Genomic DNA, 121194 nt, shown 5'->3' on the forward strand with positions numbered 1-121194 from the left:
GATTTGGTGATAAAAAGTCAGATTGGGAGGGGGAAGATGTTTCGTCTGCTACCGGTATGTTGATGTTAAAATGTTTGTTAGAGATTGGTAAGTTGGATATATTGGTCTTGAGGGAAATCACTTATGAGAGAAATCTGGGTTAGAAATGGATATTTGAGACTGAAGCAGTATAAAGTGAGAATAGAGTGGGCCCCACCAAAACTGAATATTTAAGAGGTATGAAATAAGAAAAGTAAAAAAGGCTAATCTAAAATTTCCCCCCTTTTTCACCTTATTGAGATATAACTGATGTATAACAGTGTGTAAGTTTAAGGTGCAACATGATTTGATATACATATATTGCAAAATGATTACAGTAAGGTTAGTTAAGACATCCATCACCTCACATAATTACAATTTCTTGTGGTGAGAACACTTAAGATCTACTTTCTTAGCAATTTTCAAGTATTTCAAGCATTATTGTTAATTACAGTCATCAAATTGTACAGTAGATCCCAGAAATTATTCATATTATAATTGGAAATTTGTACCCATTGGCATTGGCCAACATCTCCCCATTTCCCCTATTTCCTAGCCCCTGACAATCACCATTCTATACACTGTTTTTATGAGTTTGGCATTTTTTTTTTCTTTTAGATTTCACATGTAAGTGAGATCATACAGTTTTTGTCTTTCTCTGTCTGACTTATTTCACTTAGCATAATGCCCTCAAGGTCCATCCATGTTGTTGCAGATCGCAGGATTTCCTTCTTTTGAATGATGAATATTATTCCATTATATTCCACATCTTATTTATCCATTCATCCGTCAATGGACACTTAGGTTGTTTCCATGTCTTGGCTATTGTGAATAATGTGGCAAAGAATATGGGGGTGCAGATATCTCTTTGAAATAATGATTTCATTTCCTATGGATACCCACATGTGGGATTGCTGGATCATATGGTAGTTCTATTTTCAATTTTTTGAGGAACCTCCATCTGTTTTCCGTAGTGGCTGCACCAATTTACATTACCACCATTAGTGCATGAGGATTTGCTTTTCTCCACATCCTTGCCAACACTTATCTTTTGTCTTTTTGGTAGTAGTCATTCTAACAGGCATGAGGTAATATCTCACTGTGGTTTTAATTTTTCATTTCCCTGATGATTAGTGAAGTTGAGCATCTTTTTATGTACCTGTTGGCCATTTGGATGTTTCTTTGGAAAAATGTCTATTTAAGTCCTCTGCCCACTTTAAAATCAGATTTTTTGCTATTGAGTTGAATGAGTTTTTAAATGGTCTTTTAACTTTTGTTCTTTTGCTAAGTGTTTTTTTTTTTTTTTTTTAGTATAGTTGAAACATAATATTATGTTAGTTTCAGGTGTATACCTTTGCTGTGTTTCTAAGTGTGTCTTTTGTTGGTTGCCTTGTGAAGGAAGAAACATCTGTGTTTTTATTTACTCTTTTAAAATTCTCAGAATACAGCTTTAAGAAAACTTTTAAGCAGAACTTAGTAAGACTTTAAAATATGGATATAAAGCGGATTTCCCGTAGTAGACTCAGGATGGCAGCAAATACCTTGGGGTTATGGTGTGAGAGGACCATCGTGACAAAATGACCTATGTGAAATGCCTCTGCCAACTGAAAGGTAATCTTAAAGTTGCGTTTGACTTATGTAAAAGGCATGATTGTTAGGTTAGTGTTGTGGAGATAAGGGAAGCCTTTATATTTGGAGGCAGCAGATTACCACACAAAAACCCATACATGAATGTTTGTAGCAGTGTTATCCATAGCAGCCCAAAAGTGGAAAGAACCCAAAAGTCCATCAACTGGTGAATGAATGAAAACTGTTGTGTATATGTGCAATGCAATATTATTCAGCCATAAAAAGAATGAAGTACTGGTACATGCTACAACATGGATGAGCCTTGAAAACATGCTAAGAGAAAGAAGCCAGTCCTGAAAAAACCACATAGTCTATTATTCCATTTATATGAAATGTCCAGAAATGGCAAATCCATAGAAATGGAAAATAAATTAGTGTTTGCTAATGGCTGGGAGAGATGACGGAATGGGGAGTGACTGCTAATGTGTACTGGCTTTCTTATTTAGGGTGCTGAACAATGTTCTAAAATTAGTGGTAGTGGTTGCACAACTCTGTGAATATACTAAGTACTACTGAATTTTACACTTTAAACAGGTTAAACTTATGGTATGCAAAAAAAAAATCTCAATTAAAAAATGCATTATGACAAAATAGCAACAGCAACCACCAGAGTGGTGGCTACTTGGGCTGTTTGGCTATGACTTGAGTCCTTCAGAACCTGGGGGGTTGGGCTTAGGGAGGAAAGCCAGTAGGGAGCAAGGAAGGAAGCATGTCTGTGGCTAGGGTGCCCATGGCTGGGCCTGAGGGGCCTCAGGATGCCCCCTTTTTGTGGAATGACTGAGTGAAGCTTCTTAGGACAGCAACTATGAGGGCTTTGTGGCAAGGAAGGAATTCCTAATGTCCTCCCCTACCACACGTAGCCTTCCCTTATCTCCTTTTCTCCCCCTCTTGGTTAGCAGCAAATGAGTCTCCTCTTCAAGGTACATGCTCTTGGGCACGCAAGCCCATTCAGTCACAGGAAAATCAGCTTTTGGGTCTCTGAGCAGCCATACTGGGTCTTATGCTGGTCAAACAGTTTGCACAGGGCATCCATATAGAGCGCATGGTATTTGTCCACCATTTCCTGGCTTGGTTTTTCAATTTTGGGCAGTGGCAGAGGCTCCCCAACTGGAGATGGGAAAAGAGAAGGGACAAGTGTTAGAATCTTCTCTTCCTTTAACCTCCTTCTTCCCTGGGCCGGATTCTCTCACTTGCCAAGTCAACTCCCAGATTCTCCCTCTCTGAGGTTGAGGTCAGGAAAGAGCTGAGGTGGACTTGGGGCTGAAAGCAGCACTCACCCACAGTGACGATAGGCAGCGAGTATGGCAGGAGCCCATAGGAGCCTTGGCAGAAGCCTCTTCCATAGAAGACACAAAAATAGAAACCAAAGATTCTGCGGAAGGAGCTCTGGAACTTGTACATCCAGCTGTCCTTATGGAATTGCACCTGATCATATACCTCAGTTTCTCCAAAAGTGAAGGTGGGGACCAGATGAGCCCTGAAGGAAAATCCCGATTTATTTCTCAAACACAGGCTAGGATGAGAACCACTCAGGAAGAACATTTGTTCCTGGCCAGGCTCCAAGCTATATAAAATCCCTGCAACATAAAGCATTTCTTCTTGCACTAAACAGGGCTCCCATATTTACTGTCTCTTGTCTTGAAATGTTCAAATCTAGTGAGAATGCTATCTCTGGGCCAGGATCACAAGGGCAAGATATGGGGGTATAGGGAAGGAAGAGGGTTTTGGGCAGAGATCCCCAGAAACTTATATCATGGTAAAGAAAAGCTTCCAGGAATTGTCATGCAGGGAAATATCTGACTCTGTTTCTACTAGTAGGAAGCAGAGAGATGATGATAATATTGCACAGATGCATATATTTTGATATGCCCATCACCCATGGGACTATGCATAAGGTATTCTGTCCCTTGAGATTAGAGAAGAGAAAATTTGTGTCCCTTTCGGGCCATAGGTAGAGAATCAGGCTCCTGAAGTCTTCCTGTGAGAGAAGAGTAAAGAGAACATGGCCTCTCTTATACAAACCTTTGTGAGTTACTAGTAATCTCTCTGCACTTTGATATATGTTACCTTACTGGATCCTCACAGCAGAGACAGTGTGGGGCACAGTGGAAGGTGGTGGTATTTTCTTTATCTTACAGATCCAGAAGTCCAGGTTCTGAAGGGAAAAGTTCACTCAGGCAGTCAGTGAATGGCACGACCTGGGCTAGAACCCAGGATTCCTTCCTCCCAGCTCAGAACTGTCTCCCCTACATTATGCTCCAACCTGATGAACAGGCCACTCAGGCAAGGTCCTTAGGTGAACTACTTTTCTCTGAGTCAGAAATAGGACAATTATCTCTGTGTTCAGTGGGCTGGCCTCCTGACCTTATGGTGCACCCCACAGTTCCAGCCTTGGGCACCTGCCCTTTACCTCCCATCTTTATCCCCCAGTTAGAGTGGCTAATAATTATCTACCACTTACTGTGTGCCAGACACATTTGGCGTTTTGTGTGGATGACTTCATTTAATAATCAAGTCAAAAAATGGGCAGAAGACATGAACAGACACTTCTCTGAAGAAGACATACAAATGGCTAACAGACACATGAAAAAATGTTCATCATCATTAGCCATCAGGGAAATTCGAATCAAAACCACATTGAGATACCACCTTACACCAGTTAGAATGGCAAAAATTGATAAGGCAAGAAACAACAAATGTTGGAGAGGTTGTGGAGAAAGGGGAACCCTCTTACACTGTTGGTGGGAATGCAAGTTGGTACAGCCACTTTGGAAAACAGTGTGGAGGTGCCTCAAAAAATTAAAAATAGAGCTACCCTATGACCCAGCAATTGCACTCCTGGGTATTTACCCCAAAGAAACAGATGCAGTGAAAAGAAGGGCCACATGCACCCCAACGTTCATAGCAGCAATGTCTGCAATAGCCAAACTGTGGAAAGAGTCGAGATGCCCTTCAACAGATGAATGGATAAAGATGTGGTCCATATATACAATAGAATATTACTCAGCCATCAGAAAGGATGAATACCCAACTTTTACATCAACATGGATGGGACTGGAGGAAATTATGCTAAGTGAAATAAGTCAAGCAGAGGAAGTCAATTATCATATGGTTTCACTTATTTGTGGAACATAAGGAATAGCATGGAGGACATTAGGAGAAGGAAGGGAAATACGAGGGGGGGGAATCGGAGGGGGAGATGAACCGTGAGAGAGTATGGACTCCGAGAAACAAACTGAGGGTTTTAGAGTGGAGGGTGGGTGGGGGGATGGGTTAGTCCGGTGATGGGTATTAAGGAGGGCACATATTGCATGAAGCACTGCGTGTTATACGCAAACAATGAATCATGGAACAATACATCAAAAACTAATGATGTAATGTATGGTGGTTAGCTAACATAATAAAAAAAATAAACCCCACAATTACCCTATGGAGTAGGTACAATTATTAGTAGCCACATTATGAAAATGAAAACACCAAGACTCAGAATGGTAAACTAATCTGTCTCAGAGAGTAACAGTAAGTTATGGAGCCAGGGTTCAAATCAGGCCCCTGACTTCAGATTCTGTGCACATACTCACCATATTGTACTGCCTGCCCCTTGCACTTACCATTAACAAACAGATATAGATATTGATATTGCTAGAGATGATGTGGGCATCATCTGTATATTAGGAGAGTCCTAGCCAAGCCCCCTGATAATGAATCTGGGTTTCTGGTTTGGCTTCCTGAGAATTGGTCCAGCTAGTTTAGAAGGAGTGGATGACATAAACCTTTTAAAAATGCTATGGCCATCTCCCTTATGCACTAGTAAGTTCCATGAGGGCAAGACTCACGTCTGATTCATCTTGGCATCACCTAGCATGTGATGCTGCTCAGAGAAGGCCATCCACCCCTGCCCTGGGAGGAACACCTACCCATGCTGGAGGGCCGTGCGCACAAACCCCTTGCGCTTCTGGAGGATGAGGGTGGTGGTGTTGGGCACACTTTGCAGGGCCTCTCCCACCCCTCCTACTACGATGCCCACAAGGTTGCCAGTGCCATGGCTTAGCAGGTAGTCGATAGCTGGCTGACTCACAGAGCACACACCTAAAGAGAATCAAAGAGCAGAGAGAGGAGCAAAATAAGGGGAGGGGGAAATGGCTGAGAGGGAACACTCTCTGCTTACTCCTCATTGGCTTGTCTATGTGCCCTCTGTTCCCATGAGTCCCAGAAGTAGAATCAATGAGATGGGACCAAGGGTGTGGAGAAAAGAAGGCTGAGGGCAAACCCAGCTTGTTTCACTTTGAGGCAACATCTCCATTCATAGGAGACATTAGGTTGAAACTATAGTAGGAAGGTTTCCAGTGGGATAACCAGAAGAACTTTCTGAATCTCAACTATGATCTTACTCTTTTCTTTTCCTCTATTGCCACCAAATAGCAAAAGTTATTCTTTACTGAGCATGTACTCTGTGGCAGGCACTATATTGAACGCTTTACTTGTATGATCTCATTTAGCCGTCACACCAAATCTGAGGTTAGACTATTATCATCAGCGTCTCCTTACAGATGAAGAAAGTGAGACCGGTAGCTTGCTCAAGACCACGCAGTAGGCAGCAGAGCCAGGATTCAAACCCAGTTTAGCTCCAGAACATATGCTTTTAACTACTATGCTTTGATGGTTTTGGGTGAGAGGTGGTTGAGACGTAGGGGATGGGGCTTAAAAACGTGAGTCTCCCAGCAGAGAAATGGGCCAGAAGCTCCAGTAAGTATGGTCAGAAGTACCTTTGGCCATGAGGTACTCCCTAACAAAGGGGATCCTGAAGAACCAGGACAGTGTGGCCAAGTAGGGAGTGATGCCTGGGAAGATCTTCGAGAAGCCTGTGGCTTCAGTGCAGAAGTTGCAGAAGGGTCCAAAGGTCAAGAGGCCATGAGGGTGAACCCCCATGATGTAGTTGTGCTCAGGTGACAGGTCTTTAGTCTTCAGGATCTGCAGCCATGAAAAGAAGTGCCAGAGGTGGTGAAATAAGATCACATGAAGAAGCAAAGGTGAAGACACTTCAGGGATCAGGGCGCTCTCTAAAGCAGAGCTTTTCAACAGCTAGGCCATGAGTGGGTTTCAGGGGGCCAAGATATCGGTCTCCTCAGCCCCTGGAAAGCCAGGAAGGATCTGCGGCAGCTAGAACTGCTGGACCTCTTCCCCATGGGTGGTTGCAAGTAGTTCCGGCCATTTATCTCAATGCGCTTTATGCATAGTATCATTTTGTACGAGTGTTTAAGTGAAAAGGTCGGCAAGTTCTGCTCTAAAAATTGGGGCAACGTTTGTTGTCTACTCCAAAGAATGCTCAGAGGACCAGCATAGCACTACATTTCTAGATCGTCTTCCTGATATTTTCTCCTCCCAACCCCCTTCCAGTTTCTGCCTAAGTAACTTCTATTGAACTCGAAAACCCTGTCTAAATATCACCACGTCTGTGAAGCTTTTTCTTACCCCTCATCTGAACTACTTGTGTACCATGTACCAAACTATAAATACATACTTGTCTGTCCTTCTCATTAGATGTGAGCACCTTGATGACAGATTGCATCCTACTCACTTCCCTGTACCTCTAACATGTAGTACAGAGTAGGCTTTCAATCAACGTTTGTTAAACTGAACTGAACTGTATTTGCGTTTCCACCTGTGTCATCTGGTAGGTCATGCCAAGTGTGTACAAAGTATGCTAGCAGAGTAGCCAGTACCAGCCACAACGTTGGGTCTTGAAGTATGTCTAGCCTGCCCTGAGACTTCTCTGGTATGCTCATTTTCCTTATGGACAACCCTAGTTATTTGGCATAAATGCTTAGTATTTTGGGAACTGCTGGGGATGCCGGGAAAGAGACACTTACCGTAATGGGGAAATAGTCCCTGAGGTGGGTCCAGATACACAAGTTCCTTACCCAGCCTGAACGCCTGCCACCTGAGAGAGAAATATCAGTGGGGGATGGTGTCTGTGTGTGCCAACCCCATCCCTCCCACTCACTCAGGGCTTTCCTAACAGCATGGAGGGGCCATGGCTCTGCTAGAGAGGTGGAAAAGGAGGAGACCCCAAGACGGTCCTGGCTGGCCCAGGTCCTGTGACTCTGACAACTTGGATGAGAGACCTGTGGTATGGTGAGTGGGACTCCTTGGTTACAGGTTAAGCTGGAACATTCTTTTTTTTTTTTAAATAAATTTTTGTTTTTTAAAAGATTTTATTTATTTATTTGACAGAGAGAGAGACAGCGAGAGAGGGAACACAAGCGGGGGAGTGGGAGTGGGAGAGGGAGAAGCAGGCTTCCTGCTGAGCAGAGAGCCCAACATGGGGCTCCATCCCAGGACCCTGGGATCATGACCTGAGCCGAAGGCAGACCCTAACGACTGAGTCACCCAGGCGACCCTAAGCTGGAACATTCTTAGGCCATGTTCTTTCTAGGTCCACGAGTCTTACCTTGATCTGGGGTCTTCCGGTCCAAGAAAAACCAGGCAAAGTAAAGCACTGGCAGCGGCCACAAGGATGTAAACAGCAAGTAAATGAACAATGGCTGCAAGATAAAAACTGATGAGGGAGCAGGTCAGACCAAAATTGTTCTGCCAGCAGAACTTGCCCATGTACATCCCCATTAAGAGCCCCCCAAACTACCCAAGCTTCTGGTCCTGGCCTTCTGCACAGTCTAGCTCCTGCCCATCCAGCATCCATGTCTACTTGGCCTTCAAACATTTCTTCTATCATCTACCATACACCAGCCCTATTTCTCTAATTCCCCATCATCCCTGTCCACTTGCTTCCTCAGCCACTCACCATTCCTCTACTCCTTCCTCCTCCCTGCCTGCCACCAGCTTTCCCCCCTGCTCCCATTCATCCACCATCTTTCCCTTCTTGTCTCCTGTCTCCTTTGCTATCCATCATCCCCAACCCCTTGTTAAACCACTAGCTCATCATCCTTCCTTGCCCATATACTATCCATATCTCCCCATACCCTGCTCACTAAGCATCTGCATCCCTCTACTTCTTCCCATTCACCCTTCTTTTTTTAAAGAAGATTTTATTTATTTATCTGACAGAGAGAGAAAACGCGCACAAGTAGGGGGAGCGGCAGGCAGAGGGAGAAGCAGGCTCCCCGCTGAGCAGGGAGCCCGATGTGGGGCTCCATCAAAGGACCCTGGGATCATGACCTGAGCCAAAGGCTGATGCTTAACCGACTGAGCCACCCAGACGCCCCCCACCCCCGCCATTCACCATTCTTGTCCTCTTGCTCATTCACCATTCCTTCCATTGTCACTATCTCCCCACATGCTACCACCCCACCCCCTCCCAGAATGGAAAACTCTATGGTTTAAACATAGGCTATACTTCTCCAAGTCTGTAATTCTTTTTTTTTTTTTTTAAAGATTTTATTTATTTATTTGACAGAGAGAGACACAGCGAGAGAGGGAACACAAGCAGGGGGAGTGGGAGAGGGAGAAGCAGGCTCCCCGCGGAGCAGGGAGCCCGATGTGGGACTCGATCCCAGGACCCTGGGATCATGACCTGAGCCGAAGGCAGTCGCTTAACCAACTGAGCCACCCAGGCGCCCCTCCAAGTCTGTAATTCTAATGCTTCTTCTGTCCCACTCCCCGTGCTTTATGCTCATGGACATATCATGCCTATTCCCTGGGCCTCATTTCCCCTTTCCAGATAGTGAGGGTTAAGAAGTGGCTGAAATTAGCCCGATCTACTCATATCTATCATGATCCTGTTCTACTCCTCTGCCTGTTCTCACTGCCTCCTGTGGCTCTATCTCTTCCTTCTCCAGGGTGTTCGTGGGACTCAAGACTCCTTGGCTTTACTCTGTAGTACCATCTGAGATGATCAAAGGTTAGATATGAGACTTCCCATGAGCATGAAGAAGATCTGACCCTGGCCTCTGACTCTGGCTTCTTGCCGTGCACTCTAGGATCAGTACTCACCTATGGCAAGGTAGCTCAAGGGCCACTGCAGAAGTAGCAGACTCTGGAAGTGTGTAGGCTGCTTGAAACAAGGCATGATGCTCAGGAGCCTGAGGAAGACAAAGATCCCAGAACACTCTTCCAACCAATGGTGCCACCAGCCTCTTGAAGCTTGCTCGATAGTGAATGCATATGATCAGGAAGATTTTCACCTGCCCTTTTCCTTCTTTGTCCTGCCCCACACCTACGACCCACTGCAGGAGGCAGGCTTTGGAGTACCAAGGACTGTCCTATCAGACCTGAGCCCTGGGCCCTGGCCATTTGCCCTTTGACTCTTTCCTGAGATTATTAAGACATCAGGATGAAGAAAGGTAAGAAGGACTGCCATCTAGTCTTAGTGACTCAGAGATCAAGAGAAGGGAAATACCTTTAACAGGCCACTCTGAGACTATGCGGGTTGTGATCTCAAGAGGGAGCTCTGGGGGGTTTGTGGGGTAGGGAGTAGGTTTTTGTTGAGAGAGACTATTGCCCTGAGGCAGTCTGGCTTGGGATGTCCCCCTCTTTTAACTTGCTATTACAATAATTTCAAAATTTCCAAATATTCCAAAAAATTTCCAAATACACACAAAACTAGAGAATGCAACAAATTTTTACCTTTATGTTCATGTTTTTTGTTCATCTTCAATAACTACTAACATTTTGCAATATTTGTTTCATCTATTGCCCCAATTTTTTTTTCTTGGAGCATCTTAAAGCAATTCTAAGATATCATGTCATTTCACTCTGAAATACTTCACTGTGCATACAAAAATATGAATGTTTTCTTCCATAGTGATGCCACTATCACCCTTAACAAATTTTGTAATTTTTGAATAATACCTAATATCCAGTCCACATTCAAATGTCTTTTTACAGTTGGTTAATTTGAATCAGGATCCAAACAAGGTTTACTGATTGTATTTGAATGTTATGTCTCTTAAGTCTCTCTTTCTCTCTCTTTAATTTTTCATTGTAAAATAAAACTTAGATACAGAAAACCACCTAAAACAAATGTATGGCTTAATAAATTATTATAAGACAAATACCTTGCAGCCACCACTACATCAAGAAATAAAACCCCAGAAGCCTCTCATGTGCCCCATTTCAATCACAACCCTCTTCCTCCTCCCAAAATAACCATTATCTTAACATTTTTTTTTTCTTTTTCAAAATTGCTTTGGCTAGCCGGAGTCTTTGTGGTTCCATACACATTTTAAGATTGTTTATTCTAGCTCTGTGAAAAATGCTGTTGGTATTTTGATAGGGATTGCATTAAATCTGTAGATTGCTTTGGGTAGTATAGAAATTTTTTAAAGATTTTTACCTATTTATTTGAGAGAGAGTGAGAGAGAGCACGAGAGCGGGGTGAGGGGCAGAGGGAGAAGCAGACTCTGAGCAGGGAGTCCTAAGCGGGGACGATCCCAGGACTCCAGGATCATGACCTGAGCCGAAAGCAGACGCCCAACCGACTGAGCCACCCAGGTGCCCCATCCTAACATTTACAGTAATCTTTTCTTTGCATTTCTATGGTTTTATTATGCAAGCATACTTCCTTAATGATTATGATTTAGTCTTGCCCATTAAAAGAACTGATATGTTCCTTAAATTTTCTCTTTTTTGAACTTCTCATTTTGAAAAGTTTTAGATTTATGGGAGAGTTGCAAAGATAGTGTGGAGAGTCCCCTATACCCTCCACCCAGCTTCCTCTTATGTTAACATCTTATGTAACCATGGTATAGATATCACAGCTAAGAAACCAATACTGGTACATCACTGTTACCGCCAGAGTTTATTTGAACTGCACTAAATTTTTCTCCTAATGTCCATTTTCTGTTCCAGGATTCCACCAGGTCTCACACTGCATTTAGTAATCATGTCTCCTTAGTCTCCTCCAATCTGTGATAGTTTCTTGATCTTTCCTTTTATGACCTTGGCATTTTTGAAGTTTAAGTCTGTTTTCATTTACAGGTTTCCCCCTCCATCCCTTTCTTTTCCTGACACTACTTATGTCTTGAAGAATCCACATTTGAGGGGCACCTGGTGGCTCAGTCGGTTAAGCGACTGCCTTCGGCTCAGGTCATGATCCCAGGGTCCTGGGATTGAGCCCCACATCGGGCTGCATGCTCAGTGGGGGCCCTGCTTCTCCCTCTCCCTCTGCTTCTCCCCCTGCCTGTGTTCTGTCAAATAAATAAAATCTTAAAAAAAAAAAAAAGAATCCACATTTGACCCGGAGAATTTTCCACAGCCTGGACTTTGTTTACTGCATGCTCATGGTGCACTTCAGTAGATTCTTCTGTATTTCCTGAAGATTGACATCTGGATTCAAGGACTGGATCAGACTCAGGTTTGAGCCCTTTGGCAAGATCTAAATTTGCTTTTAATACAGAACAATCCTGGGGTGCCTGGGTGGCTCAGTCTTTGAACGTCTGCCTTCGGCTCAGGTCATGATCCCAGGGTCCTGGGATCGAGCCCCACATCGGGCTCCCTGCTCTGCGGGAAGCCTGCTTCTCCCTCTCCCACTCCCCCTGCTTGTGTTCCCTCTCTCTGTGTCTCTCTCTCTGTCAAATAAATAAATAAAATCTTAAAAAAAAAGAACAATCCTCCTTCCCACCCTCTTATTTCCCATGTCATTGGCCTGTTGAAGACTAGTCTCGCTTAGAGTAAGCCAGTCTTCCAGGCCTCAGCACCAGCTCCACTAAGCAGGGGTGATGGTGTGGAGCCTTGTCCCTAAGTTAGTCCTAAATACAGGCTAAAAAGCGAAGCCCTCATTCCTCTCTCTGACTCCTGTCTCTTACCTTGTTGTAACTTCATGCCCAATGAAGCAAATTGAGTTGTAGGTTGTTTTTATTTTTGTTTTTTGCTTTTCACACTTGAAGACTGTATGCCTATAAAGGGGTAGGGACTATACCTAATTTGTCAGGGCCTCTGCCCCTAAGGCCCTTATTATTGAATGAATGATCAGTGAGTGAGTATCTTAGTTTGAGATCTTGTGATCGGGATGGTTTCTTATGGGTAATGAAATCACTGGAGTCCTATGGAGTAGTGTAACCTGGAGACCTGAGAGGGGGCCAAGAAGCTGTGCAGAAATAGAAGATAAGGGACACATTACAAAAGGGGAGAGGAAGAATGAGAGAAAGGAAAGGCAGCAGCTGACCTTTGAGTTGGTATGGCAGAAGATGTGGAGGGCCCTCGCCACTCCAGGTCTTCCTGCTGATTGGATACCAGCCTGGTCCTTGAGCAAATCCTAGCACTCAGGTGTTACAGCATCGTAGCCTACATAGGTGTTGATATCTTTGTGGTTGAAGGTGGGGACTAGCCTCTGGCAATATAAGAGAGATTTAGCCTTCTGTCTTTCCATAATAGAATTTTAGGAGCCAACATCAACTCCCTCTCCACGGTCTTTCATCCTTCTAAATTGCCTTCTCCTGGGATTTCTCTTGGATTAACTTTTTTTTAGTTGTTTTGTAATTTATTTATTTATTTTTCATTTAAATTGAATTAGCCAACATAGAGTACATCATTAGTTTTTGATGTAGTGTTCAATGATTCATTAGTTGTGTATAACACCTAATGCTCATCACATCATGTATCCTCCTTAATGCTCATCACTCAGGTATCCCATCCTCCCACCCACTTCCCCTTCCACAACCCTGGATTAACTTTTAATAATATGTGCATTTTCAGTTTTTCCCCTCTATTTCCTCCCATCGCTTCTGAGAAAAAGGTGGTAAGTTGTTGAGAAGACACTCAGGCTACAGAGCTGACCCATACATATATTTTTCCTTGTAGCAGCAGATCCCATCCCTTGTTTTAGTGTTTAAAATGTATGCACTTCCACATGATAATAGTGGTATTTTTAATAGTCATTGATTGAGAAATATGGAATAAACTCAAGCACTAGGCGTATACACCACGACAGTATACAACATGTCATTTGGAAAAAATATGTGCAAACATATTCATTCTAGACAATGCTTGGGTCATGTGGGAATTTCCAGAACCCTTGTAATAATTAAATAACTCCCCCCTACTACCCAGCAATTTGCCACCTACAGTTTGGAAACAATGGCTGTTCACTTTTTTCAAAATGGAAATTAATTTGTTGTTTTTCCTGATTATAGAAATAATCCATGTAAATCACAAATATTTCAGACTACTCAGGAAAGCATAAAGGGAACAAAAGTAACTCATAATCCCATCACCCAGAAATAACCAGTTAATGTTAATATCCTTGTGTTTCTCTCTCTTAACTTTTTTTCTGTACAAATATAGACACAGATATAGTGTCACTGTAAAGAGTTTGGGCTCTTGAGTCCAACATATCTAGGTCTGTTTCTCAGCTCTGCCACTCATGTGAACTATGGCAAATCACTTACCCTTTTCCTGCCTAGTTTCCTTATCTGCAAAAAGACAAGTATAATCCTTATTACTTACACCATAGTGTTGTCGTGAGGATAAAGTAATTAATGTAAAGCACTTTATTCAGTGCTTTGCTCGTATATATACTTATATTTAAAGCTCAGTAAATGTTAGTTATTATGTATAATTTATTAACCAAAAATGGAACCATAGTCTATGTACTGTTTTGTAATTTGCTTCTTCACCCAGCAGTATACTGTGGACATTTTTCATGTCAATTTTCTTCTCTGACAACATATATAGCATTTGTTGTATGGATATGCCATGATTCATTCAACTAATCTCCTGTTATAGAGGAAGCACAAGTTTTTAGACATGCCTTTTCCATTATCTGGTCAGACTTCTAGGTCTTCTACTAGGGGGTGATCAGAAACCCTCATGTACCTGCAGATTTTTCAGTGGTACTGCTCAGTTTCCTTTCTTCCAAAATTTTTAGGATTTACTGGTACAGAACGTGGGACACTTTCTCAAACCTTTGTTAACCTGGGAGGTGGTCAAGGACCAGGAAACTTGGTCAGCAGAATCAGCCTCTCTCTCCAAGGAGATGACTGGGTCTGAAGAGAGGGCTTGACCTTTTTCTCCAAACAACTCAGGAAACAGGGTTTCATGAAGGTCCTCCCAAATCCTATTAGACCCAGCAGGGCTGCTGCTTAGATTCACCTCAGCTCCAGCTCAGGGAATGTTTAAATGTAAGCCAAGTCTGGGGCTGTGATGACACATTGAAAAGTGGGACTTGTAAGCTGTGGATCACTGAAATCAGCCTGTATCCAGGAAAAACTGGGGTAAGAAATCTGTTTATCAATCTGTTGGTTTCTATGATTTTATATTGTTTTCTTTGATTTTGGAGAAAAAAAAATTAATCTCGTCTCACCTGAACTAAGGGTGAGAGTGATTGTAATTTCCTAGCCCAGAGACTTTCTTGGTATGTGGGTAGTCCTGGCCACCCTGAATTATATCAAAGAAAATGGAGTGATGGCCAAAAGAAATTAGGAAACCTGGGAATGTAAGAACGGATTGTTAGTAAGCATACTGATCTTTTCTTGTCTTTCTCTCTCTTTTTAAACATGACCTTACAGAATTAATCATAAATCCTTGGCTAATGATACACTCTTATCATTGTTTCATGATGTCTCTCTTCTCTATCTTATCTGCCTATATTTGTTGAATCATGTTTTTCCAGTAGGAATTTCCCTCTTGAGTAGTGTCTTGTCCCTGGGTCACAATTCAGCAGCTAATTGTCTGGTCTTGGCCTTCACTTCCTTTTCAGAGGCCTGAAGATATCTTCTTAATGCCAGAGCTTTGGTAATAGAGTTCTTCTTTCCCTTATCTTCTGGCCTGGTAAGGATTTATCAGAACAGCATCAAATCCTCAAGTGAGTTCTGTCACCATAGAGTATTTTTTTTAAAGATTTTATTTATTCATTTGAGACAGAGAGATAGAGAGAGAGAGAGAGCATGAGCAGGGGAGAGGCAGAGGGAGAGGGAGAAGCAGGCTCCCCTCTGAGCCAGGAGCCAGACGCGGGGCTCGATCCCAGGACCCTGGGATCATGACCTGAGCTGAAGGCAGATGCTTCACCATCTGAGCCACCCAGGCGCCCCTCACCATAAGATATTGACAGAAAATAGCCAAAGCAGGTCATAGAGAAGGATGAACAGGCATGAGTAATTCCCCAAGCAAATGGCTGGTCATATGGAGATCTAGATATCAGAAACAAGTTGAAGTTCTAAGATCTGGGACCTCAACAAGATGTGGAGGTCAAGGCAAGAATAAACCAAAAAGCAAAGCCATTCCAAAAAGTGACAGGGCCAGTGGAAACCATTCAGTTCTGGTCTTAGGTCAAAGGTGAGTGGGATCAGAAGAACAAGTCATCTTGATCTCTCTGTCCAGGTGATTAGAACAATCAGACAGGGGTATTGTCATTTCCCCACCTGCTTTGGCAAGCCAGTCCATCTTGTTGTGCAGTGTCCCTGGCCAACCTCAGCTTATCCATCAAGTGACACTGTCTGCCTCTGGCTATCTGCCTATTCCTTCTAATCCTGTTTTGCATTCTTAAACAATTGGATGAATTCATGCTGTGTGGTGTGTGCAGAAATAGCCAGGCTGGGGGTGGCAGGGATCAAGGATTTGTTTAGTGCAGTGTGTTAGCTGCGGGAGTGAAAACCAGAGTTTGCAAAGAAAGAAACTGTCATCACAGAATATGGGAAGACAAATGCTAACTGGGAAGCTGCTTCAGTTTCTCTAATGTCATTGAACTCTGAGCAACTAAATCCGTCAGTCTGAAGAGGAATGGTTTATGGACTACAAACTTTCTGGTGCCTACGCACCCACCCTCAAGGGATTTTTTTCTAACTCACAAGTCCAGGCACAGGTAACAGGAGAGCAATTTATCTCAGAGATTATATACCGATACAGTAGTTTACCCCCACTGGCCCCTTGATGTTGCTGAAAGATTTTACTTTCCCATCCCTTTCACCTTTGGTGCCAGAGAGACTACAGGAGTCATAAAGAATTGTAAAATGCTTCATCTTATCTTCTGGGAGAAGCTAGCTGGTGTGGCTTGACTTTTTCAAGACCCCACCTATATGTTACAAGGTATAGTACGATTGCTAAAGTTACTGTAGCTGCTGGAGGGCTTCCCTCTCCACTGCAGGGTAGTGGTGAATTACATCAGCTTGCATTGTCCTTACTCTGTTATAAAAAAAACAAAACTTCATGTGTGGTTTATTCAGCTTACAGGAATGAGAGAAATACTTGTCGTCCCAACACCATGACCTGTTTACATTTAGGCAACAGGGAGATCTAGGAGGGGCCAAGATCAACAAGCTGAGCCACATATTACAAACTCAAATGTCTCTAGGGAACAAAGATACTAGAAATGAGGGGACAGGCTGAGAGTTACAATAGGGAATGGTGGGGATTGGGGTGAACTAGAAAGGGCAGTCTCCTTCTAAAGCCCTTCAAAGTTGGTTTTTCCAACTTTTTTTGTAAAAAATTTCAAACATACAAGAAAATTGAAAGAATAATACACACTTGTTTATCATCTACCTCTTCAACTCAACAATTGCCAGTACTTTTCATGTTTATATTATCTCTCTATATTTGAGTGTATGTACATAGGTATGTGTATGTGTGTGTGTGTTTTTGTTTTCTGAACCATTTCAAATTTTATTTTTTATTTATTTATTTTTTAAAAAGATTTTTTAAAATTTATTTGACAGAGAGAGACACAGCGAGAGAGGGGGCACAAGCAGGGGGAGTGGGAGAGGGAGAAGCAGGCTTCCCGCCGAGCAGGGAGCCCGATGTGGGGCTCAATCCCAGGACCCTGGGATCATGACCTGAGCTGAAGGCAGACGCTTAACGACTGAGCCACCCAGGCGCCCAACCATTTCAAATTTTAAAAACAACAATAACTGTACTGTCTAAACAAAACACAACTGCAAACAGATTTGGCCCAAGGGCTGGTAATTTGTGACCACTGGGGAAGAACTGGTATGAAGGGCACACACCAAGGGTGGGGTGCCTAGCAGTCTAGTCAACATCAAGAAGTCTGACATGAAACAAAGGGTGGGCCAGCAGAAATAGGCCTGGGCTGCTGGCTCCTCCCCAGCCTTCTTGTCCTAAAAAGAGTATATAATGCTTTTCAGATTGGATAGGGTTTTTTTTTCTTTGTATTATTGTGAAATACATCATAGGTATAAAAGAGTTTGAAAGAATAATTATGAGAACCCATGTGTATTTACCACCCAGCTAAAGAAATAGAATGCTATCTGTAGCTTTGAAGGCCCGTACCTGCCTCTCCCTAATATTCCCCTCATCTCCTCCCCCACCATGAAAAACCACTATACTGATGAGTTTGTCTATTATTCCCTTGCTTTTATTGGTGGTTTTATCATATATGTATATATCTGTCCATAAACAATAAAACATTGTTTAGTTTTGCCTATTTTTATATATATGCACATATATAAGATGGTATTCTGCTGTGGCTTGATTGGTTTCACTCAACGCTAAGATTTTGAGATTTATCTTTGTTGATATATGTAGCTCTGCTTTCTGTATTCCAGTGTATGAATACGGATGGATGTACCATGATTTATTCATCCGTGCTCTTATTGATAGATATTTGGGTTGTTTCCAGCTTGTTTTTGTTATTACAAACCATGCTTCCAGGACATTCTTATATATAAAAGTTTTTCTAAGATACATGCCTAGGAGTAGAACTGCTGAGTCATAGGTTCCGTGCATATTCAATTTTACTTTAACTGACTTTTTAATTTTTGGCGATTGGTTTAGTGTTGAATGCTACCTTGTAGTGGTTTTAACTTGTATTTCCCCAATTATTAAAGAGGTTGAGCATCAGTTCATAGATTTATGGGCCATATTTCTTCTGGAAAATACCTGCTTATGTCTTTTACTCATTTTTCTGATGCTAGTTTTTCTTTTACTGCTTTGTAGGAGCTCTTTGATAAAATCCATATTCTAATCCTTTGTCAGTTAGGTGCTGTGAATGTTAACACACACATCTGTAGTAACGTATAGAGGACAAAGCCTCTGCAGCCAGACTGCCTGGGTTCAAATCCCAGCTCCACCCTTCACTAACTGTAATCTCAGGCAATTAACTTCTCTGTGCCTCAGTTTCCTTAACCTCTTCATTTTTCTTATCTATCTGTGGAGTACCTAACTCATAGAGTTATTGTGCCAATTAAATGAACTGATATATGTAAAATACTTAGAATGGCACCTGCCCTGTAGTAATTAACATATATTTCAATAGAATCCTCCCCAAGGGCAGGGATTTTTTATGTTGTTTTGATTTGTTCATTGATTTATCCTAAGGACCATTACCAGTGCCTGGCACATAGTAGGTGCTCAATAATATTTGTTGAATGAATGATCTTTCTCTTAGTTTGTACAGCAAGTACAAAATCCCTGAGGCAGGAGCATACTTGTTCAAGAAATTTATTCAAGAAACAGCAAGCATGTCAGTGTGGCTGGAGTAAAGTTAGCACCAAGTAAAAAAAAGTAGTAGGAAATACAGTCGGAGAAGTAGTGGTAGTATTAACCATGGTCAGTCTTTGAGGAAATAAATTATTTTGGCTCATCAATGACTGCCCTTTGGGTAGAAGCAAGGCCTGGAGTGGATTCCTATTATAGTTTCCTGGTCTCTGGTTTATCTTCCCTTCTATACTACTACCCATTTCATCTTTTGAAAATTCATTTTGTACTTGCCACTTTCAGGTGTTTTCTGTTGCTTGTAAGATAAAGGCCAAATTATACAATCTCTGAAACCTCACACATGCTGTTCCCTCTACCTGGAACACCTTCCTACCTCTTCTTTGTTCGTTACATGACCAATATAGTCAAGACAAGAAGTCAGCTATCTTGACTCCCAGTGGTAACAATCAGAGCTTGTTAGAACTAGAATGATTTGTATTAGTTAGGATGTAGGTTCAGTGCATGTGACGGGGATCCAAAGTAAAATGTAGCCTAAATAAGGTAAAGATGTATTTCTTTCTCTTTCGGACACCATGAGGTGTTTGAGCTGTTTTGCAGGTCTATTCAATGAAGCTGTCAGGGGCCCAGGCCCCTCCATCCCTCACTGGAGTAGTCTACATTTGCATCATCAAAAATGGCTCATCTTCCTAGACTATTGTAGCAGCTTTTTTTTAAAGATTTTATTTATTTGACAGAGATACACGGCGAGAGAGGGAACACAAGCAGAGGGAGTGGGAGAGGGAGAAGCAGGCTTCCTGCTGAGCAGAAAGCCCGATGCAGGGCTCGATCCCAGGACCCTGGGATCATGACCCGAGCCGAAGGCAGACACCCAATAACTGAGCCACCCAGGCACCCCTTGTAGCAGCCTTTTAATGATCTCCTTGCTTTGGTATTTGCCCTTTTAATTAAATTAATTAATTAATTAATTAGTTTTGAGAGAGAGAGAGTGGGTGGGTGGGGTTGTGGGAGGGAGAGGCAGAGAGACTCTTAAGCAAGCTCCCCACCCAGAACAGAGCCCCGCATGGGGCTCAATGTGGGGCTCCATGCAAGGGTTCGATCTCACGACCCCGAGATCATGACAAGAGCTGAAATCAAGAGTTGGAGGCTGAACGGACTGAGCCACCTAGGCGCCCCTAATATTTGCCCTTTTAAATTCTATTTTTCTCAAGGCAGTTTAGAGGGAGGCTTCTAAACTTCAAGGCAGATTTTGCCGTTCTCCTGTTCAAAACCAATGATGAAGAAGATCTTCCTCCAATGATGTAGATCTGGAGACACTGATATGGAATGATTTCCAGGATATATCTAAGTGAAAAAAGAAAGATACAAGATAGCATATACAGTAATGCAACCTTTTATCAAAAAGGACAGGGATACAAATATATCCATACAACATACAAATGTTTCTAATTGTAAGAACTCTAGAAAAAACCCTCAAATGAACAGAAATGCTTACCTGTAGAGAGAAGGAACAGGTTAGAGGGAGTGGAGTTGGAAGTGAGATTTATCAATATACTGCACTATGTGAGCCAGTAAGTGTGGATGGAGTGATAGAAATAGAAAAACATCATTGTACAACCTCTGATGAAATAATTGTGTCATGCAATGATCATCACTGACTGCTAAAACCACGGCATGAAAGGTTGATGTGGAATGTTACATTGAAAAAATTAGGTTATCAGCACACATATTTTGGATCAATCTTAGAAGCACTATAAGGAAGATAACCCCAGTGTACAGTACCTACCTATACCTACCTACCTTTAAAATATTCTCCTCTCCAAAGGTGAACCTGAATCTATAAAAGCCTCTGGCTAGCTTCCAGTTAAGAGAAAATAGGAGAAATAAAGGACCAAGTTAAAAGACACCATGAGGAGTCTAATAGACAAATCCAGAATTTGGGACCTTATATAGGACAGTGATCTAGTTTCTTCAAGAAGTCAGTGGTATAAAAAATGGGGGAGGGGAGAGGTAATGTTGCTTTAGATTAAAAGAATTTATTTAAAATAATTTAAAATATATTTATATCATAAACCAACTATAAAAAACATTTTGAAGGCAATGAGGGAAATTTGACTATGGACTAAGTATTAGATGGTACTAAGGAATTATAGTTACTATTTTAGGTGTGATAATGACTTTATTGTTATATAAGAAAATGGTAATTTTTTTAGATGTGACATTTGTAAAGGTGAAATTTACTTTAAAACACTTCAGCTAAAACAAAAAGGAAAAGTTGGAATAGAGGAAGGAAGCAGCAATATCTTTAATTAAATTAATTTAATTTAAGTAGTCTCTCCACCCAATGTGGGGCTCAAACTCACGACCCCGAGATTAAGAGCTGCACACTCCACCGACTGAGCCAGCCAAGAAACAGCAGTATCTTGGCAATTGTTGAATCCCGGTGATAGTTTATAAAGGTTCATTATACTATTATCTCTAGATTTATATATGTTTAAAATTTTTCATAACAAAAATAATTGTAACCCTTCCAGCAACATCTCATCCCACTTAGTACAATATCCTAAACCATCACACTGGTCTCTGGAGTCCTACTTGATCTAGGTCTTGTCCACTTCTCTCACCTTATCTTCCATTCTCTCCCTGTTCATTCCACTCCATCCAGTTACCAGGAAATCTTGCTGTTCCCTGAACATGCCAAGTAGATTTCCTCTCAGGCTTTTGGCTTTGCTGGTCCCTCTGCTAGGACTCTTCCTCCAACATTAACATGGCTGGCTGCCTCACTGTAGTCAGATCTCTATTCAAATAACACCTCTCTAGGGAAAGCCTCCCTCACCAGCCTCACTGAAATAGGACTCCCCATCACACACTGGTCCCTTATTGGCCTTATTTTTCTTCATGGCCCTTATCATTATGTGATGGTGTTGCTTGCTTGCTTGCTTATCTGTCTCCCCCAGCTAGGATGTAAGCTCTGAGAGGGCAAGGTCTTTGTTTTATTCACTACAATACCAGCATCTAGAACAGTGCCTGTCACTTAGTAGGAACTCCATAAGCATTTGTTAAAATATTGAAAAATGTTATGATAGCTTGAAAGCACTAGCGATATGGGACAAATAACAATTTAGGCCGACACACTTGCTGAACTGCTAATCCTCCAGGAACAACATGTACTATAATGACCTATATATGTCATATGGTATGAGAGATCCTCGGGATAAAAAGTGAGGCATCTCCCAGATTCTGCTAGTCTTCAGGGAGGACTTGTTTGCACAGATGTTTTTGGGTTGTGTCACTTGGCTTACCTCCAGGCAGTTGGGTTTGTCAAGGGGGTGGAGTCCCCCTCCAGCTATTAGCGTAACTGCTCTGTTTTCTGACTCACCCATTCCTTGTCCTAGGCCATCCCTAAGCTGAGTTTTCTTCCAGTTACTGGGGAAGAGAGGAAAACTGGTTATTGAGATAAAGCTCCACCAGGTCTTGAGAGCCAGAGATTAGGCTCAAAAAACATCTTAGTTTTTCCTCAGACATTATGCCTTGAGACTGTGGTGGTTTCTGTAGTGGAGGCCCAAGAAAGGTGGGTTCCCTATGGTAGTCTTGGACCTGGGAGCAGCAGTGAGTCTGAAGGTCCTTGCCCTCCCCCTAACAAGGAACATTCTCCTTCATCTATTTCCCTCCAACCTCTCTCCATTATCCCTCTTGATGCTCTCTTATTATGCAGCCACTTGTCAGTAGTGAGCTTGGGTCTGTGGCACTTGAGGGAAGCCCGTTCAAGGATGCCTGTGCAGAGACCCCATTCAATTCTTCAGCTCAACAAATTCTGAGGGACCTTGGCTTTGCTGCACACTCAGACAATAGTGTGCCATTGGGTTGGGGTCTTGCTTTATCCTAGAAAGCACCAGGACTAAGGAAAACTCTTTCAGCCCTCTTATTTGAGTAACTTACTGCTGCCTCCTAGCTAACACTGGTACTATTCTCTTTTAATGTGAATATTTATAATGTGTTTTAACATCTAGTTATGCTAATTCTTAGTTTTCAAAAATTGTCTGGTTATTTTTTTTTTTAAGTAGGCTCCACAATGTGCATGGAACCCAACGTAGGGCTTGACCTCACGACCCTGAGATCAAGACCTGAGCTGAGATCAAGAGTTGGACGCTTAACTGACTGAGCCATCCAGGTACCCCTGCCTGGTTAGTTTTTGACTGCTTATTCTTTTGGATGAATTTTAGAATAGCTTTCTTAAGTGCCAAACAAAACTATTAGGATTTTAATTGGAAGTGCATTAAACATTAAATTTAATTTTGAAATAATAATTCTTTTTGGAAATAATAATTAATATCTTCACAATATTGAGTTTTCTCATCCAGGAACAAGGTTTATATCTCCATTTATTTACCCATTCCTTTATATATCTGTTTTTGTACTCTTTTTCCTATTATAGTTTTGAATTGGTTCTTATTAGTATACAGGAAAAATTGATTTGGCATATATTATGTTGTATTTAGCCATTTGACTGAACTCTCTTATCAATTCTAACAATTTCTCAGTTTATTCTCTTGAGTTTTTTTAATTTTTTAATTTTTTAAAAGATTTTATTTATTTATTTGACAGAGAGAGAGATAGCGAGAGCAAGAACACAAGCAGGGAGAGTGGGAGAGGGAGAAGCAGGCCTCCCGCTGAGCAGGGAGCCCAACGTGGGGCTCGATACCTGGGATCATGACCTGAGCCGAAGGCAGATGCTTAATGACTGAGCCACCCAGGTGCCCCTATTCTCTTGAGTTTTTAAAGTAAGCCATCATATTGTTTGCAAATAACTTGTAGCCTATTGATTCCTGGACCAAGTTCAGGCATTAAGATGTCATAAGGTAAACTCATATCCTATTGGTGCAATATAATACATTGTAATTTGTTCCTGAAAATTCATCTCACACTGTAAAAATACCAAAATTGGTAATGAAAATAAATAAAAAAGAAAATCGAAATATATGCTTTTAAAAAACTCTAACTCTATAAAACAAAACACAAAATAGAAATGTTGCATCATAAATGTTTCTTTTGGGGGTTCATTTTTCCTCAGGGGCTGGCCTAAGATGTCCATTGTGAATATATGAAAACCACTGAACTGTACACTTTAAAAGGGTGAATTATATATGTGAATTATATTCCAATTTTTTAGAAAACCAAAAATGCAAGTCCTTGAATTTCAGAATGAAGTTGTCATATTTTTCTGCTAAATATTCCTTAAGTAAACATAGGCATTCTTTATTACTCTTAAGACCTTTGAGTGCATTTTAAAATAAGGTCATCTTTCTGGAAAGTTTTTGTTGTCAATGAGACGTGTATTGACACGTGACAAATCTTTGGAGCAGGATAATTTCTGGGGCATCTCTAACAGTGACCCTTTGCTCTCCTATTTCAATGAAATCTTTATGGCTGAGTTCCTTTGAGAATCTAACCATTCAACCACCTCTGATTTATAACCAAGCCTTGATTTGTATTTCTTGGCATTGTAGATTTGTGACAGCAAAACATTAGAAAAAGTCCTGTTTCATTGATATTAGACACTTGTTTGGAAATAGTAGCCTTCATTTTCAATAATTTCATTTAACTTTGCCAGGAATTTCATTAATGCTTCTACAGATAACTCCTCCCCCAGTTCTGATATTACAACAAATGGTTGTCTTCCTGTAGCTATTAAGTCAGAAGTACACTCTGCTCAGGAAAAATATTTTCCTTTGATATCTCACTCTGCCTATTTTTATGTGTTATTGAGAGACAATATTTTTGTCAAAATTGTTGCTCAGCTTATTTTGTGTTATGGAGTCAAAAGTCAAAATACCATATTTTAGTTTTAAGTTATGGCTCTTGTTTTTTAAAATTGATTTGGCATTTCTTTTCTCATATATTACAGAAAGTGAAAAAGCCACTGTAATGTAATGTGTTACAGTTGCAATACTAAACTGATAGAATTCATAAAAGAAAAATTCGGTAAATTCAACTTCACCAAAACTAAAAATATTTTCTCTGTAAAAGACCTGTTAAATAAGAGGATAAAAAGACAAGCTACGGACTGGGAGAAAGCATCTGCAAACCATACATCCAACAAAGGACTAGTATCTAGAATATATAAAGAATTTTCAACAGTAAAGATCTAAAATGGGCAAAAGACATGAAGAGAGATTTCAGTAAAGAGGATATATGGGGGTGGCTCAGTCGTTAAGCGTCTGCCTTCGGCTCAGGTCATGATCCCAGGGTCCTGGGATGAGCCCCGTGTTGGGCTCCCTGCTCGGCGGGAGGCCTGCTTCTCCCTCTCCCTCTGCCCCTGCTCGTGTTCCCTCTCTTGTTGTGTCTCTATCAAATAAATAAATTAAAATCTTTTTAAAAAAGAGTATATATGGACAGCAAATAAGCACATGAAAATAAGTTTAACATCATTAGCCATTAGGACAATTGCAGTGTAAGTGCCTGACAATTAGCTTTTGGGTTGCAACATAAATGCCTGGCATTAAGCTTTTGATTGCCAAAACATCCATATCAAAGACATTCATCTCAGATAAACACATTACCAGCCACACAATGAGATAAAGAGCCAGGCGACACCAACCATGAAGTTCCCTTTTAGAAAGCCCTGGTGACCTAGATAACTGACTGGTGACCCTACTTTTCCCTTCCCAAGCTTTAATTCCCACTCTTATGTCTTAAATTCACCAATTAAGAATGAACCTATGAAGCCCTAGGCACCCTACCTTTGACCCCAGTAAAGGCAGAACCCCAGCTCTGCATGCTCTTTCTATCTCTACCCATGACCTCACTGTGTGGCACCTGGTGTGCTCTGTACTCTCCAGAACCTGAGTAATAAGCCTTGTTTTTTCAAAGTTCCCTGATGGTTGTTGCTGAGGTGTGTCTTGAAATCATAATACAAACCACAAAAACCGGGCCAGCCATAGCATTGACTCCAGTGAGGAAATGTCTTTGTGGGCTTGCCCCAAGTAGTCTGGGCCCAGGTGAGTGCCTCCAGGCATTTCTAGCTGAGAGACTGATCTAAAACAAAAATGCAAATTAAAATTACAATGAAATATCACTACACATTTATCAGAATGGCTAAAATTAAAAAAAGAAAAACAGTGATGATACTAAATACTGGCTAAGATGCAGAGAAAATTAATCCCTCATATATTGCTGATGGTAACGTAAAGTGGTACAGCCACTCTAGAAAATAATGTGAGTTTCCTATAAAACTAAATGTGCAATTACCATATATCCCGGCAATTGTACTCCTAGGCATTTATCCCAGAGAAATCAAAACTTCCATTTATACAAAAACTTGTACACGGATGTTAACAGCAGCTTTACTTGTAATAGTCCAAAACTGGAAACAATACAGATGTCCTTCAATGGGTAAATGGTTAAACTAACTCTGGTGCATCCAGACCACGGAATCCTACTCTGCAACAAAAAGGAATGAGCTATTGATACATGACGACTTGGATGGATCTTAAGGGCATTACACTTAATGGAAAAAACCAATCTCAAAAGATTACATACTGTATGATTCCATTTATATAATATCCTTGAAATGATAAAGCTATAGAGATGGAAAATAGATCAGTGATTGCCAGGGCACAGGGATGAAGGCAGAGGTGTGTGATTATACAGGTGGGGTTGTAGGTAGTTACTCTATGGTGATGAAACAGTTCTATGTCATAAGGGTAACAGGGGTCATACAAATCTGTATATATGAGATCAAATTGTATGTATACACACACATACACACACACACACAAATGAGTGTGCATAAAAATGGTGAAAACTGAGTAAGCCTATGGTCTAATTAACAGTATTATACCAGTGTCAATTTCCTGTTTTGATATTGTACTCAATTATGTAAGAGTCACCATCGTGGGAAGCTGGGTAAAGGGTCCAATGGGTCCAACTTCCTGTGAATCTACAATCATTTCAAAATAAAAAGTATTTTAAAAAATTTATTGTGTATTTTTAAACTTTAATACAACTTTTAATACAACCCACACATTTTTCCTTAAATTAAAAGGCTGATTTTTCTTAAACATTACTTTTTCCAGGTATAGTTGTATACTATAAAATTTGCCAATCATGGGGTGCCTGGGTGGCTCAGTCAGTTAAGCATCTGCCTTCGGCTCAGGTCATGATCCTGGGATCGAGTCCTATATTGGTCTCCCTGCTCAGCGGAGAGCCTGCTTCTCCCTCTCCCTCTGTTTGGCATTCCCCCTTCTTGTGCTCTCTCTCTGTCAATATAAATAAATAAAATCTTAAAAAAATTAAAAAAAATAAAATTTGCCAGTTTAAAGTGTACAATATGGTGGGTTTTAGTTACTCACAAGGTTGCACAACCATCATCATTATCTAATTGCACAAAATTTTCATCATCCCCAAAAGAAACTCCATACCCATTAACAGTCACTCCAATTTCCATTCTCCCCCAGTCCCTGATAACCACTAATCTACTTTATGTCTCTCTGTCTCTTTATATTTGCATATTCTGGACATTTCATAGAAATGGAATTATGTAATAAACAGCCTGTGTTTCTGGCATCCATGTTGCGGTATGTATCAGTATTTCATTCCTTCTATGGTTGCATAATATTCCATCACATAGGTATACCACATTTTGTTTACCCATCCATCAATTGATGGGCTTTTGGGTTGTTTTCATTTTTTTTTGTTATTATAAATAATTGTGCTATGATCATCCACGTACAAATTTTTGTGTGGTGATGTATTTTCAATTTTGGGAGGTATATATGTAAGAGTGGGACTGCTGGGTCATATGATAATTCCATGTTTAACCTTTTGAGGAACTGCCAAGTTGTATTCCAAAGGGGCTGCACCATTTTACATTCCTAACAGGAATGCCTGAGGGTTCTAATTTCTCCATATCCCTCAATAATACTTGTTATTGTCTGCCTTTTTTATTACAGTCATCCTAGTGAGTGTGAAATGGTATCTCATTGTGGTTTTGATTTGCATTTCCCTAATGATTAATAATTTGAGCACTTTTTCATTTGCATATCTTATTTGGAGGGATGGCTATTCAAATTCTTTGCTCATTTTTTAAAAGACTTATTTATTTTTAGAGAGAGAGAACGCTAGGGAGAGAGAGCGTGCATCTGCCTGTGAGTTGGGGGGAGGGGCAGAGGGAGAGAATCTCCAAGCAGACTCCCCGCTGAGCACAAGCACGGAGCCCGCCTGGAGCTTGATCTCCCGACCCATGAGAGCACAACCTGAGCAGAAACCTAGAGTCGCACACTTCACCAACGTTGGGTGACCGAGCCATCCAAGCACCCCCCTTTGCTCACTTTTAATTGTGCTGCCTTTTTGTCATTGAGTTGTAAGAGTTCTTTATATATTCTGCATGCTAGACTCTTATCAGACACATGATTTGCAAATTTCTCCTATTCTGTGGGTGGATTTTCACTTTCTTGATAGTTTTCTTTGAAGCACAGAAGTGTTTAATTTTAATGAAGTCCAACTTATCGGGCGCCTGGGTGGCTCAGTCGTTAAGCGTCTGCCTTCGGCTCAGGTCATGATCCCAGGGTCCTGGGATCGAGTCCCACATCGGGCTCCCTGCTCGGCAGGAAGCCTGCTTCTCCCTCTCCCACTCCCCCTGCTTGTGTTCCTGCTCTCGCTATCTCTCTCTCTCTGTCAAATAAATAAATAAAATCTTTAAAAAAAAAAAAAAATGAAGTCCAACTTATCTATTTCTTCATTTGTTGTTTGTGCTTTTGGTGTCTTATCTAAGAATCCATTGCCAAATCCAAGACCAGCAAACTTTACTCTTCTGTATTCTTCTAATAGTTTTATAGTTGTAGCTCTCACTTTAGGTCTTTGGTCCATTTCAAGTTAAATTTTGTATATGGTTTGAGGTAGAGTTCCAACTTCATTCTTTTCCATGTGACTATCCAGTTGTCCCTGCATCATATATTGAAAAGACTATTCATATATTGGAAAAACTATTCTTTCCCCCTATTGAATTGCCTTGGCACCTTGGCAAAAATCAATTGGCCATACATGTATGGGTTTGTTTCTGGATTCCCAATTCCAATTTATTGGTTTTTTAATGAATAAATTATTTTCCCTGAGGTCTAACCTGGATCCACTCTGAGTAGAATCCATGTCACTTGGCCCACACTTATGAACTAACTTCAGTGGGGTACCATGGGTCCTTATTTAGGAAAATGAAGCCAATTAATGGGTCTCTAGGAAATGAGGAATGGGAGGTGTGGTGGTTGATGTATTAGGAAGACCTTTGGATTAGAATTAGCAAGACCTGGGGTTGAATGCTGCTTCTATCCAAAGCTGTGTGACTATGGGCAAGTTACTTAACTTCTTTGAGTTTTAGCTACTGTGAAATGGAGATGACAACAATGTCACAGGGTTGGGGCTGGCATTAAGAGACAAAGATTGTGAAAATGGTGGCATAATCCCTGTTACACAGTAGGTACTTGACATAAAGTAGACTCAGTCTGTGCATGGTCTTGTGGCTCCCTTCTTTCTGACCCATGATGGTTATGTGGAGTTAGGAGAGATGGGTGACTCAGTGGGTATCTATGCCAATTCTCAGTTTTTCTCCTGTCTCCTACACTGTGTAGCATAGTTCTGGTTCCTCTCCCTCACCTTTTCTGTCAGAGGACGTATAAAGGATGCAAGCAGAAAAGGAAAATGGCTCTCCACAGACCAGCTTCCTGGCCGGGTTGGAGGGGGAAGCTCAGTAGTGAACCACAGTAATTAGAAACTAGTCATAGCCTGTTTTACATATCGAGAACTTTATTCTTTTTTTTTCAAATTTTAACTTAATTTCTAGTTAGTTAACAGTGTGATCTTGGTTTCAGGAGTAGACCTTTACTTTTATGGAAGAGACAGCATAACTGCATGCAAAAGTTTTTGCCCATGTAGAACTGGGTCACAAGTGAGGGAATCCTTTCTGCTTGGATCAGGAACTACAGGTCAGGTCCCTGGTTTACCTTGTTGTATTTCCCAAATTGTAAGGAGGAGGAGGAAACAAACCATTCCTGTTCTCAACAAGGCTTCTAAGCCTAAAGCTACATCGTGATGGTGTCACTAAGGCTTGGGAGGAAGGAGCAGTGGTGTTCTTTGGCTCCTCATTGCTTTGATCAGAGAGCCAGCTGGAGTCAGGGGGCACACAAGGTCTGTGGATTCACAAGACTCTGCTTTCTAAAGTGGGTTGTTCCCTACTCTTCCTCTGCCCCTTGGTTCCTTCCGCCAAGCCAGATTCATTAAGTACTTTCTGGCTTGGTTGGCCTCTCTCATGCCTGAGCTCCTCCTCTCTCCCCAAATTCTCCCTTCTGGCTGGCCCTACCTGGATCCCTCAATGCTCTAGGAGTTTAGTAATGGGGGAGACTTAGTTCCTGTTATATGATTGTCAGCTCCTGGCTCTCAGGAAGGCCATACTGAACTTTGTGCTGGTCAAACAGCTTGCGCAAGGCATCAATGTAGAGTGCATGGTACTTGTCCACCGTCGTCTTGTCTGGCCTCTTAATCTTGGGGATTGGCAGGGGCTCCCCAACTATGGGGAAGGAGAAGAGACAAGTATGAGAACCTCCCCTCCCCAACTCAAATTACCCATCCCTCAGAAGGAGCCACATACTGAAACTCAGTATCTGTGTCCCCTCCCCTTCCTTTGTTCTTTCCCTCTGCTCTAGCTCCATCCCATCCCATATTCTCCAAATACCTAATCTTATGCATGCTGAAGAGAATGAGAATAAGCTCAGAAGAGTTATGAAGGAATGCTTGCGAATAAAGATGTTCTCATGGCAGCTATTAAATGGCCGCAACTCTTATCTGTTTAGTTGTCCTGCCCACCTTGCCCTCAGCCATATTCCTCTGGAATTCCCATTGCCCATCCCAGCTGTTTGCTGGGCCTCCTGGACTTGACTGATGACCTGGGTTGGGGGCGGGGAATCAACAACGAGGGTGGTCCAGAGGTATTGGAAAGCTTACCAACAGTGGTAATGGGCCGATTGAAAGGAAGGAAGCCCCAGGATTCTCGAGTGAGGCCTCGGCCATGGAAGATACAAATATTTAGTCGCAGGATTTTTTTGAATGTGGCCTGGAAGGTTTTTTGGAAGAACCTTAACCACGTGCCCTCAGGGAATGTCTCTTGATTGTGAACCTCATTCTCTCCAAAGGAATAGGAAGGGACAAGGTATGCTCTGCAAAGAAAGGAGCAGAAGTATTAGCTCTCCCAGGGAGCTCCCCCCAGCAAAATCCTCTCCAAGATATGAAACTTTTCCAATCTTCCCATTATAGGACAAGAACCCAAGCACCCAAACATCTTCAGCTTTCTTGCCAGGCTCCACCCTTCCAACTGAACCCTTTGGGGGGAGCTCCTGCACCTTGTCCTCTGATAGGAAGAAACTAATCTTAGGCAATCTAACTGTTTTCATTGCACCCAGCATCCAGAGTGATCTTCCTAAACTGCGTATCTGGACATGTCATTCCTCTCTTTAAAACTCTTCCCGAGATCCTCACTTTGTATCATGCTGCTTACCGTGGCTTTTGTGCTCTAGCTTTTGTGCTAGCTTCCCCTCTCCCCACCCATTTCTTGCAATCTGCTTAGCCATACTGAGTGTGCCAAGTTGTTTCTTGTCTATGCTTCTTCGTACATTCTGCTCCCTCTGCCAGAAATGCCTTCCTTCTGTCTTCACATGGCTAATTCTATTTTGCCCTTCAGTGCTCAGCTCCAATTTCAATCTCTTGAAGAAACTTTTTTTGACTACCTCCAATTCCCTCCCCCACAATATGAATTAGGTACCCCACACTAACACTATTCTAACCCAGTTATTACAGTTATCTCCTTACCTGTCTGACTCCCTAGTTGTCTGTCAAGCTGATTGAAGGTGGGAAATTTGTCATTCATCTTTGGATCTCTAGGTCCTCGCATAGTGCTTGATATATTGTAGGTCCCCTGAGTTCTTTCTCCCTTTTGGTCTGACTGGCAACTCCTACTAATATTTTAGCTCATAATTCAGATGTCACTCACTTATGAAACTACTTGGAGAGTGAAAGTTTTTCCATCAGTTGTTGTTCCCATAGGACTTTGTATATATCTCTATTATAGCACATCATTCATTCAACAAATATTTATTGAGCTCTTTCTATGTGTCAGCACTGGTTTAAGCCCTAGGGACACATCAGTGAACAAAATGGATTTAAAAAAAATCTCTCGCAGTTTTTCTTGAGGGAAGACAGATAGTAAACAATAATAACAAATAAACAAAAAACCAGATACATAAATAAATAAAATCAGTGATATATAAGAAGATGATGAATGCAACAGGAAAAAAATAGAGCAAGATGATCAAGATAGACCTTACTGAGAAGAAACATTTGAGCAAGTACCTGGAGGAAGTAAAGGAATGAGCCAAGCAGTTATTTGGAGGAATAGCGTTCCAGGAAGAGGGGACAGCTAGAGCAAAGACCCTAAGGCAGGAGCACATGGCTTGTTTGAGGGACAGCAAGAAGTCTACTGTAGCTGTAATAGAGTGAGCAAGGGGGAGAGCAGTGAGTGATGAGAGGTAGCTAAGGACCAGATTATTTAGGGTTTTGCAGGCCCTCGTAAAGACTTTGGCTTTTGCTCAGAGTGAAATGGGAGCCGTTGGAGCATTTGGAGTAGTGACATAATCTCACGTTTAATGGAATCATCCTAGCTGCAGTTGAGAATAGATTCTTGGATGTGGGGGAGGCAGAGAAAGAAGCAGGTAGAGCAGTTAGGAGACTGTAATAATCCAGGGGAGAGGTGATGCTAGTTTAAACCATGGGGGGTTATAGTTGAGATGATAAGTGGTTGGCTTCTGGATATATTTTGTAATTACATGTGCATATATCTGTTGTTCCCATGGGACTGTCAGTTTCTTAAAGGCAAGGACCAGGTCTTATTTATTTTTACATCCTTAATGCCTAGTACTATGCCTGACACACAGTGGTGTTCAGTAACTGCTGAATGAATGCATTCTATTTTTCAAACCAGATTATATGCTCTTTGGGGGCAATAACCGTGTCTTCTTTATTTTTGCAATCCGCACAGCCCCAAGCCCAGTGCCTTCCTTGCCCTGGGTAGGTTTTCTGGGCCTCTTAGTTAGTGGGTTGATATAGAGTAAAGCTCCACTTCCCCAGACCCCCAGCTAACTAGGCTAATGGGCAGAAGGTAAAGGTCTTTTCCTACTGTTCTTTCTCCAACTTCAAGTAAAAGAAGTGCCTACAAATGTATCTAGAGCCCTATACACAGTTAAGACACAGTGTGAAGGAGCAGAGGACAGCAATCAGAGTGAAGAGGGAGCCCCCTCTAACAGGCTTCCAAAGGAGGGAACCATTCTGGAGAGGTGCTACAAAGTACCTATGGCACCCTGACAATAGGGCACCAGGACCCACCCTGTCTTCAGTGCCAACTTCACGAAACCTTTACGTTCTTTAAGGTAGATGGTAGAGGCTCCTGGTCGGCACAAGAGGGCTTCAGCAGCTCCACCCACCACAATAACCACAGCATTTCCTGTGCTATTCTGGGTCAGCAAATACTTCAAGGCCAAGCCACTCACTGGGCACACACCTGTGAAACCAAAAAGTCAAGTGGCATAACAAACTTGGTGCCTGAGATTGGGGAAAGGGGTTTCTCTGTGCTCTTCATGCTGGAGACAGTTCTGTTTCCTAACTATCATTGTTTCCACTCTTCTGTCTTTGACCTCCACATCCTGGGTTAGCCCTAGCATGAGGTTGGTCCCTAGGGTCAACTGCTTGCCTTGCGGGGGGGGGGGGGGCTCTCTGATACTATAGTTGGGCCTACATTGAGTTCCTCTGCCTGCTGTCTCTTAGATCAATAGTATCTACTCTCCCCAGTCTTACAGCTCTGGAAACTGTCCAGAGTTCGATATCTTGGGGGTGATCAGGACTAGCCACTAGCTACCGCCAACCTTCTGCCTTTCCACTTTGGCTTTGATCCTGAACTCCAGCTTTCTGCTCCTTCTTCTGAAAAGATTCCTGGCAACTCTTATAAGTGCCTGTAACTTATCCTACTGACTAACTAAACCCTTACCTCCCAGATCTTAGACAGAACCTGATGCGTGGCCGCATACTCTTGTTACTGGCCCAATGTGTTCTGGACTCATTTTCTACTAAGTCCTCTTCCAGCAGGATGTGAGATGTGGACTGTCAGGGCTTATTGGGGTTGGAGCTCTGAGGTAGGTCAAAGAATGGAATGATTTCTTAAACTCACCCATTGACATCACATAGTCTCGCACAATTGGGAGCCAGAAGACCCATTCCAAGGTCCCTACGGAAGGAGTGATGGCTGGGAAAATCTGAGCAAAGCTAGTGGCCTCAGTAGCAAAGTTGATGAACACACCATAAGAGACAATGCCATGGGGGTGATTGGCAATGATATAGTTGTGTTTGGGAGAGAGGTCATGAGTCTTCACCAGCTGTGAAAGGGAGATTAAGTCAGAGCGGTAGATACGAAGAACAAATCCTTGTTCCTTGGGATGTCATCATTGTCATAGGATTGCCAGGGGTTATGATGCTCAGAGAGGCTGACCTGGGTTTGCCACTGTGAAGAAAGGCTTCTATCCATCCATCTCCCCACCTGCCCATCCATCTTGGATGCCTACTCTGCATTATGCTTTTGGGCCTTGACTTTCACTGTTGGTCACTAAAGCCTTTGAATACATGGAGCTGAGAGGGGAGAGAGAGTCTGGGCCACAAGAACCAAGGGCACCAAAAGGAAGGGTAGTTACCTTTATTGGGAAATAATTTTGAAAATACTTCCAGAGGGTCCAATTTCGCACCCAAGCTGAACGCCTACCACCTGTGGGTACAGGAGGGAAGGAAAGAGCAGGTAAGATACTGCCAATCCCTCAAACCTCTCCCAGAGGTGGAGGGTTCTTCTTACATTCCTCAGGTCCACAGAAGAGGTCCCCTTTTCACACTTCCATATTTCTAGAGTGCAGAGCTGTAGGTACTGTCTCTGAATCCAACCCCCAAGAAGATATAGGAGGACCCTGATCCCCTGTAGCCAGCCAGGAAAGTGATAGGAAAACATCCCAAGGTTGGGGGCACCTGCCCCAAAACCTCTTAATCCTTCCTGGGAAACCTGGGAGAGATCTCTGCTCCTGGCTGAGCTATGCTCTCCTCTCTCCTTCTCCTTCCCTCTAACCCTATTTGCTTCTTTCCCTTTACCTTCCAACTTCTTTTCCTTTCCCTTTCCCCTTCTTTCCTCTTCCCACCCCTTCTCTCTCTGCTTCTTCCACTCTCTCCCTCAATTTCTCTCTCCCTGTGGTTCCATCCTTGGCACAGACAGGGACCACCAACCACCCTTCCTCTGTCTCTTACCTTGACTGTGGGTATTCCAATCATAGGCGAGCCAGGCTAAGGCAAGCACAGACAAGATCCAGAATTTAGTGAACACCAGAAAGTAGGGTATAAGAAAAACAGGAATCATTCCTGCGGGGACACAAAGGTTCAGTTTCCTTCAAGTTTAATATAATTCTAACTCCCATCTCTGCTCTATACTGAAGGAGCAGGTCAAGGCTGGTGTGAGACCCATCTCTCCCTTTCCCCTCGCAACCCCGCCCAGCTCTGCTGTAGTCTGGGCTGACCTCTGTCTGAGTCCTTGGACCTGGGTCCCTTCGATGGCTGAGATCTTAACTGAGGAAACAGCATAACCATGACATTCTCAGAGCAGGCCCTCAGCTGGGGTTGAACGACAACTCTGTTTGGCAAGTGGCTTGGTGAGAACAGCACCTTGAACCAGTGGCTGACGTCTCCATTCCAGGACCTCAGGAATTCCTTTCTAAAAGCTTGACCCTCCTTTCTTTGTGGAACTGCTAAGTCAGTACATACCAGCAGAGAGGGGCTGCCTGTAGTATACAGGCTGTTTGATGCTGAGAAGAAAACACATATTTAGAAAGTGCTTTACTATGTTCAGTTTTGTCACATTCAAAATGTCTCAGAAACCCAGAAGGGGGAATATTATCTCTGTTAGCAAAGGGCCACAGTAGGCTTTGAAATATAAACATGACACAACTCACAAGCAGTGGGAATTAAATTCCATTTTAAAATCTGCATTCATAGGGTGCCTGGGTGGCTCAGTCGTTAAGCGTTTGCCTTCTGCTCAGGTCATAATCCCAGGGTCCAGGGATTGAGTCCCACATCGGGCTCCCTGCTCAGCGGGAAGCCTGCTTCTCCCTCTCCCACTCCCCCTGCTTGTGTTCCCTCTCTTGCTGTCTCTCTCTCTCTGTCAAATAAATAAAGTCTTAAAATAAAATCAAATCTGCATTCATGAGAAAGAGGGGCTAAGTACACATACGGTGAAAGAAAAAAAGACCCAGTTAAGGGAATGACTTCTTTGGCCAGGTAACCACATCATGGTAGATATAATTTCCAGAGAAGGGAAAGAAACTCAAGAGTTACTTAGCAGTGGGTTTGCCTCTTGCATTTTGGACATAGATGAAAATAACAGGAAAAAGATGGAGTGGGCCTTTTTTTAAAAAGTCATGTTATGGAGTAGAAGAAACCTTAGTGATAGGGCTGAATTCTCTTTGCAAGAGCTGGATGAGGTGGTTGTTAGAAGCATATGCTAATTAAGTAAGAAATAGGGGTGGGAGGAATTTGACAGGAAGCTTTTCCATGGATAAATGTCCTGCTACCTCTGACCCTCATAGAAGATGAGAGTAATTTGCCAGGTAAGCTTCATAAGAAAACTCAGCAAGAATCATTATTAATTAAAGGTAGCGCAAGTGTATCATTTCTTTTGTATCTTGCGTCAAATAAATTTAGTTTGTATCCTCAGTATTTAGGACCGTGCCTTGCACGCAGTAGGTATTTAGCAAATATCTATAGACTGACTGAAAGATAAAGAAATGTTTTCTCTTTTCAGTAATAGGTAAACTTAAATGATTAGTGTTTAGGCAGCATTTGTGCTGTTTAAATGTGATGCTATTTAAAAATCATAGATGGATTGTGTGCCTTATATCTGATCTCTTTCAGTTATTCACAAGTCCTAATGGTAGTCTAACCAAGGGCTATACTTCCATAAACACTATCCCCCTTGTGGAATCTATTTTGAACTGCAGGTGTGCACCTCAGGAGACCATAAATGTCCTTTGAGGACAAGTCTGCCAAACGCAGCCTGTTTGAGTGTTTCCCTCTGGAAAGTGTCACTGGTGTCACAGTGACGGAATTGCGATTTAAAGAGATAAGAGAAACGGAGGCCAAACATGGAAGAGCTAAAGCTCAAGGAACAAGGAGTTCTGTGACAGAAAGCAAAGGTATCTGAGGCAAGAATGATGAAGAGCAGCCATTTGTGCATATGGATGTGTGACCTTCCCTTAGATATCATGGCCCTGACACCAGGAGAGTCTTCCAAAATCTTGTCTGTGTTCAAGTGAGAAGTCTTAGTGTAAATTATCAAGGAAGACGTTCACATAAGGCAGGCTCTTAATTTAGTTTGTATTGAAGATGGCCAAGCCATTCTAATAGATGTGTAGTGTGGTATCTCATCGTAATTTTAATTTGCATTTCCCAAATATCTAATGATGCTTAACAGCTTTCCATGTGCTTATCTGCCTTCTGTATATCCTCTTTGGTGAGGACATCTTTATTTCACTTTGGTCCATTTTTCAATTGGGTCTTTTTGTTTTGTTTTGTTTTTACTGGTGAGATTTAAGAGGTCTTTATACATTCTGGATAGAAGTTCTTTGTTGGATATGCGATTTGCAGACATTTTCTCCTAGTCTGTGTTTATTTTTTTATATTGTTCTCTTAACAGGGTCTTTCTTAGAGCAAAAGCTTTTAATTTTGATGAAGTCAAATTTATCATTTTTCCCCTTTACAGATTGTGCTTTTGATGTAAAAATCTAAGAACTTTTTACCTCACTTAAGGTCATGAAGGTTTTCTTCTAAGTTTTTTACTAAAAGTTTCACAGTTTGTATTTTACATTTATGTCTGTGATCCATTTTGCGTTATTTTTTTTAGTAAGATGTGAGCTTTTGATCAAGGTTCATATAGTACATATGGATATCCAGTTGTTCCAACATCATTTGTTTAAAAGACTACCCTTCCTCCATTGAAATGCTCTTGCATCTTTCTCAAAGATCAGTTGGCCATAGGAGGGTTCAAGATGTGGTATAGAAGGATCTTAAACTCACCTTCTCCCATGAACACAACAACTCTGCAGCTACACAAGGAACAATTCCCTCTGGAAAGGACCTGAAAGCTAGCTGATCAGGGCCTCTATGACAAAGGATAAAAGAGCCACACTGATATAGGTAGGAGAGGTGGAGACACAGTCTAGCAAGAAACCCCCACATTCAGGAAGAGTGACCCACAGTTGGGAGGGGGTCTTATAATCTGGAGCTCGTCCCTAAGGAGTCAGGGGTTTGTGCCTCCTTTCAGGCCTCCCAACCCTTGGGAACTGCACCAGAGAGATGAGACCCCGAAGTGTCTGGTCTTGAAAACCAACAGGGTTTACTTCAAGGAGAATGATAGGAAATGGAAAATTCACTCTTAAAAGGGCCTGCACACAGACCTGCTTGCCCTGGGACCCAGCACCAAAGTAACACTCTGAAAGGCGCCTGGACCAAATGTGGAGGAGACTCACGTATTAATCTTAAAGCATCTGCTGGAGAAAAAGAAACCTGTTTGAATGCTCTCCAAGGACGGAGGCACCAGTTGGTGTCATTTTTGAATTCTCCTGCTTTGTTGGTGTTGATACTAGCCGGTGATTTTTTCACACCCTACCTCTAGCCTGCTAGCTCCAGTAGGACTGCCACCTGCCCCCCCATGCACTGCAGGTGCAGCCTACCCCACTGCAGCTGGGCTGGCCAAGTGCCCCACCCCCACGTGCCACAGTCATGGCCCACCAAGCCACGGCCAGCAAGCACATGCAGCCCATACAAAGGACACCCATTGAGCACCTGGCTCTCTTGGCCAGGGGAAATGCATTTCTGGGCCCCATGAGTCCAAATCAATTGGAGAGATAGTCTTTGGCAGGCTACCACCCACAGGGCACTGCACAAACAGCAGACTGAAACAAACCCCTAGTCTTCATGTGAAAAAGTTTTATTTTCTTGTCCTGAAGCTTCAGAATGAGGGGCAAGCTTCAGGTTTGCCACACATCCAGGGGCTACGGATGAACCCCCCAGGGAATACGGACAGGGCGATACCATGTTAGTGCCTTCCCTTGTCCTCCCCACAGCTGGCTGATACCACTCAGACAGGAGCTTAAAATCTAAAGCCACAATTTTTGCAGCTGTTGCCCAGGGGACACCTCCAGAGCTTCTTGTCTGGATATCGGCAGAGTTTATATTATAGACTCACAAGACTGTATATATTTGCCTACCTTAAAAACTGTTGCCTGAGGATCTGGTTTATAATTAGCCTGAAACTAAACTGTCTGAGATCTCTCTCTTTGGAACACTGACAAGTATTGGTCTACCCGCAACAACTGGAACCTATCAAGAACAAATCAGGCTACTTAAACAATTATAAAGGTCTGAGGAACAACCAAAAGCTAGAGAAAGGCTGAATGATAAATTTAATCTCCCACACAAGGCCACTCTTTAAGACTGGGAGAGATAGCTGTTACATAGAAACAATCATAGAGGGTCAAGCAAAATGAAGACAGAGGAATATGTTCCAAGTGAAAGAACAAGACAAAACCTCAGGGAAAAAAGCCTTAAAAATGGAGATAATCTACCTGATAAAGAATTCAAAGTAATGGCCATAAAAATGCTCACTGAACTTGAGAAGAATGAACAAACACAGGAGAGCTTCAACAATGAGATAGAAAAAATAATAAAGTACCAAACAGAAGTCATGGGGCTGAGGAATACAATAACTGAACTGGAAAATACAGTAGAGGGGCTCAACAGCAGACTAGGTAAAGCAGAGTAAAGGATCAGTCAATTTCACAGGGCAGAAAAACTAACACCAAGCAGCAAAGAGAAAAAAGTGAAAACAAGTAAAGGTAGCTTAAGGGATTTATGGAACAATATCAAGCAGACTAACATTTGCATTATATGGGTCCCAAAAGGAGAAGAGAGAGAGAAAGGGGAAGAAAACTTATTTGAGAAAATAATGGCTGAAGACCTCCATAACCTAGGGAGGGAAATAGACACTCAGCTCTAAGAAGCAAAGAGTTCCAAATAAGATAAACTCAAAGAAATCTATACCAACACACATTATAATTAAAATGTCAAAAGTTAGATAAAGAGAGAGTATTAAAAACAGAGAGAATAGCCAAAGTAATCTTGAAGAAAAGAGCGGGAGATATTACAGTCTCAGATTCCAAGATACTACAAAGCTGTAGTAATCAAAACAGTATGGTCTTGGCACAAAAATAGACACATAGATCAATGGAATAGGATAGAGAGCCCAGAAATAAATCCATGCTAATATGGTCAGTTAATCTATAACACAGGAGACAAGAATATACAAGGAGGAAAAGAGTCTCATCAACAAATGATGCTGGGAAAACTGGACAGCTACATGCAAAAGAATGAAACTGGACCACTTTCTAACACCATACACAAAAATAAACTTAAAATGGATTAAAGACCTAAATGTGAGACATGACCATCAAAGTCCTAGAAGAGAACACAAGCAGTAATATCTCTGGCATGAGTCATAGCAACATTTTTCTAGATACATCTCCTAAGGCCAGGGAAACAAAAGCAAAAATAAACTATTGAGACTACATCAAAATAAAAAGCTTTTGCACAGCAAAGGAAACAATCAATAAAACATTAAGACAACCTACTGAATGAGAGAAGAGATTTGCAAATGACATATCCGCTAAGAAGTTAATATCCAAAATATATAAAGAACTTACATAACTCAACACCAAAAAATAATCCAAATAAAAAATGGGCAGGGGGCATGAATAAGCATTTTTCCAAAGAAGACATACAGACGGCCAACAGACACACGAAAAGATGCTCAACATCACTGATCATCAGGGAAATGCAAATCAAAACCACAATGAGATGTCACCCTATACCTGTCAGAATGACTAGAATAAAAAAGACAAGAAATAGCAAGTGTTGGCAGAGTTGTGGAGAAGACAACATTCCACTGTTGGTGGGAATGCAAATTGGTGCAGCCACTGTGGAAAACAGTATGGAAGTTCCTTAGAAAATTAAAAATAGAATTACCGTATGATCCAGTAATTCCACTACTGGGTATTTACTCAAAGGAAATGAGAAACACTAATTGGAAAAGTTATATACACCCCTCTGTTTACTGCAGCATTATTTACAATAGGCAAGATAGAGAAGCAACCTAAGGGTCCATCCATAGATGAATGGATAAAGAAGATGTTATATGTATATATGTATATGTGCATCTATACATGATCTTGCCATTTGTAACATGGCTGGACCTGGAAGGTATCATGCTAAGTGAAATAAGTCCATCAAAGAAAGACAAGTACCATATGATTTCACTCCTATGTGGAATTTAAGAAACAAAACAAATGAACAAAGAAAAAAAGATACCAACAAAAAAGAGACTCTTAAATACAGAGAACAAACTGGTGGTCACCAGAGGGGAGATGAGTGGGGGGTGGGTTGAAATGGATAAAAAGATCAAGAGTACATTTATCTTGATGAGTAATGAATAACGTATAGAATTGCTGAATAATTATATTGTACACCTGAAACTAATGTAACACTGAATGTTAATTAATCTTCAGTGAAAAAAGAAAACAAGCAAATAAAACTGAAGTGGTGAAAGGGAGAAACGTTCAACCAAGAAAACTCTACCTGGCAAGGTTATCATTCAGAATTGAGGGAGTGGTAGAGAGTTTTTTACACAAGCAAAATTAAGGGATTTGATCACTACTAAACTGGCCTTACAAAAAATGTTAAAGGGACTTCTTTAAGCTGAAAAGAAAAGGCACTAACTAGGAATATGAAAACATGCGAAAGTAAAAATCTACCAATAAGTGCAAATATATAATAAAGGTAGCGGATTAACCACTTAAAAAGCTAATATGAAGTTAAAAGATATTTTTTCTGTTAAGAGCAAATATATGATAAGTACTTCAGCTGCTCGGTGCACTGTGGGGAGTATTTTTTAGAGTACTGCAGGAGAGCACAGCCCAGGGATGGGGCCTGGAGCAACTGGTGCTCCACTTGAGAAGCATACAGGTATACTAGGCAAATGTATCCTACCATGACAATCACTGTCTTTGCTACCTTTTTTTGAAAAAGCATATATCCATCCTGCCTAACCCTGAGTTTTTGGAGCACCACAGTTGTCCTGGGAATTAATTGCATCTCATAGGTCATCCGACTTCCCATTTCTAAAATGGGGGTTCAGACCCTGCTGAACACTACAGGTAAGTAGATCTCTTGGAGTCCACTGGTGGAGAATGTTGAGTCAAGAGACTTACTACCATGACACCTGATTGATGGGCAGAGTGGGGAGCTCTGGAATGTGGCCTGATTGTGACGGGCTAGTAAGGACGGCCCTGAAATGTCTGTGGCCAACCTCTGATACAAGAGTGGCCCACAGTACCATTGAGATCTGCCAGCTGTGGCTACGGGTTCTCAAGGGGGCATTCCAGAATAGAGTAGCCCATGTTGTCTGCAGTTCTTGATGATTGAAAATGATTAAAAATAGGGGCGCCTGAGTGGCTCAGTCGTTAAGCATCTGCCTTTGGCTCAGGTCATGATCCCAGGGTCCTGGGATGGAGCCTCAAATTAGGCTCCCTGCTCAGCGGGGAGTCTGCTTCTCCCTCTCCCTCTGCCCACCCCCCCAACCCCGCTCACGCACGCTCCCTCTCTCTCTCTCAAATAAATAAATAATCTTAAAAAAATAAAATTACTAAAAACATTTAAAGATATTTAAATTGTGAATCTATTGATAAAGGAATATTTATAAAAACTGAAACATAATCCTGTACTTACCTCCATGCATTAGCAATGTTGACTGTAATCCTACATTAAGGAAACCACTGTGGGGTGAGTGTCCCATGGGGTGCACATTTCAAAGCTTGATTAATATACACAGGCACCATGTTCCATCCCCATCACGGTGAGCCAAATGAATTGGCCTGGCTACCGCTGTGGTCACATGCTACAGGTTGAGCAAAATGATACCATATTTTGATGTGTGTGGGAACAACAATGTGGAAACTAAAACTGACATATTTTATGTAAACTGTTTCTATTCTTTGATTATTAAAAATACTTTATTTGTTTATTTATTTATTTATTTAGAGTGTGAGTGGGGGTAGGGGCAGAGGGAGAGAGAGACTCTCAAGGAGACTCCATGCTGAGCACAGAGCCTGACACTGGGCTCAATCTCATTACCCTGAGATCATGACCTGAGCCATAATCAAGAGTCAGACACTGAACCAACTGAGCCACCAAGGCGCCCCTTAAATTTCTATTTTCAACTGTTTTCTGCTAGTATATAGAAATGTGATTGATTTTTTTTTTTAAGATTTTATTTATCTATTTGAAGAGAGAGAGACAGCGAGAGCAGGAACACAAGCAGGGGGAGTGGGAGAGGGAGAAGCAGGCTTCCTGCTGAGCAGGGAGCCCGATGTGGGACTCGATCCCAGAACCCTGGGATCATGACCTGAGCCGAAGGCAGACGCTTAACAACTGAACCACCCAGGCGCCCGTGATTGATTTTTACGTGTGATCTTGTATCTTGTAACTTGGCTAACCTCCTTTGCTAGTTCTTGGAGTTTTTTTGTGTGTGTGTTTTTAATAGATTCCTTGAGATTTTCTACAGACAATCATATCATTCGGAAATTAGGGCAGTTTTTTTTCTTATTTTTCAATTTGTATGCTTTTCTTATTTTTCCTTCTTCTTGTCTTACTACACTTGCTATGACTTTTAGTATGATGTTGAGTACAAATGGTGAGAGTGGACATCCTTGCTTTGCTGCCAATCTTAGGGAGAAAGCTTTCAGTCTTTCATCAAATATGATGTTAGCTACATGGTTTTTTATAGATGCTCTTTATCAGGAAGTTTATTGAGGAAGTTTCCTTCTATTCCTAGTTTGCTGAGAGGTTTTATCATGATTGAAATGGAATTTTGTCAAATGCTTTGTCTACATCAATTGATATGATCATGTGTTTTCTCTTCCTTTGTTAATATGGTAGTTTATATTGATTTTCAAATATTTTCACTTGCATTCCTGGGATAAAGCCCACTTGGCTGTGGTATATTATGCTTTGTATTGCTGGATTCAATTTCCTAGTGTTTAATTGAGGATTTTTGCATTTATATTTATGGGGAATATTGGTCTATAGTTTTCTTTCTTGGACCGTCTTTGTCTAGTTTTGGTATCAGGGTCTGGCCTCATAAATGAGTTGGCAAGTGTTTCTTCCTTCTTTTTATTTTCTGGGAAAGGTTGTGTAGAATCTGTGATATATCTTCTTTAAAATGTTTGGTAGAATTTGCTGTTGAAACCAGCTGGGCCTGCCGTTTTCTGTTTTGGAAGGTTTCTTATCTTCCAAACTTATAAATTTAATTTAATTAATAGTTATGGGTTATGTATTTCATCTTGTGTGACTTTTGGTTGTCTATGGTTTTTGAGGAAGTCTCCAAATATCATTGTTAGTTTGTCTATTTTTCTTTTCAGTTCTGCCAGCTTTTACTTCATATATATTGAAGCTCTATTGTTGGGTGCATCTACATTTGGATAGTTATATCTTCTTGGTAAATCGACCCTTTTAACCCTGGTCCTGGCTTAAAAAAATAAATTTAAACTTGTAAAGCCTCCAATTACTATTGATTACTAGCTTAAGTTAAAGATGGTACCAATATGAACTTAAGTGTGTCCTTTCTTCAAAATATCTTTGATTCATCTTACCTGCTCACTTTCCCCATACAGTAATAGCCAATATTTACTGTACACTCATCATGGAAAACTAAGCATTTTACATGCATAGTTTATTTAATCTTCAGAAAAACTCCATTAAGACAGCAACTAATCTCATTCAGTACATGAGGAGCCCAGGTTTAGAGAGGTTAAATAACTACCTGAGGCCACAAAGCTAGCTTGTGGGTGAGCCAGGGTTGAGAACTCAGACTGTTTTACTCCAGAGACTGCACCTTAACCTCTAAGCTCTAATTATTTTTCCCTTTAGTCAGTTACCAATTCCTGGCAGCTCTGTTTTCCAAACACCTTTCAAATGATTCTATTCTCCACTTTCATGCTACCACCCAGTCCAAGCCACCATTATCTTTCCTAGATGACTTTCAATGTCTTCTAAATCTTTTTTTTTTAAAGATTTTATTTATTTGGGACAGAGAGAACGAGTGAGAGAGAGCATGAGCAGGGGGAGCGGCAGGCAGAGGGAGGAAAGCAGACTCCCCACTGAGCAGAGAGCCTGATGCGGGGACTCGATCCCAGGACCTGGGATCATGACCTGAGCCAAAGGCAGCTGCTTAACCGACTGAGCCACCCAGGCGCCCCTTCAATGTCTTCTAAATAGGCTCCCTGCTTCCAATTAAGCCCCGATGCAGCTAGCGTGCTAAATGCAAATCTGACTGTCGCTGTACAGCATTTAACCAAGAACATGACTGGCTTGTCAAAGAGGCATTTCTGTAGCTTTAAAATTACTTACTGGGTCTAAATTGACTGTAAATATAAGAAGGTATGGGAATAAATGGTAATTTAATAATTCAACATCAAACGTGGCTTCCAATGACTCTTAAGGTGAAGGCTCTTAAGGTCTTGTAATCTTGGTTTCGAAGGCACTCTGTGGTGGAGCCCCTGGCCACCCCCTTGTTTTCTGCATTCCACCATCCTGCTATGTCTGTTCCTCCAACTCATTCTGCTCTCTAGCCTCTGGGCTTCTGCGCATGCTGTCCCTTTCACCTGGAAGAATCCTTCCTCAGCTCTTTCCTGGCTAGTTCCTATTCATCGTTTTGGCCTCAAAATAAATGTCACCGTTGCAATATTTTGGAGCTCTCTTTGACTTCTTTCCCTTTCCAAAAAAATCTCTCTTCCATTCATTCTCCTGCTTCTATCTCCATTGCTACTGCTATGGTTGAAGGCTCGATCTCCTCTGGTCTGGACTGCAGTCTTTAGTCTGCTCTTTTTGCCTGCTGGTGTCTTTCCTTCTGGTCCATTTCCCATGCTACTGCCAGATTTTTTTTTTTTTTTAAAGCACAGTCATAATGCTGTTTGCCTCAGAAACCTTCAATATTTTCCCACTGCTGGCAGAAAAAAGTCTAAACATGTTATCCTGACATGTGAGGCCCTCCATGGACTATCCCCACACACCTTCCTAGCCTCATCTCTCACTACCTGTCCTGAAACTGCTTATGCTCTAGCCCACTATTTCTCAAAGCATTGTTCCCATACCACTGTAGGTATGCTAGGTGGTCTGAGGTGGTATACGGATGGAAAATTAATTTAATGTACAGTGAATAAAAGTGAACTTATGGTAGTCATATAAAATTTCTGTTAAAACACATTAATTTAGGGGCACCTGTGTGGCTCAGCCTGTTAAGCGTCCAACTCTTAGTTTTAGCTCAGGTCATGATCTTGCGGTCCTGGGATTGAGCCCCGCATCGGGCTCTGCACTCAGCACGGAGTCTGCTTGACTGAGTGAGGAGCCTGATGAGGGGCTCCATCTCAGGACCATGAGATCATGACCTGAGCCAAAGTCAGATGCTTAACTGACTGAGCCACCCTGGCACCCCAGAAGGTTACATTATTGATTTGTGATCTTTCTTCTTCTTCTATTTTTTTTATTATTTTTTAAAATTTTATTTCTTTGGGTCCTTTCTCTTTTCTTTTTTTTTTAACCTTCCTATGTTTTTATTTTTATTTTTATTTATTTTTTATTATGTTCAGTTACCCAGCATATAGTACATCATTAGTTTTTGCTGTAGTGTTCAACGATTCATTAGTTGTGTATAACACCCAGTGCTCATCACAACATGTGCCTTCCTTAAAAAGACTTTATTCATGGGGCGCCTGGGTGGCTCAGTCATTAAGTGTCTGCCTTCAGCTCAGGTCATGATCTTGGGGTCCTGGGATCAAGCCCTACATTGGGCTCCCTGCTCGGCGGGAAGCCTGCTTCTCCTTCTCCCACTCCCCCTGCTTGTGTTCCTGCTCTCGCTGTCTCTCTCTCTCTCTCTGTCAAATAAATAAAATCTAAAAAAAAAAAAAGACTTTATTATTTATTTATTTTAGAAAGAGGGTGGAGGGGTAGAGGGGGAAGGAGAGGAAGAAGGAAAGAATCCCAAGCACATTCCACACTCTCCCTCTCACCCTCCTGCTCATGTTCTCACTTTCTCTCTCTCAAATGAATAAATAAATCTTTTTTAAAAAAATAAAATACATTAATTTAGGTAACAGCAATGAGTCAGTTTGGAAAAAATGTTAAGCCATAATAGCACAGGTGGCACTCAGCTGTGGAAAAAAACAGAGGATGGGATGCGAATGGCTGAAATATGGGAAACAGAAGCCCAACCACTTTAGTCTATTCCCCATTCCCTTAACCCACCGTGCATTTTCACATCTCTGCCTTTGGAGATGCTGTTGCTTGATTCTGACTACCCTCTCCTCAGCTTTCTGCCTATCAAAATTCTCTCAGCCTTCAAGGATTAGCTGAAATGATACCCCCTTAAATGATATTTTTGGTGATTCTGTGCTTGGAATTAAGGGTTCCCTCTTCCACACACCTACGGCACATTACTTACGCTTCTCTTTGGTCCTGTTTCATTCTGCTGCTTGTGTAGTTAGTAACTCATATGTCTGGCCCTCTCCCTATTAGACAGTAAGCTTCTTGAAAACAGCCTTTAGCACAGTGCCAAGCACAGGGAGATGACTCATGATAAATATTTGTTACATTAAATTGTAACTCATGGAGAAGTTTTTATTTCAAAATTCACCAAGCAGCAGATGAAAGCTAACAGGGACAAAAACCACTAATGGTCTTATTCCAGACAAGGAAAGGCCTTCTGGGGTTCCAAGGTATATATGTGTGTGAAATGCTATAGGCAAGCAGCCAGGGTAAAGCAAAAATCCAGTGTCCTAAGTGGCTGGCCCACAGCCTTTAGAAATCCAAGAATGTGGTTAGTTTATCACAGATGAATTCCTGTGACTTTGTGATTACTTATTAGATCTACATTAACCATAAATATAAGAACTTGTGGAAGTAAAATGTAATTTAATAATCCAACAAACTTGGAGGACACTTCATGTGAAATCTCTGTGCTAGAAGCCATGGGGACATGGTTGGGGACTGCAAGAAGGAAGGTGAAGAGAATAAATAAGGAAATGATGAAAATAATATACATGTGGTCATTGATACCATGTATTGAGCATTTATTATTAATAAGCACTCTGTTCAGCACTTAATATACATTATTTCATTTAATTCTCTCACAACCCTGAGAGGTAGATAATTTTCTTTCTTTCTTTCTTTCTTTCTTTCTTTCTTTCTTTCTTTCTTTCTTTCTTTCTTTCTTTTTCTTTCTTTCTTCCTTTCTTTCTTTCTTTCTTAAAGATGTATTTATTTATTTGAGAGAGAGAGAGAGCGAGAGAGAGAACGCGCATGGGGGGGAGGGGCAGAGGGCGAGGGAGGGAGAGGCAGAGAAACAGATTCCCAGCTGAGTGAGGAGCTTGATGAGGGGCTCCATCTCAGGACCATGAGATCATGACCTGAGCCAAAGTCAGATGCTTAACTGACTGAGCCACCCTGGCACCCCAGAAGGTTACGTTACTGATTTGTGATCTTTCTTCTTCTTCTATTTTTTTTATTATTTTTTTAAAATTTTATTTCTTTGGGTCCTTTCTCTTTTCTTTTTTCTTAACCTTCCTATGCTTTTATTTTTATTTATTTATTTTTATTATGTTCAGCTGGCCAGCATATAGTACATCATTAGTTTTTGCTGTAGTGTTCAACGATTCATTAGTTGCATATAACACCCAGTGCTCATCACAACATGTGCCTTCCTTAAAAAGACTTTATTCATTTATTTATTTTAGAAAGAGGGTGGAGGGGTAGAGGGGGAGGGAGAGGAAGAGGGAAAGAATCCCAAGCTCACTCCACGCTGAGCATGGAGCCCGATGCAGGGCTGGATCCCACGATCCCTGGGATCATGACCTGAGCTAAAACCAAGAGTTAGAGGCTTAACCGACTGAGCCACCCAGGCACCCCAGGTAGGTAATTTTATTATCCTCATTTTAAATATGAAAAAAATGAGGCTCAGAGTGCAAGCTTTGGGGAAAAGAACTCCAAGCTTTAGGGAAAAAGTCGGTAGCATTTGTGCCAAGAACTATTTTAGACACTCTGTGTGTGTTAACTCATATTAATACAGGTAGAAAAGAATGTTTTTGTCTTCCAGGAACTCACATTCTAGTGGGGAAGATTGATACCATAAATAATGGATACATTCCAGGGGGTGAAAACTATATAAGTCAGGGTTCAAATGTCATTTTTTAAAAAAGGTTTTATTTATTTGAGAGAGAGAACGAGTGTGAGAGCAAGAGAGATTGAGAGAACGTGTGGTGGGGAGGGGCAGAGGGAAAGGGAGGAGCAGGCTCCTCAGCAGGGAGCCCGACGACATGGGACTTGATCCCAGGACCCTGGGATCACGACCTGAGCCAAAGACAGATGCTTAACCGACTGAGCCACCCAGGAGCCCCTCAAATGTCATTCTATGGGAACCCAAGCGGAAGACCACTTCCTTATTACTGGGGAACCTAGAAAAAAGCTTTTTGTAAAGGGTAAGATTTAAGTTGGATTTTGGAGGAAGAGCAGGATTTTGACAGAAAGATTAGTGGAGAAAAGGCCTTCCATGCATGAGGAAGAACTCAAAGACCTGTAGATGGAGGAGTCCGAGGCCTATAACACCATAACCTGCAAAAGTACAGGGAGCATGGGAAACCATGGAATAGGAGATGATGGAACTGGGAAGGAAGCTGGGGAGATTAGGCCTGATGCTAGAGGGAAGATGAAGCCAGTGAAAGTTACTAAGCAGAGGAGCAGCATGATCATATCTGTGTATCAGGAAGATAATTTGGGATAACTGGTAGCAAGAGAAACTGTAGGCAGGGAATCAGCTAAGAGTTGCAGTAATTTAGATGAGAGGCAATGGGAACTTGAAGTAGGTTACTATTTATCAAACCAATTTGAGGGCGCCTGGGTGGCTCAGTTGGTTAAGTGACTGCCTTCAGCTCAGGTCATGATCCTGGAGTCCCGGGATCGAGTCCCGCATTGGGCTTCCTGCTCAGCAGGGAGTCTGCTTCTCCCTCTGACCCTCCTCCCTCTCATATGCTCTCTCTCTCTCTCATTCTCGCTCTCTCAAATAAATAAATAAAATCTTTAAAAAAAAAAACCAATTTGAAAGGTACTAGGAGGGAGAAATTTCAGAGTTTGGCAGTTGATCATATGTAGGGGATGAATGAATGGTACCTTGAAGGAGCCTGTGGGAAGACTGGGAATGTATCAAAGTCTCTATTTGCCTAATTTTCTAGGATCTAGTTACTTGTTATTCTTCCTGAAGGTGTAATGAAGTCAGAACTTAAGGTGCCTGTCTCAAAAGTGGTTGTCATTCCTCTGTTGATCAAATGGCAAGGTTGGCAGTGTCTTATGAGGTGGGGTGGCTGGGCTCCAAGTAATGTCAATTTCTATAACAGAAAGGAAGAAAATGAACATCTATTGAGGATTTTTTTTTTGCCTCTTTGATCTTCACAATAGTCATTAGAGGCAGATATTATGTTCTGTTTCTATAATGGGGGAGAATGAATGACTTACTTGTGAAGGTCACGTAAAAAATAAAGTGACTTACTTGCACAAGGTCACATAGCAAGCAAGTGGCAGACCTGGCCCGTCTGACTCCCAAGACTGTGTCCTATTTTATGTAGTATCAGAAACCAGAGAAAGAAGGAAGGCCTAAAAAAACAAACAAAACAAAAAACAAACCAAAACCGAAACACACACAAAACAAAACAAACAAACAAAAAACAAAACAAAACAAAAGGATGACCAGGAGAGAGGAAAAAGAACAAGAGATGGACTTAAGGTCTCTACTGAGGAAGAAGGAATCTAGAAGAATCATCAATTTATTTTATTTTTTAAAAATATTTTATTTATTTGAGAGAGAGATAGAGATAGCAAGAGAGAGCATGAGCAGGGAGTAGAGAGAGAAGGGAGCCTGACACGGGGCTCAATCCCAGGGCCCTGAGATCTTGACCTGAGCCGAAGGCAGACGCTCAACTGACTGAGCCACCCAGGTGCCCCAGAATCATTAATTTAATGTCAAGCCTGGTTTTGTGAGAAATATAACCATGTCAAGACCTGGCTCCTGTTCTCATGGGGCTTATTGGATAGAGGGGGCAAAGGATATAAGGGCTGTTACCTAACCTATTTTTACAAATTGCTTTGGACTTTCAGAGGTGATGTAGTCTTGGGTTGTCTAGGAAATGTTGCAGAGAAGACATGACTTCAGCAATATCTCAGAGGAGGGGTTGTCCATGATTAGTCCAGCAAGAATGATCAAAGCATCTTTCTAGTGGAGGGAATAGTCAGAGCAGAGGTGAAGGAGTGGGAGAGTACCCTTTACATTTGTTCTGTGAATAGCCTGCCTGGAACACAAGCTTCATATAGGGGAAGAGTAGGGTGATGAGCTGGTAAAAGGTTAGAGCCAGAGAGTGGAGGAGGGCCTTGAATGCCCAGGCTAACACATTTGTACTTCACTGAGTAGGCAGTGGGAAAACACTGACTATTTTTGAGCAGGAGAGGGCTGTAATCAAAGATGTTTTCTAAAGGCTCTACTGGAAGCAAGCAGTGGAATAGATTGGAAAGGGTAGAAAGTAGAAGGTAGAGGGCCAGGAAAGAGGATATTGCAACAGTTTAGGTAGATGGTGATATAAGCCCAGAAAAGAAGAGACAGATGGAGAGCCATCCTCTAATGGAAGCTGGCCCTCAGGAGGGCTGTCAGGGCCATTGCCTAATTCTAAGGTTCATGAGTATTTGTATTTCACATCTCCTGCAAACTGTCTTTCCATTCCTCTCTTCTCACTTTTCCCCTCCTTCTTGTCCCTCTGCCCTTTTTTCTCCTCTTTCCCCCTATTTTGTTTCCCATTACTTTCAGTGACGCTCAATAATCAGCCATGATTCTGAACATCATTTGGGAAGGAGAGGCACTGAGGGAGGCTCTGAGCAAGACAGAGGAATGAAGGAAAGCGGGTGAGAAAGAGAAGAAGGAAATTAAGAAGGGAGGGAGAGAAGAGAGAGAGGCAAGGAAGGGAGGGAGGAACACTTTTCTATATGGAGCATTTACTGCAGACCAAGCTGAGAGGATAGGGATACTGAGGCTTAGAGGGATCACAATACTTGTTGGAAGTCACACAGCTAATTGTAGTCCAAGTTTGACAAATTCCAGAATCCACGTCCTGTTCACCATGTTTCACTGTTTCTCTTTTCTGCCTTCCTGAGCCCCTCAACTTGGTGTAATGTTTTTTTTCCCCCTGAAACCCTAATATTACTTCACTGTGACCCTTTCTTTCACTTACTACAGTCTGTCTTCCATTGTAGTGACTTGTGTATGTGTCCAGCATGATGCATAAACTGTGTACAGTGGTGGAATTAATGATTGCTTTATCTTTGTTCCTAGATAGTAAGGAGTTGGTACTTGACTCACTGTAGGATTGACAAGGACAGTCGCTGTCTTATAATTAGTATTTGCTCTATAACTCTTGAACAGATGTGAATATCTTAGGCACCTCTATGGGCATCTCACTCTGTTAGGTGTTACAGCTACCTTGGTAACCTCCAAGACCCAGGATTCATGTTGTAACTTCTAGCATAATCACTAAAATAATAGAAACAGGATGTCTAGCATCTAAACTAGTAGAGGAAGACAAATGGAATGATAATCAATTTAAAAGAAGTCGAGACAAATGGACAACAAGCAGACAGGCATACGAAAAGACGCTCAACATCACTAATCATTAGGGAAATGCAAATCAAAATCACCATGAGATATCATCACATTCATTAGGATGGTTCCTGGTAAAACAAAAACAAAAACAAAAAAAACCCCCAGAAAATAAAGAAGTGTTGGAGAGAATGTGGAGAAATTGGACCCCTCGTGCACTGTTGGTGGGAATGTAAAATGGTGGAGCTGCTATGGAAAATAGTATAGCAGTTCCTCAAAAAAATGTAAAATGGAATTTCCATATGATCCAGCAATTCCACTTCTGGGAATATATTCAAAAGAATTGAAAACAGGATCTCAAAGATATATTTGAACACCCATGTTTATAGAAGCATTATTTACAATACTCACACAATGGAATATTATTCAGCCTTAACAAGGAAGGAAATCCTGTCACATGGTACAACACAGGTGGAACTCGAAGACATGGTAAGTGAGATGAGCCAGTCGCAAAAGAACAAATAGTGCATAATTCCACTTATATGAAGTACCCAGTGGAGTCAAGTTCACAGAGATGGAAAGTAGAATGGTGGTTGCCAGAGGCTGGGGGAAGGGGAAATGGTGAGTTCTTGTTTAATGGGTAAAGAAGTTTCAGTTTCACAAGCTGAAAAGAGTTCTGGAGGTGGATGGTGGTTGGTGATGGTTGCACAACACTGAATGTATTTAATGCTTCTAAAATGTACACTTAAAAATAGTTAAAACGATTGATTAGATGTTATGTGCATTTTACCACAATTTTTAAAAACGTTCAAAAATACAGGAGAAACAAAACATTCACATCTGTTATTAGTGTTTTCACTGAAGACACGTAGGTGCCATCATTGGTCCCTAACATCCCCACTCCACACCCCTCCAGCTCTTCCAGGATGACCGGAGCCTAGTAAGATGGGGGGTGGGCATTATTAGGAGGCTGTTCTCCTAGGTTCTCACCTCTGGGCCCTTACATATTCAGTGTTGGATATGCCCTCTATCCTCATCCCTGTCTAGAGACAGTGTCCTTTGAGATGAGGAGAGGAAGAGAGAAAAAAAATACTTAAAAACAAATCATTTTGTGGTCAAAAAATGAAAACATTTTATTGAAGAGAGTTCCCTAGAAGAGCCAGAACAGTCTGGGCACTTGTGTTTGAATAGCACACGAAGGCTCTCTGGGGTGGGACAGACCCCACCCCTATAGGATCAGCTTACACAGTTCTTCCTCTCTGGACCTCTTTTCCCTGCTCTCTAATCCCCATGTTTGCCCACTCTTTCTGGGATCCAGACTTGAAATGGTGGCTGTCACCATGATGCCAAGTCTTTTAGGACATTCCTGTGCCCCTCACTTTCCTAATTGAGGGCTGGAACTTTTTAAAGGGGTCTGTCTAGGAAGTTAAGATAAACGCAAAGGGAAACAAAAAGAAAATATGAAAGACTAGAAACAAGTTTACAGAAATATCACTTTTTTTTAAAGATTTTATTTATTTATTCATTTGAGAGAGAGAGAGAGAGTGCACACGAGAGGGGGGAGGGTCAGAGGGAGAAGCAGACTCCCTGCTGAGCAGGGAGCCCAATGCGGGACTCGATCCCGGGACTCCAGGATCATGACCTGAGCCGAAGGCAGTCGCTTAAACAACTGAGCTACCCAGGCACCCCAAAATAGCGCTTTTTTTTAAAAAAAAGATTTTATTTTATTTATTTGACAGAGAGAGACACAGCGAGAGAGGGAACACAAGCAGGGGGAGTGGGAGAGGGAGAAGCAGGCTTCCCGCGGAGCAGGGAACCCGATGTGGGGCTCGATCCCAGGACCCTGGGACCATGACCTGAGCCGAAGGCAGACACTTAACGACTGAGCCATCCAGGCCCCCCTCACTTTTTTTTTCTTCTTAATACAGTTAGAGGTAGGCCATAGATAGACTAAGAGCTCAGCATGATTTGATTTCAATAAGGCTCAGTAAGTCATCACCTTTTGGAGGTCATGGACCCCGTTGGCAGTCTGGTGAAGCCCAGAGACCCCTTCTCCGAATAATCTTAAATACCCAAAATAAAATATACAGACTTACAAAGGAAATGCATCATATTACAATGCAATTCTCAAAACATTACAAAAAAAGAGTGATATAGTGACCTGGGCTTCTTGGTTTATGCATTAAATAACCAGACCTAATGGTGGTTCCAATAACTACTGGAATTTTGAGGTAGTCATGAGCATAAATGAAATTTCGAGATGCCTGCAACAACTGGCATGTGAAATGCAAACCTGTGATGTCTATTACTGACAAATTCACTGGTACTGCAAACATTTCTGTGGTTAAGACCCTCTGCTCTAAGGGATTGTATAGCCTCCCATAGACTGGCATTGGCTGCCTTCAAGATGACATTTCTCCCCATCCAGTTTCTAAGCTTGGTCCTTGTAATTGGCTGCTCACGAAGTACTAGTTTCTGGCTGGGAAAAGCTGAGAGCTCTCAACCCATTTGCCCAGCACTGATAATTGCCATGCTTTGAGTCCACTGCACAACTGGCACTTTATTAAAATTCTAATGAATCACTCAGGCAGCTCCCAGACTTTCCAGAATTTTCTCACCATAGTTTTATACTGGAAAATCACCTTCTGCCTCCCTAGTAACACCAACTCTGCAGGCCACCACCACCTCTGCTCCCATCCCTGAATATGACTCTTTTCAGCTAGGTCGGAGAGAGATGGGCTAAGTGGGTGATAGGTATGAAGGAGGGCATTTTTTGGGATTAGCCCTGGGTGTCATATGTAAGTGACGAATCACTAAATTCTACTCCTGAAACTAATATTACACTATGTGCTAACTAACTGGAATTTAAATAAAGACCTGAGATAAAAAAAGAACGGGCAGTCCTGAGAAGGCTGCGGTGATCTTTAAACCAGAACAACCACAGCTTCACTCATGGCCTTCAGGCCCCTCAGTTGGAAAGAGAGAAATCTAATGAACTCAACAGTAGCCCTCTCTCTGCATGGGGAGGCACAGTCCTTCCCAGAGAGAGGGGACTGACCAAATAATCTCTTTGGAGCCTTCCTCATCTGGGGGTTCCTGGTCTTTTTCTTGGCCTGTTCCCATGTGCTCTCCAGCCCCTGGGATTCACTCACCTAAAAATACGTAGACTGGGAGCCACTGCAAGACAGACAGGGTTTGGAGGCATTCCCGAAGATCTAGTCTGGAGAGGGAGGCCATGGCTGTGGTGTTCTTCTGCTGTGGCAAGAAGCCCAAACAGAAGGCCTGCACCTCTAAAGCTGAGCTGATTATAAGGTGCTTCGCTCTAGTCTCTTATCACGGAGCCCCTTTAGCTGTTGAAGATTTGAGGTTTGACCTCACCTTTACTCCAGTCTTCCCTTTTGTCAGCCCTGACCCCGCCCCAAGCTTCCTACACATACCAGGTTTCAGATCACCCCATCTAATCTCTCTAATATCGCTCTAACATCTAGCCTTTCTTCACGTGTGTTCCATTATAACAAGGCAGATCTGGCCTTGGGGAGTTTCTGGCGGTGTGTGGGGAAGTCCCTGATAAATGAGCGCAGGAAAAGAGACCATTCTCTCCGAGACCTCCAAGAGACCTCCAAGAGGACCTCTGAAAAGCAACCTACTTCCCTGCTTAAGGAAGGAGACCTGGTGATGATACTTGTTTCTGCCCTAGATGCTGATCTTTGGCTCCTGTCTTCTGCGGAGACCTACCCAGTCAACCTGGGCCTTTTTCTGCACAGGTAGCGAGACTTCTCAGATCCGTCCTGGTGCCTCTATTCCCAGGGGCTCTGTATCAGCAGCCAGATACCATATGATAGAGCGGGAGAAGCATTTCACAGAGCGCAGACCTGGGTTCCAGGCCCGCCTCCACCATGTTATTCCCGTGACGTCTTCACAAATTGCTCTCTCTCTCTCGATCTCAGTTTGAGCATTCGTCGTGGGAAGGCAGTGTAGTGGTTAGGGACATGGATTTGAGAGCCGGATAGCTGGGGTGCAAATCTTGGCTCTGCCGCTTACAAGTCGGTGAGCTTCTGTGCCTCAGTTTCCCCATCTGTAAAACAGGGATAGTAATAGTACCTTCTTCATAGGGCTTTTCTGAGGATTAGATGAGTGAATGAGTGTAAAGTGCATAGCATAGTGCCTGGCACGCAGTTAATGTTAGTGTTTCCTGTTATTATTCGTTGAGTTGAGTTAATGCCTATTGAACATCTACTATGTTTCAGGCTAAGAGGCCTGCTTCTACACACTGCCTTTACAAAATTAAACACCGTCCCCAGGTCCCAAGCCCTCTGGATTTATCAGTTTTTTTCTGTAACTATCTACTGAGTGACTACTGTTTGCCAGGCACTGCCGTAGGTGCTGAAGATTTGGCGGGGAAGAAGATGGACATGATTTCTGCCTTCACTGAACTTATAGTCCAGCGGAGGAGACAGACATTAAGCAAAAGAAAATCACAGAAATGTCTGTGCACTTGAATGTGTCATAAGTGTCTTAAAGGAAAAGGCCAGTATTCTCAGCGTAAGGCCTTGAATATAGAAGGTGCTCAAAAAAATATTTTGAATGTAATCAAAAAGGTTGCTAGGAAAATCAAATACAAAAGCGGTATCAAGTATCCTACAAGTGGGAAGAAACATTGATTCCTTAGCCTTTTCCAGGGAGATTAGCAGAATTCTGTCTTCCTCCCTAAATCCCACTGTGGTTCAGAGCTCCCTAATTAGACTGACTAATGAGATGTTTCAGAGTTGGGACGCCTGGGTGGCCTAGTCAGTTAGGCGTCTGCCTTCGGCTCAGGTCATGACCCCAGGGTCCTGGGATAGAGTCTCGCATGGAGCTCCTTGCTCAGCGGGGAGCCTGCTTCTCCCTCCCCCTCTGCCTGCCACTCCCCCTGCTTGTGCTCTCTCTCTCTCTTTCTGACAAATAAATAAATAAAATCTCAAAAAAAAAAAAAAAAAAAAGCCTAAGATGTTTCAGAGTTAAGCTTAGGGAACTTTCTTGGTATGCTGCTGGGGTGTGCTTTCATTCCCCAACGTACCCTAGATGGCCACCTAGCATGTCACCCCATTTGTCCACTTCCTCTTTGCTTCTCTTCCCCTAGCTACCTGGGGTTCTCAAACTGTTTATTGGGGCTACTTGGCCACATACATGGTGAGATGTATTGGAGCACATCCGCTCAGAATTTTCACGAGAAGAGGGAGAGAGGTAAGTGAGGCAGGCCTGGGTCTTCTAGGGGAAAGCGCAGATGTGGAGGGCTGGAGTCTCCAGCATGGACAAGATCCACAATGTTGAGAGCTCCACATCTCCTTATAGATCAGCTCTCTACCCTCCTTCACTTTCAGACGGGTAAATGGAAGAGGCCTAGAAAGGACTCAAGGTCACACAGGGCGCCAGAGGCAGGGCAAGGACAGATCGATTTCCATTTCTGTCTCCCTAACGTCCAGCTCAGGGCCTCAAGTACAGAGTAGATCCCCAAGGAAATGCTTGTGGGCCAAACGAAGGCGATCTGGTCTCCTGGTTCCTCAAGCAAGATGGACAGGCAGGGCCGGGCCAAGCCCCTGACTGGCCACTCTCTTCTCCCCAAAGCAGAGAACATGCTTCTGAGCTGGCGTTTTCTACAGCCACATGGACAAGTGTCACAGAGATAGCAGGGAATGTGGAACAAGCAGGAAGAAGCGAAGTAGGCCAGCAGACAAACCCTGAACAGGCAGCACTCAGGATTTCCCAGTCACAGTTCATCCAGCCAACCAACAAAAGCCTAGCTGCCTTAGATTAAGCAGTAGCAAGAGAAAGGTGGCCGAGAAGCACAAAGGTGGGCCAATTTCATGCGTAAAACATTTAAGGCTGATGGGATTCTAACCCTCAAGAAACTCACAGTCCAGGGTGCGAGGTAGACGTAATCACCGACACCTGTGGGGTACTGTGAGGTGCGCAGAAGAGAGAAGCACCCACCAGTCCGAGGAGATCAGGGAGGGCTTTCTGGAAGAGGAGATGCGGCGGGGAGGGGAGATGGACTAGGCGCAAAGGACACGAAGGGCTGTCCAGGAAAGACGGCAACCAGCTTATCAAACCAAAACGAATGGGGATCTGGGATAGGCCAGCAAGCTAAGGAGTTTCTAAGGAGCAACAGAAAAACAAAGAAAGGAGAGAAATGGAAGGAAAAGAAGATTGAGGAGACTGGGGAGCTCAGAAGGAATGGTGGAAGTTAGGGAAGCTCAGAGACAGAAGCAGCCCCAGGAATCTTCCTCCTGGATTTGAAGGTGCACCATCAGCCTTCAGAATGACTCATTTCCAGAAAGCTTTGGATAGCTGAGGTTTTGCCATCATGTGTCATCTTCTGATCTTTCCCCGTCTGCCATACTCTTATTGGGCTAGGTATTGCGATTTCAGTTCAATTAAAAGTATTTATGGAGAGCCTACTTAATGCCAAGCCCTAGGCGAGGTACTATTAGAAGGTACATGCATAGTCCTTCAGTCACCACATTTTTATTGAGGTCCTGCCATAAGCCTGGTATTGTTCTAGAGGTTGACAACTGTGTGTGTGTGAGATGGGGCGGGGGGGGGGGCAGGCAGAGAAAAAAAGCAGCACACACAGCATCAACGCAGGGATGGGGGCCATCAGAGATTTACAAAGAAGACAGAGGAGACAGCTAGTAGCTGTGTGACCTTGGACAAGATACTTCTCTGTGTCTCGGTTTCCTCATCTGGAAAAAGGGACTAATCATATTTACTCCCTGCGAGGATTAGTGGTAGCGTTAGTCAACTCCTTGTCAGTGTCTGACCCCCAGGAGCTGCTTGATAGGACTGGTATTCAGCGGTAGGAAGGTGGTATTTGCAATGGGCTCCAGTGGGCAAAGAAGGAGGGAATATGTTCCCCCCCCCTCCCGTGGTGCCCTCCATGAGAGGAGATCGGAGGTTTGCTCCGGCACCAGTGACTGGAGCCTTGGGTTCATGGAGGTTCATGGAGTAGAAGGACAGAAGGCTGGCAATTGTAAGTGGGATGTTTTTCTCACAAACCTCTTCATGCCTGCAGGTCAGGGGGTCTAGAGTCTAGTGAAAGTAGACCCTGGCCGGGTGGTTCCGAGGAGGAGCCTGATGAGGAGGGGGAGGGGAGGGTGGAACGGTGTGGGTATTTCAAAATCCCATGGGAGTCACTGGATCACTTCTCAGGGTAGGCAGGCCCTGGGGGACAGTGGCATCTGGGGCCTTGGTTCAGGCTAAGGTGACCAACCATGTCTGTTTGCCAGAGACTGAGGACGTGGAATGTTCAATGCTAAAACCGGGACAGTTTGTCCCCTAGTTCAGGTGACTGTCACTGTCTCCTAGACTTCAGCAGGCTGCTCCCCGCAGATCTCCCTCCTTTCTGGTCTCCACGCCACAGCTAGAGGATTGCTGTCAAACACAGCACTTTGCATCCGCCCTGGTTCAAACCCTCCCAAAGCTCCCGTGGTCTCTGCGAGCAAGTTCAAACCCCAGAGCCTGGCATCCAGAGCCCTTTCTACACTGGTTTCTGCCTTCCTTGAGAGTCTCGTTTCCCATCGATTTCACACCCCGGTAGATACAGCCTCCTTCCCCAAACAGGAAGTGCCCCTTCCTCTTCTGGGTCTTGGCCCCTGGTTGTCTCTGAGCAGCCTGACTCACTCCTACCCTTGCTCTCTCTACCCTGCTCTCCCCTCTCGGTTCCCAAGGTACATTATGCTACTTTTGGGAGAGCGCATATCAGGGGTTAGTTTGGGATCGTAGACCCCACTTCTACACCGAGTTTCTTTTTTTTTTTTAAGATTTTATTTATTTATTTGAGAGAGAGAGAGAAAGCAAGAGAGCATGAGCCGAGGGGGAGGGACAGCGGGAGAGGGAGAAGCAGGCTCCCCACCGAGCAGGGAGCCCAACGCAGGGCTCGGTTCCGGGACCCTGAGATCATGACCTGAGCTGAAGGCAGACGCTTAACCGACTGAGCCACCCAGGCGCCCCTACACCCAGTTTCTACTGTAATGCTTGGTAAGCTTTTGGTATATTTATTTTGAATAGTCAGTATATTCCTGTGATTCAAAATTCAAAAGGGACTATAAGGAATTCAGTGAAAAGTCTCCTTCCCACTCCTGGCCTCTAAGCACCCCCACACTTTTCTCCCTCTAGGGATCTTTCTCATGTGCACACAGAAAATAAGGTAATTTCCTTTGTTAAATGAATACAGGAACAAACAGGGAAAACCTGGAAACAATACGAATGCTCACAATCAGGAGCTGGGTAAGTAAGCTCTTATATAGCAATATTTTAGACAAATTTGCCATCATTCAAAGTCATTAAAATTAGGGGCGCTTGGGTGGCGCAGTCGGTTAAGCATCCGACTCTTGGTTTTGGCTCGGGTCGTGGTCTCGGGATCCTGGGATTGAGCCCCTAGGCTCCGTGCTCAGCACAGAGCTGCCGGAAATTCTCTCTCTCCATCTGATCCCCCCCCCCCCAGCCCCATGCTTGCTCTCTCTCAAATAAATAAATACATAAAATCTTTTTAAAAATGTCATTAAAATTATTGTAAGGCAGACTCTGTAGTATACGATATGCTAAGCTGTAAAAGCAGACCTCTCCACTGAACGCACTTTGTAAAAATGTGGTATCTTCAGTGATAGGATGAAAGGATGTCTGAGAGAGAAATGATTGCTGTTTTAAGGTGAAGAGATTCTGGGTTGTCTTTTATGTAAAGTTGTTTGAATATGAAAAGAGAGAGGCCGGATTGTTGTGAATCTGCCTGATGAAGAAGTGTGATTCATGATGGGACTCATTCACTCAGTAATTCATTCCACAGACACTGAATGCATGCTTTGTCAGGAGGAAAGAGCTGGAAACAATGCGGAGCTTCTCTGGATAAGCACTAAGCTGGCGGCTCTGGGGACCTAAGCAGCTCTGAGGGAGTGAGAGGGGTGGGGAGTGCGATGAGTTCATTTCAAGGCTGTTGAATTTGAGTTATGTGTGTTCCTCAAGGGGAGCTGGGTAGTGGATGGTAGGATCTAGGTCTGGGAGCTGAGCAGAAAGGTCGGGGCCAGCGCTAGCCACTGGGGAAGCCAGAGGTGTGTGGAGCTCACCCAGGGAGGAGGTGGACAGGTAGGGAGAAGACAGGTTACACAAAGCTGGTGAGAGGTCATTCTGCAAATCTCTCCATCTCTCTGAGCCGGGGCCAAGGGCATCAGGAGAGCGGAGGTGGCATCTGCTGCTCAGTGTGCAAAGGCCTCAGAGTCCAGGCAGAAACCCTACCTCCCAGCACCTGGCCTCCAAGTCTCATGCATTCATGGCCTGGGTCTGGTTTTAGTTGTCTAGGAAGGCCTTGGACCAAGGGGGGCTTCGACTGGTTTAAAAATATGTAGGGGCCCTTAAGTAAGAGGCTGGGGTAGAGGGTTTAAAAGATTAAAGATCAGGGGCACCTGGGTGGCTTGATTTCATCTCAGGTCATGATCTTGGGGTCTCGAGGTCAAGCCCTGTGTCGGGCTCCGTGCTGAGCATGGAGCCTGCTGGAGATTCTCTCTCCCTCTCCCTCTGCCCCTCGCCCCCCCTCAAATAAATAAATAAATCTTTAAATTAAAAAAAAAGGAACAAAAAAGATTAATGATCAGCTAGGACTGGAAGGGGAGAGCAGGTGGGCCTGGCATCAGAAGCAGGGGTGTTCCCGTGCAGGTTGAGGGATGTGGGGGCCTCAGGAAGGGGAGGTTTCTGAGTAGGGGTTTCCCCCCTAGCGAGCAGGTCTCTGATGTGCCCCCCCCAGGTCCTGTGGGGCAAAATGCATGGAATTGTTGCTCAAAACTTAGAGAAACGGGGTGTGGGGGGCACCTGGGTGGCTCAGTGGGTTAAGCGTCTGCCTTCAGCTCAGGTCGTGATCCCAGGGTCCTGGGATGGAGCCCCGGGTCCCTGCTCAGCGGGGAGCCTGCTTCTCCCTCTCCATCTGCCGCTCTGCCTACTTGGCTCTCTCTCTGTGTCAAATAAATAAAATCTTTTAAAAAAGAAGTGCTTTGTTAGAAAACAAACAAACAAACAAAACAACGGAGGGAAAGGAGAGGGGTTATTCCCTGAGCATCGTGCCACCGAGCTGTTGCTGCCCACCTTCCTATGCCCCCATGAAGCCTAAGACTTCGCTCACCATCCTTTCACACACATTTGGCAAAGGCGGCCTGGCGAGCAGATGCCTAAAAACTGGTTCTCCGTTTCCACTGCGCATAACCATTCCTCTCCCTTTGCGGGTCATGTCAGCACACAAAGAAAAGCATTTCACAACCCCTCTTGCAGGAGGTGATATACGGACAATAGATTGAGAAAGCTTTAGAGAGGCAGGGGTTCAAAAACGGTTGGGAAACGCTGGATTAAAACAACAACAACAACAACAACAAAAACCCCACGTCGCTTACCAGCAGCCTACAGCTCTTATTCCTCACCCTTGTGCCACGTTTTATAACTGTTCGAAGGGTGTTCACGTGTTTGATTTCACCTGCGCCTCCCTTGAGCCTGTGAGGGAAGGAGGGCAGAGGCTGCGTGCATCTGGAAGGGGCAAAGGTAAACAGCAGAGCTAGGACTAGAACCCACATGTGCTTGGTATGACATATGAGTGAACCGTGCCAGGTTAAGCTGTACCTTCCTTGAATGGGTTAAAAACAAACAGTGAGGAAACCCTGTGCAGGTGTCAGGGAGCTGTTTAGGCACGGAGACAATGGTAACAATACCGTCTTGCCCTAGAGTGTCTAACAGAGATGGGTGGCCAGGTGTCTGTGCTAATGGGCAAAGCAGGAGGCCCAGAGTAAATGGGGGAGACCTGTGGAGCTCAGGGGGTACAGAGAGGTGGATTTAGTTCCAAAAGGTTCCCCCTTTGCAGGTGGTTTTAAATGACAGGAGTGACCTGGGTGACCAGGGTGGCCTGGGGGCACTCTGCTCGGGAGTGGCGGACGGAGAGCCCAGCTCAGGACTCTTGCCACCAACCTCTTGCGCTTGCGATGGGCTCATCCAGTGCCCTGCCCTGTCTTTCTCACGGGGACGTTGGGAGGAACCCGCGTGGAAGGGACAAACCACCGCAGAACGGCACGAAAAGGCAGTGCTCAGCATTCACCTTTTAAAAAATCCATTTGGCCTCCACGGGAGCGCCACTGAGGGCAAAGATTTTGGCGACACTGATAGGTTTGCACCATCGACTTAGTAGCTGCGTGGCTGAGCCGTTTCTTCCTGAGCCCGCTTCCTTCTTCGTAAAATGAAGGTATCATCTCCTGCCTGACAGGTTGTTAGGACGAAATAAGCAGCGTTTGTGAAGGAAAGCACTCGGTAAACTAAGAAGCCGTATTACTACTATCTGGTGAACTCACCTCCGGGAGTCCGCCAAACCCAGCTCGCTTTAGGACCCGGAGAGAGCCGGCCGCGGTGGGAGTCGGGAAGGTGGTTCTTTTTTCGGGACGACTGTGCCTCGGAGGAAAATGGAGGAAGAAGGGCTTGCTCGCCCCCTCTGTCTTCCTATCCCCCAGCTGAGGGGGAAGGGGCGGGGGAAGCTGGCATAACCTTTTTCTTTGGTGAGTCAGCCAAGAAGGCATTTCTAGAGCTCCAGTGATGTGTAAGTGGTGGTTTGGGTTTGGAGTTTTTAAAGCGGCTCCCTCCCTTTTAAGCAGCTTTAAGACACACACAAGCACACGCAACTGGGAAGCAAATGGGGGAAATGACAGAAGGCCAGCTGACTAGTATGAACTTGAGGCAGTCAGCTTCCCGGGGCCTGTTTTCTCTTCTGTAAGGTGGGGACGATGCTACCTGCCTCGCAGGGTCATTGCATTCACGGTGTGTGGAAGTGCTGGGTTCAGCGCCCTGTCCCTGTCCGTTTCCTTTCCCTTCCTCGAGGACTGACTGTAATCACTGAGCCTAGAGCGAAAGCACTTGCCGTTCAGCTGCTCCAGGCTCTTCTAATGGCTGCCACTATTGAACAACCCCCTGCTACAGCCCATCCCTAGACAGGGAGGCAACAGGAGCAGTCCCGAGAAATTGTATCGCCCAAGATCACACCGCTTGCAATTTGTAAAAGCCGGGATCCAAACCCACCTCCTCTAGGTTACCTCTTAGGTATCAGAATGTGTGAGGGGGCTTCATGGAGCTGGGTCTTCTGGAAGGCCCATCTTTAAATAGACTCAGGCCAAGGGGGTAACCCCAACCTGGCCCATTTTGAGAAGGAACTCAGGATGGAGTTTCGAGGGCAGGAAATAGGTCATCACTACAGGAAACCTGGCAGTAATTGGAAGAGAGCTAAAAATGAATGTTTGCTTCCCAAATCCTTGGGGAAACTTAATCTGTGCTCTAGCAGTTTCAGGAGCTTATGTTGTGAGGGTGAGGGGAGTCCTTCATGAAACGGTATACAAACACAGTACTGGTGGTCTTCTGTCCTCTCTCACTAAACACGACCTCCTACTCATCGCCTGACAGCCCTCCACTCACCACCCGGTAAACAACAGGGACTTGAGTCTCCTGTTCAAACCTAAGCCAGACTGCAGAGGCTAGAATGGGAAGGCTGAGTCATCTTCCTCTTAAAAGAAAACCTAAGGGACGCCTGGGTGGCTCAGCCGGTTGGGCGTCTGCCTTCGGCTCAGGTCATGATCTCGGGGTCCTGGGATCGAGCCCCGCAACGGGGAGTCTGCTTGTCCCTCTCCCGCTGCCCCTCCCCCCTGCTTGTTCTCTCTCTCTCAAATAAAATCTTACAACAAAACCAAAAACCTAAGCATGCCTAAGCCACATAGAACAAAAGCACGTTTTCTACACAGATCACGTTTCAACACATGGCTGCTTTTTTAGGGTATCAACCCAAGAGCCGAGGACTTCTACAGCAGAAAGTAGGTAGCCCTCCACGTCATCCGAGCCGTCCTCCTCCCTCCGCACCCAGCTATCGGCATGGCTGCGAGCACCTTCCTAAGCAGCAAAATGACTGCCGTGGCCCATCTCCCACTGCAGACCGTGCCAGGCCAGGATGGTCTTCCAGTAGCCCACGTGGGAGCTGGGCTACAGCCTGAGCTGCTCTTCACCCTAAGGGTTATGGCAAATAGTTCTGTGAGAGCCAAGGTCCCGGCCCCAGCGGCACACACAAGGGCGACTCTCACGGCACCTTATCTGTTTCTCTCCTTTTTCTCCTGGCAGAGGCAGACTAGGGAGAGGAGTGCTTTGGTTCATCTGTTTACAGCTCCAGTTGCTGAGAACAGTGCTGTGCGGCAGGGAGAAGTCCTGGCCCTCGCACGCGCCCCTGTAAGGCAGAGTGTTGGGCCATCGCACAGCTGCTCGTTCCGAGGGTGGAAAGGAGAAAGCAAAGCTCCAGCTCCTCTGGGCAGCTCTGATGCTAGAAAATTCACTGCCCACACCAAAGGGTCTCCCCATAAGCTCGGGTGCCCAGAGCTGACCCCCTCCCCCTCAAAAAAAAGCAGCTGATACCCAAATTCCTGCACAGGCTCCGTAACAGAACGGACTTTTATTTATTTTTTTTAAGAGAATTCATACAGCCACTGATTATACAGAGCCACTTCCCAGTACTTTTTTCTTTCCACTTAAGAAACTGGAATACACCACGAGGAGGAGGAGAATGCCAAAACAAGATTACCTGGGGTACAAATACACGCTTAATTGTTTGACACTTTATTGAATGCAAAGCGAGATTGAGCATCTTTGCCTTCGTTGCACACAGCTGAAGCAGGAGCTCAGGGAGGTGAAGACGGCACCGCTTTCCTCGGCAGGGAAGATGTGACCCCTGTAGTCCCGTCTTGTGGGAAGACTAACCCATGTTCTGTCGGTTGCCATAGCCCCTAGGATGGGTGTCCTTCCAGTCATCCCACTCCCGAGCTCTGCGCAGTGTTTGTTCATCATCCTCATCCTCCTCCTTTTGTTCCTGATCTTCCTGTTGCTGAGTACTTCTTTTGAGCTCTGCTGCAGTGGAAAAATGAGAAAGCAGGGGTGAGAAACTGAGGGAATGTCAGGGGGCCTCGGCTCCACTCTGAACACAACCACATACAATGAGAACAAGCAAGGCAGCTAGCTGCCTGCCCCAGAGCCAGCAGAGTTGCCGAGAATACTGCTGTTACTTAATACAGGACCTGTTAAATAATAGTTAAGGAACGATGATGCTCCGAGTGATCTTCACAAGAAAGCAAAAACAAACAAGCTGAATTCGCAGAATGAATTCCATTTTGGGAAAGATGTCTTGCTAAAAAGGCCAAACACCGCCCCTTCCCCCCCACCCCGCCCCTGCCATCCACACACAACAAAAACACCAACTGCCCAACAGAACCCCAGCAAGCCAAAAAGACTCAAAAAATATTTATGATTTAATGATTTGTGGTATGTCAGGAAGGAGGGACTGCAGCTGACTTTCCCCCTCCATCCAGCTCCTTTATTACAGCTATACATTTCTGTGCGTGCGTGTGTGTGTGTGTGTGTGTGTGTGAGAGAGAGAGAGAGAGAGAGAGAGAGAGAAATTGTAAATCACCGGGCAGTTGAACCTACTAGAAGAGTATCTGTGCTATTTGACACTTGTTTGGAACAGGTCTGAAGTCCAAATGGTGCTTGTTATGCGGTGTACACCCAAAAGAAATTAAACCAATTGTCACCTCCCTCTTTTGCATTAATTTCGTTTTCCTTTTGTGACGTAAAGGAGCATTTCCTGGCTACCCTGAGTTTGCCCATGAGAAAGAGACTTATTACTATGATAAAAAATGAAACAAATGGGGATCTGATCTCTTCCAACAGCTTACAAGCTTTGTGTTTTTTTTTTTTAACAATTTTTATTGTAAAACAAAAGATACTGGAAACCACACACACACACACACAAATATATATGTATAATTTTTAAGTTTTTATAAGGAAGCTAGACGTTTGTAGTCTCCATCTGGGCCAAGAAATAGAGCTTCTGTACCTATCCCAAAGGCTTCTCCAGGAGCATCTTCCAAATGAGAACTGCTCCCCTTCTCCTCCCAAAATGTAACCACTATACCAACTTTTATAGTAGTAACTTCCTGAAGTTTATTATAGCTTTATGACCCAAGAGTGCATCCCTAGACGCCAGAGATGTCCATTTGTACCTTTTTTTACTCAATGATTTTTTAGTACAGAGTTGTGAAACCATCACCAATGAAAAACAATTTCCATTACCCCCAAAAGCTCCCTTGTGCCCACGTACTGTTGATTCCCATTTCTTCCCTCTCCCTAGCCCCTGGCTGCCAGCAAGCTACCTTCTGTCTCTTACAGACGTGCCTATTCTGGAAATTTCCTATTAATGGGATCAAACAATATATGGTCTTTGGCTCTGACTTTTTTCACTTAGCATAACGTTTTTAAGGTTAGTCTTGCTCATTTACAAATTTTGATATCTTTTTTTTTAAAACATCTTATTTATTTATTTGTCAGAGAGAGAGAGCACACAAGCAGGGGGAGCGGGAGAGGGAGAAGCAGATTCCCCGCTGAGCAGGGAGCCCGATACAGGACTCCAGCCCAGGACCCCGGGATCATGGCCTGAGCCGAAGGCAGACGCTTAACCCACTGAGCCACCCAGGCATCCCATTTTGATATCTTCTTAATCTACAGGCTCCAATCCCATCCCTTTCTTTCCTTACAAGTTATCTATCGAAGAAAACTGGAGCATTTGACCTGCTGAGTTTCCCCAAATCTGGATCTTGCTGACTGCATAGTTGTGCTGCAGTCCGACAGGGTCTTCTGTATTTCTGCCGACTGGCAAGTAGATACAGAGGCCTGATGTGACTCAGGGTTGATCCCTTTGGCATGACTCTAGCAGGGGCCGTGTTCCCTCATCAGGGGGCGCGTAACACCTGTGTCTCACGTGGTGCGATGTTAGCAGCTGATGATGCTTGATGCCTGGATTCACTGATTTTCTGGGGGTTTCAAAAAGTTGATACTCCTAATTTTAACGTTTCTTTTTTTATTAACTAGAATGCTTTTCCAAAGAGAGGCTTCCCCTCATCTACTACTATGTAGTTACCCAGGGAAAAAAAAGACAATATTGACGCTCGATTCTTTCACTTTACCACTTGTCAAGGTAATCAATGGGTTCCTTATCCTCTGAAACTGAACAATTTTTGTTTTTAAATATAATTATGACTCATGGATTTGATGGGTTTTAACCAACTGCAATGATTTCTAAAAAATATGTTTAAAATAAGCTTTTAAATTTTAGAATAGTTTTAAATTTATAGAAAAATTTGAGTAGTATGGAGTTCCTTTCTGTCTGTACCCGGTTTCCCCTATTATTAGCATCTTATACTACTTTTTCCCTGAGGTTTTACCTAATATCCTTTTTGGTTCCAGGATCCCATCCAGAATGGGACATTCTGGTCCTCTGTCTCTTTAGTCTCCTCTTGGCTGTGACAATTTCTCAGATATTCCTTGTTTTTGAGGACCTGGGCAGTCTGGGTGAGTACTCAGCAGGTATTTTGCAGAATGTCCCTTGATTTAGGGCTGCCTGATGGTTTTTCTTGTAATTAGACCCGGGGTTATGGGTTTTGGAAGAGAGTATCATAAAGGTTGAAGTGCCCTTCTTATCACATCAAATTAAGGCTACACACCGTCAATATCACTTCTCACTGCTGATGTTAACCTAGATCATCCGACTAAGGCAGTGTTTGTGAGATTCCCAACTGTGAAGTTAACTTCCCCCACCCCCCCCAATTCCAAACTGTCATCTTTGGAAGCAAGTCACTAAACAGCCCACACTTAAGGAGGAGTTATGCTCCACGTCCTTGAGACGGGAATATATACACAAATTATTTAGAATTTTTCTGTAGGGGAGCTTGGTCTCTTCTCCATTTATTTCTTTGATCATTTCTTTCTTTCACTATAGACCCATGGAGATTTATTTGATTTTTTGTAATGTAATCCAATACTGTTATTTTCCTGCTAGAATTCTTCCAGTTTGGGCCAGCAAGAGTTCTTTCAGCTGGGCTGTGTCCCCATTAACAGACTTAATTTTTTTTTTTTTTTTTAGTGCTTGTTTTCTAGTACTAAAAGATGCTTCAGGCTCATCTTGTATATTCTCTGCCCCAGCCTAGAAGCAGCCATTTCCCTAAGGGACCCTGTTTTGTTTTGTTTAAGTTAGAGAATGGTATTAGAAACCCAGATGTGGGCTCTGGAAGTGCTCGTTGCTATTGACAATCACCCTTTTTGAAGCCAAACTGTCTCTGGCCAGTGGAAACATTTTCAAATTGGCTTCCGAGTCCTACTGCTATGACCCTAGTTATCTTTGAAAATTTCTTCCCTGTCTTTATAACAAGATGTTCCCAGCTCATCTTGTCTATTTTCCTGCCCTGGACTTGGAATTAGCTATTTCTCTAAGATATCCTGGTTTCTTCTAATGGGAATGGTATTTCAAGACCACAAGCTGTGTGTGTGTGTGTGTGTGTGTGTGTTTACTTTTCAATACAATTTCTCATGAGTTCCTATTCAGCACTACAGGTGTTTTATTTCTAACTTAAACTTTTTTCATCTGTATTTTTCCACACTAAAAGTCTTACTTCTCAAGGACAGAGGATGATAGAATTAGAATATCTCCTAACTGCTCACTTATATTATCTCACATTACACACAGTGTTGGAATAACACTAACATTTCCACCAATATAATTACTGAGAACAGTTCTTTTTTTCTTGCATATGCTTTCCCCAATTCTCCATTTTTAAAAATAGTTGTACTGTATCTACATTACCTGAGCACTGAGCAGATAAACACTACATACTCTACTCTCTCCCCTTTTAACCCCCCTTTTAGTCTTAGTTCTGCAAGTGACTAGTGCTCGCCACCAGTCCTTAGTTGATGTCTTTCTCATCATTTTGGTTGTCTGAAGCTCATTCTCTAGCAAATTTCTTAGGAGGGGATCATGAGAACATTTCCTGAGCTCCTGTATGTTGATAAATGTCTGTACTTTTTATACTTAACAGTTTTACTATCATGTCCTTGGCTCACATTCCTCCCCTTGAGTATCTTAAATATATGTTACTCCGTTTTATTCTGGCATAAAGCACTGGTGTCACAAAAGTTGGAGGGTGATCTAGTTTTCTTTCCTTTATAAATCATCTGCTGTTTTTGCTGAAATGTCTGAGACATTTTTTTTTTTCTTCTTTAAAGTCTAGTAATTTTACGACAGTGTGTCTTGTGGTTGGTCTCAGGTACATGGTATGCTTTATCAAAGTATATCTTTTTTTTTCTTTTTTTTTTTTAATTCCAGGAAAGTTTCCTTAACATTAGTTTTTAGCATTTATTCTTTTTCCTTGCTTTGGTTTTCTTCTGTAGATAATCCTATTATCCAAAAGTCAGATCTTCTTTGCTATCTTTAATACTTGCCACTTTTTCTCAAGTTGTTTATCTTTATTGCTTTTTTATTTAAAACATTTTCCCTTTTCCCTTAGCCAGGCATTTTCTGTAATGTTTACCCATTCTTGTTTTCTTCTGGTTTAGCTTTCACTTCCGAAATAATTCTTCTATCTCCCAAGTTGTCACATTTCTGTGTTTTATGAATCCCGCTTTATATTGTTTGTCCCTGTCTTACAGTTTTCTTAATGCCTACCAATTAATTTTTAAACAGTATGTAGTTTTTAGCAGTAAACATATTAACTTCATCCAATTTTTAAAAACAGTATATATTGTATGGTGACTAACATAATAAAATAAAATAAAAAATAAAAACAATATATATTTTAGATTTGTTGTTTTTTGAGTGTGTCCTTCTGGAATGCTTTCGATTCCCCCTTCCCCCCCCACCCCTTCATAATCATTTTGTGTGGGATGTGACCTTGATAAATTTTGTGTTCAATTTTTCCACAGCATTATTGAGACATACTTCACATACCATAAAATTCACCCATTTAAAGTATACAGTTCAGCGGTTTTAGTATATTCAGAGCTGTGCAACCAGCACCACCATCTGTTGTTCATTCTTACGTGTAATAAGTTCTCCTGAACTTTTAGAAAGTACGGTTCAGGGCGGCTTTTCTAACTTCAGAGGCTCCCCTTCTGCTGTTTTTATGTCTGTTAAAGAAGTATGATGACTTGCTTCACTGGAGTTCTTGGCTCTGGTCCTCTTGTCCACTTTTATCTGAACCTCCCCTTTCCTCCTCCTTTATGGTCCCTGTTCTACTCAATGTCAATTCTATCCTTAGCAATTTCTCTTCAGTGTGGGACCCTGTTCCTGGAAGCAAGATCTGGTGGGTCTTTTTCAAGAGTTCATTAAAGATTGGACTTCTCCGTCTCTTTCAGACTCTGACCACAGGACCCTTGTACTCACCCAGTTTTTATTGCAGGGCAAAACCCCTCCCATTTCAACTGCTGCCCTTACACTGGACTGCCACACGGTGGAGGGAATGCCTGTTTGCTGTTTTGGAATTCTGCTGTTTGTCAGGTCTTTCAGGTGCGTCTGTCAACGCTTTCTGCTTTCTCCTACACCTATGCCAACCACTTGTTGACCTTGTGGCTATGAGTGACTTGCCCTTATCTGTTTTTATTTTGAAGTTCATGGGGATACGTTGTCACCTACTTTGTTGAAAATGTTGCCCAGGAGGGGTGCCCGGGTGGCTCAGTCAGTTAAGTGTCTGCCTTCGGCTCAGGTCATGATCCCGGGGTTCCGCAATCCAGCCCCGAGTTGGGCTTCCCTGCTCAGCAGGGAGCCTGCTTCTCCCCCTGCCTCTCCCCCTGCTTGTGCTCTCTCTCTCTCAAATAAATAAATAAAATCTTAAAGAAAAAGAAAAAAAGAAAACGTTGTCTATGAGTTTCTTTTTGTGTTATTACTGAAATATCCATGTAGACATATACACAAACGTAGCACAGCTTGATGAATTTCCACATCTGAACACAGCTATGTAATCAGTACTCAGATCAGACGCAAAACACTAACTCCACAGAAGTCCCCCTCAGGTCCACTTCCATTCATGATGCCCCACTAAGGGTGAACACTATACTGGCCTTTAAGCAGCCTGTACAAGTTCTGCCTGTCTGTGCACTTTATACGAATGGAATCATATAGTATATATTCTTGTGTGTCTGGCTTTTCTCACTCATAATTACGTCTGCAAAATTTCTGCTCTATGTGCCACAGATAGCTCAAGAACCAGAGGTAGTTTAACCTTATTGCTAAATAGTATTTTATTATGTGAACACACCCAGACTTCTTTATTCACTGTATTATGTACAGGCATTTGAGTAGGGTCCAGCTTGGGGTACTACACATGCGGCTGCCATGGACATTCTTGTACAAGCCTTCTGTGGATGTATGGTCTCATTACGCTTAGATATAAACCTAGGAGCACAGCTGCCAGGCCCCAAAGGCGCACCTACGTGCGACCTGCATGCATCACTACCACCAATACCCCTAGAGTCTCTACACCTTTTATTGTTTCCCTTCTTCGCTTTACTTTGGGTTTATTCTGTTTTTGTTTTCCCCAACTTCTTAAGCTAGAACCTTAGGTAATTAACTCTACCTTTCTCTTTTTTCCTAAGATTAAGGACTGAAAGTTACACATTTCCCTGTCAGCACGGCTTTAGTTGTATGCCCCAAATTTTAATCTATTTTCATTGTCATTCAGTTAAAAATATTTTCTCATTTTCTTTGTGATGTCTTTTTTGACCTGTGAGTTGTTTAGAAGTATGCTGTCTAATTTAAAAATATTTTGGGAACAAGACGAAGACGGAACCGAAGCCGGGCACAGGCCATGGACGCGGTCCCGCTGAGAGCCGAAGATGGCAGTGAACGTATATTCAACATCAGTCACCAGTGATAACCTAAGTCGACATGACATGCTGGCCTGGATCAATGAGTCTCTGCAGCTGAATCTGACGAAGATCGAACAGTTGTGCTCAGGGGCTGCCTACTGTCAGTTTATGGACATGCTGTTCCCTGGCTCCATTGCCTTGAAGAAAGTGAAATTCCAGGCTAAGCTAGAACATGAATACATCCAGAACTTCAAAATAGTACAAGCAGGTTTTAAGAGAATGGGTGTTGACAAAATAATTCCTGTGGACAAATTAGTAAAAGGAAAGTTTCAGGACAATTTTGAATTTGTTCAGTGGTTCAAGAAGTTTTTTGATGCAAACTATGATGGAAAAGACTATGACCCCGTAGCTGCCAGACAAGGTCAAGAAACTGCAGTGGCTCCCTCCCTTGTTGCTCCAGCTCTGAACAAACCGAAGAAACCTCTCAGCTCTAGCGGTGCAGCTCCACAGAGGCCCACTGCAACACACAGAACTACTGCAACCCCTAAGGCTGGCCCGGGTGTGGTGCGAAAGAATCCTGGTGTGGGCAACGGGGATGACGAAGCAGCTGAATTGATGCAGCAGGTCAATGTATTGAAACTTACCGTCGAAGACTTGGAGAAAGAAAGAGATTTCCACTTTGGAAAGCTAAGGAACATTGAATTGATTTGCCAGGAGAACGAGGGGGAAAACAACCCAGTATTGCAGAGGATCGTGGACATTCTGTATGCCACAGATGAAGGCTTTGTGATACCTGATGAAGGGGGACCACAGGAGGAACAAGACGACTATTAATGGCCTGGACCAGCAGAGCAACATCCGAATTCTTCACTCCAAATCAGGTGCTTAACTGTAAAATACCCCCTTTTATTATTCTTAGAGGACTCACTGGTTTCTTTTCACAAGCAAACAGTACCTCTTCTTAAAGTGCACTTTGCAGAAGTTTCACCCCTTTTCCAATGAGTTTGAGTTAGGAGCTTTTACCCTGTAGCAGAGCAGTATTAACATCTAGTTGGGTCACCTAGAGAACAAAGAGGCTGACCATGGGGCTCACCGTGTGGACGCTGGTAACACTGATTGCTGGAGAAGGTGTTTTTTTTTTTTTTTTTTTTTTTAATTTTATTTATTTGACAGAGATGGAGAAGGTGTTTTTATGTGATACTCTGAGGTGGAAACCTCAGTAGAGAAATGTAAAGACTGATTTGAATTTTAAGCTAATGTGAAATCTTGGCAGAGAACGTTTTAATAAATAAATGCCTTAAGAGTAAAAAAAAAAAAATATATATATTTTGAAGACTTCCTAGGTATGTCGTTACTGATTGCTAATTTAAGTCCATTGGGGTCAGAGAACATATTTAGTGTGATTTCAACCTCTGAAACTTTCTGAGACCTCTTTGATGGCCCAGAATATCGTCTTTCTTGGTGAATGTGCCATGTGCATTTGAAAAAAGGTGTATTTTGCGGTTGTTGGATATATTGTCCCATACATGTAGAACAGGTTAAGGTGGCTGCTGCTAGTGTTGTCCAATCATCTACGTCCTCACTGATTTTCTGTCTAGTAATTCTTTCCATTAGAGCAAGAGAAGTATTACACTCTCCAACTATGACTGTAGATTTGCCTGTTTCTCCACTTAAGTCTGTCACTTTTTAATTCATGTAATTTAAAAAAGCTTATTAGACACAAACATGTTTCTCACTGCTAGCTCTTCCAGATAAACTGCTCCTTTTATTGGTATGAAATGCCCTTGTTTATATCCAGTAACACCTTCTGTCTTGAAGTCTATCTGATGTTCCTCTGGCTACTACAGCTTTCTTATGCTGACTGTCAGCATGGTATATCCTTTTTCATCTTTTCACTTTCAACCAATCTGTGCCTTTATAATTAAAATGCATCTCTTGCAGACAGCATGCAGCTGAGCCTGAAATCAATCTCTGATTTCTAATTTGGAGGTTTATTCCATTTACATTTAGGATAATTACTGATATGACTGGAATGGGATCTGCCATGCTGCTATTGGTTTTCTGTTCACCTCATCTGTTTTGTTTTGTTTTGTTTTTTGCCTCTCTATTCATTCTTGCTTGCTTTCTTCTTTTATTTTCTCTATTGACTTTATAAGCTTTGTCTCTTTGCCTTACTTTTTAAAGCGGGCTTTACTTTTTAAGAGTAGTTTTAGGTTCACAGTAAGACTGAATGGAATATACACAGTGTTGCCATATACTCCCTGCCCTCACAGAGGCATAGCTTCCCCCACTTCCAACATCCTGTACCAGAGTGGTACATTTGTTACAATCAATGAACCCACACTGACACACCAGTATTGTCCCAAGTCCACAGTAATTTACAACAGGATTCTTTCTTGGTGGTGTACATCCTGTGGGTTTGGAAAAATGTATATAATGACATGTATCTGCTGTTATACCATCATACAGAACAGTTTCACTGCCCTAAAAATCCTCTGTGCTCCACCTATTTGTCCCTCCTCCTCCTCTAAACCCCTGGCAGTCGCTGATCCGTTTACTGTCTCTCCAGGTTTGCCGTTTCCAGAAAGTCCTATAGTTGGAATCATGTAGCATGTAGCTTCCCAGATCAGCTTCTTTCACTTAATAATCTGTATTTAAGGTTTTTCCATGTCTTTTTATTCCGTGTCTTTTTATGGCTTGATACTTTTTTTTTTTTAGCATTGAATACTATTCTATTGTCTGGACGTACCACACTTTATCCATTCAACCTACTGAGGACATCTTGGTTGCTTCAAGTTTTGGCAATTATGAATAAAGCTGCCATAACCACCCGTGTGCAGGATTTTGTGTAGACCTCAGTTTTCAACTCATTTGGGTAAACATCAAGGAGCAGGACTGCTGGATTGTATGGTAAGAGAATGTTTAGTTTTGTAAGAAACTGTCTTCCAAAGTGGCTGTATCACTTGGCATCGTGATCAGCAGTGAATTAGAGTCCCTGTTGCTCCATTTCCATACCAGCAGTTGGTGTTGTCGGTGTTTGGCATTCTGGCCATTCTTACATGGGCGTAGTGGTATCACTGTTGTTTTAATCTGCAATTCCCTAATGACATGTGATGTTGAGCTTCTTTTCATACGCTTATTTGCCCTCTGTAGATCTCTGGGTGAGGTGTCTATTCAGGTCTTCTGCCTATTTTTCAATTGCGGCTGTCTGTTTCCTTATTGTTGAGTTTTAAGAATTCTTTGTATGTTTCGGATAAGAGTCTTTTATCAGATGTGTCTTTGGTAAATATTTTCTGCCAGTCTGTGGCTTGTCTTCTTATTCTCTTGATGCATTATTTTTTAAAAAGATTTTATTTATTTATTTATTTATTGGGGGGGAGGGAGTGTGAGCAGGGGGAGGGGCAGAGGGAGAGGGAGGACCCCAAGCAGAGGGCGTGAGCCTGACACAGGCCTTGATCTCATGATCCTGAAATCATGACCTGAGCTGAAATCAAGAGTTGGACACTCAACCGACTGAGCCACCCAGGCACCCCTTGATGCATTATTTTTTAAGTGGTTGCTCTAGGTAATACAATATTCCTTCCTAACTTTCCAGTCTACTTAAGAGTTAATATTGAACCATGTGGGAGCAGCCTCAAAGATGGACCCCAACTATCTCAGCCTCCTGGTAGTCATGCTTTTATGGAGTCCCCTCCCATACTATGTGACCAACAGAATATGGCAGAAGTCAGGATGTTACTTCCAATGCTAGATTATAAAAGATACTGGGGCTTCTATCCTGATCATTCTCACTCAGATCATTCACTCTGGGTGAAAGGAAGCTCCTAGCTGTGAGCGACCCCATTGAGGGATCCACAAGGGGAGGCCTCCTGCCAATAGCCACATGAATGAGCCAATGAGCTGGAAGCAGATCCTCCAGCCTCAGTCAAGCTGTCAGAAGACTGCTGCCCCAGCTGACAGCTTGACTGCGACCTTAAGAGCTCCTAAGCCAGAATCACCCAGTGAAGTTGATCCTGGATTCCTCACCCTCAGAAAATATGTGACAATAAATGTTTATTAAGTTGCAACATCTTGGAGTAATTTGTTACACAGCAATAGATATTCCGTACCACTTTCCATAAAACAAGAGAAGCTCCCCAAAAATGGTTCCATCTAGTCCACGTTTTTGCTATGGCTGTCATATGTATTACATCTACATACAGTATAATCCCCACGGGACGATATTATAATTTTTGCCTGAAGAAGCTATACGTAGTTCATTCCCTCAGCCTAAGGAACTTCCTTCAGAATTTCTTGTAATGCCAGTTTCCTGGTGAAGAATTCCTTCAGCTTTATCTGAAAATGTCTTAATTATGCCTTCATTTTTTTAATGGATATTTTCACTGGGTATAAAAGTCTGGGGTGACAGGTCTTCTCCCCTCCCCCAACACTTATGAGATGTTGTTCCACTGTCTCTGGCTCCCACTGTTTCTAATGGGAAGTCAGAAACAACTCATATCACTGTTCTTCTAAGTGTAATGTGTACTTTATCCCTGGCTGCTTTCAAGATTTTCTTTTTCTTTGGTTTTCAGCAGTTTGACTACGATGTGCCTATGCGTGGTTTTCTTTGCATTTAACTTGCTTGGGGCTTGATTATTCTGAATCTGCAAATTTGTGTTTCACTGATTTAGGGAACATTTCAGCCATCATTTCTTCAATTTTTTTTCCTGGCCCCTTCTCTTTCTCTCTCTCTTTTCCTACTGGTATTTCAATTGTACATATGATAGAACTTCTTACCTTATTCCACAGGTCACAGAGGCTCTGTTTCACTGTTTTCCAATTTTTTGTTTTTCAGACTGTCTAATTGGTACTGGTCTATCTTTGAGTTAAATGACACTTTCTTCTGCCACTGCCAACTTGCTATTAAGCTCATCTAATGGGTTTCCAAACTTGAGATATTGTATTTTTCAGTTTCAGAATTTTTTATGTATACTTCCTACTTTGCTGCTGCTATTCCTCTTTTTTCCTTGTTTCTTTTTTTGAGCAAGAAAATAAAATCTTTATTTTCAGTTATTACCCACCAATAAGACAAAGTTAGGTTCACAGTTCTAGCTCCTAACTCAAAGTGAACTAGGAGGCAAATTTACATCCATCAGATACAACTTTTTGAAGTTCAGGCTCTCTTGAGAGCTTGTAACATACCAGATATTGCTGGATTCTCTAGTGACAGACTGCCAGCAATGGCTGACACTAAGTAGAACTTGTGAAGTGTTTTTAATAGGAGGTGTTTTCTAATTGTTGCTAAAAATTAAGGTTTATAAACACGTTACATGTCCAGAAACAAGTTAAGATACTTGTAAGTCTACCCACAATGATTTAGGAATGTGTATGTTGTAATCTCAAGAGGGGTCAACAGTCCACATGGACTAAAATAATACTTGCCTCGGGGTAGCAGGTATGTTTGTAAATATGAAATTATATTACACATTACCTCCTGAGATTTCTTTGCATTCATTACAGGCATATTTTCCCCTCTACCCTTGAGCATGCAAATAAGCTGCTTTAAAGTCCTTGTCTGTGAATTTCAACATCTGCATCATCTAGTGTTGGTCTCCACTGACTGCTTTTCCTCTTGAGTGTCTAAGTCACGTTTTCCTATTTTTCTTTCCCCCATATGTATAGTGGTTTAGGATTAAACCCCAGACTTTGTGAATTTTATGTTGTAGAGACTCTGAATTCTGTTTCTTTCCTCTAAAGAGTACTGATTTTTCATTTTAGCAGGCAGTTCATTCGTCTAGAACCAAAATTCCAAATTCTCTTTCCTCTGCATTGGGCAGCAGCTGAATCCTCCATTCAGTTATTTTAGCCCTAGCTAGGATGCTTGGAGTCCATCCCGGGCACGCACAGCTTAGGTGTCAGCCTGAGATTTAGGCGAGGTGTATATAGAGAATCAGGGCTCCTCTTCCGTGGTTCTCTCCTTTATGGGATATCGTCTCATTTCTCTCATTTCTTAACCAGTAAGACTGTATGTTTCTAAGTTTCACCTACCCCCACATCACCATGACTGCAGATTCCCAATGGGTGAAAAGCTGTAAGAAACAGGCAACCCTTCCAAATGACCACTCTTCTCTTCTCTGTGCTAGAGTGGAAATAGCCCTGGAATTGGGAATTTTAAGACCCGAATTCAAATTCTAGCCTGGCCACTTTCTAGCTTTGTTGACTTTGTGTAAGTCAGTTCTCAGACACCATTTCCTCATCCTAATATGGGGATAAGAATGCTTGCTTCACAGGGCTGTTAAGAGGATCAAATGCGATAATACACAAGATAAGGAAACAGAGGCTCAGAGGGGCTAGATGATGTCCTATCTATTAAGTGGCAGGAATAATTGGTTACCCCAGGTCTGTCTATCCTTTTTCTAATATACCATATTGCTTCCATCTTCATAATGGCCACCCTCTCCACCTTTTCCTTCCAAAGATGCCTCCAAGTATATACCATGATCTAATTGCCAAGTTGGGCACCAAGAATACAGTTAAGTCAAAGACCCTGCCCTCAAGAAATTCCAACCATTCCCTTCTTCTAAGTGTTGACTGCCCTCCAGCCTGTGTCTGCTCTTGGTCATTCTCTAGTTCCTTTGGGTAGTTGTTTTAATTTCTTCAGTTTGTAACTGTTATCTGTGGGAGGGATTGGCCTTGGTACAACCTACTCTGCCATTACCAGAAGTGGAACTGCCCTCCATGGGACTTTGGCTTTTTGTATCTAGCTGCTTAGTCTGCTAAGCAGGACATCTGGAAGGATTCCAAAATCATGCAGCCGCTGCTTCCATCCTCCCAGAATCATCTGCTATTTATCTTAACAATAAATAAAACAAGAAATACCGGCTAGGGCGCCTGGGTGGCTCAGATGGTTAAGCGTCTGCCTTTGGCTCAGGTCATGATCCCAGGGTCCTGGGATCGAGTCCCGCATCAGGCTCCCTGCTCAGCGGGGAGCCTGCTTCTCCCTCTGCCTCTCTCTCTCTCTGTCTCTTATGAATAAATAAGTAAAATCTTAAAAAAAAAAAAAAGGAAATACCGCCTAGAATCTTTGTCCAGATTACTTCCGCTCCTAAAGGGTAACAGTACTTGGTCGGAATTTAATGCTAGTGAGCAAGGAACCAAGAATATAACTACTTTCCTCCTACCCCTTCATACCTGGTGGTGTCTTGGCTATGCCCTGATCTGGTAATGCTCCGTATTTCCGATGCTGATCGTACCAGTCATTCACCGTCATAGATGCCAGACTTGGATAACCAGCTCCAAATACTCTGCAAGAATCACATTACATTTAGAACACTAAACATAAATAGCACTACTAAAAAGCCTCTTCTCTTTAGTGACAAAACCTGTGTCTGTTTCATCCTTGTTCCCCTGCCCAGGTATCTTCTGAGGAGTTGTGTAAACTCCTGTGAGGATATGTAAAAAGAGGCATCCAGGAAGGTGCATTAAAGCCAAGAGCTTTCATGAGAAGATAAATAGCTCAGGATCATCACCCAGAAGGCAATCCCAGAGGCCAATGTCCCACAAAGCAGTGATGACAACGTGGAAGGGGTCTTTATAGTTGGTGGGTCTAAAAGGTACACAGAGGAAGGAGACTTTCCTGCCACCCTATGGAAAAGCATCTCAAGAACTCAGAATTAAATCCTAAGTAGGCAAATATGTCCTTCTGAGGATTGTTGCTGAAGGCAATAATGGGAAACAACTGAAGTAGGCAATTCTCCATTAGATTCCTTTCCTCTTTCTGATTTATTTATTTTTGTTGGTTTTCTTTTGGGCCTATTCTTAAGCTTGAGTTTGTGAGAGAAATGTCTGATGAAAAGAGACATATAGAAAGTATTAGAGATAACATCCCTCTGATGAAAGAACAGCCATCACAGGAGAGGACGTGGCCTTTTAACAATGCCCATTCTGTCCATTACTCATGCACTGCAATTGAGCCATAAAAGCAGGGGGCCTACAAAGGCAACCCACTTTTTAGTACTACCTACTTGGCTTGGGCCACATTCCGAGTGAGAACGAAGGGTTTCATTGGAGGCCTGTCCTGACGAGGTGAATGAGAAGTTGATGCCTGGAAAGGAAATTAAGTTATCAGAAGTGCATTTTTGCCATTCTGCCTACCCCATTATGAAGGCTCTTAAGTTTTCAGGTGCTTGAAAAGCCCTGGATTCAAACTTTGCCTGCTCCCTATCTCTCAGTCTCTCAGAGATAGCAGCAGAATAGTAATGGCAGAGGCTGTTGAGCTCTCCTGAGGAGGCCAGAGTACCCTGCTGAATGAAAAGGAGGAGAAAGCTCTCCCAGAAATCATCTCACCAAAAGTAAAAAATTTCCTTGGCTTTATAATCTTCCCCTCCAAAGAAGGAGATTCCAAAGGCTTTTTCCATGGTCCAGCTAAATCCCTTGAGCTGAATCTGAAGTCCCTTTCCTCAGCCTGGCCTTGAGTGCTAAAGCAGAATCATTAAGACCCTTCTTCTAAAACCCCCTTCCGATGTAACTATGCAATTAATTGTCAAGAACCCATCTAGGTTTTTAGAAGAGGGTGTTCCTAAAGGCAAGGGGGAAAGAATGTGTTGTTAGTTTTCATATAGTGGTGTATAGAAATGTTTGAAGGAACCTTGGCTATCCAGGGGCATGAGGAAACGAAAGTATGATCAGAGAAAAGGTGTTCACTTGGTTGTAGGTTCATCACTTCCACAGCCAATCCCCATACCAAATAAGAGAGCATTAAACAACAACAACAACGAACAGGGCAGGGGAGGACCCAGAAGAGTCCAGCCTCAAAATGCCCGAAAGCCATTCACCTAGATATGCTCTAGGGGCCTTATGGCCTTAGAATACTAATTGCTTATTCTTGGATCCTTTAACAGGAGGAGCGAGGTTGATGTTACCCGGAGGCCTAAGCTCCTGGGCTAATTAGTACAAATCAAATTAGGAAGAGGTCTCTCTGAGGACTTAAATAAATGCCTGTGGCAAGCTGATAAATTCAACTCAATCCATGTTTGTATCCTGAACCAAAAAGTAAGTGGCAGCAGAGCCTAATCTTCTGAAGCAGCAGCTCCAAAACAGGGTGATGATTTTCAAAGACAGCCAAAGCTGTGTCACACCAGGTTTTCTTTATCAGTATACCCAACATTTTGTGTATGGAAAAGTCCTTCTGTGTCTCATACTTGGGGGATCTAAGGGTGCGAGAGTGCATCACTGTGTAAGGTTAAATTCGGATTCCTCCTCCCAACCTAAATATATTCCCGATCGTTCCTTTTATCTTCTTCTTTCTACTCTGTTCTCTCCCTCCTCCAGTGCCACTTTCCCTCTCCATTCCCATCCCTTTCCTCTTTCTCCTTTGGTTATTATAGTCAAGCACAGATTTTAAAGGCCCACCTTCCTATGCATTCCTTCAGCACTTAGGACGTCTCACAGCCCAAACCAATTTAGGTCACAAAATTACACATGGCTAGAAGTGTGTTACAGGTCAGAGAGCACTGGGGAACACTACTGCAAGCTAGAGAGAAGGCTACCCTAGTGAACCTTCAGCCGTCCTCCACTAAGCTTAATGAGGACAATGATTTTAGGGAGACTTAAAAAGGATTTTAATTCGATCGTTCTCCTGTAGAACATTCCAATCTCTTGACAGTAGCTTCTTGAGCTATATGATAGGCAGCGACCAGGCTTACCTCTGTTGAGGAGTCTTTTTCTCTCAGGATCTTCATCTCCTGGTCAATGCTCTCAATCTCTTCCAAGCTGATACCAATCCACCTTCGAAGGTGAAGGAGGTAATATTCACGAACACGCTCATCATCTGCTTGACCACTTTCCACAGCAGATTTCAGTGCAGACAACCTATGCTCCAATTCCTTCTTCTGCTTGTATCTGTTCCACAGAAAAGCATTGCCCATGAAGTTAAAAATAAAGAGGTATTCCTTCAAAGAGGCCACAATAAGAGTTTACCTTTGTCAAGTGACCAGGCGGTAAGTATGCCGGTTTCCATTTTGGCAAAAATACAGATTCTATACCCCCGAACTCATCACCAAGGCTGCAAGTCCTCAAGAGTGCCAAGGCAAGGAAGGGATCAGCTGGGGCTGTGAAATACCTTCTGAAGCCAGAAAAATACAGAAGTAACCTGATCTGAGCAACTCCTCCCATCATCTGTAGAGATGGGAGTCCTGCAATAATTTTAGTATGCCAACCCTTACTAAGTTGGATACTTAGTATCAATGTCCATTGGGGAACTGCCACTTCAAAGAGTCACAGAATCTTAGGGGTTGTTTACCTGCCACCGACACATGGATTCCTTGGGAAATAGCCTAAAAAAAGTGGTCATCTCTTCTTCTCTTCTGGGCAAAACAATCTTAGCTCTTCTGGCTCATCCTTTTACTAAGGGAATCATATTGTTTGAATCAAGGAAACACTCTCTTTTATCGTATTTTTCTCAAGGACAAGGTGCTATATACTACGTGCTTTTATTTGTACGATCATATTTTTTTTAAAGTAAGCTTTACACCCAACATGGGGCTTGAACTCATGACCCTGAGATCAAGAGTCACATGCTCTACTGACCGAGCCAGCCAAGTGTCCCCTGACTCATCCCAATATAAAGACTCACAACCATCCTGCCTGCCTTTTCCAGGATGCATTCATTCATTTGAAAAGTATTTACTAAGTACCTATTATGGGACAGGCACTGTTCTCAGTGCTGGACACACAGCGGTGTACACAAGAAAGTCCTTGCTCTCCTGAAGCTCTCGTTCTAGTGGAAACCAACAAAAAGAGACGATGAATAAGGTGGTGATAAGTGCCATGAAGAAGCAAAAAGCAAGGTAAAGTGGACAGAATGATGGCACAGAAGCAGAAGTGCTATTATATACAAGGTGATCAGGAGGAGGCGACGTTGGAGCAAAGACTTCAATCAGGAAGCAAGCCATGCCAATATCTGAAAGAGGGTTCTCAGGGGGAAAAAAAGAAATGTGATGGTCCTGGAGTGGGAGAGAGCTTGGCTTGAAGTGTTTGAGAAATAGAAAGTAGGACAGTGTGGCTGGCATGGAGCGAAGAAGAATGACGGTAAATGAGGTAAGAGAGGTAGCCAGGGATACAATTTGTAGAACCCTGTAGGCTGTAAGACCCCAAATATCAAATACCATGATGTTTTGAGACAGGAAAGCCACTGGAAGCTTTTGAATAGAATACTTGATATGAATAGAGTGACATGAAAACTTTTTTTATATGGGCCACTCTGGCTGTTGTGTGGAGTGCAGACTGTGGGGGGGGGAGGGAGGCAAGGATGGAAGCGGAGAAATCAATTAAGAGGATACTGCTACAATCTAGATGAGAGACAGTGACTTGAAATAGGGAGGTGGTGAGATGTGGATGTATTTAAAATATAAAACAGATGTATTGGATGTAAGGGCTTGAGAGAGAGAGAGAGGAGTCAAGGAAAAGTTCCACAATTTCCAAGAGAAGTCTTTTGAAATACCTATGACTGGAACCCCACTCTAGATCTCCAGAATCAGATGCTCCTCTGCAGGTGTTCACCGGAATCTGGAGTTTTTTTTTTTGTTTTTAAGATTTTATTTATTTATTTGACAGAGAGCACAAGCAGGGGGAGCTGCAGGCAGAGGGAGAGGGAGCTGCAGGCAGAGGGAGAGGGAGAGGCAGACTCCCCGCTGAGCAGGGAGCCCGATGTGATGCTCGAACCCAGAACCCCGGGATCATGACCTGAGCCGAAGGCAGACGCTTATCCGGCTGAGCCACCCAGGTGCCCCCGAATCTGGAGTTCTTAACCTGAGGTCCACGGATAGAGTCTGGGGGGAGGGGGGCCTTGAATTCCCTGAAATTTTATGCAGAATTCTACTTTTTTTTTGGCCTGGGAGAGGTCTGTAGTTTTTATCAGATTACCAACAAGGTCTATGACCCATGAAAAGTCAAGAACCACTGCTCTGGAGACATTCTTTATTATACCAACTTTTTAGGCTCTTCTGATCCTTTGACCCAACACGTGAAACAGTTTATATGGTGTTACAAATAACCGTCACAACACCATCATCAGTAGCCTCTGAGCAAAACACCACAAAGATAAACTCCTAGCTCACAAATGGTATTATAGATATCACTTGAGAACGTTTAATTCTGGTCCCACTCCTATCCCAGCCCTCTTTCCTGGCTGTACCTACAGCAGGAAAGAAACCCTACCAGGGCCTTAGAGTGTATAAAATCCAAGGTAAATTCTGGGTCAGTCTACCGGTCCTTTGAATAAGGTTCTTGTGCTTCCTTTCCCATTCTCTGCACGCTTGCGGTCTAACCCCATTCATGGACTGCTTCTTCACTTCCTCGCTCCTGTCATCTTTGAAACTTTAGCTCCTCCACTCCTGCTTTTTTTTAGGCCAGTGTTTTTTAAACCTTTTGGTCTTAGCCGAAGAACCCTTTCTTCTTAATGAGAACTTATTTGGAACTCCCATAAGTAATAAACAGGTCAAAATCCACCTTGGTTAAATCAGAGGGCTCCCAACATCGCCCCTACCCAGGCATTGGGGTGGATTCTTAGAGCTCCAAGGAACAGATTGAAAACCACTGTCCTAGACCTTTCATTACTGTTCTCGATTTCCCATGGTGAGCCATTACATGAAAACACTCCCTACCACCTTAGAATCCCCAACGCCGGGGCGCCTGGGTGGCTCAGTCGTTGGGCGTCTGCCTTCAGCTCGGGTCATGATCCCAGGGTCCTGGGATCGAGCCCCGCATCGGGCTCCCTGCTCCGCGGGAAGCCTGCTTCTCCCTCTCCCACTCCCCCTGCTTGTGTTTCCTCTCTCGCTGTGTCTCTCTCTGTCAAATAAATAAAATCTTTAAAAAAAAAAAAAAAAAGAATCCCCAACGCCTGTCACCCTTCTGACTCTGGACAACTTTCCCCATTCCCTTTTTCTGTTCTCAAGCTGCTGCAGAGAGCTAACGAATTATAAATTTGTGTCAAATGAGTCAACAACAGATTCAAATGATCAAACTTTGGCCGAGCGGTCGGTCACTCGTGCTCAGCTCTCCTTCTGTTCATCTTTTGTGGATTCCACGCCACCATCACACTCACCAGATGGCCAACCGACAAGAGAATTCAATGTCCCTCTTTACCTTAAAATCTCTGTAGTTTCACCCTTCCTCGTCTTTAAGGAGCTAACGCTGTCTTTACCAGGGCAAGGTCTTTACCATTCCACTTTTGCTATCGATCCTGTCCCTACCCACATCTTGCCAGGCCTCACTCTGTCAATCATCGGGCCATCAGCAAGCAGTTACAACTTTTCACTCTACTGGTGCCTTTCCCCTATCCTAGAGAACACCTTCCCTCAATCCATGTTCTATCCTTTCAAATGACCACTCTTCTCTTTTCTGTGCTATAGTGGAGAGAACTGGGAATTTGAAGACCCGAGTTTAAATCCTAGCCTGGACGCTTGTGAGGTGTGTAACTTTGGAGAAGTAAAATTCTCATAACCCATTTCCTTAGGTCTAAAATAGAGATAAGAAGATCTGCTTCCTGGGGTTAAGAGGATCAAATGGAACAATACACATGAAAGTACTTCATAAGCAGCAACAGAATGCAGATACTGTCAGGGGATGGGAAGAAGGAGGCCAGGAAGGGCTAGGCGATGCCCCATATCTATTAAGTGGAGGAAACAGGATTGACCACTCCAGGTCCATCTGACTGCAAAGTCCAGGCTTTATGTGCAACACCATATTGCTTCCATTTTTCTGATGAACACTACCTGGTCCTCCCAAGATGCTTCAAGTACCTACCATGATCCACTTACTGGGCTGGGTCCCAAGATACAATGATACAATTAGGATACTAAAGATGCAATGAGTCCAGGTCTCTGACCTTTAGTCTAGAGAATGACAGTTACACTGTGATAAGTAACACAAACTAAGTGCTACCGTATCTGGGAGAGGGCTTGACAGGGAGAAATTTCAAAGAGTACAAGACATTTGCTCTCTCTCTTCTCCAGGCTTTTATAAGCACCTTGTTGAGTCTCTGACCTCTGATTGCTCTTTCCTTCCTCTTTCTTCTCCCTTAACTTGCCCCAAGATTTTATCCTTGGCTTTTTTTTCTCTACATATTTTTCCTCAGCAATCCATATCCACCAAAGCTCCTAAAGATTTAGCACTAGCCAACAGTCTCCTAAGTTTTAGTTACATTTCCGTCTGTCTATGGATATGTACCCAATTGTGACTTCAGAATCTAAGTTCAGTAAGTAGAACACCAGACTCATTGCTTACCCAGCTTCTACTTCTCTGTTTCTGTCACAAGAATGGAGGTGCAGTTACTCCAACACACTCACGCTCTCATAGATGGGAATCAGAGTAGAGAGGATATGTGAAGAAGATGTCCATCGACAGATGAATGGATAAAGAAGAGGTGGTATATATATACAATGGAGTATTATGCAGCCATCAAAAGGAATGAGACCTTGCCATTTGCAACGACGTGGATGGAACTGGAGGGTATTATGCTGAGCGAAATAAGTCAATCAGAGAAAGACATGTATCATATGACCTCACTGATATGAAGAATTCTTAATCTCAGGAAACAAACTCAGGGTTGCTGGAGTGGTGGGGGGTGGGAGGGATGGGGTGGCTGGGTGATAGACATTGGGGAGGGTATGTGCTATGGTGAGCGCTGTGAATTGTGTAAGACTGATGAATCACAGACCTGTACCCCTGAAACAAATAGTACATTGTATGTTAAAAAAAAAAAAAAAAGGAAGAAGATAGCAGGAGGGGAAGAATGAAGGGAGGGAAATCGGAGGGGGAGACGAACCATGAGAGACTATGGACTCTGAAAAACAAACTGAGCGTTCTAGAGGGGAGGGGGGTAGGGGGATGGGTTAGCCTGGTGATGGGTATTAAGGAGGGCACGTTCTGCATGGAGCACTGGGTGTTATATGCAAACAATGAATCATGGAACACTACATCAAACACTAACGATGTAATGTATGGTGCTTAACAAAATGATCCCCCCCCCAAAAAAAGAAATGGGTTTTGAGAGAGGATATACCATTTAGGTGCTTTATGTAGGATGGCCTCAGTACGTAAAGTCGTGACGTGGGGGAGGAGGAAGGACTTACAGAAAATCATAAAGGATCTCAACAATGCGTTTTCTAATCATATCAATGCTTCTTGCAAAAGCAATATCTTTGACAGCTGTCACTTCATTTTTATCTCTTTTCCCAGCTGAAGTACTATTATGACATGGTAATTTGTCTTTCTGCCTCTCTCTTCCCTTTCAGGATTCTACACACATCACCTCCTTCTGCAGACCTCTGACCATAGTACTCTCTGCTTCTGCCAAATGACTCCTCTGCATGCCCTGTACATACCTCAAGTTACCCTGCCGTGGGCTGTGGCGCGTTATTCCTCCTGCTTGTCAACAATAAATGTTTCTCAAGCACCTCCTATGTGCCAGGCCCTGTGCTAGGCATACCACAGTGAACAAGACAGAAACAGCTCCTGCCCTCAAGGAGTATACATTCCAGGAGAGGAGAGAGACAAAGCCCAGGAAGACAGAAAAATGAAGAGCACTTCATGCAAAGAGAACATGTACCAAGACTGTAGAAGGAGGGAGCTGCGTCTGTGCAAAGGACTGAAAGAAGGCAACTGTGGCTAGAATCTAGTGAACAAGGTAAGACTGAAGAGAAGCAGGTGCCAGATTGTGCAGGGCCTTGGAGTTGGTGGTCTGGCTCTCCCAGGTGAAGTGCTAGTGGCCCACACTGAGGTAGGACAGTGGAGGTCCAGAGAAACAGGACATCAGATTCATTCTGTAGCTAGAACTGGCAGGCCTTGCTGGTGGACCGGATGTGGAGAGTCAGAAGGGAGGAACCGAGGCTGACTCCTAGCTTCCGGCTTAAACACCTTGGTGAATGGTGGTGCCACTCACTGAGATGGTGAAGACCTGGGTGTGGGGGCACACTGGGGGTTAAAAAGCCAAGGGTTCAATTTAGGCCATGTTAAGTTTGAGACGTCTGTGAAACATCCATGCAGGGTGTTGGAAGGATGAGTCTGAGGGTCAGGAAAGGTCTGGGCTAGTGATGTAAATGTGGGATCCATTAGCATAAAGATAACACTATTATCTTGTCTGGCAGACATTTAAAAAAAAAATGTTCAAAGACCAAGCTTTCTAGCCAAAGAAATGCAAATAAAAACAATGAGATACCTTTTTTGGTTTTCCCAATTGGCTTTTCTAAGTGTTAACATCTAAGACCAGGGCAGTGGGATATATTCTAAAACTCTGTTGTTGTGGATAGCAATGTTGCTACCATCAAGAGTCTTAAAATATTCAAATCAAAGATCTAGTCACTGGTCCTTCTAGAAATCTATCCTACGGAAACAGTGACAGATGCAGTTAAAGATGTCTGTTCATAATACTACTTAGAAGAGCAAAAACAAAAACAAATAAAAGAAGACCCCAACCTATACATAGTCTAAGTATTTGACAGTAAAAGATTAGTCTGAATAATGATGGTACAACTATGGGATGGAAAATTATGCAACCATTAAATAGCATGGTTTCAAGAGACATGGGAAATGTTCACAATATAATGTTAGGTTTGAAAAGGATAAAAAAACTATATATATACAGTATTATTCCCAACTTATTAACTATAATAACTATGTATCTGGAAGGAAATACACCAGGAGGTTAACAAAGATCATCTCCGAGTGCTAGGACTGAGGCCTTTTTAATTAAAAAAATACTGTTTTTCCAACTTTCTACAATGACTATTATTACTTTTACATTCAGGAAAATCTGTGATTTCTGTTTTTAAGCACAATTCAAGGCTCATCTCACATGCATTACATGCTGAAACCTCGTCCTCATCCCTCCTGCTCACTCCCTGGTCTTTCTCTACAACCCTGTATCTCTATGGCATTTACAGTCCTCTTTTGGGGTGTACTATAATTATCTGGATACCAAACTCACTGTTTAAACTACCTGTTACACGCCAGTGGGCTGCTCCCATCTTCTTACAAAAGACAGGATGCTGAATTCCACTTCCTATCACCCTATCCCATTTCCTCAAAAATTATTCACTGTCACAAACTAACCCTGAACCATACTTCATTATTCTTTTACAGACCATTACCACCTGAAATTCCATTATTATTTACCAGCTTATTGTCTGTCTCCTCCACCAAAATAAAAGCTTCATGAGGGCATGGATTTCATCTGGTTCTCCATTACTTAGAACAGTTCCTGGCCCACAAGAAAGGCTCAATACATATTTGCCATATGAATGAATCGATTTTCGGCTCTTTAGCCCAGACCTCTCCCCTGAGCCACACACTACCAGATCCATCTACGTGGATGACTCCTGGACACCTTAAATGCAACATGGCTCAATACTGAATTCATATGCTCTCCTATCCCGATTTGTTCTTCCTCTTCTATTCCCCATCTTAATGAGTTCCACAAGCCATGCGCCTATGACAGACACATGGACATCTTCCTTGTTGCCTCCGTCTACCCCACCTCCCAGAACTAACTGATCACCAGGTTTTCTGCAGATTCAACCCTTCTAAATAAATATATCCCCCTCATCTCTTCTGCCATTGCCGTAGTGAGGCCTCGTCACTTGTGACCTAACTCCGTCACACTGCTTCCTAACTGCTGTCACTGTGTGCTAGTCAAAATGCAAACATGACAACGCTTCTCTTTACAAAACCCCAAAACCAAAAACCTCCAGTGGAACCCAGTCACCAACCAAAGTTTAGGTTCTTTAGCATGGCCTACTAGTAAATGACATTCATATAGTATTAACTATGCGCCAGATGCTGTGCTGTTTTATGTGCTCTTTTTTATGTTTCTTAATCCTACAAGACAGGTACCCTTATTACTTGCACGTGATTTCACACGAGGAATCCTGAGGCTCAGAGAGGCTAAATGAGTTGCCCAAAGTCCACTGGCTTATACGTAAAGCTGGGTCTCAAACCCAGGCCTCTGCCTCCACAACCTGTAGTCAGCAGCGAAGACAGAACAATAGCTGACTTTGAGTACTTACTGCATCCGCCACTGTGCTAAGTGCTTTTTGCGTATTTCTCTTTTCATCTTCAAAACTACTTTATGAAGAAAGACCTATTATTATCCAATTTTTACAGCCGGGGAAATTAAGGCACCAAGAGATTAAGCAACTTACCCAAAGTGAGAGCGATTAAATGGTGGAACTGGGATTCAAATCCCTCCCCAAGTTCTTAGCAGGAGGGCTGTTCCTTCACCTTCCTCACATCCCAAGCTCTCCTTGGTCCGGACCCCACAACATTCTTCAGCATCATTCCTTCCCCTTCTCCACCCACCCCCCTTCATGTTCCAGCATCATCTAATCGCTTGTTTCCCCACCCCAGCACTGTGCTCTTCAATGCCCCTGTGGCTTCACTAACACTACTAGCTCTGCTGGCTAATGCCCTCCTTTCCTCTTCCTCCAAATAATATTCCTATTCATCCTTAAACAACTCGCCACGGGAGCCATCTATTCCAGGGAGCCTTCTCCTCTCTCCTGCTCCCTCTTTGGTCAGGTTTCCTTTCTGTCTGCTCTCACAGTACACGTGCATTTCTCTATCATATCATTTTATATTGCTACTTTGCTTCTATACCTCTTTTCCTCACCAGACTATATCCTCCTCCAAGGTGGAGACCACCCATACTTATTTGAGCTCCCCCACTCAGTTTGTATCTCCAGTGCCTACAGTAGCTCCTAGACACTGTGAGCACTCATTCCATGTTTTTTTAAGACTGAGAGTAAGCAACTTGTTCAAGGTCACACGATGGAGCTGTGCTAGGACTAAGATTAGTTCAGGATGTTACACACCTGATCCATTACTCTGTTTGAACAAAACTTCTCACTCAGGGGATGATCAATGGATTATAGCTACAAGATGTCGTGCCGTTCTGAGATATCTACCCCACTGTACATATGAATAATGCTATGCTGTGATGTGGGAAAAAACGGGGAGACACTATGCTAACCTACATTCTGTTGTTGGCAACCACAGGGTAGCAGGGGTCTGAAGGTTAGGTATGACCGTCTCAACAAAAGCAGGGGCTTCTTGAAAAACTCAAGAGAGTTGACTCTCATCAGGTCCTAATGCTCAATAGGAACCAAAAGAGTGACAGACACCACTGTTCCCCTCCCCGCCCCCCAAAACATGCACCCCGCCCCAACAGCACTGCCATTGGGCAGTCCTCAAATTATAGCTATTGACCCACCTCTCTATTTTAGCCTGTCTTTGAGATGCCATATCAGCGAGGCTAGGATAGGCCATGGAGGAACTAGCAGTGTTATCAGTTGAGTTGTTCTTGGCTTTGGGCAGCTCAAACTCTGCCACATGATAGTACTGGCACTGAATTAAGTAGTTTAAAAAGTGTTCTCGAGCCCACTGCAAATGATCTAGACGCTTGCTGGGGTTGACTTGTTTCATGGTGAGCGCTCCTTGAAATGCTGGCACCATCAGGTACTTCAGGTCGGTGGAAGCAATCTCTTCCAAATCTTCATTTCGGCTGGAAAGAGCAAAAAGGAGGCTGTGAAGCCTGGACGGGCATTCGCCCTTGCTTCCTGGGGGAGGGGAGGGGAGGGCTGAGGTGGGTGTGTGGAGGGAGAAGGCGGGAGGAATGAAAGTGGCTGGCCGCTCACACCCAGTGCCTATGCAAACAGCCAACACTAGGGAGCACAGACGTGGGATATCAACCATCTCGAAGGCAGGTGGACAATGTAAACAATGTACATAAGATCGCAGTGGGAGGTAGGAATAAAAGGTTCCTAGGCCTTCTGAAAGGGTCTCCTCCACCCAGGCTCAATGGCTCCACCCCTGGTAACCATTATTACCTCCATTCTCAACCGTTAGTACCCTGTCCCCCATTACCTGAACAATTCGAGCTGCGATAACATTTCGGCAGCCTTCTTAAGGAGGTCTAGTCCCTTGACCACCTTTTCCTGGGTCGCTCGGGAACCGGTGGGTTCAGTCGCTACTTCCACGTCGTCTAGAAGCTGTTTGCTGGTTTCGAACAGCTCGGGGAGCCGCGGCAGCAGTAACTCATCTTCAGCTGTTGCCATCTTGGGGGAGGGAGGAAGGCGGAAGACCTCACTTCCGGGGTCAAAGGCAAACTTGGTAAAGAAGAGCGCGGCGAGCGGGAACGAAACCGGAAGGAGCACCGTATTGGTCCCGTCGCTCCATTGTTACCAAAGCGGCAAAGGACTTACGGAAGCCGCTGGTCGCCGACCCTGGCAACCGATTCCACAGACTCAGTTTTGCAGGCTGCTGCCTGTCGCAAGTAGTAGGCATCCGCTGCAAGCAAGCGAGCATGCAGGCACAGCCCTGCGTGCTGTTTTATTGCGGGTCGCTCCTCGTCGCCGACGCCGGGCTGGGAAGTTCCGTGGGCTCTGAGCTTAGCCCCCGGCCGGACCAGCTTGAATTCGGAGCGGGCGCGGGCACGCCAAGGGAGCCGGCCAGGCGCGCGCCTTAGCTCGCGAGGCGCCCCCTCGCTTGAGGGGCCGGGGCCGCCACAGGCTCCCAGCCGCCACGCCCCTCCCCGGCTGCGGTCCCCTGCGCGCGCGAGTGCGAAGTGCCCGTGGCGCCCCCCTCCGGCTTCCGGCCACCAGCCGCTACGGCCCGGGCTCCTCCCAGACAGTCCTCGCCCGCCCTCTTCCCCTTCACGTCATCCCTCCTACACGCTCGCACATCCTGCACCCCTGCGTCCTTTCGGCCTGGCTCCCACACACGCCCACCCCTCCGTCAAACACCCCTGCGACCCGCTCCTACACACACACACACACAAACACACACACACACACACCCGGCTCCCACACACGCCCACCCCTCCGTCAAACACCCCTGCGACCCGCTCCTACACACACACACACACACACACAAACACACACACACCCGGCTCCCACACACGCCCACCCCTCCGGCAAACACCCCTGCGACCCGCTCCTACACACACACACACACACCCGGCTCCCACACACGCCCACCCCTCCGTCAAACACCCCTGCGACCCGCTCCTACACACACACACACAAACACACACACACACACACACACCCGGCTCCCACACACGCCTACCCCTCCGTCAAACACCCCTGCGACCCGCTCCTACACACACACACACACACACACCCGGCTCCCACACACGCCCACCCCTCCGTCAAACACCCCTGCGACCCACTCCTACACACACACACACACACACACACCCATCAAACACCCGGCTCCCACACACGCCCACCCCTCCGTCAAACACCGCTGTGGCCCGCTCCTACACACACACACACACACACACACACACACCCATCAAACACCCGGCTCCCACACACGCCCACCCCTCCGTCAAACACCGCTGTGGCCCGCTCCTACACACACACACACACACACACACCCATCAAAAACCCGGCTCCCACACACGCCCACCCCTCCCTCAAACACCCCTGCGGCCCGCTCCTACACACACACACACACACACACACACACCCATCAAACACCCGGCTCCCACACACGCCCACCCCTCCGTCAAACACCCCTGCGGCCCGCTCCTACACACACACACACACACACACACACACACACACCCATCAAACACCCGGCTCCCACACACGCCCACCCCTCCGTCAAACACGTGCGGCCCGCTCTTACACACACACACACCCGGCTCCCACACACGCCCACCCCTCCGTCAAACACCCCTGCGACCTGCTCCTACACACACACACACACACACACACCCGTCTCCCACACACGTCCACCCCTCCGTCAAACACCCCTGCGCCCGCTCCTACACACACACACACACACACACACACACCCGGCGCCCACACACGCCCACCCCTCCGTCAAACACCCCTGCGACCCGCTCCTACACACACACACACACACACACACACACACACGGCTCCCACACATGCCCACCCCTCTGTCAAACACCCCTGCGGCCCGCTCCTACACACACACACACACACAGACACACACCCGGCTCCCACACACGCCCACCCCTCCGTCAAACACCCCTGCGCCCGCTCCTACACACACACACACACACACACACACAACTGGCTCCCACACACGCCCACCCCTCCGTCAAACACCCCTGCGCCCGCTCCTACACACACACACACACACAACCGGCTCCTACACACGCCCACCCCTCCGTCAAACACCCCTGCGCCCGCTCCTACACACACACACACACAACCGGCTCCCACACACGCCCACCCCTCTGTTAAACACCCCTGCGGCCCGCTGCTACACACACACACACACACACCCCTCTGTGAAACACCCGGCTCCCACACACGCCCACCCCTCTGTCAAACACCTGCGGCCCGCTCTTACACACACACACACACACACACACACACAACCCGGCTCCCACACACGCCCACCCCTCTGTCAAACACCTGCGGCCCACTCTTACACACACACACACACACACACACACCTGGCTCCCACACACACCCACCCCTCCGTCAAACACCCCTGCGGCCCGCTCTTACACACACACACACACACACACACCCCTGGTAACCTGCAATTCTAGTCACTCCACAGCCAACTTCCTCTCCAAAGTTACTTACTTTGTGAAACCTTCCTTGAGCCCCCTCCCCCGCCAAGCCACTGAAAATTTTCACTTTTTGTGGCTGTCAGAGCACCTATGACAGTGTATCACAGCTAGTGATCTACCAAGCTATCTATCTCCCTTACCTGAATGAATCTGATTAATTTTTACACCCCTCCAGCTAACCCAGTGCCTGGGTCTTATCTAGTGCTGGGTGTCCTAGGAATGGAAAGATAAGTGATCAGTTGGGAAGCAGCCCAAAGGTGCAGGACTGCGCTGGTCAATAGGGTAGCCTCTAGCGACATGGGGCTATTTGAGCCCCTGGATGTGGCTATTTTGAGGTGAGATGTGCTGTAAATGTAAAATACACACCCAATTTCGAACACGTGATGAAAAAAGAATATAAAATATCTAAATTTTTACACTGATGTGTTAAAGTGCTAGTATTTTATATATGTTGGGTTAAAGATATCATTACAATTAATTTCACTTGTGTCTTTTCACTTTTTTTAACGTGCGCCCTAGAAAACTTAAAATTACATATCGGGTTCGCATTATCTTTCTACTGGGCAGCGCCGATGTAAAAATATAATTCCAAGACTTTGACAGACGGGGTGTCATTGCTTTGAATGAATCAACAGAAATATATACTGATTAACTTAGGACACACCCCAAGTTGTCCTAGGGGATTTATGTAGAGCAGAATGCACACTGCCTAACCTGGAAAATCAGCTTTTAAACTAAATATACTTTAAACCAACTATAGTTGAGAAGAAAAAAAATTCACGTAAAAACAACTAGAGGGCAATATAGGACAGTACAGAACGAAGGGATCTGTTGTATTGCATAGGCTGTCGGAAAACTAAGCAATGAGAAGTCATTCCATGCTCAAGAGTACTTACTTCAGAAAGCTTCTTAGATATGATATGCGGTCAGAATTTCAAAGCTGGAAGGGGACCGCAAAAAGCAGAGGAAAAAACTGAGACCAGAAAGGTTAAGTGACTTGCTCAACCAGTTGTGACAAAGCCAGTGGCTTCTAAGTTCAATTGTTTTTAACCCGTCAATCTTAGATGGAGTAGGATTTAAAAAGATGGAGAGGACCTTTTAAGTGGGACGCAATGAAGCTCCAAGCTAAAACAGCGCTTTGCCGGAGAGAGAGGCGAGTAGGGCGTTAAGTGTAGGTTGGAAAAGCTTCCCAGGTGATTCTAATAAACCTCGCCTGGCAAGCCCCTAGCTTTAGAAGCTGAGGAAGAAAGGTGGCTCTGGCGAATTACCTATTTGATTTGTCTGGCACCTCTAATTACTCTAGTAAACTGAACTTTCAGGGTCAGCCTCGGCCAGGAATACAAAGAAGTAGTTGTGGTGGAGACTTGGAAACTCAGTAATTGTGAAACTAGGGGCGCCTGGGTGGCTCAGTCGGTTAAGCGTCTGCCTTAGGCTCGGGTGGGTCGTGATCCTGGAGTCCCAGGATCGAGCCCCACGTCTGGGTCCCGGCTCAGCGGGGAGTCTGCTTCTCCCTCTCCCCTCTGCTCCTCCCCCACTCCTTCTCTCTCACTCACACTCTCTCTCAAATAAGTAAAATCTTTTTAAAAATTGTGAGACTAAAGATAATCTGTTTCTGTGCATTTGCTGTTGCCTAAGAGAAAAGAATGTTATATATTCTCAGAATTTGAATTTGCTCCTAAACTTTGTATGCCCTTTTTCTATGGCTTTCAAAATGACAGTCTTTATGGGAGTTGCCAACTGCCTTCAGAGTACATATTCAAATTGTCATGTTAAGTATTGCATCACATCCTATTTTGAGATGATAGCAGCTTAAAAAGTGGTTAGAAAAAAAAGTAATAATGAGTTGCTTACTGCATTTCCATGTGTAAACACTTTATCTCATTAAAAAAATCCTAGTTTAGGGAAGCCAGAAGAGCCCTTGGAAATCATGTAAACATAATGGTACTTAACCTTTTTGTAATAGCAGAACTCGTTTGCCAAGCCAGATTTGAGACAGGCCCATAATTTCTAAAACAGCTGCTGCTTTTTGAAGTGGATATGCAGAGGCCTTCCAACTCAGCCTCTGGCCCACCTTTCCCCCAACCTGCTCAGTGGCACCAAGGTACCTCTGAGGGACCCGAGGGGCTCTAAATAACACAGTAGAAAAAACACCAATCTAGCACGGCCCCCTCCTTTAGCAGATAAAGAAACCGAGACACTGAGAAGTTAGGTGACTTCCCCAGGGTCATACAGCTAAGACACTTAACCAAGCAACAGCATACAGAGTGAGTTGGGATGAGGAGAAACCAGAGTCCAGGAGAATAGCAGAAAGCAGTTTAAGTAATCTATACACGACTGTAGAAATGAGACGACTTTACAAGCATTCTGTGATGTGACTCCCTGATAGACATGATGGATGTTCATTTGTCATGTTTGGATCTTAACACAGATTTGTTATCTTAGAAAACCAATTGTGTGATTCATGAGAGAAACATTAAAGTGGACCTTTTCCTGCCTGTCTGAATTGATGTGCTTGGGAGCTTAGACCTTCTTTAGTCTGCTTTAAAGGATCAGTTGATGTTTTGTCCCGAGCGAGTAATACTCTCCAGATATTTGTACCTGAAATGCCGGCAACAGCACTAAATGAGATCACCTTGTATAGAGGGTAAAGCCAAGAGCAGGCTGTAGCTTGCCAAACATTATTTGTGGAATCATTACTTTATCCTTAGCGTTCAAACTATCTTCACCGAGTTTTTTTTTTGTTTGTTTGTGTTTGTTTTTTTAAGTAATCTCTATGCCCAACATCGGGCTCGAACTCACGACCTCTACCAGCTGAGCCAGCCAGGCGCCCCTTCACCGAGTATTTCTGAGATCTGAATTTGTCTAACTAGTGGCCAGAAGTTTATTAAGCTGTGAAAGGAAAAACTCCAATACAATGAAGATTCCATTAAATGAAAGATTTCAATTCCTACTTCCATATCCAAATGTTAGGAATGTGGTTCAGCACTTAAAAAATTCTCTGGAGACTGGGAGTTGAGTCCCACCTCTGCTACTGAGTAGCTATGTGACCTTGCAGAAGCCCCTTCCTTCCCTCTTTCCACATTCCTTGTGTGCTACTAGGGACATTAAGCACTGAGAATTCAAAGGACAAGAGACAGGGTTTGAGCCCTTAAGGGGCCCATAGTTCAAAGAAAGAGACCTGTAAACAGATAACTAAATCATGATTTGGTAAGAATGGAGGGAATAGCTTTGGCCCTGAGGGAGACATTCCCTTTGTTGAGGCAGCAAAAGGCAAGTGGAGGGCAAAGCACAAGTTGACATCCCGCAACACCCCCCCCCCACTTCCGGGTGGGATATATATGACATTCCTTGGGCACTTCTGGCTGCCCTAAAACTAAGGGAAAGGAAAACAAATGGTTAACTGATAAAGATCACAGTCCCGCAGGACAAGAGTCTCCATTAATTTGCTGTCTTAGTGATATACAAGGAAAAAGCATTCTTTTTTTTTAAGATTTTATTTATTTATTTGAGAGAGAGAGAATGAGAGAGAGAGAGCATGAGAGAGAGGAGGGTCAGAAGGAGAAGCAGACTCCCTGATGAGCACGGAGCCCAATGTGGGACTTGATCCGGGGACTCGGAACCCCAGGATCATGACCTGAGCCAAAGGCAGTTGCTCAACTAACTGAGCCACCCAGGCGCCGCAAGGAAAAAAGCATTCTTATGGATAGCCTTACTTTCAGAGACCCAGAACTCAATTTGCTGGAGCCCTAACATCACCCTCCCCTCCACGAGCGATGTGGGAAACAAAGACAGAGGGGAATGTAAACAAAATTACATTTCTTTATGACCTGCAGCCCATTGACAAATACTTGAGATAGAAAGTCCTTTTGGAAACTTCCCTTTTTCCTTACCTCCCCCAACTCTCAAGTATATAATCGGTTGCCCCTCACACTTGCAATGCAGCTTTCTGCCCACGGGTCCTGTCCCCGCTCTTTAATAAAATCACCTTTTTTGCACCAAAGACGGCTCAAGAATTCTGTCTTGGCCATCGGCTCTGGACCCCAACGCTACTCAAAACCACATCACGTCCCAGGTCAGACTCTACCTGACTTAAAAGATCCTTTCTGATCTGATGCTGACATTATTTTCAGTCTCTTCCTCCATGGACCTTAAGCTCCACCTTTAGCAAACTCCCTCCTCGTTTTCCAAACCTATCCTGCTCCTTTAGGCCTTCGCGCGTGGATGTGGGCTGTGCCTTCTGCCTGGAATGTCCCTTTCTCCCTTGACTGTCTGGCAGATTTCTATTCATTACTCATGACTTAGCTCAAGGATCCCTTCTTTCAGGAAGCACTTCCTGATCTTTTGCCTGTAGGTGAGTCACCCTCTTAGCTCTTACAGCACTCTGTTCATCTCCTTATGATAGACAGTACGGGGCAATGGTTTTCTCTGCCCACAGCTGTCTCTCACTAGACTGAGAGCTCCTTGAGACCAGGGAGTGTCTTACTCGTCTTTGTTTACCTCACTATAGCACTTTGCTAAGAGAATCATGTTCCGTAATAATAATAACACCTAACCTTCTCTGACTGCTCACTCCTGCCAGGTGACTATGCAAAGTACTTCATGTGCATTTTCTGTTAATCCTTGCAACTTCCAGAACAAACAGATGTTGTTACAACCTTGTTTTACAGAAGAGGAAACTGGGACTCAGAGAAGCTAAAGTAACTGGCCCAGTAGTGTTTGCTTATACTGGGATTTGACCCCATCTCACTGAATTTAGATCCGATGCCAGAGCTCAAGCTCTTAACCACTACAGAAGAGGGGGGATTTTACAGACCCAGTGAAGAACAAAGGAGGACTTGAACATGTCAAAGGTCTGTGTTAAAAGTAAAAGGAAGTAAGATTGAATCAGTAGGCCGGTCCACGTTATGGAGAATGTATAGTCAGCCAGGGGAGTGTAGATTTGGCATAAACAATAAGGAGGCATCTGGCTCAATGCAATATTTATTGAGGACCTGTTATGTGCCAGCCACCGTGCTAGCTGCCGGGATATAAATATGCATAGTCTTTGCTCCAGAGGCTCTAACAGCTAAGGTGAAGGAGAGAAAGAGATAACAAATGATTTCAGTGTAATGTGGTGAGTGCTGTTACAGTGACACAGGGAGGGTATGATGGAAACACCAAGGAAGGGAGCCTAGCGGGGGGTGGTTCACAGAAGGACTCTCAAAGGAGATGATGCTGAAACTGAGTCTTGAATGGTGACAGCATGTTTAAGGGAGCTTGAGCTATTTTGACATGATTGAAACTTAACAGTCAGAAGCAACAACAGGTAGGTGATGAACTCATTCACCGTGTATTTACTGAATGCCTGCTATACGCAAGACACTGTTCTAAGGCCCTGGAATGAACAAGACAGACAAAAACCCCTGCACTCGTGGATCATGGAAGGCAAGCAGGGCTACTGCATGCCTATTTGTATAACAAACTTATTTCCCAAGAACTAAGGCAAACGGTGTCTTAACTGAGCTCCACAGTAGCTCGGAGAGGAACTGTAGTAGATATAGTTGTCCAGCCTTGCCCAGAGTATGGAGGCATAAGGGTGATGTGAGAGATGGATTTAGGTGGTACGTGGAAGAACACTGAAAACATTTCAATAGGTCTACGTGAACCCCTAGTAGCCCTCTAGCATCAGAAAAGCTTCACTTCCCGCCGTTCCCTAGGTGACTCCACTCCTCCCCCATCTGTCGCCATGGAGATTGAGAGGCTTCATTTCTCCAATTCCCCTACCTCCGCTGCCCCTAAGTGAGACTCGGAAAGCCCCCTCCCCATGTCTGTGGAAAGAACTCCATACCCCCCAACCTTTCTTCCAAATCACATCCCGCTTCTCGGGCTGTCACCATAGAAACTAAAAGTCTCGTCCCCCCTTTCCCTGTCATCTCCATGGTGACCTTCAGCCCTACCCCCAGCATAGTACCAGGATCAATCTCTACTAGAGGTCTAGAACTCAGGAAAGACTGGAAGGAAGGTGAGGGTGACTCCTTGCTGTGGCTGCAGCCTTTGTCTCAAGGTCTCTCCTGGCTTTGAAGGCATGGTGACCCCTCTTTCAAAAAAAGGGGGTTTGGGCAACTACAGTTTATAGAGTACCAATTATGTGCCAGGCACTGGGCTAGGTACTCGAACTCATAACCAGCCATTTTACAGAGTTTCAGGAAGAGAAGCTCACAGAGATGAGGGCACTTGGCCTGTTGTGCCCACTGAGCCCCTTATCATCCTCACTGAAACTGGGGACCAAAATGATTTTTATTTCCACCATTCTCTTTTGCTATATGGCCTTGAACAAGCACCTTCCTCTCTCTGAGCCTCATTTTTCCCATCTGTAAAATAAGAATGTTGGACTCACTGTCATCTTGAATACCCCCCTTATTAACATCAGATCATAGTAGTTCTGATCTTCTCATTGATTTTTCAGGTACGAATGCTGGTAAATCTTATAAGGTGTTCTTGTTGCTTTTAAACTGGCATAGTGGAGGTCCCTGAAACTTTTTTGATCAAACACTCCTAAGTTTTTGTTTAGAATCTCTCAAGATCTCTTCTAGGGTTTTTGTTTGTTTGTTTTGAAATTTCTATTTTGAAGTAATTCACAGGAAGTAGCAGGGAGATCTTGTACATCCTTCACCCCACCTCTGCCAATGTTGGCATCTTGAGTAACTGTAGTCCACTATCAAAACCAGTCAGCTGACGTAGAGACAGTCCACAGAGCTTTTTCAGATTTCTTCAGTTTTACATGAACTAATGGGGGGTGTGTGTGTAGTTTTGTGCGGTTTTGTCACATGTGGAGGTTCACGTATCACAGCCCCAGTCAGGGCACAGAACTGTTCCATCGTCACAAGGAGTCCTCATGTTGCCCTCTTAGAACCACACTTGCCTACTCCTCCCCTCATCTCTAACCCCTGGCAGCCATATGTCTGTTTTCCGTCTCTAGAATTTTGTCACTTCCAGAAAGTTATACAAATGGAATCATATAGTACGCAGCCTTTTGGAATTGGCTTTTTTTTTTTTTCCACTCAGCACAAGTTGTTGCCTATTCATTCCTTTTCATTGCTGAGTAGTATTCCACGGGTGTAGCAGTTTGTTTAACCATTCACCTGATGGAGGACATCTCGGTTGTTTCCGGTTTGGGGCTATTCTAAACAAAGCTGCTGTGAATGTTGATTGTGTGTGTGTGTGTGTGTGTGAATAAGAGAGGTCTTTCACAGAGCATAAGTTTTGAATTTTGACAAGGCCCAATCTATCGATTTTTCTTTTTATGAATTGTGCTTTTGGTGTCAAGCCTGAAAATTCTTTGCCTAGCCCCAGGTCCCAAAGATGTTCTCCTATTTTTTTCCTGAGAGTTTTATAATTTTATGTTTTACATTTAAGTCATGCACTTTGTGTTTGAAGTCATCCACAAGTGATCCATTTTGAGTTCTATTTTGTATAAGGTGGGACGTTTAGGTCAAAGTTTCTTTTTTTGCCTATGGTTGTCCCATTGCTCCAGCACCATTTTTTGGAAAGACTATCCTTCCTCTACTGAACTGCTCTTATACCTCTGTCAAAACTCACTTGGGCAGATTTGTATGGGGCTATTTCTGGGATCTCATTCCTGTTCTGGTCTATGTGTCTATCCTAGTAGTACTGTAGAGCATAGGCTTTTGAGACAGAATGCCTAGTGCCACTTGCTAGCTTGGGTGATCCTGAGCAAGTTACTCTCCCAATGGCTTCCCACCTCACTCAGGATATAAAACAGGCCTTCAGAGCCCCCCATGATCTAACCCCTGCCTACCTCTCTGTGCTTATCTCCTATTACCCCTCCCCTCATTCACTCTGCTCTGGCCACACTGGCCTCCTGACTGCTTCTCCATCATGTCACACATACTCCTACCTTAGGGTCTTTCCCAGCCTGTTTCCTTATCCTAGAATCTTCTTCCCACAGACATTCCGACGGCTAACTCCCTCACCTCCTTTGGGTCTTTTCTCAGGTTCACCTTCTCGGCGAGGCTTTATTTAAAATGGCAAAAGCTCTGCCTCTCCCCTTTCCCTGCTTCTCCTCCACAGCATTCGCCGCCCTCTAACATAGCGCGTCATCTACTTCTTTGGTTTTTGTCTGTCTCCCGCCATTAGAATATGAGCTCAATGACCGCACGCGTTTTTGTTTTGTTCACTGCTGTGTTCCCGGTGTCTCGACTGTGCCTGGTGTGATATACCTTTGTTGAATGAAGAAATGAGTGGAAGGATGGATGGATGAATGAGTGACTGAATGAAGGCTGTGACCCAGGGCCCAGCTCACTTGAGCAGCCTCTCAGCCCCTTGGCTTGTGCCAAGGCGAGATCCTAGCCCCATCCACTTGCCTCTTTCAGGCTGACCACCAGGTGGCAGTTGGAGCCTGAACTCCGGCCTCATTTGCTCCTCCCGATCACTTCACCCTGCCACCTGTCAGTTTTGCCCAGGACTGGTTGACCTTCTCTGTCTAAACATGGCCAGGGGATATTGTGTGGGCTATTGAAGTAAGTGGCATCAGTACCTGAAGATGTGCATCTTTTTTTATTGGAAAGTACTACTTTCTGGGACACCTGGGTGGCTCAGTCGGTTAGGTGTCTGACTCTTGATTTTGGCTCAGGTGATGGTCTCAGGGGTGTGAGATCTGGGCATGGAGCCTAAGATTCTCTCTCTCTCTCTCTGTACCTGCCCCTCAAAAAATAAGAGAAAGGTACTAGTTTCTTTCCTGTCTCACCTTGCTCTCTGTCTCAGATGGAAGAAGTCACAGATTCTGGCCATTAAGCTGCCCCAAGGTCACTTCTGTAGCCTCTAGGATATCAGGGCACATGGACCTAAAGGAATTTCATCTCTGCTTCTGCCCAGCCTCAGCAAGCCTCTCCTAGTATTACTACACCCCTTGAAGGGGTAAAGACTAGATACTTTAGTGCCAGGGTTAAGCCTTTTGAGTCAGCCTGGGTTTGGATCTCCCCTGTGCTGCTTATTAACCCTATATCCTGGGTGATGTCGGGTAACTGATCTAGATTCCTCAAGCCTTAGTTTTCTTAGCTGTAAAATGGGGACAATAATGGTAGTGTGAAGATTCAATGGGATAATATATGTACAATGTTAGCAGAGTGCCTGGTGTAGAATAAAGCTCAAGAGGAAAAAGTCAGGGCCTGGGGTGGGGATAAACAAGACCAGACATGACAAGAACTGGCTCAGGGATATGAAGAAGGTGCCACCTAGGTGACTAGGAGTCTGAAACCAAGAAAAGGTACAAGGTCAAGGAAGGTTTCAAAACAGAGATCACATTTCAGCTGTAGCTTATAGGAAAGCCAAACTGGAAAGAGCATTCCTTGAAGAAAGAATGGTATGTGCAAACAAAGAGAGGTATGAAACCGCGTGGGCATATTCCAGGAACTGTAATTAGTTAAGTATGACTGAAAGGCATGTTTCATTTCATTTCACTTCATTATTTCATTTCATTTCATTTCATTTCATTTTTTGGAAGATTTTTATTTATTTACTTGACAGAGAGTGAGAATGAGAGAGATCACAGAGGGAGAGGGAGAAGCAGACTCGCAGCTGAGCAGGGAGTCTGAGGTGGGGCTCGATCCCAGGACCCTGGGATCATAACCTGAGCCAAAGGCCGAGGTTTAACTGACTGAGCCACCCAGGTGCCCCTGAAATGCATGTTTCTTGTGGGGAAGCGACAAGAAATAAGGACAGATCAGCAGGGGTCAGATCACAAAGGACCTCACATGCCAGCTGAAGGAGGCTGCACTTGATCTGTTGGGTGGTGGGGAGTCATCAAAGAGCTTAAAGTGAGGAAGGAGCTGGCTATAATTGAGGGCTTATTTGCCCAGCTGCTGTGAAGGAGGGCAGGTGAGAGGTGAGCTGGGCTCCAGCTAGAGAAGTTGTAGTGGAGATGGAGACCAAGGGATAAAGTCCAGGGATTTGTTTTCGGAGGAAGAAAATTGGCAACCAAGTCTTTCTAAGAGCTTGCCTGAAAAAGGAAGGAGAGCCAGAGCCAGAAAAGGAAGTCATAGTACAGTTTTTGTGTTTCAGTACCGGTGAGACCTGAGGCTCTTCTATCCCCCACAGGGCTTGGCACTAATGAATCGGGTGAATGGGTGGAGGGCGCCCAGCACAGATACCTGCCAAGTGGTAGGGGCCTATGCCTGATCCAACCTGGCTACCATCCGCGGACTTTCCTCTCATCTCTGAGCCAGAACCCCATGATACAGGGGCTGAGAGGCTGGCCAATTTCCTCAGAGCTTACCTTTCTCTTCCACTGAAGGGGTTTCCCTGTAATGGTCCCCTAGAACTGAGGAAAACATAGGCCAGTCAGGGCAGGGAGCCCATGTTGTTCATTTCCTGGCACCTCAAGATGTTAGAAAGACCTGGCAACTCTCCTCTATTTCCTTTTCACTTTCGAAGGCCTTCGTTCCCCTCCCCAACTTCTCTGCCTTATATTTCCCCCAGGGAGAACTGTTGGTTCTTGCTCTTCTCATCCTGTATCAGCATTTCCCACCTGGCATGGGCCTGTTTATAAGTACCCAAGGTCCAGCCAAGCTCATGGTTTGGAGGAAAACTGAAGGAGCCAAACACAGCAAGGCCCAAGCAGAACTCAGCCTGCTCCCGGCCTTGCTGTCTCTGAAGCCCATGGGTAGCAGCCCCAAGGCTGCTACCTTCCCCAAGCTGGGGACTTTTGCCTTTCTGGCCCAGTCTGGGGTGAAAATATGGGAGTCTGCGGTGTTTAAGAAAGGGACAAAGGAATGGCTATAGATGGGTACTTTGGGTTAAGTGTTTTATAGATGTCATTGCATTTTATCTCCACACCAAGTCTATGAGAGAGGCATTAGTATCCTTATTTTACAGATGAGGAGACTGAGACTCAGGGAAACGACAGAATTTGCCTAAGATTCTGAGACTAGTTAATGGTAAAGTCAAGAATTACTCATTTGTTTTTACCTCGAAACTCATTTTTACCCAGTAATATATTTGTGGGGCAGGGTGGGCAATGGGGGTTAGTTGGGGGGTGGGAAAAGGGCCTCCCAGGTTGACCCTTTTCCCGGGAGAAGGGGCTAGAAATAGGGTTCTCCTGTCCTGGGTGGGTACCCCATCTCCAAGAAAGAGTAGTGAGGGGTAGGCAGTGTCTACCCAAGGAATCCAGAAATGGATACATCGTTGCCTCTCTCCTTTCTTTACCACCCCCCCGGACCCCCCCACCATGAGCTCCTGAGCAGAGGGTGAGAGGGCCCACTCAGGTTTGTTGTTCCCTCAGACGAGCCTCTTCCTCTCGCAGAGCCTTTTGTCATTCCAGCTATAAAATGAGAGCGTTGTCAGAGACAAATGGTCTCTAAGGTCTCTTCCAGCTCTAACACTCAAGGACCGCATTGATTGTATTGTACTGTAGGATCCCCTGATTCATTCCTGGATAGAAACAAATTTCCTGTTGCCATAGAGAACAAGGGCCTTTTGAACTAGAAAAAGATACACTCAAGGAGGCAAGATAAATAGTGGAAAGGGCACCGGCTTTTAGTCAGTCAGACTTGGGTTAAAATCCTGTACACTGGAAAGGTCACTTTGCTTCTCTGAGCGTCTTTCATCATCTCTAAAGCAGGAACCACCACCCCTACTTCTCAGAGTGAGGTCATGTGTGTGACAGAGCCACGGAGGCGCTCAGATGAATGGGGCCCAGCTCTTGTTCCCTGACTCCACCTTGCTCACTCTCTAGTTCACAGGATACTCTTTTCTCTCCCCCACCCATGGATGGCCAGGCCTTTGATTCCTGCCTGGCTTCCTCGGCTTCCAAACTTTTCTGGCAGGGCTCCCATGGAGGGCGGAACAGCTCAACCTCTCACAACCTTCTGAAAGCCCTAGGGGTGGGGATGGTGCAACTGAGGCCAGACCGAGACTCAGACCTTCAGGGCAACCAGCTGGAGGTTCTGGCCTCAGAAGCCCTTCACTGGCTTTCATTGGTCCAGCTCCCCCATCCCGGCATCCAACCTCCTGGGCCATAACCCTCTGGCCCATGACAAAGCATTCCAGTTCTTGTGTCACCTTCCGGTTCTGGACCTCCCAGCCAACTGCCTCAACAGTGACGTGACTGCTTACGAGGTGGCCAAACTGCTCATTCAAGAGCCTGAATTTCTCACACAGCACATGACTGGCCTGGCCCAGGGCACCCTTTGCGGTTGCACATCCACCTGAGCAGCAACTCCATTCTGAAAATGTGCCGGCCTGCTCCTGCGGTAGGAGCTCACGTTGGCTGGGAACTCTCCTCATTGCATCTCTGCCTCTCAAGCCTGTGGCAGCTCCCCTTGAGCCCCAATGGCCTGCAGTTACCTGCAGCCAAGGAGAGGGATGGGGCCTACCAGTTTCAGGTATCAGGCCTGAATCATCACTGACTGAGTTCCTTTCCATATCTCCCTCTCCCACACCATCTCCTCTATCTTAAAACTCCCCGATAACCGCCTGGCTTCTAGACTTAAATCCCCTGTCCCCAGCTTCGGGAGGTTGCCAGGTGGCACCAAGAGATGACCAGGTGGGAATCTGAGTGTGGCTATGACATAACATCCAACCCGAATGGCATCATCTTGACACATCCCATTTGTCCAAAGTAAGCAGACTTCCCCAAACACTTTCTTGGTAAGCTTCCTGCCCTTCGGCCCCTCAGCTTGGCCTGGAACTATCTCCAGAATGTAACAACGCACCGCCTCATGGCATCCCCAGTTCCGAGGCCAGTCCCTAGCTCTCTACTGTCCTTCTGTCCTTGACATCTCTGGATATCCAGGGGAGTATGATTCAGTATTTGCTATGCTGGTTCTCCGAGATTATGCCCAAGCTGTAAGCTGTGGACTTAGGGGACCAGGAGTTGCACCTGTGTTGGAGGCATGGTGCTACGGGGGGACAGCCCCTCAAAAGGCAACCCCCTCAGCCCTTTGTGGCAGCTTTCCTAGCGAAGCATTTGGGCCTTCAGAGGAACAAGCTCAGGGTCTTATGTTCAGGAGTCTGCTCCTGCCACCCTTCATTCCCTGGATCTCTCTGGCAATGCAGGGCTGACCTTAACCACAGGGACCTTTCAGGCCCTGCAGTTCTCCTCGGGGAAGCTTTCTCTGTAGGGCAATGAAATGAAAGTGTCCCAGGTATGGCCTCCTTGCCTGAGCCAGGAGTTCAGTCCCTTGGCTTCTCCGACCACAAACTGATCTGCTGTCCCAAGGGCCTTGGTTGCTCTCCCTTGGCCAGTCTGGACCTTCACCACCATAGACTGCAGGCCCTGAAAGGGGTGACCCCAAGGGTCTAAACCCCCCAAAAGCTTAGACCAGTGTGTGGTCATCTTCTCCACTGCTGGATGCTTTGCTTAGGGCCAGTGTGAGGTGCCAGACTTATGAGTAACTTGGCAGTAAGAAGGGCTCTTGGGCCAGACTAACGGGTGCCCTAGTTCACCTTTGTACAAGGCATGAGGGCCTGTGGGCTACATGGACCTGGCTGGTGGTGACTGGCCTGTTAGCCATCTGCTGTGGTTTGACCGTCCTGAGAAAGAGCCATTGTTTGGCTCTTGGTCTGGAGTTCCAAAGCAGCAATGTCAGCCCAAGGCCTGAGTAGGAAGCTGGGAGGAAGACTGTGGGTGGGATTCTTTTGCAAGGCAAGGCCCCAAACCCCTTGGGGGCAGACAAGAGAAGAGGATGAGGAAAGATGTGAAGGAGGATGAGCACAAGCAGGCTGCAAGTGCACCCTGTGTACAGAGGTGGACACATGGCAGCTAGAGCGTGGGTCCCCAGAGGGCTTTACAGAGGTCATGTTCAGGTCTTTAAGCCAGTGTGTAGCCAGAAAATGAAGATGTGCAGCCTCTGAGAACTACAAGAGACCTTTTGGCACATCTTCCCCTTCCCCCTACCCGAATGCGTATGCAGCCTCTGTGTAGACATCTCCCTCCCCTTCCTGGAAGCCCGTTCTGACTTCTAAGACAGGTTTTTTTTTTTTTTTTTCCCTTGTATGGAGTCCAGATTGGTTTCTACTCTTGGGTTCCAGCTCTGCCCTCTGGGGCCACATACAAATATATTTGTTCTCTCAGACTCTGACAGAAGTCTAAAGACAAGAGACCCATGGTCCCTTGGATCCTCTCTTCTCCAGGCTAGACAGCCCTAGCTCTTTCAACCAATCCTTATGGTACTAAAATGTCACCAAATGTAACCTCTCTGGGTCTCAGTTTGCTCATCTGTGTCTCAGTTTGCTCATCTGTAAAATGGGGATTAAACCATGTAAGACATGCGAAAAGCTTAGACCAGCGTGTGGCATATTGTAAGCACTCAGTAAATGTGGGTTATTGTTATTAAACTTGTATTTCTACTGGCCATTTGTAATGACGTGGATGGAGTTAGAGTGTATTATGCTAGGTGAAATAAGTCAGTCAGAGAAAGACAAATATATAATCTGACTCATATGTGGAATTTAAGAAAGAAAACAGATGAACATATGAGAAGGGGGGAAAGGGAGAGAGGGAAACAAGTCATAAGAGACTCTTAACAATAGAGAACAAGCTGAGGTCGGTGGGTGGTGGGCTAGATGGGTGAAGTGTAGTAAGGAGGGCGCTTTTTGGGATGAGCACTGGGCATTGTATGTAAGTGATGAATCACTGAATTCTATTCCAGAAACCAATGTTGCACTGGATTTTGAGTAAAATTTAAATTCAACATTTTTTTAAAAAACTTGTGTTTCTAGATTTGATCACTCTTTGAAGTCAAAAGACTGTGTCTTACTAATCTTTGTACGCCCAGTGCTTTGTCCAGTGTCAGGCACACAGGAGGCATTTAATTTATGTTGGCTATGAGATAGTGACATGGTCTCTAGTCCCTGTTCCATTCTATTCAATCTCCCCTGAACATATTCTAGCTTGTAACCCTTACTGTAGGAAGCCTAGAACTGAATACTGTCTAGTCATTTCAGGTTCAAGTAAATCACAGGTGTAAAATCTCAGGATCCCAGAATCTCACATCAGGGACAGACCTTAAAAGTCATTTATCTAGGGCACCTGGGTGGCTCACTCAGTTAAGCGTCTGCCTTCGGCTCAGGTCATGATCCCGGGGTCCTGGGATCGAGCCCCGCATCAGACTCCTTGCTCAGCAGGGAGTCTGCTTTTCCCTCTGCCCCTCCCCCTGCTCATGCTTGTGTTCTCTCCTCTCTCTCTCTCTCTCTCGCAAAAATAAATAAAATCTTAAAAAAAAAAGTTATTTATCTACCCCACGGGGTCCACCTTCATCCCCCAACTCATCCATCTGATGCTACAGGCCCCAACAAATTGTCATCCATCTCATAAATATCCCAGTGAGCCAGGTTCTGGGAGGACAGCAGTTCTTCTGGGGGCTGGAGCCCTGTGACCTCAACACACACCAGAAGAGTTAATGGTTTGGTTTAGCATCCTGACTATAAGGGCGCCTGGGTGGCTCAGTTGGTTAAGTGACTGCCTTCAGCTCAGGTCATGATCCTGGAGTCCCAGGATCGAGTCCTGCACTGGGCTCCCTGCTTCTCCCTCTGACATTCTCCCCTCTCATGCTTTCTCTCTCTCTCTCAAATAAATAAATAAAATCTTAAAAAAATAAAACCCTAGCATCCTGACTGAGGCAGACATCTGTGCTCTGGGCCACTTCCTTTCCCTTGATTTCTAAGTGAAATTACCTTTTTATTTATTTTTTTTAAGATTTTATTTTTTTGACACACAGAGAGAAAGAGAGACAGAGAGAGACAGAGAGAGAGAGAGAGCAAGCGCACAAGCAGGGGGAACAGCAGAGGGAGAGGGAGAAGCAGGCTCCCTACTGAGCAGGGAGCCCGACGTGGGGCTCGATCCTAGGACCCCGGGATCATGATGCGGGCTGAAGGCAGACATTTAATGGACTGAGCCACCCAGGTGCCCCTGAAATTACCTTTTTAAATGTGTGTTTGTCACAGGGACAAAATGGGCGTTTCTGTGTCTGGCTGGGCATGTGGAGTGAGCAGGGATGAGAAGGAGTGAGAGAGAGGAGTGGTGAGTGGGCGTGGCAGAGAGAGGGAGACAGAAGACAGACAGAAAGCGACAGAGAGAAACCAAAAGAGACACATGTACACACACAGAAACAGAGAGAGCAGGAGAGGGGAAGACACACACACACACACACACACACACACACACGCACACACACAGAGAAAGATGGAGAAGGGAGATAGAGACTGAGACACATATACACAGAGACAGAAAGAGTAAGTGAGAGAAAAAGAGAGAGAGAGAGACCCTTAAGCCAGCAAGAGTAAGTGAGCATGAGATTCAGGCTGTCTGTGTGTGGAACCTGGAACCCTTTCCCGCCCAAATATGGCCCTGAAGGCTTTTGGGGAAACATAATCAGCTACCTAGATTTTCCAGCAAGACAAACTCTGAAGGCCAGTCAGTGGCAGACCCTATAACTAGCAAGATTCTTGTCTCCCTCCTATCAGCTGCCCCCTGAATGTGGTTCCCTCGGGCCCTGGTCAGTAGACTGGGCATCAGTGAGAGCGGCCAGATAGCCCTTTCTGCAGCTACCCCATGGCAAGAATATATATGCAGGCATGTCTGGAGATGCTAGCCTGCAAAAAGTATGTCCATTTCCCAGACCAGAGGGATGCTCTGGCACTTAGACCCACCGACCAGACAAAGATCCCCTGTGCTTGAAGTCTGGGGGAGCTTGGACTCCCCACCACACATTGTCCCTACAACCACCCGGTTTGGCCTATGGCTCCCTGAGCTTTCATTCCCAAGGAACCCATCTGAAGCCCCTGGACAAGGGTGGGGCAGGGATGAGCTATGCATGAAAGGAATCCAAGGCCAGGCCTATGCTCACAGAGGGGTACCAGAAAGAAACAACCAAAGGGCCGTTGAGGCATAAAAGGCATGTGAAAAACCGAGTGAATGGGTAGCCAAGGCAGAATGAATAATCAACAACCCCATCGACATTATGTACAAGTGTAAGGATAAATGCATACCTGACAGCAGAGTGGGAACAGGAGAATAGGCAGGGCAGAGCCAGCAAATTGGCCACTCTTCTAACTAATCAGGAAAGGCTCTCTGGATAAGGTGGGATTTCAGATTGCTGAGCAGGTCTGCCCTCTCTGTAATGTGATTAAAATTGGTTGAGAAATTTGTGCTATATTTCAAGTGAGTACTGTGCTTAAAATGTAATTGCATTTGGCCGCATATTTGACATTCTTGAAATTAGAGCAGCTTGCATGCAATAAGGAAATTTGTCTAGAATGGAATTTGATTTTTAAGCCAACGCACAGAAGAGCAGTTGCAATCTGAGCCTCTGATGGATGGTTCCTTCAGGGTTGGCTCTCTCTTTGCACTTCTTGTTCATTCTGGGACTCTTCTCCAGCACTCGGCAGGAGGGAAGCTTCTTGACCTCTGACTTCAGAAACCACATTTCTCCTGGCAGTCGGAGTCTGAGCTATCGTGACTCCCTGATCCAGGCCTCTCTTACGCATCTAGCAGCCTCAGACTGTATTGCAGGCTGAGACCATTAGGGACTCTGTTTTTGTCACCCAGGACTGAAGACCTCGTTCTGGGATCTGAAACACCCCACATCTGGTTCTACGTTCATCCTACTTTGCTCTTCTTTGTCAGAACCCAAAAGAGCTATTGTGATTGTTGGCCGATGCTCTCTCTCCACCGTGGTGGAGGCTGAATGGCTGCTCAAGATTCTGTCACCTCCTCAATAGGGATGGTGAAGAGGAAGGAGAGCAAAAAAGGGGGAAAAAAAGATGTCACATCTCAGGGTGTCCCAAACTCTTTTCAGACTAAACTCTGGCCGGTCAGCTCTGCCCTTGTCATCGGGGGTTATAGAGGAACAACCTGCCTGTGTGGCCCTAGACTCTTAAGGCTGAGAAGGACTGCGGGCATCATCTATTGGAGCACATGCCATGTGCCAGGCACTGTGCCAAGTGCTGGGGTTATAGAGTTGAACAAAATAGGCTTTGTCCTTCCCTCAGGAGCTTCCGGTGCAGTGGGGTAACAGTCTTGGTACAGAAATGTACAGTCATGTCATTACTTATAGGTGCAAAGTATTCAGGCAAAGTACAGATATTTGGCCTAGGTCAGTAGTCTGGAAGGCTTCCCTGCAGAACTCATATTTAAGGTCGAGGCCAGTAAGAGAAGTTAGCTGGGAGAAAGGGCAATGGGGATTTGTGAGGGCTCACCACAGGAAGGAGCAAAGTTCAAATTACTTCAAGGACTGACTAGGTTCTCATAGAAAAACTGCACCTCAGGTCAGCTGTCTTGCAAATGCCTGTATTTAGTCACAAGACCAGGTTGTGACAAGCCTGGTGTAGACACCCCCCCCCCCCGCCCGCTTCAAGCAAGCCCATGGCCCAGGAGCATCAGCTATGTATTTGATAGGCAGTACACCGTCAGGCGGGCAGGTGGGTGGAGAGCAACTTTACTTAACCTTTTTCTAATCTTGCTTTTCTTTCTTGGGCATGGCATCTAGAAGCCTCCAGGTTGTCACCACTCCAAGGGATAGGGCTGGCCTCTGTGTATCTCAACTTTCTTTAGCAAACATATTCTGCCAAGCCAAGGGAAAGGCAGGAACACTCACTGAGCACATGCTCTGTGTTAAGTATTTTTACAAATACCGCATTCAGAGGCTGCTGGGAAGATGGCGGAGTTGGAGGACCCTGGGCTCACCTCTTGCTGCATGGCTGCCTAGAAAGCACCCATGTTGGCATAAATAACCCAGAAAGCAGCCCAAAAACTGGCAGAACAAACTCTCCACAGCCCGGCATAGACAAGACGTCACAGCGAAGCAGATCCATGCCCTCTGATTGCTCTTGGCAAGATCCCATCAAAGCGGTGCCACAAGACTGGCAGTGTGCGTGCAGCCCAGACAAGGGTCAGCACCACTCCAAAGTGAGTCCTGCTCCAGGGAGAGGGGAAGATAACCACACACCAGTCTGACTGTGACCCCACAGTGGGCTGGGGGGAGGCAGCTGGTCTGACTGCAGGTCCCACCCACCAACAAAAGCTTCTCAGTGGACAACACAGGGACAGTGCTTGCAGTTTGGTGTTATTTCATCTCTGGCAAACACCTGCTCTGACTCAACTCAAGCCCAAGGCAGCCCCGGACCGGCCCACCAACACCACAGGTACCAGAATCTGCCTACAACAGGTAGAGAGCCATCGCAGGCTGGACTGAAGGCAAACACAGCTCTGCCATGATGGTAGGACACCCCTGCAGCAACACACAGAGGAGACACCCCCTGAAGCACCATTTTCTGGTGAAAAGGAGACATTGCACTGCAGGACCTCTTCTTCATAAAGAAGCTGACTTTCCTAACAGAGAAACAAACACAGCAATAGACAGAATGAGGAGACAGAGGAATATGTCCCAAATGAAAGAGTGGAACAAAATCAGAGCAGGAAACCTAAGAGAAATGGAGATAAGTAATATGTCTGATAGAGAATTTAAAGTAAGGTTCATAAAGATACTCACTGAACTTGAGAAAAAAGTGCAGAACCTCCATGAGACCCTCCACCAAGAGATAGGAGATGTAAAAAAGAATCAATTAGAGCTATTGGACTTACTAAATGGAAATAAAAATAGACCACCTGGAATAAATAGCAAACAAGAGGAAGTAGAAGAACGGATCAGCCACCTGGAGGACAGAGTAATGGGAAGTAATCCAGCTGAACAGATGAGAGGGGGAAAAATACGCAAAATGAGAAAAGACCCAGGGAACTCAGCGACACTGTCAAGTATAACAGTCGCATGATAGGGATCCCAGAAGGAGAAGAGCGAGAAAAGGGGGCAGAAGATTTGTCTGAAGAAATAATAGCTAAAAACTTCCTGAATCTGGGGAAGGAAAGAGAAATCCAGATCCAGGAGGCACAGAGAGCCCCCAACAAAACCAACCCAAAGAGGTCTGCACCAAGACACAGAGTAAATAAGATGGCCAAAAGTAGTGAGAAAGAGAGAATTTTAAAAGCAGCAAGAGAAAGGAAAGCAGTGACACACAAGGCAAACCCCATACGGCTATCAGTGGGTTTTTCAGCAGAAACTCTGCAGGCCAGAAGGGAGCGGCATGATAATTTCCACTGCTAGGAGGGAAAAATCTACAGCCAAGAATACTCTATCCAGCAAGGCTTTCATTTAGAATAGAAAGCGAGATAGTTTCCCAGAAAAACAAAAGTTAAAAGCAAAACCCGCCACATCCCTGTCACACATGATGCCATCGGCCTGTGGGTCCCAAATTCACAGTCCAGCCACCCTCCTGTCCGAGTCAGCATGCACAGCCTGCCACCTGCTCAATGCCAAGTCAACATGCCTTCACCTCAGATTGCCAAGGGCTCAAACTGGCACTCTTCCCCTCAAATTCCAACCCCTGTGCTCAAGTTTGTGCACAAAAGTGGGCAATAATTATAACAGCAGAATGAAGCAACCCAAACAATGACACTATTTCTGTGGAATATAGAATGGATGAAAGGAGTGTGCTAGGCTGAGAACATCTCCAACAAGCACATCAAAGAACAATATATATGGCATGATTCTTGTTAGTAAAAACAAAACAAAACAAAACCTGGGAAGAATAAAACAAGATGAAATCAGAGAGGGAGACAAACCATAAGAAACCCTTAAGCATGGGAAAGAAACTGAGGGTTGCTGGAGGGGAGGTGGGTGGGGAGGATGGGGTAACTGGGTGATGGGCATGAAGGACGGCATGTGATGTAATGAGCACTGGGTGTTTTATGCAACTGATGAATCACTGAACTCTACCTCTGAAACTAATAATACACTATATGTTAATTAATTGAATTTAAATTAAAAAAAAAAGAACGCTCCCCCCCCCCAAAACAGATACCTCATTCAATCCTCACAGTACACTTAAGAGGTAGGTACCTCTTTGGTTTTGTGGATGGGGAAACTGAGGCACAGAGCAGGGAAGTAACTTGCCCAAGGTCACAGAGCTAGAAAGTGGGGGAGCAGGAATTCCAACCTAATGGGGTTGATTCTCAGAGTAAGCTTTTCCTGCAGTTCAACACAGCCTCTGCGACAGCTGTGATGTTTCTACCAAGCAGCAGTTTATCTGGGAGCAGACCCCACTGGGTCCTGTTCGTGTCCATCCTGGGGCCCAACTTCATGTCCAGCTGGGGCTGCCATCACCATTCTCATCACACCTGTGAAGGACCAGCTGGCAGAGACCTTGGCTCCTCTAAATTCTAATCAGACTTGATCCAGTACAGAGGGGCTTGTAAGAGACAGGCTTGTAAGATTATCATTTGATGCCTCTAGGGGATGAGACTCCCTCCACGTGTCCAGAGCATAGTGTGAAAGAGCTAATGCTCTGGAGCCTTGCAAGCAGCTCCGCCATCCCCCAGGGGAGGCAACTGGTTCTCAGAGCCCTTTCACCTCCTTGGGATCCTGGGTGTTTCCCGCTCCTGGCTCGTCTGACTCTGTGCTCAGGTTGTGTGCAACGATGGACTGTCCACTTTTGAAAGTTAGGACAATTCCTCTTGGGGAGGTATTTGTGCTTCCATTATGAAAGAGGGCTAGAAGGTGTGAGAAAAGGAAGGACAACATCCTGTCTCTTCTGTAGAAATGAGCTGGGTTTTACTCTCCAATGCCACCTCCCAAGGGTCCCAAGGGGGGTGAGGTGGGCTTTCCTATCAGTGCTTATAAACCTGGGCTTAGGTCTGTTTCCCTACTGGATGGGCTTCTTGTGGAAGAATGGTGTTTTCGCTGAGCACTATGATTCGAGCCCCTGACAGCCTGACAGTAGATACTGGGCCCTGAAATAAAGGGCTTATGCTTACTGAAGACAGACTTATACCCAAGAACTGAGTCCAAGAACCGTACTTTCCCGGGCAGGTAAAATTCTTGTTTGGAGGAGAAAGTTCACTTGGGAAAATAAATGCCAACTCGAAAATCTGCTTAAGGAATAGAGAACACACTGAGGTGTTGCTAAGTTAAGAGGGGACAGGGGCAAGCTGGACTAAAGGACGTACTCTAAGATCTCTTCCAACTGGGAGAGTCAAGGATGTCACAAAAATCAGAGCAAAGGCAAATGTTCACAGCAAGCCTTTTCTCTGGCTTGAGTGACACAGCTTGAGAAACCACCCTTTCCCTTCTGAAATGAGTTTCTCTCCCCAAACCTAGGGACGGAGTACTGGGCTTGGGACTGGATTTCTAGAATTAGGACATATTCTCCATGGCAAAATATGTGTTCCCATCACCAAATCTCCATAGCGTTACAACCACTCTCTTTTCCAATCTACCTTTTTTCTGGAAGGGAGAACTAATGTGTAGGATTCTCCTGTGGCCCAGAGGCTTTACACAATTCACCTCTTACCCTGCTGACCTGGGGTTTGTCCTGTAGTCTACTGGCCAAAAATGACTAGAGCAAACCTTCTGTTTAACATGTGTGTATAAGGCGGGGGTGGGGGGGTAAGACTTGAAATAGAGATGCCCATTGCTAATTGTGTTGAATGAAGATAAATGAGCTCTTTTTTTCAAAGGGAGAAATCTGAGGAAAGGGCCAAGGAAGCCTTCACTTGGGCAAAGTGGTGGTGGTGGTGGGGCCGCTCTAGGTCACGGGAGTCCAGAGGCACCTGAAAAGCAAATGGTTTATCCTTTTGTTCTCCTCTCAGAACCCCTGGGGCCTCTACCAAACTTAGATCAAAATGAGGAGCTTCTCACAAAGAATTAAACACACACACACACACACACACACACACACACACACACACACGGAGTGGATGCAGACTCATAGACCTCCCAGACTGGTGGCTGCTAGGTGTCTACCTCTGCATTTGGTGTTATGCTGGGTCTTAATCTGAACAGCTTAGAATTCATCGCGTCAGTGGCTTCCCTTGCCCATTTATATTAATCCTGATAAGCATTTGAGTTTGCAACCCTTATTACAACTCTGCCATAGAACATAGGACCACAGCAATAACCTGGATATCTGTATAAGGATTTAGATCCATGGACCAGCAGCATCAGCAGCACCTGGAAGCTTGCTGGAAATGCAGAATCTCAGGCTCCTGAATCAGAATCTGCAGTTTAACAAGATCCTCAGGTGATTAGATTCATAATAAAGTTTGAGAAGCACTTGTTTAGTAGCCCATGGACAACCGTTGTGGGAACTTGGTCAGAGTTCTTGGGCCTCTGGATTACCTGCCAGGTTTCCTGTTGTGTCACCTCCCATCAGTGATTCTATACCCTAAATCCTGAAGGGCCTATGAGTTTGTTTCGGGGACAGCAAGAAAGCAGGGACGTAGAGAAATGTATCTGACTTTGTAGGCAGTCTGGGAAGGGAGAGGTGATGGTAGCTGGAAGGGAGAGATACGCATGGACCTAATTCCTGGGGCCTATGGGATACTCAGATTGCTCCCCAACATCCATTCCCTAGTATGTTAAATGTGACCTGGTTACCAGATATTAAAGTAGGGCTAAGGGCGCCTGGGTGGCTCAGTCGGTTAGGCGTCTGCCTTCGGCTAGCGTGATCCCGGGGTCCTGGGATCGAGCCTCGCACAAGCAGGGAGCCTGTTTCTCCCTCTCCCTTGCCTGCCACTCCCCCTGCTTGTGCTCTCTCTCTCTCTCTGCCAGGTAAATAAATAAAATCTTAAAAATATATATAAGTAGGGCTAAGAAAGCCAAGGGTTATGGAAATGAAACCAAGCTGCTGAAAACTAACACAGAACAATCTGTTCTATGCTATAAAGTTCAACTAGCCACTTAAATGTTCTCTGGTATAAAGCTGTCATCCAACCGCAGCTTGCACTCTGCCAGTGACGGGGAGCTCTTTACCTCCCAAGGTATCTATTCTGATTCATGGCTGATCAGTACTATTAGAAAGTTAATTTCTTGTGTGAGTTGAAATATGCTTCCCCATGGTTTCTATCCATTTATGGGTCCTAGCTCTGCCCCCACCCCACCCATCTACTCTTGCTATCTTGTAACAGCCTTTTAGAGGAACAGAAACGACCCTGCCTTCAGTCTCCTCCAAGCTGAACAGCTCCAGCTCCTTCAACTGTTTCTCATGGGACCTGGGTTCCAGCTCTCTCCCCAGCTCATCTGTGCTCCCCTTAATAAGCAGGATCAAGTGCAAAGGTGCATAAAGAGAGAACAAGAGGCTAAGCACTGGCCTGAACCCATGGCTGGAGACAGGGCTCCAAGTACCTGCCCAAGAAGCTCAGTTTGGAATCTAAGGGCAGGCCTCTCTTCAGATGAGTAATAAAGGACTTCTGTTCGCTGAGCATATTTTTAGAACCTGGACTTCCCATCCGAGGCAAAACAAGGCAGGGTCTAAACAGTGGTTCCCATCCACCTGGGGAGGGCAGAGCAGCAGTTTTATCTCTACCTCCCCACCACTCCCACCAACCCCACTTTGTCTTCCATCACTAACTTCATCGGGGGTAGCTCTAGTGCACCTTGTCAGGCCCCTAGTAAGTGGGTACAGCCCTCACTTTGCCACTTCCCTTTTTGCCTTGTGAGCTCTCCTCTGGTCACAAGACTGTCTTTTCTGCTCCCCAGGTAGGTTATTTTCCCGAATCCGCTCAAATATTCCATCGCCTAACCTACTTTTCATAGGTTACACTGTTTGTGCCTTTGGGCCCTCCAACTATGTTGACTAATAAACACAGCAATACTAATAGCTAATATTTATTGAGTGTTGAGTGTTTATTATGTTTTGAGCCACTTTACACACATTAGTGCATTTAACCCTCACAGCAACATGATGAAGTGGGTACTATCTATTATTAGCCCCATTTTCCAGATGAGGAAACTGAGGCACAGAGAGGTCAACTAGCTTGCCAAAGGTAGCATGGGAAATAAATAGCAGTATTTAGAATCTAGCTCCAAAGCCCACGTGCTTAGCCACTGTCACCTTTGAGGCAAATTTCCCCAGTGTGTCCACAGACCACCTGTAACAGAATCACTTGGAGAGCTTATTTAATTCCTGAGGAAATTCCTGAGGAAAACTACCCCTTCATGCTCTGTATTGC

General features: G+C 44.3%; 3 protein-coding genes, 1 long non-coding RNA gene and 1 pseudogene across 9 annotated transcripts; 2 read left to right on the forward strand and 3 right to left on the reverse strand.

Moving 5' to 3' along the window:
• Positions 1 to 710: 710 nt before the first annotated feature.
• Positions 711 to 9742, reverse strand: AWAT1 (acyl-CoA wax alcohol acyltransferase 1). Its single transcript, XM_036065883.2, has 7 exons — positions 9598 to 9742; positions 8099 to 8206; positions 7518 to 7588; positions 6414 to 6618; positions 5565 to 5736; positions 2925 to 3124; positions 711 to 2754 (listed from the first exon to the last, which is right to left on the reverse strand). The coding sequence occupies exons 1-7, from the start codon at positions 9671 to 9673 to the stop codon at positions 2600 to 2602; spliced, it is 987 nt and encodes a 328-aa protein (XP_035921776.1). The 5' UTR covers positions 9674 to 9742; the 3' UTR covers positions 711 to 2599.
• A 9278-nt stretch (positions 9743 to 19020) lies between these two features.
• DGAT2L6 (diacylglycerol O-acyltransferase 2 like 6) lies at positions 19021 to 56276 on the reverse strand. Of its 4 annotated transcripts, XM_078064159.1 has the most exons (10): positions 56047 to 56276; positions 35625 to 35909; positions 35359 to 35469; positions 34764 to 34834; positions 34247 to 34451; positions 33409 to 33583; positions 30979 to 31190; positions 30435 to 30544; positions 25906 to 26022; positions 19021 to 20331 (listed from the first exon to the last, which is right to left on the reverse strand). In XM_078064159.1, exons 1-10 carry the CDS (start codon positions 56129 to 56131, stop codon positions 20218 to 20220), a joined length of 1485 nt encoding a protein of 494 aa, XP_077920285.1. In that variant the 5' UTR covers positions 56132 to 56276; the 3' UTR covers positions 19021 to 20217. The 4 variants fall into 4 exon arrangements, with proteins under 4 accessions (XP_077920285.1, XP_077920287.1, XP_077920286.1 ...); XM_078064161.1 differs by lacking the exon at positions 35625 to 35909 and having other exon boundaries at positions 56047 to 56275; XM_078064160.1 differs by lacking the exons at positions 19021 to 20331; positions 25906 to 26022 and having other exon boundaries at positions 29767 to 30544; positions 56047 to 56275.
• A 10063-nt stretch (positions 56277 to 66339) lies between these two features.
• Positions 66340 to 94200, reverse strand: IGBP1 (immunoglobulin binding protein 1). Of its 2 annotated transcripts, none has more exons than XM_036086748.2 (6): positions 93500 to 94200; positions 92847 to 93137; positions 83287 to 83482; positions 81607 to 81686; positions 80774 to 80886; positions 66340 to 66820 (listed from the first exon to the last, which is right to left on the reverse strand). In XM_036086748.2, the coding sequence occupies exons 1-6, from the start codon at positions 93688 to 93690 to the stop codon at positions 66672 to 66674; spliced, it is 1020 nt and encodes a 339-aa protein (XP_035942641.1). In that variant the 5' UTR covers positions 93691 to 94200; the 3' UTR covers positions 66340 to 66671. The 2 variants fall into 2 exon arrangements, with proteins under 2 accessions (XP_035942641.1, XP_035942640.1); XM_036086747.2 differs by having other exon boundaries at positions 66340 to 66823.
• LOC144380531 (uncharacterized) lies at positions 72087 to 72606 on the forward strand. The gene is made up of 2 exons (XR_013444705.1): positions 72087 to 72305; positions 72407 to 72606. It is a non-coding gene; the product is annotated as an uncharacterized LOC144380531 (long non-coding RNA).
• LOC118532312 (microtubule-associated protein RP/EB family member 1 pseudogene) lies at positions 73571 to 74932 on the forward strand (annotated as a pseudogene). The gene is made up of 2 exons (XR_013444704.1): positions 73571 to 74731; positions 74788 to 74932. The product of XR_013444704.1 is annotated as a microtubule-associated protein RP/EB family member 1 pseudogene (transcript).
• Positions 94201 to 121194: the final 26994 nt, after the last annotated feature.

This window comes from Halichoerus grypus, chromosome X (assembly GCF_964656455.1).
Source record: "Halichoerus grypus chromosome X, mHalGry1.hap1.1, whole genome shotgun sequence".
Classification (NCBI taxonomy): Eukaryota; Metazoa; Chordata; class Mammalia; order Carnivora; family Phocidae; genus Halichoerus; species Halichoerus grypus.

Bases quoted from the DNA above. Each gene is read 5' to 3' on its own strand.
- AWAT1 (XM_036065883.2), bottom strand. From the start codon at position 9,673: ATGCCTTGTTTCAAGCAGCCTACACACTTCCAGAGTCTGCTACTTCTG. The intron at 6,619-7,517 runs GTAAGTGTCTCT...TCATGGCTGCAG, and splicing joins GGGACTATTTCCCCATTACG to ATCCTGAAGACTAAAGACCT. The intron at 5,737-6,413 runs GTACTTCTGACC...GATTCTCTTTAG, and splicing joins GGAGTACCTCATGGCCAAAG to GTGTGTGCTCTGTGAGTCAG.
- IGBP1 (XM_036086747.2), bottom strand. From the start codon at position 93,690: ATGGCAACAGCTGAAGATGAGTTACTGCTGCCGCGGCTCCCCGAGCTG. The intron at 93,138-93,499 runs GTAATGGGGGAC...TGCTCTTTCCAG, and splicing joins TCGCAGCTCGAATTGTTCAG to CCGAAATGAAGATTTGGAAG. The intron at 66,824-80,773 runs GTATGAAGGGGT...TTTCCACTGCAG, and splicing joins CATAGCCAAGACACCACCAG to CAGAGCTCAAAAGAAGTACT.
- DGAT2L6 (XM_078064159.1), bottom strand. From the start codon at position 56,131: ATGGCCTCCCTCTCCAGACTAGATCTTCGGGAATGCCTCCAAACCCTG. The intron at 31,191-33,408 runs GTGGGTCCTGGT...CTTTCTTTGCAG, and splicing joins AAGTTGGCACTGAAGACAGG to AGCATACCTTGTCCCTTCCT. The intron at 30,545-30,978 runs GTAAGCTTTCCA...CCTTCCCCATAG, and splicing joins TCGGCCCATTACCACTGTTG to TTGGGGAGCCCCTGCCAATC.